The sequence below is a fragment of the Cnephaeus nilssonii genome (genome assembly GCF_951640355.1).
Source record: "Cnephaeus nilssonii genome assembly, chromosome: 3".
Classification (NCBI taxonomy): Eukaryota; Metazoa; Chordata; class Mammalia; order Chiroptera; family Vespertilionidae; genus Cnephaeus; species Cnephaeus nilssonii.
The window spans coordinates 3065890-3187785 of NC_137074.1; the positions used below are offsets into that span (position 1 = coordinate 3065890).

General features: G+C 53.4%; 5 protein-coding genes across 18 annotated transcripts; 4 read left to right on the top strand and 1 right to left on the bottom strand.

The window, feature by feature from the left end:
• Nucleotides 1-52799: 52799 nt before the first annotated feature.
• SETD4 (SET domain containing 4) lies at nt 52800-82874 on the bottom strand. 14 transcript variants are annotated; one of them, XM_079766477.1, is made up of 13 exons: nt 80167-82874; nt 79739-80086; nt 78172-78326; nt 77018-77113; nt 72036-72073; nt 68795-68883; nt 66496-66925; nt 64384-64558; nt 62440-62521; nt 61566-61646; nt 60410-60533; nt 58870-59086; nt 52800-54414 (listed from the first exon to the last, which is right to left on the bottom strand). In XM_079766477.1, exons 2-12 carry the CDS (start codon nt 79888-79890, stop codon nt 58886-58888), a joined length of 1623 nt encoding a protein of 540 aa, XP_079622603.1. In that variant the 5' UTR covers nt 79891-80086; nt 80167-82874; the 3' UTR covers nt 52800-54414; nt 58870-58885. The 14 variants fall into 14 exon arrangements, 7 of the variants coding, with proteins under 7 accessions (XP_079622603.1, XP_079622601.1, XP_079622605.1 ...); XM_079766475.1 differs by having other exon boundaries at nt 78172-78338; nt 79752-80037; nt 80087-80172; XM_079766479.1 differs by having other exon boundaries at nt 78172-78338; nt 79677-80037; nt 80087-80172.
• Nucleotides 82875-89059: 6185 nt separating this feature from the next.
• Nucleotides 89060-92320, top strand: LOC307096838 (carbonyl reductase [NADPH] 1-like). Its single transcript, XM_079766486.1, has 3 exons — nt 89060-89383; nt 89922-90029; nt 91816-92320. The coding sequence occupies exons 1-3, from the start codon at nt 89095-89097 to the stop codon at nt 92250-92252; spliced, it is 834 nt and encodes a 277-aa protein (XP_079622612.1). The 5' UTR covers nt 89060-89094; the 3' UTR covers nt 92253-92320.
• A 3296-nt stretch (nt 92321-95616) lies between these two features.
• Nucleotides 95617-98868, top strand: LOC307097191 (carbonyl reductase [NADPH] 1-like). The gene is made up of 3 exons (XM_079767217.1): nt 95617-96037; nt 96272-96379; nt 98104-98868. Exons 1-3 carry the CDS (start codon nt 95749-95751, stop codon nt 98538-98540), a joined length of 834 nt encoding a protein of 277 aa, XP_079623343.1. The 5' UTR covers nt 95617-95748; the 3' UTR covers nt 98541-98868.
• Nucleotides 98869-101780: 2912 nt separating this feature from the next.
• Nucleotides 101781-107155, top strand: LOC307094480 (carbonyl reductase [NADPH] 1). The gene is made up of 3 exons (XM_079763353.1): nt 101781-102203; nt 102728-102835; nt 106285-107155. Exons 1-3 carry the CDS (start codon nt 101915-101917, stop codon nt 106719-106721), a joined length of 834 nt encoding a protein of 277 aa, XP_079619479.1. The 5' UTR covers nt 101781-101914; the 3' UTR covers nt 106722-107155.
• An 8222-nt stretch (nt 107156-115377) lies between these two features.
• On the top strand, nt 115378-121369 carry LOC307097148 (carbonyl reductase [NADPH] 3). The gene is made up of 3 exons (XM_079767130.1): nt 115378-115816; nt 117215-117322; nt 120891-121369. The coding sequence occupies exons 1-3, from the start codon at nt 115528-115530 to the stop codon at nt 121352-121354; spliced, it is 861 nt and encodes a 286-aa protein (XP_079623256.1). The 5' UTR covers nt 115378-115527; the 3' UTR covers nt 121355-121369.
• Nucleotides 121370-121896: the final 527 nt, after the last annotated feature.

Here is a 121896-nt window from a genome sequence, read left to right on the forward strand (position 1 = left end):
CCCTGGCTCCCGGTGCCCCCACCTTAGAAGAGCTGGCCTTGAACTTCCAGGCACCTCATCCCCCCTCCCCCCCCCCCCAGCTTAAACACAGGGCACCTTTGGGAGCCGGAGCCTGAGACGGGGACAGAACACAGAGGTTTGTCAAGCCCAACAAGCGGCTTCGCGTGCAGAAATCCCTGCTGCGTCTACGGACTAAACGGTGCAGACTTCCAGCTGCTGCTGGTTGGAACACCACCGGGGCCCGAGCCGTCAGCACACCCCGCTCCCGGCGCTCGCACCACCGGCTCCACGTGCCAGTGCGCACGCTCGGCGGCATGTGGGTGGATGTGGCTTCAAGGTGTCTGTGTCACTCGACCGCGAGTGGTTTCCTGCGTATTTGCTGGGTAAACACGTCCCTGTCCACCCAGGCACCGCAGCTCGCAATGTTTAACGAGGTTCGGGGCCGGGCGCCTGGACCGTGAACTTTCCAGTACGGGCGCTGGGACGGGTCTCGCCGTGGGCCGCTCTGTAAAGAGGATGCTACGATGGCGGGGGTGGCGGTGGGGGGGGGGGACAGTTAGAGATCCCGTTTGACGGCCACAGGCCACTTGTGGCTGTTAGGTGCCTGACATGTGGCTAGTCCAGACTCAGGTGTGCTGTGGGCATGAAACACACACCAAACTTCAAAGATTTAGTTCCCAAAATAGCCAAGGGACTAACAAGTGTTTAGATAGAGGAGATGTTACCACGGTAACTTGGATATGTGGGACAAATAAATACAGTGCTAGCCCTGGCCGGTGTGGCTCAGTGGATAGAGCATTGGCCTGCAGACTGGAGGGTCCCAGGTTCGATTCCGGCCAAGGGCATGTGCTGGATTGTGGGCTTGATCCCCAATAGGGGGCGTGCAGGAGGCAGCTGATCAGTGATTCTCTCTCATCATTGATGTTTCTATCTCTCTACCCCTCTCCCTTCCTCTCTGAAATCAATAAAGAAATATATTTTTTTAAAAAATACAATGCCAAACGTTCACGTGCTCCTGTTTACCTTTTAATGAGGCCACGAGAACAACTTAAATTCCACACATGGCTCACATACTATTTTGATGGTACAGTGTTGACTCAGGGGTTTTATTCAAATCAGACTCTCACAGGGTGGCCCAGGAGTCGGGGGTTAACAAGCGCCACGTGATGGAGATTGCTGCCCTTGGGGACCCTGAAGGAGCTGCAGTGACCTCCGCCCGGAGTCAGGACCCCTGGATGGCGCCTTAGGAACTCGCCCTTTCACCTTCCCAAGGGGCTCTGACAGAAGCTGCTGGCCCAGTCCTCCGGGTCTTTGAAATTTCCATTCCAAACCTTCGAATGTGTCCATTGGAAACCAGAATGGCTCGCTCAAAGGATTTCTAAACACAACCAATGAGATACGTAAGCAACGCCACATGTCTTGGAGGGGAGGAGGAGGCGGGTAAGATCTGCCCCGCCTAGACCCCAAGCGCACCTGGGGGGAGAGGGGGCAGTCTCCCTCTCTCGCTGCCGGGCGCCCGCGGGTGGGAGTGAGATTTGAGGTGATAGGACTTCAAATAAGTGTTTGTGGACTCGTGTGCGAGAGGAAAATTCACCAGACTGGCCCAAGGCGAAGATCCTGGGCCAACCTCCTCCTTATCCATGCAGGACTCCCCCCTTCCCCACCACTTATTGTCCCCCCATCACTTCATTGATGCGGCAAAGGAGACCCAGCGTCCAGGTGGCCATTCTGCACCACTGAGATGTCAGTGCAAGGACCTTCCGTGGCCTGGGACAGGCAATCAGGCAATGCATATGGCGGCGCTTTCCCTTAAATAATGACGATCCACGACACGGGCGGTGACACCAGGCCCTGCGCTGAACGGAGAACACGCGGAGAGCAGCTCCGATCTCTCGCTTCGCTGAGGACGCTCACATCTCTAACCTGACACCGGCTCAGGCTACGTTTTTGCAGTGGCGTGATTCTCACGCTTGACCTGAAGGTCAGTGTCTGACCGAGCCCCTTAGACTGGGGCTGGCCCGTCCTGCGAGGACTGACCATCCCATCCAGAACGTTCTTGCTGGCAGGCACGAGGAGGAAGACAAACTTATAAGAAGCGTAACAAACAGAATCAGGACCCAGGGGATGAGCTAACACCGTGAATAAACACACGGGGATTCCAGGTAAACTGGTTCTGTTTGCAGTGGGACAGGGCGTCCTCCCCGGGGACTCGCCGCCCGGCCTCTCTGATCAGCAGCTCCACATCCTCACCACCTCCCTCTCGAGTCCCCACGGCCACGTGTGCAAGCGGTGGTTGCTATTCTGCTTCAGTCACCAGCTCACCGCCAAGCAAGACCCCTAGCGCATCGCCAACCCTGTGGCCGTCTAACTCCACGGCCTCACGCCGTCCTCTGCACAGAGAACACTGAGAGGGTTCTTTTCACTGGCCTTGGCTCCCAGCCCAGCGACCACGTGGGTGTGACTAAGCAATCGGGGGTCACCAGGAACCTATGTCAATGAGCAACCCATGAGCTTCCTGGGCGAAGAGGGCCCGACCAGCAGCCCAAAGTCATCAGTGAGGAGGTGACTCTGAGCAGCCCTGGGTGTTTGGCCTGAGCCCAGCCCGCCGTGTCCAGAGACCGGGCTGAAATGGAGGCTGCCTGTCACTAATGACATCTGAGGCACTGAGGTGAGGGTAGGGCTGCTTCCGGCTCCTGCCATGACATGCAGACCAGGTGCAAAGAGGAATTCTGCCCACAGAGAACCACAGGGCGTGGCTCCTCTGGGCTCCACCCCGGCACCCGCACAAGCAGAGGGGATGGCACCAAGGGGCGTGGGGGGAGGCGGCCCCCCTCCTGGGCCAGCAGAGGCTCCTGGGAGTCTCAAGGAGAAGAGAGAAGTCTCTACAGGCAGCCCCCCGGCATCAGAAAAAGCAAATGGCAGTCCCACATGGGACTGAGCCCCTGAGTAACTAGGAGAACAGTCTGTGAGGGCCAGCAGCCCATGGAAAACAAGAAAAACGGGTCATCTCTGCCTGGCTCAGTGGGTGAGCGTCGACCTATGAACCAGGAGGTCACATTCGGTCAAGGCACATGCCAGGTTGCAGGCTCGATCCCGTGTGTGGCATGCAGGAGGCAGCCAATCAATGATTCTCTCTCATCACTGATATTTCTATTTCTCCCTCTCCCTTCCTCTATGAAATCAATAAAAATATTTTTTTAAAAAAGAATATAGGGTCATCTATACTAAAGTGAACCTCTTTTAAACGACATGACTTAACAACAGTTAACAAAATCAGACCTTTCCTGGGATGCGACACCGTAGACACACTGAGAGGTGGGGGGGGGGGGGGGGGTCTCCCAAGGGCAGCTCAGAGGTCCCTCCGCTGTGCTCTCCGTGTGCGACTGGGCAACCTCGCTGACTTAACCTGACACCTGAAGGAGCAAAATGATACACCCCTCAGGTGAGCAAATGGGCTGTAGAACGGAGGCTGTCAGCGGCCGTGAGCGTCTCGTGGCCGCGGGCCAGGCCTGGGGGTCCCACTGTCTCAGGACGGCCATCTTCATGGGGTTGGAGAGTATAAAGGGCGTTGGCTCTGGAGTCGTAGAGACATGGATCCAGATCTCAGCTCTGCCACTTGCTCAGAGAATGAATTGTGACAAATTGGGTGACCTCACCTTGGACACCTCAACTAGCAAAAGAGGATTCTGATAAATACCTTGCAAGACTCTTTGGAGGGTTAAGTAAACTATGCAAAGCTCATCATGGAATGCCTAGAATAATGTGTTTGCTTAAAAAATAACAGCTACTGCTGTTAACCAGCCCATTCTGAACAGCTCTCCTTCTGCGGAGAGAAAGCATGGAAACAACGTAGAGCTGGACCCACTAACAGAGGGTCAGGACCGGTGAGTGCGCTTGTAAGGCCACAGGATTGGAGAGAGAAAATCTCACAGATTACACGGTCCAACCCCCTTTTTTTTTGGATATAGAACTGGGGCTAAGTGTCAAACTGAGGCCACACCGTTTGAGATAGAAGAGAACCAAAATCCATGCTTGGCCCTGTTGTGGATTGAATATTGTCCCCCAAAATAGGACATGTTGGCGTCCGTACCCCCAGTGCCTCTGAATGTGGCCTTATTTGGAGGTAGGGTCCTGACAGAGGAAATGAAGTTAAAATGAGGTCGTTAGGGTGAATGCGGGTACAATATGACGCGCGTCCTTATAACGAGGGGAAATGTGGACACAGAACAGGGAGGATGCTCTGTGACGATTGGAGTTATACTGTCCTCAGTCCAGAACCTGCCAGAAGCTAAGAGCAAGACCTGGAACAGACCCTCCCCTGTGGGGGAAGCACAGGACTTGGTTGCAAAGTCTACGAGGAGGAATCTCTGAAAGGTCGGGGGCCTCTCGGGGGACCTTGCTGAAGGCGGCAGCCCCTGCCTTAACTTTTCCAAACCAGTCCGAGCCCCGGGTGTTTTACTGGAATCTCTATGTTTAGTCTTTAGACCCGACCTTGTAGAAGCATGTGCTTTCTCAAGGATACTTACCCTGCTGATAGTATCTAAAGTTCATTTTAGTTCAAGCTGTAGTTACAATAAAAGCTTAAGGAGGCAGGCGAACGGGGCTGTTTGGGTCCTATAGCCAAGCAGTCCCTTAGCCTCTCTTTCACAGAAATGTGTGTCAGAGTGATCCATTTATCCGTCGCTCAGGGTCTGCTGGTCAGTCCCGGCACCCCTGGAGCCTCAGAGGGAGCTGGCCTTGCCGACACCTGGGTCTTAGGCTTGGCCTCCAGAACAGTGAGACTAGAAGTTTCTGTGGGTTAAGCCACTCAGTGTTGGGTGCTTTGCTTAAGCAGCCCTAGTGAACTAGTACAACTACTTCCCAGTGCACTAAACCACCCTACTAGTCATTTTCAAACCCTGCTACACAGGACCCTTGGGCCCCTGGCGGACAGTGATGTCCTGGTAAATGTTTAGTAAATGGGTCTCAGGATGTATAGTGTTTGCCAATTCCTATGGTATAAATACTCCCATCGTGGCCTATTTCAAGCTACCAATGTGTGGTTGGGAAGAGCTGTCCACCTCAGCTCTCCTGAGCCAGTCTTAGCCCCCTGAGGCTCCTAGGATGCTTCCCTCTTTTTGCCAAGATGACAGAGTCATCTCACTGTTTGTTCAACTGTCTCTCACAGATTAAACAGAGAGAGTGAGCACAGCAAACAATGATGAAAACCGCAGAGTGGGAAGAGCACTGGCCTGGGAGAGGGCCTTCCTAGTGCCAGCTCCATTAACAAGCGACATCAAGTCTTCCCGCTTCCCAACCTCTTTCCCTGCAAACGGTGCGACTAGGGCCGTGGTCGGCAAACTGCGGCTCGCGAGCCACATGCGGCTCTTTGGCCCCTTGAGTGTGGCTCTTCCACAAAATACCACGGCCTGGGCGAGTCTATTTTGAAGAAGTGGCGTTAGAAGAAGTTTAAGTTTAAAAAATGTGGCTCTCAAAAGAAATGTCAATCGTGGTACTGTTGATATTTGGCTCTATTGACTAAGGAGTTTGCCGACCACTGGCCTAGGGAATGCTCAGCAGAGGTGTGTCGTGTGGGTCGCATGAGGGGCCAAGCACATATTGATAATATTAGACATAGTGTCAGCCTCATCTTATCAGCTTCATTCCAGTGGCTTCGGGTAGAGGGTGTGTGGATTGATTCGTGGGAGACAGCTTTCAGAGTTGCTTTCAGTGTAAAAAGCCAACTGACCAAGAAAAAATTACTCCAGAGGCACCACTTTTGCTGTTTGTTCAGTGTGAGAGATGGCAGCCGGGTCATTTATTTTTAAAGTTAAGTATTTCCTTTAGGAGTGTGTTCCGACCGACTCGCCTTCCAGCCTCACCAGCAACAGCTCCGGCACACCTGGGTGTTAGTGCCGGACACACTGGGTGACAGCCCACCCCAGTCAACTACGGCTTGAGACCCAGGGATACGCACCCACATGGACAACAGAAAACTCCACAAGAACCAGGAACTCACCTCTCTCTCCTCATCTGGTCTATTCTGTGTGCATGTGCACGTGTGTGTGCACGTGTGTGCATGTATGCGTGCATGTGGGAGTGCATGTCTCCTCCCAGACTGCCTCACACAAACTGTATCACCAACAACTCAAGAGTCTGGCGGGCTGACTTCTTGCTGCAGAGCAACAACTCAGTGTGCAGGGTTTCTTTGTTCTCCTACAGGGACAGAGTGAAGAAGGTGGCAGGACTCCGGGATGCACCCTTAGAATGATGTTGTTTAAATTGGGGGTGGGGGGATCCTCAAATGAAAGAGTCCCGGGGTGGCTGTCTGGGGAGTGAGGAATAACAGGGGATGTGACAGTCAATAGGAAGAACGGGTGTGGAAGAGCTGGCTCCAGGAGCCCCTCACCCCCCTCCAGTCCTCACACTGGAGAGTCACTGGGGCTGAGACGGCAGATGGTGAGTTACAAGCCTAGAGCTGCATGTGACGTTGCCAAGAGAGGAAAGACGGAGGTCCTGGGGGGCACGGGGAGGGTCCCCAGGATGGGAGGGGGAGGAGGACACTCAGCAAAGGCATTCACAACCTTGGGTACCAAAGAGAGAGGGGGAGAACAGACTCCCATCACAGGCCCGGTGAGGGTGTTTTGAGAATGGGGTCAGCTTTGCCGGGCGCTGGAAAGAGGTTAAGGAAGAGGGGGAGTGTGAGGGGCAGCCATTAGCTGTCAGTGAGGGTGCCATGAGGTCCTCGGCGGCATGTCTGTAACAGAGTGGTGGCGACAGGAGCGATCAGCAGGTAGGACAACCACCAATAATCACCCCCACATTGCCTCTCAACACACGCCAGTGAGGACAGCCCGCACAGAGAAAGCAGAGGAGCGAGACGAGGAAAGAGAAATCACACGGTGGGAAAATTTCATCCCAGCCAGCGTGAGGCCTGGGGTGGGGGGTGAACGGACAAAAGCTGACTCGCTGCATCGGGACGAAAGAGACGTGCGGGGTTCCGCATAGAACTGGAGGACGCCCTGCGCGGGCGGGCAGGCTCAGCCTCAGAGTCCAGCTCAGCAAGCAGGGCTCCATGTCAGAGGGTGGGCAACAAGCAACTGGCCGACCCCGGGGAGGCAGAGAGCGTGGGGCGGGGGCGGGGGAGCACATCTGTCCGCACGGGGAACCGCCGTTTCCCAACAAGCGAGCGACCCCAGGAGCGGGAACTCTCCCAGGAAGTGGGCAGAAGACTCAGGACAGAGGGCCGAGCCCGACAGGCGTGGGAGGCTGAGTGTCCGCAGACCCCCCCGAGAGGGGTCAGGCCCCGATCTGCCTTCTGCAGCCCAGAGCACAGGCCCAGGACCCCCAGCTCCGCCCCAGCCGGGCGGGAAGGGCTGGAGCACGAGCTCGCGGAGCACCCCAGTGTGGCTCAGAGGGTCCCAACGGCAGAGGACCACCCTGCGGAACCAGGCGGGGCCAGATGAGCTGCCCCTCATCACGGGGCTCAGCTCAGGAACGGAAAGGAAGGCGGCAGGTAAGGCGGGGCTCAGAGACAGCCGGAATACAGAACACGCTGTGGGAAGGGGGCCTGGGAGGTGGGAAGGAATGAGATTCTCGAAGCATACCTGGCCTTGCTCCCCGGCCTAACCAGCCACAGGCCCAGAGCCGCTGGCGAGCAGTCGTTCGTCAATGCAGCGCCCTGGACACGCACCCTCCCCGGTGCGTGACGGAGCTGACCGCATGTGTCCCCAGCAGAGGTCATGACCGTCCGTGCTTCGGCCATCAGTTCTCCGTGGTGCCCCCCACCTGTCCTGAGATACTCCGAGTCTGGCTCTACCTGAGGACCAAGAGTGAGTTCGACAACTTCACACAGAATACGAGGACCCCGCTGCTTCCTCTCCCAGCCGCCCGGCCCTCCCGGTTTCAGACCTGTGACCCCTGGAGTCCAGGACAGTGGCTCAGGCTCTGTTTAGGTGGAGAGGATGGAAAGAGAAGGCACATCTCTTCCTAGCCAAAAATGTTTTCAAAATCATCAGTTCCTATGTTAAGCCTATATATACACTGAGTGGCCAGATGATGATGATCTCTGAACGCATAATAATCTGGCCACTCAGTGTATATCCTACATAATAAAAGGCTAATATGCAAATTGTCCCCTCAACCAGGAGTTCGACCAGCAGGCAGGCTGGCCAACCGCCCATGTCCCCTCCCCCTGGCCAGGCTGGCCAGACCCCACCCATGCACGCATTCATGCTCCGGGCCTCTAATATATATATATATATATATATATATATATATATATATATATATATACTGAGTGGCCAGATTATTATGCGTTCAGAGATCATAATAATCTGGACACTCAGTGTATATATTTAAGCCTATGTATACATATTATTGATTTCAGAGAGGAAGGGAGAGAGAGAAACATCACTGAGACAACCATGGATCGGCCGCCTCCTGCCTGCCCCCTACTGGGGCTCGAGCCCACAATGCAGGCATGTGCCCTGACCGGGAATCAAACCCTGACCTCCTGGTTCATAGGTCGACGCTACCGCTGAGCCACACCAGCCGGGCTCCTATTGTAAGCCTTTTAAAGACCCAAATTCTTCAGTGCCAACGACAATCCTTTAAAACTTTCTGACTTTCAGAGAAAGACAGGTATCACATGATCACACTCATATGTGGAATCTAATGAACAAAATAAACTGATGATCCGGAGACATGGGAGCATGGAACAGGGTGCGGGGTCTCAGAGAGAAGGGGGGGTGGGTGGGAGGTAATCAACCAAAGACCTTGGATGCATATGTGCATCACCCATGGACACAGACAAGAGGGTGCTGAAGGCCTGGGGGGGGGGGGGTTAGGGCTGGAGGGGGTCCATGGCAGGGGGGAAGGGAACATTCCTAATACTTTCAACAATAAAGAATAATTTTTTTAAAAAACTTCCTGACTTTAGGTTGCTGCCTTAAAACCTGTGTGCGTGGCTTTCCTCTAAGGGGGAAATATTCTGGATTTGTTTTTGTTGGTCCCCTCAAACGAAGAACCTGCACCTTTAGATTCGTACCTTAACCAACAGAACACAGCCCTGCGCCCCCCGGCCGCTGCGCCCCGGAACCCGGCACGCCCAGGTGCCCTGCAGGGACCTTTCGAAGGAGGAAGTGGCTCCCGGCCTCCCGTTTCCATGAGATTAGATCATAGACGCCCCGGGCAGTCACACTGGCCTCAGTGAGGATCTCGGTAAAGAAATGAAGAGGACACCTCGACCCACACCCTCCGGCCCACACATCGGGCATGGACAGGGTGTGCCAGAGCAAGGGGCCCGGGGCCACATGGCGAGACTCCTGCCTCCTGCATCAGGTTCTTCCCGAAGAATCGGGACCTGGAACTAGATAACCTCAAAAAGGAAAAAAAAAATGGCTCCAAACTGTGGTTCATTTTCAAAGTCCAGTAAAAACAAAGCAAAAGTGAAGTTCCTGGGACTTGGGTTCATGCACTATTTTAAAATCCTCTGTTTTTCCCCTCAGTGTCCTGTATGAGATACCTATGTTGATGGGCCTTTTTAAAAAAAAAACCTGGCCCTAGCCGGCTTGGATCAGTGGATAAAGCGTCAGCCTGTGGACTGAAGGGTCCCAGGTTCAATTCCGGCCAAGGGCACATGCCTGGGTTGCAGGCTCGATCCCCAGTAGGGGGCGTGCAGGAGGCAGCCGATCAATGATTCTCTCTCATCGTTGATGTTTCTCTCTCTCTCTCCTTCTCCCTTCCTCTCTGAAATCAATAAAGAAATATATTTAAAAAAAAAAAAAACCTAGAGTCATAGAAGCATGAAGACTGTTGAACCTCAGAGGGCAGGCAGGGGAGGGCGGGTGGGAAGAGATCAACCAATGAACTTGTATGCATATCTGTATGACCTATGGACACAGACAATGGGGTGGGGGCTGGGGGGGTGGGCTGGAAGAGGTTAATGGGGGGAAAAGGAGAACCTACGTAATATTTTCAACAATAAAGTTTTTTTTAAAGAAAATACACACACTACACACACACACACACACACACACACACACACACGCACACCCTGAAATGGAACAGTCTGTTTCCATGGTTTGTAAGCCACGCCCTGATAGGACAGAACCACTCTCCATTCCTTCCCCTTCCAGCATCACCTCAGTGATGTCAGCTGCCAAAGGCCAGGAGGCAGACGACAGTGAGCAGGGGAAGGACACAGCGGCCACAGCCTCTGTGTCCACCGATGGAGGTCTCCGCCACAGGCCCCGGCTTGGCTCACAGCGCCAGCGGCACCAGCACCGCGCGTATGGCCTCCTCCCTCCTCTGTCCGTCTGCCCTCGTCCCTTCGGTGGGTGTGCCCTCAGGAGCTCCCCCCACGATCTCAGAAGCTTGGTGGAACCTATGATGAGGTAGCCCCGGGCTCAAGTCCAAACTCCGACATGTAAACACTTTCTGGCTCCGAACCAGCTACCCACCCTCTGAGCCTCACGTTTCTTGTCCCTAAAATGAGCCTCTGACGTGCACAGCTTAGGGTTCCTGTGGACATAAAGGGAGAGCGTATCCGGGAAGCAGCCGCACACGGCGCTGCTCTATGAACCTATATCCCGTTCCTTTCCTCCACAATTCACTTATCACTTTATGCTAACTGAACACTCAAGGACAATTGCACAGGAGCTTGGGCTGGTTCTTGTCCCCTACCAAATACAGAATGAATTACAGAATGTCCAAAGGAGGCCCCGAAAATGGCTCAAGAGGGTGGAGAGATTTCCATGAGAGGAATAAAGGGAAAGATAAACTTCAATCTGGAAAGGCAAAAGGAGATACACCAAATCTACTGGGCACGGAGAAAACACAAGTCCCAACACCCCAGAACTGTCTCTCCAAGTCAGTTTCTTCCGCTGCAAAACCAAAACAATAATATCCACCTCAAAAGACTGAAAAGAAAGGATGGCCTTTAGGGAATGTTTATAAAAAAACTTACCACAATGCCTGTGTATTCCTGCACTTTGGCTGCCATAACAAATTACCACAAACTCAGTTGCTTAAACAACACAGTGTATCTATATATATAAAAGGCTAATATGTTAAGTGTCCTTCCCACTGTCCGATCGGTCGCTATGACCTGCACTGACCACCAGGGAGCAGACACTCAACGCGGGAGCTGCTGTGACATGCATAGAGAAACAGCACCGCGGACCTAGCACCAACAAAGCAACACTCAGCTTCCCCCAAGTGGGACACAGGCCCCGCCACCACCCCAGAGCGACAGCCCACCAAATCTCAGCCCACAGCCCAGCCCAGCCTGCAAACGGTGGCTGTGGGCGCCAGGTAATGACGTTACATTTTTGTTGACATTTCGAAGCCGAAATTGTCAACAGAATATGTCTGAAGACCAACTATTGCCACAACGTACTTCTGAAGCCGAAAGAAAGCGACGTTGTTGACAGAATATGTCTGAAGAACAGTTATCGACAAGTACGACCAATACTGGTAGGAACTGCCTTCATAGCGAAAATGAGGTAAATGAGGATGCAGTTATCGAACACAGTTGTGGTGGAATGGCTGTTACGTGTCAATTTTGCCTATCCCTAAATTTCTCTGATGAAAAACCATCTGACGGAAAATTTACTTGATGTTGTAGCAAAGGCAAAGTTTGTCCAAATGTTATAAATTTTCCAGAATACCTGGCATATTTTTAAAAATTAATGATAAACAAAGGTCTGACAGTAAAAACTTCATGGAAAATATTCGTTGTTATATCATGTTGTTATTGTTTTTTATTAATCAATTTATATATTATTTTCATGTACATTTTACTAATTTTCTTTCATCTCTGACACTTCTATTATAGAGAAAGGGCAAATAGCTATATTAAAATATTCCTTCTAATTAATTTCCTTTCAATGTGCACGAATCCGTGCACCAGGCCACTAGTTGTCTTATAACCCTGAAGATCAAAGTTCAAAATGGGTCTCGCTGTCATCAGGACTGCGCTCCTTGGTGGCTGCGGGGAACACGTTTCCTCGCCTCATCCGGCGCCTGAGCTGCCTGCCGCCCTTGGCTTTGGGACCCGCCACCTTCTGCAGAGCCAGCAGCACGGCATCTTCAAATCCCCTGCCTCTCCTCTCCCCACTTCCTGTGTAAGTGCCCTGTGACCACACTGAGCCCACCCGCCCCTCCAGGATGGTCTCCCCATCCGTCTCAAAACCCTTAGGTTCATCGCGTCTGCACAGTCCCTCCTGCCATGCCAGGCGACGGGCTCACAGGCCCTGGGGTTGGGACGGGGACATCTCTGGGCCACTAGCCTGCCAGCGGCGGGCAGCTTGGCATGTAGTATGTTCTCAGCACACGGAAGCTGCAACAGCAATCAGGAGGAGGGACAGGCAGCTGCGGCAGCAGGAACCTGATGGAATTCACTGCCCGAATATTCAAAGCTGCTCAAAAATGAGTTCCATAAACCCTCAGGCGTCACATCCAAAACCGCCTGTGCTGTGTCACCACCACTGAAGGCTGACAGCGCCCACTCTTCTTCAGTAACGGGCTTGGTGCTGTTAAAATCATGAGAACCTTGGAAAGCCAAAAGGTGCGAGGGGGTGGGGGTGGGGGTCCCGTTCAAGACGGCGACGTAGAGGACCCTGAGCCCCCCTCGCACACCAGCTCTGCAGGTGCACCCGGCGCAGCTTCCTCTGAGCAGAACCCTGAAGACTGCTGGGGCCACAGACTCCTTCGAATGGCGCGGGCGAGAGAAGGCCCACAGGGAAACAGAGGGGGAGGCTGGGACACACTCTTACCACGCACCCCACACCCGACCAGCCCACAGTCTGCAGGAGTCTCACCCGGAGCTGCTCCTTGAGGAGCGAAGGGTGTGAACCCCACATCGGGGCACCCCCAGGTTTTAAGACCTGCACCTGAGGGACAAGCCATCCAGCTTTGGAAACTGACAGCAAAACCCACAGACCAGAGCGACTGGGGCACCTGCGCCCAGGACTCACCTGGGCCCTCGACGGTGTGGGCGAGGGGCTGCCAATCTGAGCACCATGAGCCTGGGGGCAGCAGCAGGTTGGCCTCACACATGGCTTGTTGCACACCCGGCCTGCGCACACCCGGCCTGCACACACCCAGCCTGCCGCACACCCGGCCTGCACACACCCGGCCTGCGCACACCCGGCCTGCACACACCCGGCCTGCGCACACCCAGCCTGCCGCACACCCAGCCTGCCGCACACCCAGCCTGCCGCACTCCTGGCCTGCACACACCCGGCCTGCCGCACACCCGGCCTGCCGCACACCCGGCCTGCACACACCCGGCCTGCCGCACACCCGGCCTGCCGCACACCCGGCCTGCCGCACTCCTGGCCTGCCGCACACTTGGCCTCCTGCACACCTGGCCTGCCGCACACCTGGCTTGCTGGCTGCTCTCAGGATGGGGCCACAGGTGCCATCTTCTTGCACACTCTCCACCTTGCTCCCTTTGTCATGTTTTTTTATGTCCATATTTTTGTCTCTTGCGGGACCCCAGGACTGGAACCAGTGGAGGAAGAGTTTGCAAATGGCCACGGCCTCCAGGGCACAACCTGAGGCGACAGGCCGGGCCCAGTCTGTCTGGGAGAGGCCTCTCAGCTTCCGGGGGGCCCCAGCTGGGGCAGCCTTGCATCACACACACCTGAGCCGCACATGGAGCGAACCTGGCCATCGCACTGATCACTTAGCGTGTCAGCCTGGGCCCATCAGTTCAGAAACGCTCCAGCACAGGGATGAGCACGTGTGTTAACCAGCACTCCCAGGACTGTCGCCCTAACAACGTCCAGGCCGGTAGAGGATTGTTATCAAGTTTATTTCAGCCCAAACCGGGAGCATGCTGGGAAGCAAGACCTCAAATGCTCCGGAGAAGGACGGCTTCGCAGTTCCTTTCCACCTTGGGGATTACCGAGGGAACCGGAGGGTGACGTGAGGTGGGAGAGAGACAGGCCAGGACCGTTAACGAGGCGACTGCTCCCTGGAGGGTGGTCACACCTGAAGACGCCGGGGAAGGAGATCTTAAATTAGAAGGTGTTTGCAGGCAAATGTAGGTAGTCACCTGCCCCCATACGGATGTTCATGCGACCCCCTAACGAGTCCTGCTGAGCCCCCAAAATAACCAGGGGCTAATGTTCCCCTAGGACCGTGGTCAGCAAACTGCGGCTCGCGAGCCACATGCAGCTCTTTGGCCCCTTGAGTGTGGCTCTTCCACAAAATACCACGGCCTGGGCGAGTCTATTTTGAAGAAGTGGCGTTAGAAGAAGTTCAAGTTTAAAAAATTTGGCTCTCAAAAGAAATTTCAATCGTTGTCCTGTTGATATCTGGCTCTGTTGACTAATGAGTTTGCCGACCACTGCCCTAGGAAACAAATTGTGCTGAGCTGTTGGATGAAAGTAATTATTACTTCTCTCTCTTAATACTGAGGAAGCCCTGCTGAGAATTATCTCGGCTACCTTTCTGACATTCATTTGTAAGGAAAGAAGAAGGAGGAGAAGGAAGAAAAAGGAGAGGAGGAGGAGGAGGAGGAAAATAGCTAATATTTATTGAGCACTTGCTTCCTAACTCTCATTAATGCTACATGTATTAATTCACTTAACTCTCAACAATCAGGTGAGACATTACTATTTTGAATTCCAGACAACTGAGGAACACAGAAGTTACATTTGTTTTTGCTCAAAATCTTATAGCAAAACAAAGATTCGAGCCCAAGCACTCCGGATCCTGGGCCTAAACTCTCACCCGCTCAGCTCTGTCCGTCTTCACAATTACAGGTTCATGCTCAGTGGTCCCACCTACACAGTTAAGCCTCCTTTCTGTCCTGCGGCACTCTGACCCCGTTAAAGTTAACAGTACCAAGCATGGGATTTTCCTGTTTCCCTTGCAGAGCAAGGGCTTCGTTCAGTGCTTCAGCATAACGCTACACACAATCAGAGAAACCGTATCTTATTTCCTTTAACAAAAGACAAAGCTCCCCAACAGAAGAATGGTCTCCCTGTTTATCTCCTGAACCACGGCCTTGCCCATCGGTTGGCTTCACCAACACTGGGCCTTCAGCCATAGCGTGGTTACCACGAGCACAGAGGCGGTGCCTGTATCTTCCAGACGTCTCTCCAAAACGCCCCCGGCACCCGACAGCTGGCTCAGGCCACACTTCTCCAGAAGACGCATGCGGCACATTTTTCAGATACCGCGTGGATTACGTGTGTGGCGAGAAAGGGGATCTTTGATCACAGAACACACCCCAGCACGGCATTTCATCCTCCGCCTCGGCTAGGACATCGTTAGAAACAGAATTGTGAGAAGGGTTTCCTCACCGTGTCAGCCAAGCAGAGGCCGATGGAAAAAGCAGTTCTGGAAACTGGGCTGTCGGCCTGGGCCCCACAGCTCGGTTGGACTGGCACCAATTTACATGCAGGTTCTGGAAACCTCTGGAGACGGTACTGGACAGACTCACCAGGGGGTTGGTTGTCAGCATGTTAACCCTTTCTCCATGTTTGGGGACTTCTTTTAAATACACACACACACACACACACACACACACACACACACACACACATTGATTTCAGAGAGGAAGAGAGAGAAACATCCATGATGAGAGAGAATCATGGATCGGCTGCCTCCTGCACGCCCCACACTGGGGATCGAGCCCACAACCTGGGCATGTGCCCTGACCAGGAATCAAACCGTGACCTCCTGGTTCATAGGTCGACACTCAACCACGGAGCCACGCTGGCCGGGCTCATTTTCTTTTAGAAACCTCTGCACACGGCACCACGGCACACTCCCAAGGCAGTCATTCCATGCTCCCCATCCTCAGAGGTGGCGTTAAATATGTTGAAGTCACAAGCACTACGCAAAACAAGAAACAGTACCCAATATGAACCAGAAATTCTGAGGCAAAAAAAAAAAAAATCAAAAATCAAGCAGGATCAAGTTGTTGGAGAAAACTACAACCCGGCCCTTGGGTGGAGGAAGGCTGCTACCGAGAGGAGAGGCCACGCCGCCCTCAAACTCTGAGGCTGTGGAGGGAAGAAGAAGAGGGCCAGGTGGGCACAAACACCGGGGGTCACTGGGTCACTGCGTGTGCAGCCGCCACGTCTCTGGGCGCCCCCCGCCTCCCCCTGTGGAGGGGAGTGGCTGACAGCAGCAGATGCACAGGTTGAGGTGATGGTTTGGGACACGGAGGCCTAGAAGCATCACTCACCTGCAGCTGTGGCAGAAAGTGGCTGCTGCTCACCGAGCCCGTCTCCCTCTTCCGGGGCCCACGGAAAGACACCCGTGTGTGTGAGCTTCCGCTGCAGGCAGGGTGAGATGGCATAGCCACTTTCTAGCCAGTGGATGGCAACGCGTGTACCCCCGCCGGGCCTGACCATGAAATGCCCTGTGCGATCATCTTCATCCTTTCTTCTCTTAAAGTAACGGGTCCAATGAAGATCGATTCTACGAGGACCCGGGGAAAGATAAATGTGCCCCAAGATGGAAAGAGTTAGGGTCCCGAGATCAGTAGAAAGAGAAATCTTTATTGAGCTGCTAAGATTCGGGGTCATTTCTTAGAGCTGACATGGGCTCCCCAACTAATACCGTCGCCCAGGAAGCCCTGAGAGGATGAGTAGGAGCCACAACAAGGAAACACCCCACTGACGTCATCACCCCCAGCAGGTGCTCCCCGCACACTGGAGGGTCCACCAAAGAGACAGGCCCACGGACTATGTCCAGAGGCAGGGACGGGGCTGAAGGGGCCGCCCAGGGGTGAGGAAGCTCCCAGAGATTAGCAGGAGTGAAAAGCCCTGGCCCCCCGATTCCTGAAGGGGGGGGCAGGGGGAGCAGTTACCGGAAGCCAGGAAGAGAGGCGGCCGCAGGAGAGGGGTGTCCTGCCAGGAGTTCTGACATCGGGTAGGAAAACACCGCCGCTACCACACCCAGGATGACCGAGGGCGGGCGGGGGAGAGGGGACACCCACACTCCCGTATTTCCTCTGAGTCTCCCGTGGGCTGAACCAAGTGGAATGCAGTCGCCAGGGGAGCCCAGTGACGCAGAGACCAGCGTCCTGGGCCCAGAGCAAGGCTGGTCGGACACGGCATGGATCTGGGAGGCAACATGAGAGAAGCCAGAACACCCTCCAACAGCTCATCCTGCCCCAGCCCGCCACTGGACATGAGCAACGGCGAGCAGAACTGGCAGCCACAGGGGGACCAACAAAATAAAGATGAGCAGGCAAAACAGAGTCGGAGACTCAGGGAAGGGTGTACCTCCGGGCCTGACCATGAGACATCACCGCAAAGAAGAAGTAACAGCACAGGAGACGGCGTGTGAAGCCCATGGGAGATGGCGTGTGTAAGCCCATGGGAGACGGCGTGTGTAAGCCCATGGGAGACGGCGTGTGTAAGCCCATGGGAGACGGCGTGTGTGAAGCCCATGGGAGACGGCGTGTGTAAGCCCATGGGAGACGGCATGTGTAAGCCCATGGGAGACGGCGTGTGTAAGCCCATGGGAGACGGCGTGTGAAGCCCATGGGAGACGGCGTGTGTAAGCCCATGGGAGACGGCGTGTGTGAGCCCATGGGAGACGGCGTGTGAAGCCCATGGGAGACGGCGTGTGTAAGCCCATGGGAGACGGCGTGTGTAAGCCCATGGGAGACGGCATGTGTAAGCCCATGGGAGACGGCGTGTGTAAGCCCATGGGAGATGGTGTGTGTGAAGCCCATGGGAGACGGCGTGTGAAGCCCATGGGAGACGGCGTGTGTAAGCCCATGGGAGAGGAGGAGCATGAACGTCATGCTCGGGAGCTGTGAGAGTGGCCACCACATTCACAGATTAACAACCAGCTGGTAGCGAGAAAGTGTGAGAAATCACATACGTTTTTTCAATTGATTCATAAAACCGAACCCTCACTGGATAAATGCCAGGGGGAAAATTCAGTTAAGTAGAAATTTGTTGCCCTGGAGAACTGAGCCAAGGGATTACTTAAGAATGTCATGAAGAGGGAAAAACGAAAAATATGTTTGTTAAAAAGACGTAAAGTGCCAATATCCAGCTAAGGAAAATCCTAGAATGGAAAACATCTACACATGGGGAAAAACAAGTCTTCAAGAAACCAAGAGGAAATGTTCAGGCGGAAGAAGCATGGGGGTTAAAAACACCCATCACGCGTGCCCTGGGCGCCCGGCTCTGGCTCCCGCTTCCACGGTGTTCGGACGGCACGGGCTCAGGGACGCCCCTGCCTCCAGCCCCCGGCCCTCCTCCTGCGTCTTAGCCGGTCACCACCTTCCCAGCCTCCTCCGGGCCGGCCAGCACACCGGCTCCTCTCCGACCTTAACGCCTCATTGCGAGCAGCCAAGAGCTCCCAATTCACCAGAATTATTCCCCGGGGTGGAGGCTACGCTCACCTGGCGCCCCCCCCCCTCCCCCCACCTGCAGGCTGCACACCCACCTCTCTCTGGGCTCCGGTTTCCACTGGGCGAGGTGGCTCTCGAGGGCGAGGTGGCTCTCAGGGGCGAGGTGGCTCTCGAGGGCGAGGTGGCTCTCAGGGGCGAGGTGGCTCTCGAGGTGGGTCGCTTCTTCAGCGAGTTGAGCTGGCGGAGAAGAAGCCGAGGGGCCCAGCGGCTCTTAGAGATGCAACACCAGCGCGGCGGCCGCATTCTCTCCAGGACGTCTGCAGCCTCCCCGAGGTGAGTGGGCAAAACGCAGGGCCGGGGAAGCCGCCCTGGCCTTGGCCTTGGAGAGGAACCTGACCAGGCCCTTTGGGAGCTGCAGCCCTCGTTCTCCCGCTCAGACACTCAGCTCCGTGACTTCCTGCAGAACCACTTCCGGGTGAAGAGGTGAAGCTCATCAAGAAGATGGGTGACACCTGCCTCATTCCACAGGCTGCCGGCCCCCGGGCTGGGCAGGGCGAGTATCTCTTCAAAAGGCTCCCCCTCAAGCACGACTAGGAGCCTAGGCCTTTGAGGGGCCCCTCTGCATCCCCTGGTGTCTGCCTTTTGCCTGAGCCTGTCCCTGAAACTACTAGCCTATATGTAGATAGAGAGCTAGAGATAGAGATAGAGATAGAGATAGAGATAGAGATAGAGATAGAGATAGAGATATCTTTTTTAATTGATTTCAGAGAGGAAGGGAGAGGGAGAGAGAGATAGAAACATCAGTGATGAGAGATAATCATGATCAACTGCCTCCTGCACGCCCCACACTGGGAATGGAGCCTGCAACCCAGGCATGTGCCCCGACTGGGAATCAAACCGTGACCTCCAGGTTCATAGGTTGATGCTCAACCCCTGAGCCACGCCAACTGGGCATACTAGCCATTCTTTTAGCCACCTTGAAGTCCTCTCCCAGGCATTGGACCAAATGAAACAATAAAGCTTTGTGCAGCAAAAAGACTTCCCAAAAGACCTGCCCTCCCTTGTACACCGTTGTGAAATTCAGAAGTTCAAGGGTGAAATGAAAATCCCAAGTGCTTCTTGAGAGAATGAACCGGAAATGAATGAGCTTCTGAGCAGCATCCGCGTTCTCCTGGACAACACTTAACGCTGAAGGTGATGGAGCCACTTCCGACCCAGAATCTAATTCCCATCCAAATCAGCACTTCAGAGGAAAAACGAAATAACGGCATTTTCACAGACATTCAGAGAGTCACACACAGGCCTTTTCTAATAGATTTCATCAGCAAGAAAAGAAAAACTAATTCAAAAAGGGGAAGATGTGGGATCCAAGAACCAACAGTAACCAGAGAAACCAATAGAACATCGTTTGGAAATATATTTTAAAATGTTAACAATAATCTGCAGCTAAAACCCCAGAAGATCTAAACATGGGCGGTAGCAGATTTGGGGAGTGAAGAGGTGGGAGTGAAAACATGCTAAGGGCCTAGTTTTGTTTAGGTTTCAAAAGAGAAACAGATTAATTCCAAGTGATTGATTGGTAATCAATAGTCCAAATAGTAATTAACCTAGCCATGAGAAAAGGGACATAACTCTAGATATGAGATTTTATTCAATAAAAGCAAATAATAATGTATTAAGAAATCTGACAATCTCAACAAGGCCGTGGTTTTCTATAAATATTATGAATTAATCAAAATTGATCCAAGAAGAGGTAGAAACTATGAATAGATAAGTAGATTAATATGCTTATAAAATGTAGGCAAAGCTCAAGCCCCTTTTTATATATTTTTTATTGATTTTTGAGAGAGAGGAAGAGAGAGAGATACCGATGTAAGAGAGGAACATCAATCAAACACCCCTCACATGCCCCCCACGTGACCCCACAGGGGATTGAGCCGGAAACCTGGGCATGTGCTCCTCCTGGGAAGCGAGCTGAAAGGTGTTATTGTTACTGTTATTAATAACATGGACAAAGAGATAATGATGCCGCACCGAATAGTACTTGTGGAGGACAGAATTAAACAGGTCACCCCAGCAAGGTAAAATGTAGTAAGGGTAAAGAAAGTCCCTTGTGTAGCCGTTAAGAATCAATTTCATAATTACAGGATGGGGAGGCTTTGGTTGGCTGGCGGGCTTGTCTCCCCGACTAAGCCGTAAGCTCCCTGCGGGAGAAAACGGAGGGGATTTCGTTGACAGCCAGCTCAGAGTGAAACAAAAGCGTGGAGAGACACGCTGTCAGCGGCATCCTGACCACAGCCCAGGGTCAGGATGGGGGGCGGGGACCACATCCCAGGAGAACCTGTGGAGAAACGGGTGGCTTTGCCTGGAGAAGACAAAGCCTGGGGGAAGGATGGAACAGGTGGTCAACGTCACGTGTCTGAACGCCTGTCGCGTGGGAGAGGAAATGGATTTGCTCCAGAGGCCAGAATTAGGCGGCTGGCCAGTGGCTCCGGCACGGCTGGGTGGCATCAGCACAAGAGAGCGTTTCTAACAGCAGAGCCATCGCTCTCGCCTCAGCTGCCCATCATGTGATGGGTTTACCTAGTACTGATGCCAGCACCTTCCCCGGAACAATTCATAGGCACCGAGGGCGGGTCCCAGGAAATAACGGTTTCGCCAGAGGCACCAGGTGATGACACTGTACCGCCATGATCGCGGAGATGGCTGGAACTATCCACGAAGGAGCTGACTCCAAAGAACTGGCTTACTCGTCGCCGGAAGTGTTCCAGCCAGAGCCGGGGTGCCTGCCAGTCAGGATCAGCGTTCCAGAGAGGACCTGCGTCCGGCGAGGAAGCAGGGGAGCCTTAAGACCCGCTCCAGGAGCTACAGACTCGAGGTGGAGAGGGAGGTGGTGCCGTCGAACAGCGGAAGAGGACGTGGAGACCCCGGCAGCTGCGGGAGCTGTGCCCACGGGCTGAGGCCCGGTTCTGTCTCTCCCCAGCCTCCCGGGACAGACAGCCAGATCCCCAACTCTGACGACACGGTTCTCATAGTGGACTTTCTTACCCAGTGCGCAGTTTGAGTCAGAGAAGAATCTGTTTGGGAGGGTAAAGAAAATGAAAAGTTGCCCGGGAGTGTTGCTCAGTGGTTGAGCATTGACCTGTGAACCAGGAGGTCACGGTTCAATTCCTGGTCAAGGCACATGCCCAGGTTTCGGGGCTCCATCCCCGGTGTGGGGTGTGCAGGAAGCAGCCAATCCATGATTCTCTCTCATCGTTGATGTTTCTATCTCTCCCTATCCCTTCCTCTCTAAAATCAATAAAAAATATTTTTTTTAAAGAAAGAAAATTGCAAGTTTAGGGTAGAGAGCGCAGGATAAAGGTATTTAAGTCCATGGCCTGGATATTCTGGTGTGTTTTTTGTTGGGTTTTTTGTTGTTGTTGTTGTTTTGGAGCCAAAAAAGTAAGGATTTATTAAGGACACGGTGCCATGCCCGGAGTCACAGTAGCTCATGCTCAAAACCCTGGTCCCATGTCTTCCAGGGGATGGATTATATGGGGGGGAAGGAGGGCGGTCATTAATCATGGTGATTAATAGAGTCCCGCCCTGGCCTCTACTGATTGGCTAGTGCTTGGGAGCGCAGGGGGCGGGGGGTGGGGAGGCGGGGTGGTCATTGCATCTAGACCCAATGTCAGCCATGGAGTTGTTCTGTCCAATTTTGCAAGGGTTTGTTCTGTGGGATCGTTCCGCTTTCCTGGAGCTAAAACACAACCGAGGCTAAGATGCTATGTTGAGTTTGAGTGCAAACTCTGTCCCAGGAGTCAACAGACCCCCGAGCTTGTTTCCAAGAGCACGCACTGCATGACCAGAGGGAACCGCCTTGTCCCGAAGGCTGATGACTAACGAGGGAGAGGGAGGGGGTGGGCCAGGGCGCTGGGTGAGGCCAGTTTGAGTCAAAGGGGAAAAATCACAAGAAAAGACCAGATTAAAGAAAATCAGGTTTCTGCGCGGTTACAGTCCCCCCTTTCTCTTGGTCATTCCTCAATCTTGGGGCCTATCGGGCAACGGGTCCAGGTTCAACCAAGAGGGAGGATTCGCTCGTCAGATGGGGTCGGCTCTGTCTGCCCCTCCTGCCCTCTGACCTGGCTCTTACAAGCTCACGTGCCCACCTCCCGCCATGGCCTCTGAGCCTCCGCGGGGGCAGCGAGGTGGGTGTTTCCACCTCAAAAGCTGTGACCTTATTTCCAGAAGGCGGCTCGCCTGTCCCCAAACTTCTGCCCATCGAGTTCCCAACCCAACGCCAGCTCGCACCTCAAGCGACGTTATTCTCTGTGTGTTGAACGCCCTCCCCTTGGACCGCTCTGTGGGGACGGCGGTGTTTCCCATCCCCCGCAGCCGGCCAGGCCGCGCCCTCGGGAGGCGGTTAGTTCCTGTGAACATCGGTCAGAGCCTGGCGCCCCACGGACCTGACTCTCTGCCCCTCTCTGGGCGCTCCCCGGTTCTACTTCTACGCCTTTCTACGACTGGAGTGCACGGATGTGTTAGAGCAGCCCCCTGTGTTACCAGCAGCCCCGGGTCCACAGGCGCCACCCCATCTGACGCCTGACAAAATGGCATTTCCCTGACAAAATGGCATTTCCCTGACAAAATGGCATTTCCCTGACAAAATGGCATTTCCGCCACAGAACCCTCCCGCTTCCTGTACTTCCCGTCCTGAGAGGACAGCGCTGCGCCCTGGGGCCCACACACCTAGAGCCGATAACTAGCACGTATCTGACACATGTCTTCTTCCACGTGGGACTGTAGTCAGTCAGTCAGTTAGCTAGCTAGTTAGTTGTTAGTTAGTTAGTTGGTCCTCGCCCAGGATATTTTTCCATTGATTTTTGGGGAGAGTGAAAGAGAGAGGGAAAGACAGACAGAAACATCGATGTGAGAGAAACACTTGGATTGGCTGCCTCCTGCCTGCGCCCCGACCAGGGCTAGGGAACCCGCAACCGAAGCGCATGCCCTTGACCGGAATCGAACCCGGGACCTCTTGGTCGGCAGACCGACCCTCTATCCGCCGAGCCGAGCCGGCCAGGGCTGAAACTGTATTTAGTTGTGCTGTTCTTTGCGGATACGGGACATGGATGGGTACATGTGGCCAAACAGAGATTTTCTTGTCATGTGACTGCAGATTAAAGGGGGGCGGGGGGGCTGTTATAAACCACAGCGCTGTCTCCTCAAGGCCACGGGCACTTTTTAAAACGTCCCCTCTTCATCTGCAGCAACTGTTTAGTTCATCAATGCTCTGTTTGTCCAGGCGAACGCCGGGCCTCACAAAACATCTATTCAGACACGGTGACTCAGAGCGCGGGGGCTTTCCTGCCCGTCGGGGAATTGTGTTTATGACACACACGCCCGGGGAATAAAAGCCGCCCTCCACGTGCCGGAGACCTTCCGGGCTCAGAGAGAGGACGTGAGCGAGCTGCCGGCTGTCCTTTGTCCTCCCGGGCCTGTAGGTGCCATTGGTGAGGCTTCCTTGTCCGTGGCGATGACCGTCGGTGGGGCTGGAGGGCCGTAGGACTCCGTGTGTCCACTGGGATGTGTCCACATCTGTGGACTATACACACCAAGAGGGAACCCCAGTGTACAGTGCGGGCTCGGGGGGAGATGGCAGATCATCCGCTGAGACACGTGCGCGGCTCCGGTGGGGATGTTGATTGGTGGGGGGGGCTGCCCGTGTGGGGCAGGGCAGAAATCTCTGTGCCTTCTGCTCGATTTTTCTGTGACCAAACCGGCTCTAAAAAGCAAAGTCTGTTTTTAAAATAAACCAATAACCAATCCCGTTGGAAGTAGCCCTCGGCCCGCTCACGGCTCCGGGAGAACTCGGAAAGGGGGCTTCATTGGAGACGCGGAGAGCACAGGGGCGTGGGCAGGAGGCGGGGCTCTGGGTGGGTGGCTGCCCCCCTGGACCTTTACACCCGCCTCTCCCTCCCTGGGACCTCCTCCCAGGTCTGTGCGTGACCCGTTGCTCCCAGTCGCGAGAGCTCCACGCAAGAGGCATGTCCTCGGAAGGGCCCCCTCGCCTTCTGAAACCGCCCGGCCTTCAGCCCGTCCGGCCCATCGCCGCCTCCGGCCTCCGCGGGTGGTGGCGCCAGTCTCCCCGGCTCGTAAGTGCCTCTTCGTTCCCGTGTTACTCCGAGCCCACAAGCTGCTGTCAAGGGGGCATTTGCCCACGTGCCCAGGACGCTGCCCCCTGATGCCGAGGAAGCGGGCTGCGTCGGCTGCCACGGCGGTTCCGCGGGGCGCCCGTGGCATCCGGTGGCCGCTAGCAGCGCGGCGTCTAAGGAAGGAGGTGCAGACCCTCTCCCGGGGCAGCCTCGGGGAGGGACGGAGGCGCTGGCCCAGACGGAGTGCTGTGTCCTCCCTGGACACCAAGTGTTCTTCCTTCCGGACGTCTCCCGGGAAGACTCTCATCCCTGGCTCACATGCAGGCTGGCTCCTCCACCCAACATGCAGGAGTGCCCCTGAACACCACCGAGCTCCCCAGCCCGCGGCCAGCGACTCGGAAACAAACCACAGATGGAAAGTTTGGGATATTATCACCGGCCAGCGTCGGCGTGGCTCAGGGGTTGAGCATCGACCTATGAACCAGGGGGTCACAGTTCAATTCCCGGTCAGGGCACAGGCACAGGTTGCAGGCTCCATCCCCAGTGTGGGGTGTGCAGGAGGCAGCCGATCCATGACTCTCTCTCATCTTTGATGTTTCTGTCTCTCTCTCTCCCTCTCCCTGCCTCTCTGAAATGAACAGAAATATATTTTTTAAGGTTTGGGGTATTATTTCTTTTCCAAGGGAGATCATCACAGAACAGAGCAGCTACAAAGATCCAACCATATCAGAGAGCCACCAAGAACTCTGAGAACCCCAGGTCTGCTCATCCTCATGGGGATCACATATATGCAGGTGCTATAGAGCCATATACATGGCATCATATGTATTATGTCATGCAGCATACATAGTACATAATAGAATAAAACACATTACATTATTACAAACTAATTTAGAGAGACAGGGTCTTACATGCAGAATGTAGTCTCTAGAATGTGAAGGTTGGCCAAATCTTAGCCCCTTTCTGTATCCACACCCTTGCCCAGCCTCGTGGTGACCAGACTGTGTTTTCTTGCCCAAGGGGCTTGGGCTCAGCCATGTGATTCGCCGTGGCCGTGGCCGTGGCCGTGGCCGTGGTGTGTGGTGGACGGAAAGTGTGCCCCTTCCCCGCCTCAGCCACAGCGATCGCCTCCATCCCCCCCTGCACCCCTGCCACCCATCGCCAGGAGAACATGCTCAGCTGGCCTCATGGGACCTCCAACCCTGGTGGGGGGGGAGCGTTCCTGGAGCAGGACTGCCCTGGGCGCCCGCCACGCCCACAGACACAGGAGCAATCGCCATTCAGTGTGGTTTTCAGCCACTGAGATTGGGGAGCTACTATTTGGCATGATGCGGCGGCATAGAAACTGATACACGGGATGTGGCTATTTCTTATGAAGACCTCAAATCACCCCGCCTACATTTGCCTTTGTCATTTCTCACTGTTCTCCACATCAGACGTCCAGTCCCTCCACTGACATTTGTGTGTTTTGAAAGTACAGGGAAACTAGCAAACACCATGTCCCCAGTGCCCATAATTGCTTATTATCTCAACACCTGTCATATTTACTGCAGACCATTCTCAATGTGCACGATTACCCATAAAGAGGGAGTCTGCTCCGAGCTGGGACGGCGCTCTAAACCACCCAAGATGAGCCAGCGACGTCGATGTCCACGCCCCGCCCCCTCCTCCCCCCGCCCGGGTCGTCCTGGCGTCCACGGCGCTGGTCTGCGTGAAGGAGGTCGGCAGGAGCTGGGCGAGGACTGAAGGGGGCAAAGAACGAGGGCGAAATCCTCAGAGAAACAAACTGTGTGTGCCTGGTTCCGACCCACAGAATCTCCTCCTGACGGGCACGTCCTGTCCCGGGTATTTATGAGGATTGCAGAGAGGTCCACATGTCGTCACCCTCTTGGGAAAATGGCTTAAAATCTCAGTGAGGCCCGCCCTGGCCAGTGCTGCTCAGTGGATAGAGCATCGGGCTGTGGACCAGAGGGTCCCAGGTTCAATTCCGGTCAAGGGCAAGGGCATGTACATCAGATGCAGGCTCCTCCCCGGCCCGGCCCGGCCCGGGCCCTGGTCAGGGCACGTGCAGGAGGCAACCAGTCAATGTGTCTCTCTCACATCAATATTTCTGTCTCTCCCCCTCTCTTCCACTCTCTCTAAAAATCGATGAAAAAATATCCTTGGGTGAGGATTGAAAAAAAAAAAAAAGCCTCAGTGAGGCCATTTATAAGCTCACAGGTCTCCCAACCAATCAGTGGAAAATTTCTTTGGAGGTTCCATGATGTGTGTGCCAACTCCCAAGAATAGACACACACACACACACACACACACACACACACACACACACACACAAAGCTGCGTGCAGGCCTTCCGTGCTCTCAGTCCTGGCGGCGGAGACTTACCGAGGGGCACGCACCGGCCCCTTGCTGAGACAGGTCTCCCCCCTCATCTTCTCTTTCCCAGCATCCATGGTCTGTCCCCAGCCCCTCTCACTCCACTCCTCCCGCCAAGCTCCCCGAAAGGTGCACAGTGGCCCAGCCACGGCGGAGACGCGGCGGACCGGCCCCTCCCGGGCTCCGTGCCGCACGCAGGGGAGGAAACGTGGCCCAGTGCAGGGGAAGGTCCCTTTGGCCCGAGATGGAGCAGCACAGCGTGTTGACATGGAGCCACAGGGTGAGAAGCCAGCCCGGCTCTGGGAGTTCCACCTCCCTCCCAAGCTTCCGTGGCCCCGTGGCCCCGTGGCCCCGCAGGCTCCAGGTACCAACAGCCCCGAGCCACGGCTGGGCTGGAGAGGCTGCTGCGCCGGGCGCGCGGGGGCCTGGGTGCGCCTGAGCCGGCCCGCCCCCTCCCCCAGGCCCCGGCCCGGGGCCCCCTCCTGCCCAGCTCAGCGCAGCGCAGCCGCCCTTCCCAGCCTGGCAGCCTCCGGAGCCTCTCTCCAAGGCTCTGGGCTCCTTCAGTCACCAGGGCCCATTCCACATCCTTTTGTTAATCACCACCCACTTCCCCTGCAGTCAGCCCGCCAGCCCGGCTTTGATCTGCCTGGCAGGTCACGTGGGCTGTGTTCGGAGCCCAGCCCCTCCTGTGGCTCCGGCCCACGCCCGCGAGGAAGACAGCTCCTGCAGGCCCCAGGCAAGGGGGTGTCTGCCCCAAGCAGAGAGGTCAGCTCCTTCACTCACGCCGTGTTCACTTATGGTAGCCCACTGGTACACGCTGAACGCCCAATAGCAGGGCTGTCTTAACCCCCTGTATCCTGTCCAGTTTGAGGGAGCGTAACGCATTCAGGTCAAGAACGAACCGTGACTCCGAAACCAGCCAATTCCCATTGACCAGCTGCCTTCCGCACGCCCCACCCTGGGGATGGAGCCCGCCACCCGGGCATGTGCCCTGGCCGGGAATCGAGCCGTGACCTCCTGGTTCATAGATCAAAGCTCAACCCCTGAGCCACCCCAGCCGGGCTGGACCCAGTAAGTCCTGAGAAGCTGAGTGGGGTGCCTCACGGAGAAGACGGACAGACAGAGCCTCCTGCAGCTCCCACGCCCTTTCCTAAGGCACAGTGCCATCTGGGAGCCGACCGAGTCAGAATGGCCGTGCTGGGAGGCTTGGCCAAGGACGTGAGTGATGCCCGCTTGCTTCCTTGGACCACTCCCTGCGGGAACAGCCGCCTGGTGTTCCAGTTGCCGCCACGACCAGCCGGAGGCCCTTCCGGGGGACGCACAGCTGCTCTCCCCGGAGGTGACGGCGGGCGCTTCGGCGGCAACCTGAGGGTGAGCACCATCCGAGGTTAACGAAAAGGATCGCATGCTCGAGGTTAACGAAAAGGATCACATGCTCGAGGTTAACGAAAAGGATCACATGCTCGAGGTTAACGAAAAGGATCACATGCTCGAGGTTAACGAAAAGGATCACATGCTCGAGGTTAACGAAAAGGATCACATGCTCGAGGTTAACGAAAAGGGTCGCATGCTCGCCGCTCACCCCAAGGGCCCCAAAGCAAACAGCCAGGACCAGGCGCAGGCGGCCGGGCAGGCATCCGTCTTACAAGAGCTGAAACGGGCCGCGTCATCAAAAACATTAAAGACAGACGGCCTGCCTTTGTTAAATACTCAGACCGTTTCTATTTCACCAAAGCACGGCCCTGTGTCACTGGAGGCTTAACATGCAGGTGAGCCGAGCTCATCCCTGCTTCCTCTCGGCGGGCCCGCGTCAGGAAAGCCCATCCCACAGCAATAAACCACCCGCCGCCCTCCTGCTGACAGTGCTGTCTGGGCGAAGATCAAAGGGCCTCTTCCCCCGCGGATCAGGTCTGCAGTTCCCCGGCCTCCGTGTGGTCTCGCTGCTCCCCCTTGTCCCACGCTGCTCTGCTCGCTCAGGAGGGCGGGCGCAGCCCCATGTGACTGGGCTTGTGAGTGACAGTAATTGCCATTCTGTTAAGCCACCTCCCAGCAGGGAGGAAAATGCCCTCCAGACACACTGCTCAGACTCCCAGGAAGAGATAAGAGTGGATTCAGGAGAGAACATCATCCAGCCTCTTCATCACAGCGCCTGCCTCGTAGACAGACCCACACGCTTCTCTTCTCTTCAGCCAGGGCTGCCCCAGAAAGCACTGCTGGCCGCAAAGTGGGCAAAGGACTCCTGTCCGGTTCCTCAGATCTCCCTTTTCTTGATGCTTGGACACCGGAAGCCCCCACGGCAATGGGATCTTTTAAAAGATGTTTTTAAATCTATTTTTATTGATTTCAGAGCGGAAGGGAGAGGGAGAGAGAGAGAGAGAGAGAGAGAGAGAGAGAGAGAGAAACATCAATGATCAGAGAGAATCACTGATTGGCTGCCTCCTGCTGCCCCCACACTGGGGATCAAGCCCGCAACCCGGGCATGTGACCCCCTGGTTCATAGGTCAACTCTCAACCATTGGGCCACACCTGCTGGGCTCGCTAGCTAACTTATTTTAAATAAATTCTCACTTATTAGACCATCCACTTGTTCATGGAGGCTCCCCATATCCAAAGAAAAGGGGGAGGGGAAGGGAGAGGGAGGGAGAGGAGAAAGGGATGAATGGAGCAAGAGAGGAGAGAGGGAGGGAGGGAGGGAGGGAGGGAGGGAGGGAGGGAGGGAGGAGGGAGGGAGGAAAAATGAGGGAGAGAAGAGTAGAGGGAGACAAGGAGAGAGAATGAAGAGACACAATACTTAACACCTTTTACTTTCTTTTGGCAGGTAAGTGTTTTATATTTTTTATCATACGGTGATTAAACAGAAAAATGCACCCATTGGACACAGATACCACTTGTCATTCAAATAATTTACCCCATAAACCGTATCTGCAAGGAAGCACATTTCCTCAGGTGGTTTGAAGACGGTGATAAAGTCCTTTCATTCCATCTGCCAAGCCCATGGCAGATCGGGAACGGAAGTTTAATTCTGTGAAGTCTCCTTCTGAGCCTCTATAAAACATACAGTGAGCGGCGCCATCTCTTCCCCAAACAGCTCCGGTGTGGACTTCACGTCCGATGGGTTCGGGTCAGCCCCAGGGGCCGTGCAGTGGCTGGTGCAGGGCCTGGGCCGTCGTCGCCGAGTCGGCACGGCTGTTCCCTGAACGCCAGCGCTGTGACCCCCACACCGCACAGGCTGCGGACACGGAGCTTCCCAAACCAGCTGGAGCGAGTCCCCGGGGCACACGCCACGCTCCACAACATATTAATCACAGCCAAGTGGCAGCACAAATTGAACGGGTTCATTAATTATGAGAACTCCCTCACCGAGTGACATCTTGTTAACTGGGTGGCAGCTTAGCGCATTTCTGCACGGTTCTTTCTGTCTGCTCGGATCGAAAGCTTCCCGTGTGGCAATGGTCGAGGCTTTTCCCTCCCTCGTTTAGGAAGAAAAAGCTACTTTATGCCTAACCCGCATCTAAATATACCCTTGTGTGTTCACCTGTGCCCACCGTGTGGAGAGAGGGCGCGTGCTGGGGAAGGGAGTGTACAAGGCCAGGGTTTGTTTTACAAAGATACGTAGGAGGAGCTGGGGAAATGGGTGCTGATTATTGTAAAGCCTCTGGGTCCGTGTCCAGTGCCGGCCCTGCGCTGGCTCAGAGGACTCGGCGGTCACACTGACGGCCGTCCCTGCTGCTCTACCCACGTGGCTAAAATTGGGAGCAGAATCTGTGCCTTTGACCCACTGTCCCCTCAAGGAACTTCAGTTTGGGGTCTTCTTTCCTCAGCATGTGTGAATGGGACGTTTAAGCCACCAAATGTTCCCTTTCTGCATGCAGGCCACTTACAGAACCCGCGACGGTAGCTCTATACAATTTCACATCAAGAGTTCCTCCGTGTCTCCCCTACCCGCCCTGACAACAGAACCTGGTCCCTGGGCCCGTCAGGTTCCTGGCGTGGCTGCCATAGGCAAGGCCAAAGGAACAGAGCCTCACACAGAGCGGCGTGTGTTTCTTTCACAGAAGGGCCCGGTCATACATGTAGGAAGGCTAGTATGGCGTTCCACACCATCAAACATGGCCATGGGGCCCTTTTGTCAGAGAACATACACTAACGATTCATGGGACATTCATGAAAAATACTCTCCGGCTAAAATCTTAGCAGAAAAACAGAATTCAACCATTCATCTTCTCCAGGAGGACCTTGAAAAACTCAACCTACACGCAGGCAACACACACGTAAAAACCAACAGCACACAGGACGCTGCTCTGAGGGGGTACCACAACGGTGGGTCCAGGTCTTTACACATTTGTCCAAACCCCATAGACTGCACACTCCCCAGCGTGAGCCCCGATAACCAAGGCCCAAGCAACAGAGCCTCACACGGACAGACGTGTGTTTCTTTCACAGGAGGGCCGATCATACATGTAGGAAGGCTAGTATGGCATTCCACGGCATCCAAGTCCCAGGGTCTGCCCGTCGTGTTGCTCTGCCGTCCGAAATACAGGGCTGCCTGCTGCCAGCTATTGGCCCGGGGCCTAGCTCCGCTTTGGGTGGTGATGCCGAGGCCGGGTTATCGGCGGTAACAAAGGCACCGCTCTGCGGGGTGTCGATGGTGGGGGAGGCTGTGCCTGGGAGGGGCCAGGGGGGGCATGGGAAATCTCCGAATCTTCTGCTCCACTCCGTGTGCACCAAAACGGCTCTCCAATGTAGAACCCGCTCTTTGGAAAGCAACAGCAGTCTGGTCAGAGCACACGACCACAGAGCCACGAATCCTCACGTGGCTCTGAACACTAGACCCGTGGGCCTGCCGCCTCCCGGGTCCTCGCTGCCCTGGCGATTTCCGAACAATCAGGGGAGGTAAGAGCTGGCAGGGACCTTGAAATGTCTTCAGAGCCAGCCATCTGCTTCCGATCCTCATGTCCCTGAGAGAAAACAACCTCAGCACGAACCCTCGCGACGTGACCTCCTCCGTGCCCGGGTCTGGATAGCGTCACGCCCGCGCGGCCTGCACACCGCAGGGGAGGATGATCCAGACGGACGGGATGTGCGGGTGAGGGGTGGGGGGATCGGAACCAGCGGCCCCGGGAAACCTGGCGTCGGTGGGGAAAACAGGTCTGGATTTCGGGAGGCCCAGCCTCACGCCGCAGGGAGAGGCCGAGGCCTCGGAGGCGGGCGGTGCAGGGAGGACGGGCTGGCCGGTGAGAACCGTGACTCGCCTGCATCCACGCGGCGGCTCTGCTCAAAGGGAAGGGGGCCAGTTCCCCCCAAACGGCTGCTCAGCAGCCGGTGGCCCCACGGCCTGGAAGCAGCGGTGGATGTGGGGCGTGAACCCCCGCCGCTGGGGAACGGCTCTCTCTGCCATCAGAGGGCAGACGGGGGACTGTCGGGGGAACTGTCGTTGGCTAACGTCTCCTGCGATTACGGAACGCTGTGCTGCAGGCACTGAGTCATCGTCCGAGTCAGGGAAACGTTATAAAACAGGAATTAAGAACTCAGCGTCGGAGACGCCCGGTAAGCAGCAGGGCTGGGGAGAGGAGGGAGGAGGAGGTCACCTAAAAATAGCTCCCAACCACCCCTGAGCCCCCCCACTTCCCGCCGCAGCTTCATTATCCGAGGGACCTTGGACGCTCCGGACGTCAGGAAAGACGTTCTCACCGCCGGCAGCGGCCCCTCTTCATAAACTAAGTGTGGGGACTGGGTGTGACGCCAGAGCATGGGAACAACTGTACTAATTTTTAAAGTAAAATAAAATAAAATGAAGAGCCAGCTCACGGCCGATGACAGCGAGCAGCCATGAAAAGTGTGTGTGGTCAGTGTAGACACGAAAAGCCCGGAAATCGTTTCAAATGTGATTCATTCCGAACGGAACAGGAAGGGAAGCAAAAGCACCAACATCGACCCAGCCGTTACCCTAAGTCCCAGCCACTCTGTCCCCGAGGGGGGACCCTGCCTTCCCACCCCCCACCCCCACCCCCACCCATGGGGCTGACCCAGCTCAGTGCAGCCACCAGCCACACACACACACACACACACACACACACACACACACACACGTCAGCCAAAGCGTGTGGGAGAGGGAGGCTGCGGCGGCCCACGGCAGCCGTGAAGAAGGGGAGGAGGGAGAGCGGCTGATGGAGAGCCTGGGTCAGAGCCTGGCTGGCAGAGGGGCTGGGGGCAGGTGGACCGTCCCCTGGTGTCAGAGGCCCCGAGACAAGGAGCCCGAATGTCCCCCAGGCACCTCAGGGAAGGAAGCCAGAGCGGCCTGGGCAGGAAGGGGGTGAGGCCCGGAAGGAGCAACACGCGGCCCGGGTTCCGACGTGCAGGCCTGGGGATTTGCAACGTGAAGAAAAAGGCCCGACGTCTTCCTACAGGCACGGAAAACGCACGTCTTCTAAAGAGGAGAGCCGTGGGAGGAGAAGGGCGTGGCCGTGGCCCCCAGGAGTCCGTGTCCTTCTTCCGTGTCCTTAACCAGAGCAACACTGCTGTGCGATGAGAGCCTAAGAGCCACACGCAGAGCCTGCTGGGACTCAGCAGCAGAGAACAAGTGCCCGCAGGTCTGCCTCGCTCCCTGTGGGAGAAGCCACAGGCCCCCGGCCCGAGAGGAAAAGGGTGTCATTCCTCTCCATCTTTTCAAGAATATAAATGTTGACTCAATCTAACGAAGCTGTTTGGGGTGACATACTCCCCAAAACTCAGAGGCCTCCGGGTTTCAGAGCCCCCGGCCAGCTCCCAGCTCAGCGCGAAGGGTGGAGGATTCTTCCTGAGGAAGGTGGCGCGCTGCTTCCGTGTCGAGAAGCGTGTTGAATGATGTGCTCATGATATAATGGAATGTAACCATGAGGATGGGAAACTGTACATTGTCTCTGCACAATGGTAAGAATTACTCTTTTCATGATACGTTTCTGTATTTTCCAAATTTTCTACAATGGGAACGTGTCCCTTCCAAAATCAGAGGGGAAATCCGATTATTCAAGTAAATGAATCCGCCCCAAAGGAGAGCCGGCTTCTCAGAGCTGCTGTCCCCACAGGAGCCAGCGCCGGGGGACGGACCGGGCGAAGGCGCAGTGGCCGCCACCCTCACACTTTCCATCCAGGCCCCACGCCACCCCTGAAGGCTGTGTCCACACCCGGGAAACACTGCCACCCGCACCCTGGAGAACCGCCGACGATAACCGCGCCGTCACACAGACGCTTCAGAGTGTGACCCGGGGCAGCATGAGCAGCCTGGTTCTGACAGACGCCGCTGCCCCCCCAGCACAGAGGAGCGGGTCCACAATGCACCACCCGCCCAGGCAGCTCTGTGCTAGCTCCCAGGTGGCACCAGGGCCCTGGGGGAGGGCTTGCTCCGAAGGACAGGTGGGCAGGAGAGGAGGGGGGAGGGGGAGAGGAAGAAGAGAGGGGGAGGGGGAGGGGGAAGAGAAAAGGAGTGAGGAGGAGGAGGGAGTGGGAAGGGGGAGGGAGTGAGAAGAGAATAGGAGTGGGGGAGGGGGAAGGTGTGGGAAGGGGGAGGGGGAGGGGAGAAAAGGGAGGGGACGGAAGGAGGGAGAGTATCACACAAATAACTGAAGTCTGCCGGCCTAATGCACACATGCGCTGAGTATGAATGCGCCCAGCATTTCCCGGACGGACGGGGAAGAACACGGCTCCGGTCCTGGACGAAGGAGAACAGCCCCTCTGTGTCTCCTGCCGACGCCTCGCCGTGAACATCGCCGGCTTTGTCCCGTGCCTGCCTCCGTGCACACAGGGGTCCAGGTACTTGAAGCTGGTGCCCAGGGACAGAGGCCAGCTGTTCCAGCAGCGCTGCCCACCCATGTGCAGGCAGGCTCTGCACGCCTGTTGGCGGCGTTGGCGTGGTCACAGAGCGACCCCTAGTGGCCAGCTGAGTGAGAAACAGGGAACGTGCGGACTACATGGGGGCGCTTGTCATCCACCTACAACTGTACTTTTTAATGTGTATGTTTTTATTGATTTCAGAGAGAGAGAGAGAGTCATCGACTGGCTGCCTCCTGCACAACCCACACGGGGGATCGAGCCTGCCACCCAGGCATGTGCCCTGACTGGGAATTGAACCGTGACCTCCTGGTGTATAGGTCGGCGCTCAACCCCTGAGCCACAACGGCCGGGCTACAACTGTGCTTGTTGGATGGATAATTACTGAACACCTCATGTGTCCCGGGCACCAAGGAATAAGAAAAAAAGGAAGAATTTCCCATAATTTGTGTCATATTTGCATCAGAGCTTTACAGAATTTGTAAATATCTCATTGGAAAATGTCTTTCTTCTGTTGTCTTTATTTATAAAAGACAAAATAAAATCCCACGTTTAAAACAGGAAGTCCCTCAATGGTAAGCCAAATTATGTGCTTTCCTATTGTAAGATGATTTTCCAAAAGCTGCGGAAATAAAATAATGCCTGTCAGTAATCCCAAGTTCACAATACTTGCAACAGGCTGCCTGCTTCCTTTGATTTTGGTAACAATTTCCCCAAACTCCCTCTCTGACCCCAGGGGGGGGCAGAGCGTATAGAAAGAGCGCTTTTCAAGTGAGTTCCAATGAATTTTGTCCTAATACAGAATTTTAAATATCCTTTTTATAACATTCTCTGCAAAAATCAGTTCACACATCCGACTCACAAACTCAAATATAAAAAGCAAATGTAAAACCACAAAAGCAAATATAAAACCACAAAATTCTGAATTCGGGTCTTCATTGCACTATCAAAAACTTGCACACAGAAATTTCTCTCTGCTAACAATGGAAGGGAGGGTGCGTGCATGTGTGTATGTGTGTGCGTGTGTGCGTGTGTGTGTGTGTGTGTGTGCGCGTGTGTGCGTGTGTGGTACTTGACTAGCTGCCTCCACTAAGAAATACCAATAAGTGGAGGCTGTGGGCCGTATTTTATTTGTATCTGTATCCTAACGCATTGCACCTGGGAAATGGCACATTGCAAACCCCACCGCCACGCGCATCTTCTCCGTGACAATGAAAGGAAAACACTCGATGTGTCTGTGCACGGAGCCTGGAGCAGCCCGCGAGCCGTCGTGTGAGGGAGAGGCGGCACCTTCCTCCCGGGAGGACCCGTGACATTCAAACCACCAGGTCCCGTAAGACCCTCCTGCGCAGCGGCCACTGGGCTTCGCGTTTATCTTATTGAGGGTTCTGGTGAGTAAGAAATGCAGACTATGCTGTTTATTTTGAAAGCAAAGACCAGAAACATTAGATTATTCCATGAATGCAGGAAGGGAAGGGAGGCGTCAGTGCCCCGTTCTGTGCCTTCAGGAAAGCAGCAGCGATGGGCTGGGGAGCCAGAAGAGGCAGAGGGAATGTGAGAGTGCCCTCAACACAGGGTGGCCTTCCTTGGAAAACCTCAACCCTTTAGATTAAAAAGATGAGTATTTCCAAAGTGTTCCATTTAAAAATTGGTGTCCCTGCCCGGCCAGTGAGGCTCAGTGGTTGAGCGTCAACCTATGAACCAGGAGGTCATGGTAGGGGGCATGCAGGAGGCAACTGATCAAAAGAGAATCATTGGTCGGCTGCCTCCTGCACGCCCCGCACTGGAGATCGAGCCCACATCCTGGGCATGTGCCCTGACCGGGAATCAAACCATGATCTCCTGGTTCATAGGTCGACGCTCAACCCCTGAGCCATGCCGGCCAGCAAGTTTGCATTAGTTTTTAATCAGAGAAAGATGTTCTATTTTATCCTAACCATTTCTTCATAACACACATACCTGAAAAGTATAGGAATATCTGGTCCCTTTTGCATCCAAATAATGTTAGCCCGTCCGGTGATACTTTATACCCAAATTTGAAAGTCATGACGAACTATGTGCCCACAGACACTAACATACCCAGCTGTGCACAAGCATTAAAGGGACGCGTGGGATGTTGTCACGAGCACGGATGGTTTGGGCAACTGCCTGTTACTGACTCCGCTTCCGTCTTCCGACAGCCTCTGCCCTGACGCCCTCCCGGCTCTCAGGCGCATCACGTGACAGCTCGTGTGAGAGCAAATCCAGGTCACAGCACCAACAGGCTGTGTGTGGCTGGAGGTCAGAGTACCTTCGTACAGAGCCCTGAGGCCAGAATGAATTTCTGTCTGCTCGGCATTCTACCTCCCAACCTCAGCTGAGAGAGAGAGAGGGAGGGAGGGAGGGAGGGAGGGAGGGAGGGAGGGAGGGAGGGAGGGAGGGAGGGAGGGAGGGAGAGAGAAAGTCTCAACTCAGGGTTCAGCCTGCATTTGCAAATGAGCAGGAGAAAGAAAGACTTAAGCAGGCACAACCAACAGACGATGGGTTAGGACAGTGGTCGGCAAACCACGGCTCGCGAGCCACATGCGGCTCTTTGGCCCCTTGAGTGTGGCTCTTCCACAAAATACCACGGCCTGGGCGAGTCTATTTTGAAGAAGTGGCGTTAGAAGAAGTTTAAGTTTAACAAATTTGTCTCTCAAAAGAAATTTCAATCATTGTGCTGTTGATATTTGGCTCTGTTGACTCATGAGTTTGCCGACCACGGGGTTAGGAGCCCCTGTGTCATTTGCGAAGGCAAATATGTGGTGATTGGCTTCAGCTCGAATGACTCCAGTGGTGACGGGAAGAACGCGGACCTGCAGGCAGCCAGGAACGCCGTCCTCGGCTGGGGGTGCCTGACCAGCACTGCGGCCCGAGGCCCTGGGGAGGACGCGCCACTCCTCTCGTCACTCGCTGGCCGTGTTCTCTAACGAGTTTTCGTTTCCACGCGCCATGGAGGCATACCTCCCCTCCCCGAGCCTGCGTGGCCGCAGCGGTTTATTTGTGTACAAGGCTCACTTTGGCTTCAGCAGCAAGGCATGTGGACTGTGGATTCCTGTAAAGACAGACATCAGGCCCTGCCTCCCCCTCATCACCCATCTCTCCGGCGCCCGCTCCTGGCTGCCTCCCGTGAATTTTCTGGCGTGGCTCAGTGGCTGAGCGTCGGCCCATGAACCAGGAGGTCACAGCTCGGTCAGGGCACATGCCCGGGCTGCGGGCTCGATCCTCAGTGTGGGGCGTGCAGGAGGCAGCCGATCCATGATTCTCTCTCATCGTTGATGTTTCTCTCTCTCTCTCCTTCTCCCTTCCTCTCTGAAATCAATAAAAATATTTTTTAAAGAAATGAGAAACCAAAATTTACCTTAAGAAAACAAAAATCAAATTCACATGTCAATACCGGCCTCTTAAATGTTAAGAAATACAACACCCTGTAGACATTGCAGGGAGCCGGGAAGCGCCGGAATGTGTGGGAACATGCACTGTACCCCATAAAACGCTCGCACGCCAGCTTCTGAGCTGCTCTCTTCTGCGCCCGGAAAGGTGCCAGCCGCTCGGTGCAGGAGGAGCGCCCAGACCTGTCTTAACAAGCAACACCCGGCTGAGCCTGGACGGGGTGCCTTCTCCCTCTGGCGGCGAGTTAGGTGGTCCCCAAAACGCCGGGCGGCTTTGCAGCAGGTGCTCTGAAGAGAGCCCACGGGCCCCCACTGAGTCGGGCACCTGCTCATGCCCCAGACCGACGGCTGGGAGAGGCCGATTTTGGAAAAAGCACCGATTCCCTGCGGAACCAGGCAGCTTGAGCAACTCCGGAGGCAGAACGCTATTTTGACTTTATTTAACAGTTTCCCTGCGAAGTAACACTGTCCACACCCTTCATTCTCAGAAATACTTTATTTTATTTTTTAATATATTTGTATTGACTTCAGAGAGGAAGGGAGAGGGAAAGAGAGATAGAAACCTCAACGATGAGAGAGTCACTGATCGGCTGCCTCCTGCACGCCCCACACTGGGGATCGAGCCGGCAACCCGGGCCTGTGCCCTGACGGGGATTCAAACCGAGAACTCCTGGTTCACAGGTCGACACTCAACCACGGAGCCCCGCCGGCCGGGAAGTCAGCACTTCTCAGTGTCAGGTGCCCTGGGACCGGTATCCGGATTCGAGACGGCATCTAACAAAAACAGAGCTGCCGTCGGACGGAGGGGAGCCCGCTGCCCACAGCGCCGCCCGGGCCACGCCTCGCCTCCTTCCCGGCAAACCTTTGTTTCTCTCCAAAGCACTGTTTGCTTGGCAGAAGCCAGGAGACACGAGGACCTCCTACGGCAAATGCTGGTACAAAGAAGGAGTCCAACGTGACCAGAGGTGTTTACCAGGCGTTACTCCCGCCACCTTCGCCAAGTTTACCAAGCAGGTGTGGAGGGACCCTCTCTTGTGTGAGTTCAGCTTCAGTCGCCCGGATACCACTCCTTGTGCTCAACAGAGAACGTAAGTCTCATTGTTCCCTCGCCACTCAGACCAGAAGGCTCCTAATCAGATCGCGGGTTGAGCCACGAGCACGAACCTTGTGCACCCGGACTCTGCGTGGCTTGCCAACGCTGCCCGCTGGCACCAGAGGCAGCAGGATCCAGTCACAAAGACGTTTGGGCCCTGGACGGGTGGCTCAGTGGGTTGGGGCATCTTCCTGTACACCAAAAGGTGTGGGTTCGATTTCAGGTTGGGGTGTGTAGACGAGGCAACCCATAGATGTTTCTCTCTCACATCAATGTCTCTCTCTCACTCTCTTTCTCTCTCTCCCTCCTCCTCTCTCTCTAAAAATCAATAAAAACATATCCTGGGTTGAGGATTTTAAAAAAAAGAAGAGCCCAGCTAATACAGCTCAGTGGTTAGGCATTGACCCATGAACCAAGAGGTCACGGTTCAATTCTGGTCAGGGCACAGGCCCAGGTTACAGGCTCGATCCCCAGTGGGGGGCGTGCAGGAGGCAGCCGATCAATGATTCTCTGTCATCATTGATGTTTCTCTCTCTCCCTCTCCTTGCCTCTCTCTGAAATCAACAAAAACATATAAAAAATATTTTTAAAAAAAGAAGTTTGGGATCTCATGGAATGCGGCTAGCAGCTGGGAACCCCTCCCCTGGGCAGGTGTCTGTCTTGGGGTCACCACCCCTAATTGCTGGTGACACAGGAGCCGACGGCTGAGAACGGATTCCCTTTCTGCAGCCAAATCCGGTCAAGACCCTCCTCAGCTCCCGATGTGGGCACCGTCCGAGGCCCATCCGTTCCAGGACGCACTCGGCCTCCACGGCCAAAGACGCCAGGCCGTTTCCGGTAACGCGCTCCGGAAGGCCAGCGCCCGCAACACCAGGAGTAAACATTCCGCGGCGGCTGTGGAACCGGAAAACCTTAAGTACAGGGACAGCGTCATGGGAATCTGGGGGTGCTTTCAGGAAGCCGGCTTTTGCTCTTGGGAGATGTCCACGCCGTCGCCCTCATCACCACGGCGTGAGTGGCCTGCACCGTCTGCCGTCGCGTCGGCTCCCGCAGGGGGACCAGGGCTGACTCGTGGGCCTCCCTGATCCAGGACACTGACGGGCACAGAGCAGGGGCTCCGTCATCGCTGTCGCCCGTTCCTGCCCGCCCGGTCCCGGCTCTGTGATCACGCACCGTCATGCGAGCTGTCACAGGCTGGGGGTACTGGGGCCGCCCCGTGCACTTGTTCGCAGCCTCCTGTGAGCCTATGATTACGCAAAGTCTCGGATGCCACCTACACAGGGGCTTCCCTGGGGTCCTCTCACCCCCACGAGGGCGGTCTGGCCTCCGGATTTCACCGTGTTTTCCGGGCGCCGCCAGCTCTGCTCCCAATAGCCGGGCTTCCTGGTCAACCTCATAACCGCCAGGAGCTCACCCGTCCCCCCGACCCCCGACAGAGCAGGTCACGTTATACAGAGCTGCCCTCCGGCCGCCGCCACACTGCCAATACGATGGCAACTTCCACAGGACTCACCCTCCGCCTGCTCTTCACAGAGGCCACCGGGCGCTGTCACGTGATCACTGTCAAGCCCTAGCGGGAAATCCAGGGTCAGGGAGAGATGTCGTGTGACGAGCCAGGCAGTCCCCGGAGATCAAACCCAGAGCACGTGTGTCCGGGCTCCCAGCCAGGCCCCACGCACAGCTGTGTTGTTCGGCCACAGCTGGGGCCGCCTCGTGTTACAGGGGCCTGGGCCCCCGCCAGCTGCCAGAGCTCGGAAAACTGAACCAAGTGCAGTGAAACCCACAGAAAGGCTGCTGGTCCCAGTGTTTGGATAACCCCTCCCCCCCCCACCCGCTCCCAGCTCCCGCAAAGCCCCTGGGGACGTTTGACACTCCGGGCTGAATCGCACAGTCAGATTCACATGTTCAACCTCCCTGACCGGCATGAAGTCACCTCCCTGTGGTCCCGGGAACACGTGGCCTTGCTGAACGAGCAGGGAGCGTCAGGACGGGCACAGCGGGGTCAGGACGGGCACAGCGGGGTCAGGACGGGCACAGCGGGGTCAGGACGGGCACAGCGGGGTCAGGACGGGCACAGCGGGGTCAGGACGGGCACAGCGGGGTCAGGACAGGCACAGGGGGGTCAGGACGGGCACAGCGGGGCCAAGACAGGCACAGCGGGGTCAGGACGGGCACAGCGGGGTCAGGACAGGCACAGCGGGGTCAGGACGGGCACAGGGGAGTCAGGAGGGGCACAGCGGGGTCAGGACGGGCACAGCGGGGTCAGGACGGGCACAGCGGGGTCAGGACAGGCACAGCGGGGTCAGGACGGGCACAGGGGAGTCAGGAGGGGCACAGCGGGGTCAGGACGGGCACAGCGGGGTCAGGACGGGCACAGCGGGGTCAGGACAGGCACAGCGGGGTCAGGACGGGCACAGGGGAGTCAGGAGGGGCACAGCGGGGTCAGGACGGGCACAGCGGGGTCAGGACGGGCACAGCGGGGTCAGGAGGGGCACAGCGGGGTCAGGACGGGCACAGCGGGGTCAGGAGGGGCACAGCGGGGTCAGGACGGGCACAGCGGGGTCAGGAGGGGCACAGCGGGGTCAGGACGGGCACAGCGGGGTCAGGACGGGCACAGCGGGGTCAGGATGGGGAGTCCAGAGCGGGCAGTGCCCATCCTCTCTCGGGTGTTGTAGCCGGAAAGCCCCGTCCACTTGTACAGCATTTGAGGGTCCATAAGGGGCTTCTGTATACACACACCCAAACTCTCACAGCCCGGAGCTACTGCACCCATTTTGCAGATGCGGAAACTGAGACTCAGGGCGATGTAGGCCAGCAGTACAGTGGGACCGCCGGGGCGCAGCCGAGAGAAAAGGGGCAGGTGAGAGCTGTCTGCTGTTCTCTGGGGGAATCAATAAAGCTTCGCCCCGGGGCGGGCGGTGGGGGAGGGGGGCGCCTCCACCTCCATCCTTGCGCCGGGCCCAGGACGGTGGGCACAGAACTTCAGAAAGGGCGTTTCTTCTTCCTCTGAATTCAGAGAGGACAGGCCCTGAGCTGATACACCCTCATTTCAAGGTGATTCATAAAACATCGTCTCCGGAAAGAAATCCCCCCGGAAACGTGAGATGAGAGAACCATAAACAAAGGGCCCAGCTGTCACTTGAATGGTCGGTCGGGCCTCAGAGGGGACAGCTGCTCAAGTCCAAACATCAAAGGACTTGAAAGGCAGCGGCTCACCGTGACCTGACCTGGGCTGCAGGTGGAGGCCGCCGAACCAATGCATTTAGTTGTGTCTCCGGACCGCCCAGCGCTGGATCCAGCACCTTGAACTTGAGACAGGAAGACTGGAGGCCATCCTCCCGGGAGCCAGGAGGACGGGGCCCCCTCCCCCGCCCCCAGGAACACAGAGCCATCCGTCACCTCGTGTGGGAAGGGCCGTTCAGTTAATTTAAATCCTGGGGCAGCTGCAGGACCCACCACACGCCAGGCACCCGCTCCCCACGCCGGGCACCCGCTCCCCACGCCAGGCACCCTCTCCCCACGCCAGGCACCCTCTCCCCACGCCAGGCACCCGCTCCCCACGCCGGGCACCCGCTCCCCACACCGAGCACCCGCTCCCCACGCCGGGCACCCACTCCCCACGCCAGGCACCCTCCCAGAGCAGCTGCCATTGGGTCCGGGAAGAAAAGGAGGGAAGAAGAGGAAGGCATAGCGACCCTGAGGTCGGGGTGAGCGCGAGGAAGCCCCGGGTCTGCTGGTTCCCTCCCCGCTCCTCCACCTCAACGTGGCTGTGGTTTGGGCCTCCAACAGTGCAGGGCGCCCTGCCTCCCAGGTTCCCGAGGTCCGGCCACCGAAGCACAAAAAGCCACGGGTCACACTCGACCACAGAGCCCACGCAGCACACGCCAGGCTGAGGCCGAGGGTCCCGCCCCAAGAACAACGTCGAATCCGATGAAAGGCGCCGCCGGCCTCTCTCAGCCACCGCCCTTCCTGCAGTGGGAGATGGGAGTGGGAGATGTGAGTGGGAAACGTGAGTGGGAAGCAGACGGTAATTCACACTGTGATTAACACAGCGGACATCGCCGACGACGTCTAACAACGCCAGAAACAGAAGCTACAGGACGCCTCGCTGCCCAGTGCAGTCGCCCCAGCTATTAGGGTTTACTTTTCATTTCATTCGCGTGAAATGCAGCTCCTCCGTCACGCTAACCACACGCCAGGTGCCCAGCTCCGCCTGTGGTCGTGGCCACCACACGGGCCGGCACAGACATGGAGCGTTTCCACCATCACGGACTCCACACTGAGCGCGGGAGAAGCAAGGGAGTTTAAACAGGAGCGAGGGCGCTGGCAGAGGCCTGGATACACGGACAGACTGACAGCTGTCGGAGAGGAGCGGTCGGGACTGGAGAAAGGAAGGGGAAGGGACTAGCTAGAGAACATACATGCCCTGGCCGGTGTGGCTCAGTGGATAGAGCATCGGCCTGCGGACTGAAAGGTGCCAGGCTCGATTCCGGTCCGGGTTGTGGGCTTGATCCCTGGTGGGGGGGCGTGCAGGAGGCAGCTGATCCATGATTCTCTCTCATCATTGATGTTTCTCTCTCTCTCTCTCTCCCTCTCCCTCCCTCTCTGAAATCAATAAAAATATGTTAAAAAGAAAGAAAAGGAGCATACATGCACAGCCCATGGGCACAGACAACAGTGTGGTAAGGGCCAAGGGCAGGCGAGGGGGAGGCGGGGGGGCTGGGCGGTGGTGGGCAAAGGGGGGGAATGAAGGCATCTGCAATAGTGTCAACAATAAAAAGTTAATAAAAAACAATACGGGGTTTGTCTGTTTGATTCAGAACGCTGAGTGCCTCCTGTGTCCCTCTCTCAAGCTCCTGAGTGGCCCTCGAACACGCAGATGACTTGCTGAGAGTCGCTGGGAGTGCAGGCCGGCGCGGTCCGTGTTCACGGGTAATTATCCTTGTCGTTGTCACAGCTTTTCACACAAGCCAAGAGCAGGCCTTTCAAGAACGGGGTCGGGGGCGGGGGAGGGGGGAGTCCCACGCTCCTTTTGACAACCCGTTGTCCCGATTTCTGGAGAAATGATGTTAGAGCTTCGTGAAGGAAGAGTAGACATCCCACGTCCCCTCACAGCACATGGCTTTATTGGTCCTCGTTCTGTAACTGTCCATCACAAACTAAGTATTTCGTGTTTCAGGAATTTTCTGCACAAGCATTCGCCCCAGGACCACGCCAACTCTGGGTGCCAGCCACGTGTCCCAGGTGGAAATCCTGGCAGAGTGAGCGGCCGGGAGGTGACTCCCACGGCGTTGCTGCCGCTCAGCCCGTCCCAGGTGCCGCCTGCAGCCGCCAGGGCCGCCCCAGAGAGGGAGAGGCGGGTACCTTTGCCCACCCACCCACCACCCCCCACAGAGGCAGCCCCCTCCTCGCGGCCCCCCCACCAGGTGGCACAGCAGAAACACCGGGGGTTCGCGCTCCTGCCTCCTGATCCTGTGTCCCTCCTGCTAGCGGCGTGGCTCCTCCGTTAGCCCACCGCACGCTGCCTTGCCGTGACCATTTTCACGTCAGGAACTAAAACCTCCTGCACTCAGCAACCCCGCATCTTCCGTGGCTAGGTCATTATAACCATCCCGCGTGAGCAGGGGGGCGAGCGCGTTCCAGGGGCCGGGAGAGAATCAGCCAGGGACTGAAAAGGTAGGTCTGAGGGGGTATATGTAATACTTTCAACAATAAAGAATCGTTAAAAAATAATAATAATCTATACTAATAAAAGGGTAATGTGCTAATTAGACCAGACGTCTTCCGGACGACCTTCCGGACAAAGTTGCAGCGCGTGGGGACTGAGGCAGAGGCAGCCGCCATGGCGGCAGGGGCCGAGCCCCTTGCACGAATTTCATGCATTGGGCCTCTAGTAAAAAATAAAAAGAGCCCTGACCGGTGTGGCTCAGTGGATAGAGCGTCGGCCTGTGGACTGAAGGGTCCCAGGTTCGATTCCGGTCAAGGGCATGTACCTTGGTTGCAGGCACATCCCCAGTAAGGGGTGTGCAGGAGGCAATTGATCAATGTTTCTTTCTCATCCATGTTTCTAACTCTCTATCCCTCTCCCTTCCTCTCTGTAAAAAAAATCAATAAAATATATAATAAATAAATAAATAAATAGAAACAGGTAACACCAATTTTTTAAAAAATAGATTTTGTTCAAATCAATCTATCAACATTACCATCATTTCAACATACAATCTATTTAGAAGTTAGTCTTTGACATTTAAGTTTCTGCAGGAAGTCTGACATTATTTGAGCACGCTGTACTTCTAGCCTTCTGCATGCAGACTAGCCACTCTTCAGGGCTCAGCTGCCACATGTGGCCCGTGGCTCCGAGTTAGATAGTGCAGTTCTAGATAATCAAGTAGGACAAGAACCAAAACTAAACTGATAAAGATTGGGACAGAAGGAGTCAAACTTTCTTTAGTCCAGTTGAAAATGATGCAGAAAATCCAAAAGACTACAAAAAAAACACTAAAAATAGTCAAAAATAAATAAATCATAATAATAAAAGGCTAATATGCAAATGGTCATCATGCAGTGATGCCGTAACGACCCATCAGCAGGGACCTGAGGCTGCGTGGTGCCTGGCCAGGGTGGGAGACCTGAGGCTGCGTCCCCCGCCCAGCAGGGCTTGATGGGGGTGGGGCCGGCCGGGTCTGGGTCTCATGCAATTTCCAGGCACACGCGGGTGGGCAGGAACTTGACTCTGGGTCCAGTGGCGTACCCCAGACTCTGACAGGAGGGAGATTTTCATATACATTTTACTAATTTCCTTTCATCTCTGACACTTATATTATAGAGAAAGGGCAAATAGCAATATTAAAATACTTCCTCTAATTAATTCCCTTTTAACCCTTTGCACTCGCTTGCTTTTTTCTCGATTCCTTTATTCTAATGCTAACCGTATCGAGTCACACTCGACATCCGAGTGCAAAAGGTTAATGTGCATGAATTGTGTGCACCGGGCCACTAGTAAATAAATAAATAAGGAAAAATAAAACGTACGTTTGGCTAATCCCACAACAGACTGTGGTGAGGGTGCTGCTGCTGGTTGAGCCTTGGGTTAGGGCGAGCACCCACACTGGCATCCAGGCCTTTCACTCGTGCGGGATCTCGGGTGAGGATGCAGTGGGTTATACTGGAGGCCGCCCGCTGTCTTCCGGGGCCTCACGACCCACCCGTGTTCCTGGCTTTCCCAGAGATCCACACTCTCCTCCCAGTCCACGCTGTCCACGAACGCCCTCCGTGGCCCACTGAGCAAGCCAGAGCACGGGATTCGGCGAAGCCCTCGTCTCTCGGCTGGTAAAGGAGTAAGGGCTTACCGCCTCCCCACGCTGGGAGCAGGAGCAAGGACTGGCCCGAACCCACCCCACAGCCCTGCCGAGAAACCATTTTACCACGGCGAGGAGTGGGCTTCACTTCTCTGTTCTTTAATACGTTTTTATTGATTTTTAGAGAGAGAGGAAGGGAAAGGGATAGAGAGAGAAACACCGATGAGAGAGGAACATCACTAATCGGCTGCTTCCTGCACGCCCCTGACTGGGGATCGAGCTGCAACCCAGGCCCGAGCCCTGACCGGAACCGAACCCGTGGCCTCCTGGTTCCTGGGTTGATGCTCAACCCCTGAGCCACGCGACCGGCTGGGCTGAGCTTCACTCTGATGAGAGGAACAGGGCCAAGGCATCAGCCCCCCGAGCCACGGCCACGGCTGCCGTGTCCTCTATATACCAGGCCCGTGCCCGCTGCACACCGCCCAGCCCCTGCCCGGGCCCCACGTCCCCGACCCAGAGGCCCGCGGCCCCGCGCCCGTGACAGCACCAGGTCAACGTTATTGATGCCCGCCCCCACCCCCGAAAGAAATGCCAGAACTCTTGGTTAGCTGTCAACATCACGCCAAGAAGAGCACAGCCTGTTTTGATCTGAAACCAAACCCCTGCGTCCCGAGCCGCTCTCAGCCCAGCCTCCCTCGCCCCCGCCCGGCTCGGCTTTCCCTTCAAAGCCCCGCCGCGGAGCCCTGCCGGTTCCCGGAGAGCAGGCCTGTCCACGCCGCCGCCTCTGAAAAGCATGTTTTGACTAAGATCGGGTTCCAGCCCAGGGATAACTGTCAGGGGACGTTGTTCTGGGACCGGGACCGGGACCGAGGAGCTGCAGGTGGACGGGCCGACGGTGGGGCGTGCAGGAGCCGGTGGGCACCTCGGGGAAGACGTGCTCCCCGCACACCACCCCGTCCTGGCGCAGCCTGAGGGCTCCTCACGGGGCGGGCAGGAGGAAGGTGGGGGCAGAGGCGCCCCTTACCTGGGGCAGGGCTGCAGGCTAGTTGCTAGGTGCCCTGAGGCCGCTGAGAGGCGCGGCAGGATGGGGGGGCGGGGGGGCACTCTGCCAGACGTCCCCATAAACAGTCCGTGCCCCGGAAACTGACCTGGGCGGCTCCCCGCACAGCTGCCACGGACACGCTCATGTTTCTAAATAAACTAAATAACATGTTTGCGTAATAACTTATCGTTTCTTTCTTCTTTAGAAGCATTGAACAGACCGTCAAACCTCAGAGGGAAGGCAGGGAGGGCAGGAGCGGGGGGGGGGGGGGGGGGGGGGAAGAGATCAACCAAAGGACTTGTATGCATGCACATGAGCATGACCTTGGACATAGACAGTAAGGGGGTGGGCATGTGCTGGGGGGCAGGAGTGGGCGGGGAGAGGTCAACGGGGGGGGGGGGCGGGAGGAGACACATGTAAAACTTTCAACAGTAAGAATTTATAAAAAATTATTTTTTAAAGTATTTTTTAAAAATATCACTTTGCCCTGGCCAGTGTGGCTCAATGGCTGGGGCGTTGGCCCGAGCACCAAAGGGTCTCGGGTTTGATTGCCAGTCAAGGGCATGTACCCGGGTTGCAGGTTCAATCCCCAGCCCAGGTCGGGCGCATTGTCAGAGGCAACCAATCAGTGTATCCCTCTCATATCGATGTTGCTCTCTATCTCTCTCTCTCTCTTCCTTCTACTCTCTCTAAAAACCAATGGAAAAAAATATCCTCAGATGAGGATTGACAACAAAAAAAAAGTATCACCTTATGGTTTTTAATTTTTTTAATATATTTTTATTGATTTCAGAGAGGAAGGGAGAGGGAGAGAGAGATAGAAACATCAATGATGAGAACCATGGATCAGTTGCCTCCTACACGCCCCACCCTGAGGATAGAGCCCGCAACCTGGGCCTGTGCCCTGACCCGGAATCAAACTGTGACCTCCTGGTTCATAGGTCAATGCTCAACCACTGAGCCACACCAGCAGGCCCAACTTTTTACTTGTAACACAGATGCTACTTACGGCATGCACGGAGAAAGCAGCGGAATCCAGGAAGCCCATGGTCAGGACGCCCGCGTGGCCAGGTTCTGCTGAGGACTCTCCTCCTGGTTTGCCGACATCCACCTTCTCTTTTCATTCCTCACCTGAGGAGAGATGTTCTTGATTTTAGGGGGAGAGAGAAACATCAAGCTGAGAGAGAACCATCCATCGGTTGCCTCTGGTTCTTGCCCCAACTGGGGACGGAACCCGCAACCTGTGCCCTGAACAGGAATCAAACCTCCAACCTTTTGGTGCATGGATGATGCTCCAAGCAACTGAGCCACCTGGCCAGGCACATCCATCTTTTCTTGTTGAATCCTCACATGGTGGAGAGGGGGGAGAGAGAGAGAGAGAGGAAGAGAGAGGGGGGGGGGAGGAAGAAAGAAGCATAATAGCAGCAGCGATCATTAAAGTTGAGCTGAGAACAGCTAAGAGAAAAGGCAAGTCGGGAGCCCTGTGGGAGCCATATCTTAGGGAAAGAGGGAGAAGGCTGAGTTCCCTCCTCAGGACTCTGCAGCAAGTGCTGAGGTTTGATTAAAGAAACGACCTTGAACCACAGCAGAGAATAATAAAGGCGATTTCCAGTAAGTGTGCTAGCTCGAATTAGTCATTTACTTTTTATTTTTAAACTGAATTCAGCAGAGATTTACATGCATTAGATTACAGTGATTAACATTTGAAATTTGACCTTGAAATAATCTTTACATTGTAAATTCTTAATGATCAAAACAATGTTCTCAGTGATTAAAACATATTAGTAATTAATTATTAAAGGAGAATAATTGCAAATACACATTCCTAAAATCGCAAGGCTTTTAAACCATTTGTACAAATGACTGGACATTTTTTTTAATTTGAAAAAAAAAACACACAACCCTCCACCTGATTTCTCATTTTCATCGTGAATCCAACAACAACAACAATTAAGGTACTTCTCAGCCTGCTTTTCTGTCGCCCCACAAACTGGAAAAGCATGCAGCTACTCTGACCTCATCAAAGCCAAAGAAAATGCTGTAACGATTTTAAAAATCCAGAACTCTCCCAAAGTAAGGCTGATAAAAGGTCACCAGATTTGATCACCACTTTTCTTTTAGAAATCACTTTGCCTTGCTGGCATGGCTCAGTGGGTGAGTGTTGACCTATGAACCCAGAGGTCACGGTTTGCTTCCCGGTCAGGGCACATGCCTGCGGGCTCCATCCCCAGTGTGAGGCGTGCAGGAGGCAGCTGATCAATGATTCTCTCTCATCATTGATGTTTCTCTCTCTTTCTCCCTCCCCCTTCCTCTCTGAAATCAACAAAAAAGGAAATTTTTAATCACTTTGTAAACATGGAGTTGGGACAGGACCCATCTCTACTGGCGTCCCGAGAAGGGGGAGGACAGGTGGCGAGCAGGATTCGCCCAAACCATTTTTACTAAGTACCAAGGTTTCAAAAAAATAATTCTCTCCCATGCTATAGAGAAAAGGAATTCAACCAGACTCGGTCCATGTATTCTAAGCAGTCTTTCCCAACGCCACAGCTCTCTGTCAGTCGGACGCCCTTGCCTGGAGATTTCCTCTCAAAGGCAGAAACCCCAGAACAGGTACCAGCCAGGACGCACGGTGGCTTCCGCTGCCAAGGTTGTCTCGGGGCCAGGACAAGGCGCACGGGCCACCCCAGGGCTGCCCACACCTGGCCAGTTCTCGGAGAGACACAAGAGCACCCTCTCCCCAGTCCAGCCCCGTGGCCATGGGGTCCCATCAGGAGTGACCATGGTCAATGAACAGAAAAAGAAAAAGCCGTTTCTGGGGGCATTTAATCTATGCAATTTTCTGAGCTGTCAGGCATTACTTTTCACAATTTACTCTATGTTGATCATGAACATGCTTTTTTCCTAATATAAAGGAGTGGTCTTTGAAACGTTACCGCCATTAATTTTCTGTTGCTGCATAAATTACCACAAACGTAGTGGTTTCAAGCAGCACAAACGTACTATTTCACAGTTTCTATGGAGTCCTGCGCGTTTTAACAGAGTTCCTTGATCGGGGTTTCTGCTGTGAACTAAACGTTTGTGTCAGTCACCCCAAAATCCATAAGTTAAAGACCTAATCGTCAACGTGATGGGTCTTCTGGGAGGTGGGACCTTTGGGAGTAATTAGGGTTAGAGGACATGAGGGTGGGCCCCCCCCAGATGGGATTAGTGCCTTGGAAACAAAGAAACCAGAGCTTTCTCTCTGTCCCCACCACGTGAGGGCCCAGCAAGGTGGTGGCCACCTGAACACGGGGAAGAGACCCTCACCGACAGAGAACCTGCCAGCACCCCGAGCCTGGCTCCCAGGATCTTGGGCACCGAGCCATCACCGCCGGCTGCTGGAGCCGCCCAGTCCGGGGTCCTTTCCTACGGGAGACTGAGCCCAGACAGCCTGGCCGGGCTGACATCAACTTGTGAGCGAGGTGCACCCTGGTTTCACCCACTTCTCATGCAAGAAGCAAACACAGTGACCCCTTGAGGACTTTGTGTCCGGGCAGCCTGGGGACCGAGAACTCACACATGAAGCGCCCTCTGTCCTGCTTGGCGTCTCTGTCCAGAAAGCGCAGCTGTGCCCCCCCCCCACCCCCGCCCACCGCCCTGCGCTGCTGGCCGAAGTCACGTTGCCTGAGACCAACCTTCACACTGTCCCGGCCGCACCAGGTGCACAAACAGTTACTGTAAAAACGGAACAGCTCTGACAGAGTTCAACTCCTCTCCCACCAACGTCATCCCTGGAATAATGTCATTTCTGATGCACTTCCTTGATTTAGAAAAAGAAGGAGAGAGGAAACCTGGGCTAGGAGGAAGGAGAAGGTCCTACCACACACAACCAGAGCCCTGGATGCAACTGTGCTGCTGTGAGGTGCCGCTCTGCAGTTTCTGTTGCTTTCTTTTGAATTTCACTCGGGATACATTCTCTCTTTTTTTTTTTAATCCTCACCCAAAGAGTGAGGATATTTTCTCCATTGATTTTGAGAGAGAGTGGAAGGGAGGGGGGGAGGGGGCAGGGGGCAGAGAGAGAAACATTGATGTGAGAGAGACACATGACTGAGTGCCTCCCACATGCTCCCCAACTGGGGGTGGGGATGGAACCTGCAACCCAGGTCCGAGCCCTTGATGGGGAATCTAACCTGTGACCCTCCGCTGTGCAGGCCGACACTAACCACTGAACCACGCCGGCCAGGGCTGGGGACACATTTCCAGGCAGACAGTCACCAAGGATGAGCAAAGGGTGCTGTGAGCTGCGCGTGCATTCACGTGGGTGAGAACGCCGCCACGTCCTCCTCCGGGCAGTCAGCACGCGGTGGGCGAGATGTGACCAGCGCGCTAACTTCCGTTTCCCAGTTACCGCTCAGCACGCATCCCAGGAGATCGGTCGCTTGGATCTGCTGTGTCCCATCAGCTGAGCCAGCACCTGTGCGTCGGGGCCTCACCTTTCACCGGAACATTCGAAAGCCAGTGAATTCCCTTTGTTGTGATTTTTAGCAAAAATCTTGTTTATTTAAATGTATTTATTGTAATACCTGCTTGCTTCGTTATACTTGGGATACAGAAGAACAAAATCAGCACCCCTTTTAACCCTTCGCACTCGCTTGCTTTTTTCTCGATTCCTTTATTCTACTCGGGATTTAATTTTTTAAATACCCCTGATTTTACAAAACGCGGCAGTATTATAAAAAACTGGAGTTTCTTTTCATACAAACTTATTTATTTGGATTTTTTTATATTTCAAATTATTGATACATTCAAAGAGTAATGTTAATCTCGACATCCGAGTGCAAAAGGTTAAATATAGCCTATTCCTTAAAATACATTTAAAAAGCAAGCTTCAATCATTCCATCAGCAGCATTATGTTTTTGCCTACAGTGACTGGTTTCTGAGCTCTCACGGCTGCTTTACCCAACACGTGGCTGTTTCACAAAAGTCACCCCGAAATAGCACAGCGTCATCTGCCTTATTTCCCGACAACATTCTTTATATCTTCTGAAACGGAGCCCACTCCGGGCTGTCACTGTGCCGGACGGAGACACATCTCCACAGCTCGGATGTGCGATCATCCGTCATGTGCTGCAGTGGCCCGAACGGTGAACGGGTTCAGAAAAGGCGGCCCCCAAAACGGGCCCCGCTGGCACATGGGCTCCTCCGCTGAAGGCGACTAAGGAACAGAAGGGGCAGGAGGACCTCGCCGCCCTCCTTCTGCCAAAAATCCGAGCGTAGGTTCCCATTTGGGAAGATCCCCCCATCCCCCAACCCCCATGCCAGGAAAAGACAACTCAGTCACCAGACTCCTCTGTTATGGGGCCTGCCAACTGGAGTCTGCATAACCACCTTACTAAATAGCCCTCATCTTCCATTAGCTTCCCCAGGTACTCACCTTCCCCCGGGACGCCCAAATCTCCTTTCCTTTGTCCAGTCACTTCTCTACAACTTACTGCCTTTTTCTAAAATGGAACATAAGCTCTTAAGCCTAACTACTTCTTGGAGTTTCCATTGCTTTTCTGTGTCGCCCCTATGTACATGCAAAATAAATCTACTCCTGTTGATCCATCTTTTGTCGGTTTAATTCACAGGCCCCAGCCACTGAACCTAAGAGGCTAGAGGAAAATGCCCCCCTCAAAAAAGAAATGTGGCCCTAGCTGGTTCGGCTCAATGGATAGTGTCGGCCTGTGGACTGAAGGGTCCCAGGTTCGATTCCAGTCCAGGGCACAAGCCCAGGTTGCAGGCTCAATCCCCAGGAGGGGATGTGCAGGAGGCAGCCAGTCCATGATTCTCTCTCATCATGGATGTTCTCTCTCTCCCTCTCTCTTCCTCTCTGAATCAATAAAAACACATTTGTAAGGAAGAAAGCAATGTGGCCCTTCCGTACAGCGGAGCATCACTCAGCCACAAAAAGGGAGTCCTGGCACCTGCTAGGTGACTGCGCCTCAGAAGCTGTGCAGAAACAGACCAGACACAAAAGGGCAAATGTTACATGGTTCCACTTATAGGAAATACTGAGAACAAATTAGAGACAAACAGATTAGAGGTTAGCGGGTGCTGGGGGCGAGGGGGATGGGCAGTAACCCTTTAACGGGTAAAGAATTTCCGTCTGGGGCCACGGAAGAGCTTTGGAACTGGTGATGGTTACACATGATACTCAATGGCACTGAATTGTACACTTAAAATGGCTGAAATGGCAAATTTCATGTCATGCATATTTTATCACAATAAAAAAAGTTCCCATTTTTGAAAAACTTTATTTATAAATACAGGAAGTGGCTACAGTTTGCTGACGCCCAATCTAGAGTTTTCTACAACAAGGCAGTGACTCGTGACTTATGACGTAACAGCCCAGCGCTCTAGGCGAGAGGTGGTGAGTCCGTCCCCCGAGCTCTGCGACGGGTCACCGGCGAGGTCACGTCCTCAGGGTGTCCACGGATACACATGGGAACATGGGGGAAGGTGCACTGGATTGGGTCGTGTGCCCTTGAAAAGCCTCCCGACTGTGTCCTGGACACGTGCTGGGGCCGTCTGAGGGGCCGTCTGCATGCCCGGCCGCGCTCTCGGTGTCGCTCTGGGTGTCGCCTTCCGCTCTGATCAGGGGCCTCCGCTGCGGGCTCCCTGATGTCCTGCCGGGAAAGGGCAGCGAGAGGCGTGGCAGGCTTGGAGGATGGCCGCCCCGCCAGAGGCACAGTCCCATCCAGAAGAATAAACAGCCTCGCAGGAACGGACACGAAACGCGAGCCCCGGTCCGGACTCGGTGTCCAGCGGCCCGCGGGCCAGCGCTCTGAGCGCCATGGGAATAAATGACGTTTCTCGGTGACTCGGCAGAAGGTGACGAGCTGCGAAGTGCTACGTCCTGCAGGCGTCTCCCCACACGTACCGGGCTGAGGCTGAAGATGCAGACACGCACCATGGCTGCAGAAATCATAAAGAAAGATCAAATGTAGTATTTTCTTTCAACATGGACAACCGCTTTGAGACTTTCCATTCACGCAGACTGAACACAGCCTCCGGCGCTCGCCAATTACCCTGACAAATACCATTTGGGCCTGAGTGCTGCTGGAAGAGAAGTGAACAGTGGGAGGTAGAAGCCGAACAGGATAAAAGGCATTCTTCTCGGTCTGCTGACAGCCCGTAAGCCGTCCTCCGGGAGCGGCCTCGCTCCGCAGCCGCCATGTGACCCGAGTTCTCAGGTGCCGTTTGTTTGACAGTAATGGGACAGGAAGACAAAACTCGGTGCTCACGGCCCTTAAAAGGCAGTCAGCTCCTTACTCCCCTCACAAAGGAAGACACGCAACACCGGAAAGAAGGGCACGGGAGCTGCTCCGTCATCCTGCACAAATCGGAGCTCCAGGCGCCAGCAACGCCGAGCTCACCCGCCACCCAGACTGGCAGCCCCGCCCGCTCCATCCACCTGCGGCCTGGAGCAGCCAGAACCGGCTGCGGGGACCGAGCACAGGACAGGACAGGCACAGCCAGCTCAGAGGGCACTGCCCGGGCCTCCCCACGCCCCAGCCCCCCGAGTTCCCTCCTCCTCTAGGCCTTCCTGTCCCAGAACCCCAGGCAGCCAGAAATGGGCCGGGAGAAGTCCGTCCCCACCATAGGCTCTGGGTCCCCTACCCTGGCCACAGCATCCTTGCGGCAAACATCCTCGCCACGTAACTAGTCGGCTGAAAGGCAATTTTGCCGTTAAAAAGGTAAAGTCACGATGTATAAAAGAGGGACATTTGAAAGCCATAATGAAACGTGAAAAGATGAAAAACAAAATTCAAACGTTTACTGTGGATGCAGACTATGTGACTGCATTTAAACTGTAGTCATGGCAACAGCTCACAACAGCAGACTCTGCTCTGTGGAGGCGCCTAAGCACTTTCTGTGGGAGCCGCGGGCGTGGCTCTGCCCTCGGAGGCCTGGGCCTCGCTTTCTCCTCCACGTCCTCTTTCAAAAGGAGAGCCCACCTCTGGGCCAGTCCTGGTCTCGGGGAGGAATGGCACTGTTTAAGGCTGAGAGTGACCCATGACCTAACGTAAACCGGAGCATGGGAGAGCCTCACCCATGCAGAAATGAAGCAAAGCCAGCAAAGCCAATGGCCACCAGTTCTTTTATCTGTTTACGGCACCTGATGCTTCGTCAATAAAACAAAACCAAACCACAAACCTGCCAACCAGCCATTTCTCTTTCACGCAGACACGCCTCCCAGCCCACCGGTTACGTGGCCGAAACGTCTGCCGCAGAAACGTCTGCTGCCGAGGTGTCTGAGCAGATGCTTCAGCGAAAGGCCCCGGCCCCGCCCATGCCCGGCAGTGACTGCGCCCACGGACCCCGGGCCGGGCTGTCCTCACCTATCGAGAGGACAGTGCCCGGCGAGGAGGGACTCCGTGCACCTGGCACCGTCTGGCACCGAGCTGGCCCCACCGCGCAGTCCCTGGGAAGGCCGGAGAGCGTGCCTGTGGCAGCGTTTCTGACTCTCGGGCACACAGACCCGGACGCGCAGGTCCGGGGTGAGAGTCTCCTTTCTAATGGGCAAGCTCCGGGGGCGCGGGCGCCGCTGGCCGCAGACCACCGTGGGGAGCGGGGTGTGGGTGAGCTGCCGGGCTCCTGCCACACGGATCGATATGGGAAGAAGATGGGGTTCCCGTGGCCCGCCGCCAGGACCCCGCTCCTGCTCCTGAATGGAGACGGAATACTTCCGATCACTATTTCTGTCGAGCCCACGTGAGCCATGGCTCCCAGCCTCACCTGCGCGTTAAACCACATCAGAAAGCTCGTGATCCCCCCCACCTCCTCAGCAAGATCGTTTCCGGACAAACAGCCGTCACCATAGGCAACGCCAATCAGACCGACGGTCACGCGTGGGCCTCTCTGCTCATCCAGGTTAAGGGGCGCCTGCAGGCACTCCGCAGGAAACGCCACCGCTCGAGGCGAGGCCGGGCTGGGCACCAACGGCAGAGGCGGCACGGAGGGTCCGAGGACCGGCCAGGTGCGTGAGCCTTGGCCTCAGGACACACAATGGGCCCTACAGTCAGCAGACCCAAGAGATCATTTCAAACGAGGCCACCGCCTCGTCACTGTGATGTGCGGGGCCACCTCACGCCTGTCAGTCAGCGTGGACGCAGGAGTCCAAGGACAAGGACACCGGGCACACGCCACTCGGCCTCGAGGCTCCGTCCTCACGTCTAACGCACGCCTTTACGGACGGACGGACAGCCCGTCAGAGGAAGGCTCCTTCCCGCTCCCGACACGCCTGGCGGAAGCGCGTCACAGGAGAGACCCCTTTCTGTGTGGGTGCTGCTACACCCCTGAAAGTGAGCCTTCCTGTCTGCCTGGCCAGCACCCCTCCACCTGCTCTCCCAGACCAGGCAGCTAACCCTGCCCCTGCGATGAGCCATTCCCTTCTGTTCCAGAAAGTGCCACATCCTGGCACTTCCTTATGGCCTGTCCGAGGCAGGCAGGCAGTTCCTGCGTCTGATCCCCTGCCCCCCACACTCCCCCCTGAGCCCCCACACCTGGCCAGGCCCCTTCGCCCTGAACTGCTGTGCAGCTGCCTGTTCTCACCCAGGAGGCAAGGCCCCCAGGAGAGCGGGGACGTGTGCATTGTCCCAGGAGCAGAGCTGTGGTCGGTCAGACCCCACTCCCACCTGAACAAACGGCCCGCTTCCGAGGAGCCGGCCTTCTCGGCTCGGCGGTCCTCGCGCGCCACCCAGTGGACGAAGAGGGAAGCGTCTCCAGCTCACCGCCGAGCCCACTCCGCTCCGCTCCTCAGACACCCGCCCGGCCCAAGGGCCGGGCAGTGGGCTTGTTCTCACAGGCGGAAGAGCACGGAGCGCTGAGCAGCTGTGTGGCCTGCCGCTCACGTGGCAGTGACCGGCTGAGCCGAGCATCAGCACTCGAGCTTGGGATTAACCTGTTCTCAGCACGGGCCGGTGCTCTTAGAGATGACGGGCGGCGGCTGGGAGTGCTCCCTGTCCTGCCGCCCACAACCACTGTCGCTGTGGCCCTTGGAGAAGCGGATGTTCGGCTGGGAGCAGTGAAAGCGGCTCCGGGAGGGAGACCGCCTCGTCTTGGGCTTCGATAAAGTCCAGTGCTCATAAGCAGCAGCTCCTGGCTTCTGTGCCATGATACACCTGCTCTGACCCCGCCCGTCCTGACTAACGTTATTAACAGGCATGAGGACGCTGTGGAAGTATAAATCCAGAGCCAGGACCTGACAAGGACTGTTGAGAGCAAACTTCACATCGAAGCCATACTCAGAGGGAAGCCAAGACCTAAATTCTTCCGTAATTCTAAAAAAGAAGAGCCCGGCCGGCCCGGCTCAGGGGCTGAGCGTTGACCTGTGAACCAGGAGGTCAGTGTTTGAATCCCCGTCAGGGCACAGGCCCGGGTTGCGGGCTCGATCCCCAGTGCGCGGCGTGCAGGAGGCAGCCGATCAATGGTTCTCTCATCATTGATGTTTCCCTTCCTCTCCCTTCCTCTCTGAAATCAATGAAAATGTATTTTTTTAAATAAATAAATAAATAAGAGGAAAAGCAAAGACCCATAATTCTAAAGGGCCCACTGAGCACAAGAATGTCCCTCCTAACCCCCCCCCCCCCGACAGCACCAGGAAAATGACAGCCACGCGCAGAACAGGAGGCAAGCAGCCTCCACAGGAAGAGTGGTCAGGGGCACGCTGACGAGGACCCACGGAAACCAGCCCACGGCGGGCAGCCCCGCACTCCGGTGTTTCATCACTAACTTTCCGTTCCCAAACCCAGTCCGCGCTGGATGCCCCTCCGAGCAGCTGGCCTGGGGGGTGGGGGTGGCGGTGGCGGTGGCGGTGGGGGTGGGGGTGGGGGGTGGAGGTGGGGGTGGGGTGGCGGTGGGGGTGGGGGTGGGGTGGCGGTGGGGGTGGCGGTGGGGGTGGGGGTGGCGGTGGGGGTGGGGGTGGGAGTGGGGTGGGGGTGGGGTGGGGGTGGGGGTGGCAGTGGCGGTGGGGGTGGGGGTGGAGGTGGGGGTGGGGTGGCGGTGGGGGTGGGGGTGGGGTGGGGGTGGGGGTGGGGGTGGGGATGGGTGGGGGTGGGGGTGGGGGTGGCGGTGGCGGTGGGGGTGGGGGGTGGAGGTGGGGGTGGGCTGACTGCAGCCCCCTCGGGGCTCCCCCTCGGTGCAGCTCAGCTTCCTCCAGGCGCTGTTTAGTGGGCGTTAGAGGGGCCGTTAGGATGGCACGCCCTTCTTCCCCTGCAGCTCCGCCACCCCAGAACCCGGCCCCGCGGATGTCCTCCAAGGTCCGAGGAGCAGCCCCCGCCCGCCCGCCAGGGAAGGTCCAGGCGCAGGATCAAGCACACCATTAATGGAGAGCCTCCGTCAGTGCACAGGATTCTGGGTACAACGAACCTTAGCGCTCAGTGTTTCAGGCGTCACACCCCGCAGAGGGGGCGACACCCAGCAGGGGAGGCGATCGGAGGCACCTGGGTGAGTCACGAACAGCTGTCTGCAAACTGCTCAGGGTCTCGGCAGATGCCCGGAGGATCTTCAGCTCTTCTGTCCACAACGTTTCAACCAAAGTGAGCTGGTGTATCAACGCCATTTCTTTATCTTTCATGTGAGAAACCTGGAAGTTATTTTTAAACTTTTTATTATAATCAAACATACATAAAATTTACCATTTTGAGCACTTTTAAATGTACAGTGCAGTGGTATTTAGAATGTCCACAATGTTATGTAATCATCACCAGAAACTCTGTCCCCGTTAAACACACCCTCTCCAGCCCTGGCATCCTCCACCCTCCGGCTCTATGCACCTGTCTGTCCCAGGTCCTCCCAGAGGGGGAGCCGAGCACCTGCCTGTCCCAGGTCCTCCCAGAGGGGGAGCCGAGCACCTGCCTGTCCCAGGTCCTCCCAGAGGGGGAGCTGTGCACCTGTCTGTCCCAGGTCCTCCCAGAGGGGGAGCCCAGCACCTGCCTGTCCCAGGTCCTCCCAGAGGGGGAGCTGAACACCTGTCTGTCCCAGGTCCTCCCAGAGGGGGAGCCGAGCAGTCTGTTTCCTGCATTCTGATTTATTCCACTTAGCACAATGTTGCCTTCAAAGTTCATTAAAATAGTTTAAACCCCAGTAATGCTTTTATTCAAATGAGCTGTTCTTTTATTTTTATTTTTTTATTGATCTCAGAGAGGAAGGGAGAGGGGGAGAGAGATAGAAACATCAATGATGAGAGAGAATCATTGACTGACTGCCTCCTGCACGCCCCCTACTGGGTATCAAGCCCGCACCTGGGCATGTGCTCTTAACTGGAATCAAACCCAGGACCCTCGAGTTCACAGGCCAACACTCTATCCACTGAGCAAAACCGGCTCGGGCAGCTCTTTTCAAACTTAATTAAAATAGTTACTAAATAAAAATAAAAGGAAAAGAGTACTTAAAAAAATCTATTATCAAGAATTCACGCGATAATTTTACCTATTAAAAGGTGCAGGCAGGAAGTGCCCGGCTAGCTCAGTCGGTAGAGCATGAGACTCTTAAAAGGTGCAGGCACAATGTTAATAGTCAAAAAACAGATAACATCCATGTTCAAGTATTTAAGGCATTAAACAACACTCAAAGAAGGTATACCATCCCTATCCAACATGCCCAAAACAAGTAACTTCTTAATCAAAACACTTCTTTAAGAAAAAGATGCAAGCCCCAGCCGGTTTGGCTCAGCAGATAGAGCGTCGGCCTGCAGACAGAAGGGTCCCAGGTTCGATTCTGGTCAAAGGCACATGCCTGGGTTTCAGGCTCGGTCCAATCAATGGTTGGAGGAGGAGGCAGCCAATCAATGATTCCCTCTCATCATTGATGTTTCTACCTCTCTCTTCCTCTCCCTTCCTCTCTGAAATCAATTTGAAAAAATACATTAAAAAAAGAAAGAAAAAGATGCAAAATTATAGAAACATACCTTTTGAAGCATAGCACTAGCCTCCTCTGTGAAATAACGGCATATTTTCTGGGCGATGTCCAAACTCTTCTTCTCATTTACATCTGAAATTATCTCCCCAAGAAGTACTTTTTTCCAGCATAGACTAGAACCAAAATGTTTAATAAGATCATTTCAGCAGGACCTCAAAAAATGAAGACGACTTTTACACCTGAACACAATACACACAGCCCTCTCATTTCCAGAAGCTTCTAAAACCCGCCCCACAGTGGATTCCTCTCAGAAACCCGCCCACAGGGATCCCCACGCTCCCGCCATGTGCTCTTCCTGTGCTGAAATAGACAAGGTTTACAGGAAGGCACAGCGCGAACAGGAAGCGGCCCTGGGTCTGGCCAGCGGGCAGGCGGGTGGTACACATGTTTGAGGGTAGGCAAGAGGGAGCAAGAGCAGCCCGGCTGGCGTGGCTCAGCGGTGGAGCGTCGACCCATGAGCCACGGAGGTCACGGTTCGATTCCCAGCCAGGGCACATGCCCAAGTAGTGGGCTCCATCCCCAGTGTGGGGCGTGCGGGAGTCCAGGAGGCAGCAGGTCGATGAGTCTCTCTCATCGTTAGCGTTTCTGTCTCTCTGCCCTCCCTTCCGCTCTCTGAGATCAGTAAGAACGTATTCCTTTTTAACGAGGGAGCCACAGCAGGACGCTGAGCCGAAGGTGGCAGTGCCCCCATGCGCTGGAAGCAGCACCCATGGGAGGGAGGGCGGAGGAACAGATGCTGGACGGACAGCGTCTCCGGAGGAAGTGGCCGACGGCGACAGGCACGGTGACTGGGCTGCGGCAACATCCCAGTGCAAGCACAGAGGCGCTTAGAAATGCGAGGTAGTGCTAGCCTGGGGGGGGAGGGGGAGGAGCTCTGTTGGCTCCGGGAAAACCCACCCACGGACTCCCCTCTGGGCAGTGCCAGTGCCCACGCGCTGAACAAGGAGCTGCAGGTCCCCAGGGGACCTCTGAGGGCGACTCGAAGTTCTCCCAACCACGCACTCTGACCACGATGCTCCCACAGAACCCGGACACGGGGAACACGCAGAAGAGAACGCCCCGCCCACGGGGAGTGGCATGAAGCGCGCCCGCCCCGTCCCCAGTGGCATCCCAGGGCGACACCGGGCCGACCCGCGTGCACTCACAATTCCCCAGCCTCCAGGCACAGCAGCCGCAGGGCCGTGAGCAGCCGCCAGGACGGCCCGTCCCATCCGAACGTCAGGTTTCTGGAGGGAGGACGGGACAGGACAAGCGTCACTAGGACTTCGGGGCCAGGGCAAAAGCAGTTTTTCTAAAGCGGCCACTAAGCGTTACGGAGCCTGCGGTCTTGGTCAGAAAGACAAAAGGAAACTAAGTCTTCAAATACCTAACGATAAAGCCTGAGTAACAGGGAAGTCTCTCATGTTAAAAAAAAAAAAAAAAGATGCAAGCAGCTATTTCCCAATGTCCTTGGGTCAGAAGCTGAAGCTGGATGAGTCCCAGCAGCAGGCACGCTCCAGGCACAGGGAGACAGAGGCCGACGCCGCTGGGTTGTCTGGGGATTAAACCAGCAGCACCACCCCAGCGCGACAGGCCTGGGACTGAGCGGGGTCCCTCACAACTGCACTTCAGCTACAGAAGGGGGAGCCTTGACCCCCTTATCCCTTTGGGCGTGAAGTCACCAGCCACCCCCATGCCCAGAGCCCACGCCGTGTTAGGTGAGGGCCAGCCTGGCCTCCACCAGCCGATGCCACCCCACCGCACCACATTCAGAGACAAACGCAACCTGGGCCACCAACCAACACATCCAGGCTCTGCTCTGGCACCAGGGTTCCTGTCCACGCTGGCCTCTACGTCCCCGAAAAGCTTTCTTGAAAAGTATCTTACATTCCTGTGTGCCCCAGGACACCGCACAGAGTAAGCGCTCGGTCAACACCTGCCTGCCAGCCGGTGAGTCAGGTGTCTCCTCCCTACAGAACCCTAACCCTCCACTGTTTCATCACCATTTCCCGACGGAACAATTTTGAGAGGAACACTTACTCTATAAAGTCATGATCCTTTAAAATGGAAATCTTTTTGTTCATCTGCTTATCTGTTGATGGAAGATACTTAACAAGCATATCTACATAAAAAAAATCAGACTGAGATTTAGGGTGTAATTCAGACAACAGTATAAACCTTCCCGTCTCAGCTTCCTTTCCTTCCCATTGCAATCCAGACACATGGAAACAGTTTTACCTCATTCACACAAAAAAGAGGTCTATTCTAGGCCCACGCAATGAGACCGTCATCCGCTCTGGAAAAGCCACAAGAACTCCACGAGGCAGGGACCAAACCCCCACAGCCCAGCTCACGCTCCCACTCGGCACACGGCCAACAAACCCAGGTCCCGACGACCGCCCTCCGCCGCCTGCTCGGACGTCCACCCTCCGAGGGCGGGCTCTGCACCACACGAAACTCGGAGTTTCTAAAAGCAGATTCACAACTGTCTGCGCAACTGTGACTGCAGCCTGAGCAACTGCAGGTGAAGGTGCAAACAGCAGCTAAGCCACGGGGCAGCGGTCAGAGGGACTTCTGTCTTCTTAAGTTTTCTCTTCATGTTTGTTTTTATTTTCAAATGCAATAACAACTAATGCATAAATGTTGACCACAAGTCAGCATTTCATGGTCATCAGTGTTAGTTATTCTGATAACACGAGGCTAGTCTCAAAGCCCCTTTTCTGAGACGCCCAGCAAGGCCCGCTTTTGCGTTTCTATTTTATTTCATGAAGAACAGCCTTCTTCTGCCCGTGGGATGTAGTAGCATCACCTCGACAGGCTCCTATTTCCGCTGGAACTTGTACTAAAACCGCCTCAATCACACTCGGTGACTGTGGGCTCCTCACGCCTGGAGACGTCTCCGCCGCCTCCGGAGAAGGGCCAGGCCCCCATGTGCTGTTTCCCACTTTGTGGGGAATTTTCACAGCGTAAGGTTTTTAAAATACGTTTTTACTGGTTTCAGAGAGGAAGGGAGACAGAGAGAGACAGAAACATCAATGATGAGAGAACTCACTGATCGGCTGCCTCCTGCACGCCCCCTACCGGGGATGGAGCCCACAACCCGGGCTCTGGCACAGTGGGCAGGCAGGTAGTGCCCTGACCAGGAATGAACTGTGACCTCCTGGTTCATAGGTCTGTCGACGCTCAACCACGGAGCCACGCCAGCTGGGCCACGGCATAAATTTTCCAGCTAAACCCTGATCTTAGAAGGAGTAACACCAAGGTGATGGCTACATAACGGGCACAGAAGAGCGGAACCCAGGCCTTCATGGCGGCCAAGCCCCGGAGCAAGGCCTGCGCCTCTCTATGGAGCGCAGCGCTTCCCACACAGCAGGTCTGCACGGTCACGTGCTGCTTCCTCGCCCTGCTCTCCCTCCAGTGACAGGGACACGTCTCCGCCCAGAGATTCCCTTTCTCCATCTATTACGCGGACATCTCCTTAGCACTCTTCCTGTGCCGCCATCCTGTCCGACCGGACACAATGTTCTTCTCATCCTCAATGTTGGGCATTGCTCCGAGGTTGGGCAAAGCTTCATTGTTTTTACTTCATTATTGCAATGACATGGTGAGCCAGAGTAAGGCTAGCCCTACCTCGGAGAAAATAAACAATATTCATTTTAAGGATTGCTGCCTGGCCGGTGTGGCTCAGTGGTTGAGTCTCAACTTATGAACCAAGAGATCACAGTTCGATTCCCTGTTAAGGGCACATGCCTGGGTTGTGGGCTCGATCCCCACTGGGGGGCGTGCAGGAGGCAGCCGATCAGTGATTCTCTCTCATCATTGATGTTTCTCTCTCTTTCTCCCTCTCCCTTCCTCTCTGAAATCAATAAAAATATTTAGAAGGAAAAAAAAGATTGCCATTTTTACTAAAACTTAAAAGAACCTCACCCCCAGATGGGGGAAGTGTATACCAGCTTAGTGACAGGAACCGAAGTTCACGCCGACCTTGTGAGACGGGCACGCACGCGTGGGGGTTCCCGCGGGGCACAAAGCCGTACTCCAGCAGCAGCCGCCGGCTGTCATGGGGGCCGTAGCAGATGAACACCTCCTCGTGCCGTCTGCAGCCCGAGCCCGTCCTGATTTCGTAACAGCGGCTTTCCTCATTAAACGCTGCTTCCACCTAGAGAGGAAAATCGTTCATTTTTTAAAGCAAAACCCAAAATTAAAAAGACTAAGTTATCATGTTTATTTAACCCTTTGAAACACTCATCGCTGAATGTAACCACACGTGGGGACAATGAAGGTTCCCACGGCAGCCCCTGGTTCGCCCCACTGGTGAGGGAGTCCCCCCCTGAGTCCTGGGGATGGCGAACACTGACAATGGATAACACCTGACAATGGCTGTCACACAGACGGCCCGGGGATGGGGGGGGAGGGGCGGGCGGACAGGCCTCCCAGCCCCACAGGCTGCACTCGGCATCACCAGCGGGGCCACAGGAAGCAGGCTGTGTAGTAGCGAGGTCCCTGGCTCCCCGGGGCGATGTGATCTACTTGTCGGGATAACTCCCAGGCTGGCAGGGAGGTGAGCCTGTTAGGCTGAGGACCAGGTGGGGGGCCAGTCTGGCTGACAGAGCACCCAGCGTGGGAAGCCTTCCGCACCAGGTGGGGACGGCCCGGCGAGAAGAGGAGCTGCCCGCCAGGCCTCTGGGGCCGTGAGCCCACGGGGTGGAGGCACACGCGGAATCTCAGTCTTACAATAAGGCCTTTGAGCCGACACTGGCTGGCACTGTCGTGTGGGTTTGTGACTGTTGGGTGAGCTGATGGGTAGAGAGGAAAAGAACAGACCTACCTGCTCCCCACAGAAAGGCGTGGGTGCAGGCACGAGGCCTCCTTCCTTAGCAGCAAAGCCCAGCAAGCCCCACGAGGCGAGGAGGAGGAGGAGGAGGAGCAGGCTGGCATTCCCACCTGGCAGCATCAACAACAGGTTAAGGCCGTGGTTTGGAGGCTCATGCCAAAAGCCAGCTGCACGCACCTTAGACCCGCCCCGCGCGGCAATCTTCTTCCATAGAGGGCACAGAGGGAAGAGGGCAGGCCCTCCAGGGCCCTGAGCCACGTGCCCCCACGTGCCCCCGGCTGCGGGAGGCGGGACCCACACTCAACTGTAAAATCACTGGTCCTGGGGGTGTAAGTGCATTCACAGCCCAATAAAAAGCAAGTCCGCCAATGGGGCAGAGTCGCTGTCCAGCATCCTATGTACTACGCCCAGCTCATCTCATCGACAGCAACCACACACCCTTCTGCTCGGCCTCCTGCACTCAGCGCTGTCAGCAACGCATCTTCCTAGGAAGTGACAAGCAGACGGGCGAGGAGTGTCCTGGCCTTGGACAGCACGGCAGGGCCTCCCCACGCTCCCTCCCAACGGCAGCGGGCTAACCAGGTGGCACGGGTCTTCCCGGGCGGCACGGTGGGAAGAGGGCAGTGAGCATGGGTCCCAGCCAGAGTGCCGCCCGTGGACCCTGAGAGGGCTGGCTCATCCTGTGCCACAGGGGAGGGGGCAGAGAGCAAGGGATCCGACTCTCCCAACGCAGGATTCTCTAATGATTTCGACTCCTTTCCCCATTCAATAAAGGTTTGTGTTTTTTTAATAAAGGTTTATGGAAGGCCCACTACGTGCCAGGCCCTGCGCTGAGCACTGGGATTACAGAGGAACAAAGCGAAGTGCCGGTCCTCTAAGACTGCAGGGCTCAGAGAGGGGGCAGTGCGCTAACCAGAGATCACAGCAGAGAGAAGCGGAAGCAAGGCCCCAAGTATAAAGGGGTCGGGACAGGAACACAAGCCAGACGCCAGGGCCGGTTCTGGAAGGAGGAAGACCTGCACCACAGGGGGGCGAGGGGGGGCAGGCTGCGGGTTAAGACCTGGGGGAGGCGGGATAGAACACTGGGCTCTGCGGCCCGGAGGGAGACGGGGTGGGAGGAGACAGGAGACGCCTGGCGGGCGGCAGGCAGTTACCAGAGCCAGCTACACCCTCCCCGTGGGCCACGCACGGCTCTAGGTCGCAGGTTCTGAGGTCGTGTCCTTCCTGCGGAAACGGAACGTGTGCCCTCGGCAGCCCCTCACCTGGACGGCGGGGCTGTGGTTCAGCAGATCCAGGAACGGGGCGAGCGCGCAGGTGTCAGGCTCCGCGGACAGGCCCTGCCTCCGGCCTGGCGCCATGTACACGGCTCTGGTGTTGACCGTGCACCAGGCCCACAGGAAGGCCCCGTAGCTGAAGACGCTCTCCGCGGCCTCGGGCAGCAGAGGCTGCAGGGAGGAGAAGAAGCCTCGGGCGGAAGTGAACAGCTCGCGCACGCGCGTCCTCTGCTCTCTGGCCTCCGCTGCCAACGGTCTGGGAAGAAGAGTCACCACTTCCGGCTCCAGACAAACAGGGCAGGTGTAGGCCTTCGGCAAAACCTCCAGGTAGGGCTTCCAGGGAGACCGATCCCCAGCATGCCTTTCTGCAACTAGAAAGGTGCACAGAGCCAGCAGAGGAGACGGGGGAGGCTGCCACCTTTTCCAAGTAAAAGCCAAAGTAAAGAAGTTACTGTTATTGGAAGACACAGACACTCTAGGGCAGGCGTCCTCAAACTACGGCCCGCGGGCCACATGCGGGTGTTTTTGCCGTTTTGTTTTTTTACTTCAAAATAAGATATGTGCAGTGTGCATAGGAATTTGTTCATATTTTTTAAACTATAGTCCGGCCCTCCAACGGTCTGAGGGACAGTGAACTGGCCCCCTGTTTAAAAAGTTTGAGGACCCCTGCTCTAGTGGTTAGTTCTGCTCCCAGAGGGAGGGCCGGTCAGCACTCGCCCAGTTTATTTCATGCGCCTGTGGGGGGGTCTTCCTTCCCCAAAGCTTTGCTCTCCAGAGAGCACCCGCACAAGTGCTCCGAGCAGGTCATGTCCACACCAGAACAGACTCACTAACCCGAGTCCCAGCTTCGTTTGCAAGATTCCTTTCTGCAAAACCCCCCTTTGCTTCCAACGTGGTTCTCCAGCTTTCAGCTTTTGCTGGGAGGCCACTGGTTTCACTGGGATGGAAAGAATCCAGTACATCCACTGGTACATGTAGGTATTCCTATTTTAATCCTAAGCTTACCACCTCTATTGCAAATTACACACTGCAGCGTTTTTATCTGTTCACAGTAAAAATCTCAGGCTGCATGAATGTATTTAGCAAAGTTTACATTAATCCTTCAACGCCTAGATTCCTGTATTACCACATACATTCTACTCAGAATTTCAGAATGACAGGGAAAATATTAATACTAAGAGCATCCTTGCCTCTACTCACACCAATAGATACATCAGTCCTGCCTGTGGCTCAGTGGGTAGAGGGTCGGCCTGCGGACTGAAGGGTCCCGGGTTCGATTCAGGTCAAGGGCACATGCCTGGGTTGCGGGCTCGATCCCCAGTCAGGGGCGTGCAGGAGACAGCCGATTGATGATTCTCTCTCATCACTGATGTTTCTATCCCTCTCTCCCTCTCCCTTCCTCTGTGAAATCAATAAAAATATATATTTAAAAAAAAAAAAGATACATCAGTCCTCTTACAAAAGCAAGTGGGGCCCAGCCAGTGTGGCTCAGTGGTTGAGTGTCGATCTATGAACCAAGACGTAGGTCATGGTTCAATTCCAGTCAGGACACATGCCCCGGTTGCAGGCTCGATCCCCAGTAGGGGGCGTGCTGGAGGCAGTGGATCGATGACTCATCATTGATGTGTCTATCTACCTCTCCCTCTCCCTTCCTCTCTGAAATCAATAAAAATATATTAACTTTTTAAAAAGCTAGCAGGGGTTGGGGGAGGACACACTCAGAATTTACCCTGGGTTAAGAAACAATTCAAGCTTTCAAACCTCCTAATTTAGAAACCCTTCTGCTGAGGATCTCACGCACTCTGTCCTCAGGGAGTGCCCCGAACAGAGGCCCAGGATAACATGAGCTGGAAATGAGTTCTCCACGCCAAGGCTGCCCCCCTCGTCTCTGCTAAATAAAACTAACTCTTCCATAACGTCAACAGCTCTTCAGAGCTGAAGAAAATTCAAGCAAGTACAATGAGGGTAAAAATAAAAAAGCTATTAACATTTGTCAAGCTCTCCTACGATGGAGAACAAGCTACTATGAGCAAGGCGCTCAGCCATGATTTCCTTGATTATCCCATCTCATCTTCCGTTGCTGGGACAGATCAGGACTCAAACCCACCTCCCAGTTTGCGGTGAGTTAAAAGCAAACTTCACAGCCCAGAGTAGACCTTTGCACCATTGCAGGTATCAGCTATGCAAGGGGCTGGGTCCTCCCGAACTCGGCCTTAGGGGACATATCTGCGATGGAACAGACTTGAAGGAGAAGCAGTGCCCAGGTAGCATGTGAGCGGTCACTTACTTAGCAATGTACGCCCCTAAGTAGCTCCTAATCACTGTGTCCGTGGTGAGCAGGCAACTCTCAGGCAACGAAATAATCACCTGTCCCTCCTTCCCGAAAAAGAAAGCAAAGTTTAGAACGCCGTGCTCTGGGAAGGGCCTGTGAGTGCGCGTCTCTTCAAGCCTCGGTTTCATCTGCTAAGACCCCAGAATAACGCGGCCACAGAGACCACCAGCGACGAACTCCCAAGCCCTGCGTCAGGATGTAGGCAAGGCTGCTCCGACACAGGTACGACGGCCCCACAGGAGTTAAAGGTCAGCTAGGTCACTGTCAGCCTTCCACCAGGAAGGAATGTGGACACACTGACAACTCAAATCAAATTGTCCCTTCCCTTTCTTAGGCCGGAAGTTGTGCACCTGCAGGAAACAGCACACACACACACACACACACACACACACACACACACACACACAAGTCCATCTGGTGCCACCCCACGTACCAGTGGCTGTCCTAGAAATGGCCACCCTCCCTCCAGCCTGTGTCCACTAGCGAAAGCGAGGGCAGCGCACAAGGGGCTGGTCTAACACCTGCCGAAGTACAGCCCTTCCCACGGAGACGGGAACAGAGAACGGGAATTAAGATGCAAGTCACGGACACAGGAACAAGGAAGGCGCAGGACGCCGCGTAAGGTCCTGCTGGCATTGTAACTGGCGTCTCAGTTACGAATCTCAGCCGACAATCAGCTGGGTGCCATTTCCAGGTGCCTCATCTGTAAATCGAGATTAAACTAGATCATCACTACCACCTCTTCCTGCCCCGACATCCGTGACTTTATGATTTTTAAAAATCCACCCGGGAGCCCTAACCGGTTTGGCTCAGTGGATAGAGCGTCAGCCTGCGGACTGAAGGGTCCCAGGTTCGATTCCGGTCAAGGGCATGTACCTTGGTTGCGGGCACATCCCCAGTAGGGGGTGTGCAGGAGGCAGCTGATCGATGTTTCTCTCCCATCGATGTTTCTAACTCTATCCCTCTCCCTTCCTCTCTGTAAAAAAAAAAAATCCACCCGGTGGCCCGGTGGTTAGAGAACCGTCCTGTACAACGAAAGGTTGCGGCTGGATTCCCGGTCAGGGCACATACCTAGGTTTCAGGTTTCATCTCCACTATAGGGGAGACAACCTATCAGTGTTTCTCTCGCATGTGGATCTCTCTGTCTCTCTCTCTGTCTCAGTCTCTCTCTCTCTCTCTCTCTCTCTCTCTCAAATCAATAAAAACATATCCTCAGGTGAGGATTTTTTTTTAAAGCCACTTGATAAAATGGTCTATATGTTCCTTGGGGTAAATCTCTTCATCATCAAACTGAACACTTAAAAGCTGTGCAGCCCAGCCAGCATGGCTCCATGGTTGAGCATCGACCTATGAACTAGGAGGTCAACGTCTGATTCCTGGTCGGGGCACATGCTCAGGTTGCAGGTTCAAACTGCAGTAGGGGGTGTGCAGGAGGCAGCCAATCCATGCTTCTCTCTCATCCATGCTATGTTTCTCTCTCATCAATGTTTCTATCTTTCTCCTCTCCCTTCCTCTCTAAAATAAATAAAAACCTATTTATTTATTTTTAATATATATTTTATTGGATTTTTTTACAGAGAGGAAGGGAGAGGGATAGAGAGTTAGAAACATCAATGGGAGAGAAACATCGATCAGCTGCCTCCTGCACACCCCCCACTGGGGATGTGCCCACAACCAAGGTACATGCCCCTGACCGGAATCGAACCTGGGACCCCTGAGTCCGCAGGCCGACCCTCTACCCACTGAGCCAAACCAGTTAGGGCAATAAAAACCTATTTAAAAAAATAACCTAGCCCTAGCTGGTTTGGCTCAGTGGATAGAGCGTCGGCCTGCGGACTGAAGGGTCCCAGGTTCAATTCCGGTCAAGGGCGTGTACCTTGGTTGTGGGCACATCCCCAGTAGAGGGTGTGCAGGAGGCAGCTGATCAATGTTTCTCTCTCATTGATGTTTCTGGCTCTCTATCCCTCTCTCTTCCTCTCTGTAAAAAAATCAATAAAATATATTTAAAAATAAAAAAATAACCTATACTCACTGCTCTATACATGAGAGGTATATGTCTCCTCTCCAAACTCTGCTGCATCTGAGGTCAATTACACCTCTGTTCAAAAAAGAACAATATTACCCAACAATGTACATGTGCTTAATGCCAATAAGCTGCACACTTAAAGTGGTTAAGATGGTAAGTTTTATTTTATACTAGTATGTATTTTGCCACAATTAAAAATTATAAAGTAATTTAAAAATTAAAATAGCATAATAGAATTACAACACTAAAAGTTACCATTCTTTACATTAAACACATGTACAAAGCTGGGGTTTATATAAATTAAATTGAGAAATTAAAATAATTTTAAATAAAAATAAATTAAGGAATTGATTAGTAGCTTTACAGAAAACTGTATGAGATGTGCTTTAAATGGCATAAATGGACCTCGGAGATCAGATCACCATGCCCTTCGCCTCCCTGTTTTCCAGGTGAGGACAGGGAAGCCCACAGTCCGGAGCCGTGTCCCTCCGGTGGGACAGCAGGCTGGCCCCTGGGGCAGCACCGAGCCTCCTCCCTCTGCCTGCTCGGTTCTACCTCCTCTGCCACGCAGTCTCAGATGAGAGCGGCTCCCTCCCCTGGCGCGGTTAACACGTGATCTGGTTATAAAATCTGCTCTGGCAGACTGCTGGCTGCCTACCCAACAGGCCTCTCTCCTCCTCACCACCCAGCCCCCCGAAGGCACTGCCCACAGGTGTCCCCTCCAGCCGCTGGGTGCGCACCGCGCCCTGGCAGCTGAGGAGGCGGGTTCACGGTCCCATTTCCTTGCCGGGGAAGCTGCCCTTCCTCCCCCTGCTTGGTCCTGCTGCTCAGGCTCCGGAGCTGCACGCTGGGCCTGAGGGGGGGCTCCCTCCAAGGACGTGGGAACAGAGCTGCTAAGTCCTGGGCCTCTGATGGCCACGGACGCCACCAGCCAGGTCGCCTACCCGGGCGTGTTCACGTGACGGCAAAATAAACTGCTCTGGGCAAGCCCTGCTACTTGGGCTTGTCTCCAGTCTGCGGCAAGCAACTCTAACTGGCAGAGTTGTACTGAAACGTATCTAGTAAGCTAAAATGCCGGTATGCCCAACATATTTTTAATCCACTTGGTTTAACCCACAAAGCAAAGCAGCACCATCTACACTGGGTTTCCAGGACAAGAGAGATTCTCACCTGCAGGGACGTTTTGCTCATCAGCCCTCTTCCGGTATCTAGAAAGGCAAAGACAGGACAGGGTGAATGCTACTGCAGCTTCCAGGTCTCAGAGGCACTCTCTGAACAGAAGATGTGCATGACCGTCAGAGCCGGCGTCTCGTATCCTTTGAGTCCCAGAGGGTCAAGACGCTGCTCTGGAAAACGGACATGTGCTGGCCTCCTCTGGGTTTGCGATCCTCGAAGGGCAAAGTGACTGCAGAATCGAGACCTAAAGACCATGCACCTTCCACAGAGCGGCTCCTGGGAATCTTAGGGACCCTCAGGCTGACCTCCTCCGCGGAGTCTTCCTTTAGACTTGTACGCTAATTTAAGTGGAAATTTATCTCCAACCATAGATGGGGTGGGCAAAAGTAGGATTACAGTTGAAATACAAATAAATAATACAATGATTAATGCATTATAATACAAGAATAAACTGTGTGTTTTGAGTACTCACAACTGTTAACCGACTTCCGTCCACCTCTGCAAATGAACAGAATTTGGCATATGGGATAAACCTGGAAGATGCTTTACCAATATTTCTACAACATAGTGTTCAAGGGAGAACATATTTTCCAATGATATTTCCGATAAGGGCTTAATCTCCAAAATTTACAGAGAACTCCTACAACTTAAAAAAAGGAAGATAAACAATCCAATCAAAAAATGGTCAAAGGATGTAAATAGATACTTTTCAAAAGAGGACATACAGAAGGACGAGAGACATATGAAAACATGCTCAAAGTCACTAATCACCCGAGAGATGCAAATCAAAACAACGAGATACCACCTCACACCTGTCAGAATGGCTATCATCAACAAACAACAAGTGCTGGCAAGGATGCGGAGAAAAAGGAACCCTCCTGCACTGCTGGTGGGAATGCAGACTGGTGCAGCCACTGTGGAGAACAGTATGGAGTTTCCTCAGAAAGTTAAAAATGGAACTCCCATTTGACCCAGTGATCCCACTTCTGGGACTATATCCCAAGAAACTAGAAACACCAATCAGAAAGGATATATGCACCCCTATGTTCATAACAGCACAATTCACCACAGCTAAGATTTGGAAACAGCCTAAATGCCCATCAGCAGATGAGTGGATTAAAAAACTGTGGTACATCTACACAATGGAATGCTATGCTGCTATAAAAAAGGAACTTTTAGCCCTAGCTGGTTTGGCTCAGTGGATAGAGCGTCGGCCTGAGGACTGAAAGGTCCCAGGTTCAATTCTGGTCAAGGGCATGTACCTTGGTTGCAGGCACATCCCCAGTAGGGGCGTGCAGGAGGCAGCTGATTGATGTTTCTAACTCCCTATCTCTCTCCCTTCCTCTCTGTAAAAAATCAATAAAATATATATTTTTTTTAAAAAGGAACTTTTACCATTTACAACAACATGGATGGAACTGGAGAGCATTATGCTAAGCGAAATAAGCCAGTCGGAGAAAGAGAAATATTACATGATCTCACTCATATGTGGGATATAATGATCAACATAATTTGATGAACAAGAATAGATTGATCTAGAGACAAATGGAGGGGAGGGGGGGTTAGAGAGCAACCAAAGGACTTGTATGCATGCATATTAGCATAACCAATGGACACAGACACTGGGGCGGTGGGGGCTTGCCCGGGGTGGGAATGGCTGGGGGAGGGGGGGTCAATTGGACAAAAAGGAGACATATGTAAAACTTTAGACAAAAAAAAAAAAACAGGAGAGGAACCAAGATGGTGGCATAGGTAAACACCTGAACTTGCTGTCTCACACAACCACATCAAAACTACGACTAAAAGAAAAAACGGACATCATCCAGAACCACGGGAAGGCTGGCTGAGTGGAAGCTTTACAACAAGAAGGAAAGAGAAAAGCGCATCTAGACTGGTAGGAGGTGCAGAGGCGCGGAGAGCGAAGGTACGGAGGCGCGCGCGGAAACGGGCTGGCGACTGGGTACGCTGTGGTCTTTTTCAGTCGGGAGGGAGATACAAACTCCCGACTGCTCTGAACTCCAGTTCTGGGCGAGACTCTGGGGACCCAGACTCACACGGGGAGAAACTGGACTGTCTGGCATCGGGACAGGAACGCGAGGGCGGCTTTCTCTCAGACGTGGTCACAGCGTTCATTGTTCCTGCACGGGGCCGGCCGCAGGACACAGAGACCCAGGGACCTATCTGGGGCCGAGCAGACTGGCACTGGCAGCCATGCGGTTTGCTTGGCCCAGTGATTCCCTGAGACCACGCCCAACCCAATTTACAACCCCACCCAAGCTGTGCACAGAGGCGTTTGCATGCGAATGGCCTGGCCTTTTGCAACCTAACCTTACAATCTGCTGCTGGGTCAAAGAACCCCAGAGCTTCCAAAAGAAGGCCTAAGGCTCATCAGCAGCCTGCATTGTTTCACAGCTGCGCCTCATCTGGACATCTCCAAATCCCAAACTAAGAGGAGAAATCTTCAGATCTCTCTGTAGCTCCTGCTGGGTGGCCTCAGGTAGGGGTTGACTTAGCACCTCCTTGGAGATCCAAGAGCCAGTGTACCCAGTGGTCAAAGTGAGACCATACCAGATTACAACTCTTCAGATCCGTAAGAGACACACTCAGGGGGCAGACTCAGTGAGCACCAAAGCCCCACTGAAGCAAGTCCTGCCCCATAAGGGTGTCTCCAACACAGCAGTTCTCCCATTGTAGACATAACTGGTCCTCACAGCCAATTGGTCTGGAGGTCAATTCCTCCCAGTGATACCAACAGCAATCAAGGCTTAACTACAACAAGACTGTGCACACAGCCCACAAAGGAGTGCACCAAGAGTGTCCACCTCAGGTAACTGGGGAGGCTGAGCCACTGGGCCCTATAGGACACCTAGCACACAAAGCCACCCTATCAACACAGGGAAGCAGCCAAAATGCGGAGACAAAGAAACATGTCACAAATGAAAGAAATGGAGGAAAGCAAACTACAGGATATAGAGTTCAAAACCACGGTTATAAGGTTACTCAAGAATCTTCTAGAAACCTCTAGGAAATATAGTGAGACCCTCAAGGATATGAAAAGGGACCAATCAGAAATTAAGCATACACTACTGAAATAAAAAATAATATACAGAGATCCAATAGCAGACTAGAGGATCCCAAGAATCAAATCAAAGATTTTAAATATGAAGAAGCAAAAAACACCCAATCGGAAAAGCAAGAAGAAAAAAGAATCCAAAAATATGAAGATAGATTAAGGAGCCTCTGGGACAACTTCAAGCATACCAACATACGAATTATAAGGGTACCAGAAGAAAAAAGAGAGCAAGATATCGAAAACCTATTTGAAGAAATAACGACAGAAAACTTCCCCAACCTGGTGAAAGAAATAGACTTACAAGTCCAGGAAGCACACAGAACCCCAAACAAAAGGAATCCAAAGAGGACCACACCAAGACACATCACAATTAAAATGCCAAGGGCAAAAGACAAAGAGAGAATCTTGAAAGCAGCAAGAGAAAAACAGTTAGTTACCTACAAGGGAGTACCCATACGACTGTCAGCTGATTTCTCAACAGAAACTATGCAGGCCAGAAGGGAGTGGCAAGAAATATACGAGGTGAAGAATATCAAGAACCTACAACCAAGATTACCCTACCCAGCAAAGCTATCATTCAGAATTGAAGGTCAGATAAAAAGCTTCACAGATAAGAAAAAGCTAAAGGAGTTCATCACTGCCAAACCAGTATTATATGAAATGCTGAAAGGTATTCTTTAAGAAGAGGAAGAAGAAGAAAAAGGTAAAGATAAAAATTATGAACAACAAAGTGACAACAAATACATATCTATCAACAAGTGAATCTAAAAATCAAGTGAATAAAAAATCTGATGAACAGAATAAACTGGTGAATATAATAGAACCAGGGGCATAGAAAGGGAGTGGACTGACAATTCTCGGGGGACGGGGGTGTGGGGGGTGAGGGGAGAGACTGGACAAAGTTCAGAAAACAGAGCACGGCCACCTACACTTACTAAGGCGAGGCGGAAGTGGCCACGAGGACCTTGGAAAAGTAAAGCTTATTACAGACTAAGTTCCGGGAATGTCTGCGCTTCTGCTGATGGACAATAGCACTGAGATTCGGGTCACTGGCCGTATCCCTCGTCTACACGGCTGGAAAGGAGCATCAAATTGGTGGCTCATCTCTGAGAGGGCACAAGGTCCTATAATCACGACTTCTATGAATAATCCTTATTCCTGCCTTCGTCTTATTTTTCTATTCTCATCCCCCTTTTGTAATTCTGAATTTTATTTCACCATTTTGGAATGTCTTCCCACAAGCCACTTCAATTTACTTTTAGAACAAGGTAAAGCATGTTAATCCACCTTCTCAAACATTATAGCTACAGCCTGGCCAGCATGGCTCAGTGGTTGGGAGTCGACCTATACACCAGGAGATCAGGGTTTGATTCCCGGTCAAGGCACATGCCTGGGTTGTGGGCTCAAACTCCATTATGGAGTGTGAAGGAGGCAGCCGATCAATGATTTTCTCTCATCGCTGATGTTTCTATCTCCTTCTCCCTTCCTCTCTGAAATCAATAAAAAATATATTTTTTAAAAGAAAATTACAGCCCGAACTGGTTTGGCTCAGTGGATAGAGCGTCAGCCTGCAGACTGAAGGGTCCCAGGTTCGATTCCGGTCAAGGGCATGTACCTTGATTGCGGGCACATCCCCGGTAGGGAGTGTGCAGGATGCAGCTGATTGATGTTTCTCTCTCATCGATGTTTCTAACTCTCTATCCCTCTCCCCTCCTCTCTGTAAAAAATCAATAAAATATATATATATGAAAAGAAAATTACAGCTACAAGGCAGGAAGCCTGACACATACGAGATACGCTCCCTGAGATAATACAACCGCCTGCAAGGCTCACTCCTGCTTTCCTGTCACCTGTGCCCACGTCTCCTGTGACAAAGGTCAAGAGAACTGACAGCCAGACTCACCTGGAAAACAAGCAGGTATTAAATTCGTATCTTCAAACTTCCTAGCTTTCAACCACTTCTTAAGCGCTATAAATTCAGGCTTGTAGCTCTCATTCACTAATCAATGGAAGAAAAAATGGTGATTAAGATCAATATAAAATCAGATTACTATTTAAAAAGAAAATCTCTGATGAATTGTCTCAGTGTTATCATAAAAAGAAATGAATTTTAAAATGTACAAATAATGTAAACTAAAAAGAAAAAACATGTGATCGTCTCAAAGAGGCAGAAGCAACTGGTAAAACTGACCGTTATCAGTGTAGTACCTCCCAGTTGGCCAGGCACTTTCACATACAGTATGTCTTCAAACTGGGTTACAGGGAACTCAAAATGATGAGTTTATATCCAAACATTGATACCTTGCAGGTAATTAGAGGACAGGAGAGAGGGCAGGATTAGAAACAGAAACCTGGGAGTCCCCAGAAAAGACACAGTTGAAGGAAGGAGAAATATGACTATATTCCCACAAGAGTTAAAAAGAATAGAATGGCACAATTACAAAGAGAATTATTTAAGAAACTAGAGGCCTGGTACATGAAAATTCATGCACTGGAGTGGGGGGGTCCCTCAGCCCAGGCTGCCCCCTCACACAGTCCGGGAGCCCTCAGGGACAGGAGGCAACCTGGTGATCAGGGGAAGGCGACGCCCCATCACACCTCTGCTGCTGCCACTGCTGGCAGCGCAACCCTCGGCTGCCCCTGGTTACCTGAGCCTGCACCTCGGGCCAGCCCTGGGCGGCTGGTGGGGCTGAGGGGACTGAGCGCTGCCATCTTGTGACTGTGGGCGTAGCCATCTTTGAGGGCGTGGCAGTCAATTAGCATATTCCCTCCTTATTGGCTGTGGGCACCACCATCTTTGTGAGGGCGTGATGGTCAATTAGCATATTCCCAATGTTCATATTCTCTGTGAACATTGCCCAGGAAGGAGAAATATGTTTATATTCCCACAAGGGTTAAAAAGAATACAATGGCACAATTACAAAGAGAATTATTTCAGAAATATTCTCTGTGAACATTGCCCATGTGCCTTTGAGAAAAGCTATATGTATCTGTTACTATCAAGCAACAAAAGATCCTTTTTTATATCACTGGCACCAAAAAACATAAAAACTGTACCTCCTCTTGACTGAGAACTTCTGCAGAGTTTTCGTCTTCTGATCCGGCTTGTTCTTCCTCTTCCCTTCTTCATACTACAACTGCAGTTTCTGTTTAGGTGCCCAATCGAAAATAAAAAGCACTTTTTTTCCCCTTCTCCCAATGTAAGGTAATCACTGTCTTGGTACCTATAAAGATTTAAATTGACAAACATATATTATTTGGTAAGCCACTTCTCTAAAGTGTTTTTATATACAGAACTTTTACACTGAGAGCTAAATCATGATCCCTTGTGCAGTAATGGAATGCACATTTTACTGATCCTTCTAAAACAGTTTCTTTTTTTAAAAAATAGAAACACACACACACACACACACACACATAGATTTATACCGTAGGCATGTAAAGAAGGCAATCAGTAGATGTTCCTCTTTCACATCAATGTTTCTCTCTCCCTCTCTCTCTAAAATTTAAAAAAAAAAAAAAAGCCCAGCTGGTGTGGCTCAGTGGTTGAGACCCGAGTTTGATTCCCAGTCAGGGCACATACCCGGATTGCAGGCTGATCCCCAGTAGGGAATGTGCAGAAAGCAGCCGATCTGTGTTCTCTCTCATCAATGTTTCTCTCTCTCAATTCCTCTCTATCTCTGAAATCAATTTTTTTTAATATTTAAAATAAAATAAAAATATCCTCAGGTGAGAATTAAAAAAACAGCAAGATTCAGATACTGGAATATTATGTAGCCATCAACAAGGGGGAAAATATATGCTAAGGTGTAGAAATGTCCAAGGGGAAAAACAAAGTTTCAGAACATTACAAACTCAATGATGCCCCTTTTTTTAAATATATTTTTATCGATTTCAGAGAGGAAGGGAGAGGGATAGAGAGGCAGGAACATCCATGATCCCTTTTAGGTTTGATTGGGAACACATCGTGTATGTTTGTAAAACCAGGAGACGTAAGGAGAGCCAAAGCTGTGCACGGGGCGGGGCGTTCTTGCTACTTTCCTGTACCCTCCCGTGGCTCCGCCCGCCTCGGCCCTGCAAGGTCCCCGCCCCCCGCCGGTGCCCCGCGCTCCGCCCGCACTGACTCCGCCGGCTGCGCGGGCCCCGGGGGGCGGGGAGGGGGGTGCGAGCTCTGCACGGGGGGCCCGCGTACCCGCCGCCGAGGCGCGGCCCTTCCTCCCCGGCCCACCCGCAGCTCCCGCCCCGCAGCCCGGCGCCTCGCGGGCCAACGTTCGCCAGAGGAACGACTTCCGGGCCTAGCGGAGTCGTCGACACGAACTCAGTTCTTTTTATATCAAAAAACTCAAATATTAGCCACGCTCCAGCGCGAGCTGCTCCCGTTACCCGGGCAACCGGAGGCCCCGGCCCGGAAGTGCTTCCGGGTCACCTGGCGCCCGGACGGTCTCCAAGGAGACGGTGGCCCAGGGCACGGGGAGACCCCAACGGCACCGGGACCGCGAGGTGAGAGCAGAGTCGGGCCTTCGCAGAGGGAGAGGCCGGCGCGCCCCGCGTCCTCAACTAACCGGAGCCAAGTCCTGGGCCGCCAGGCGGCGCCCCCTCCCCGCCGCGGGCTTCCGCCGGGGACGCCCGCACCCGACCTGGTCCGTCCCCCGACCCGGAGTCGCGAACGAGAAAACTCGGGGGCCCGCGGGCGCGGAGCCTGTGCTCTGAAGTGCCGACCAGCGGAGAGGAGGAACTTCCTGCGCGCGTCCCAGGCCTGACCCTCAGGGCCGGCATCCAGCCCGCCTTTTGCTCCGCCTCCGCCTCCGCCCCCGCCTCGACCCCGGAACAACGAGCCCAGGCAGCCAGAGCTTCCCGCCGGCCCCGATTCCCCGGACACGCTCCGCCCCTGCGTGCCCCGCCCCTTTGCTCGGCTAGCCCCGCCTCTCTGTTCGGCTAGCCCCGCCCCTTTGCTCGGCTAGCCCCGCCCCGCCTCTCTGCTCGGCTAGCCTGCCCCGCCCCTTTGCTCGGCTAGCCCCGCCCCGCCCCTTCGCTCGGCTAGCCCCGCCCCACTTCACCCTCCCTGGCCTAGTTCTCCCAGGATCAGCCTCCTAGGAGAAATCCATAACTTTTTTTTTTTTTAAGAGTAACAGTTCACTTTTTTTTTTTTTAATATAGTTTATTGATTTTTTACAGAGAGGAAGGGAGAGGGAAAGTTAGAAACATGGATCAGCTGCCTCTTGCACACCCCCCACTGGGGATATGCCTGCAACCAAGGTACATGCCCTTGACCGGAATCAAACCCAGGACCTTTCAGTCCGCAGGCCGACGCTCTATCCACTGAGCAAAACCGGTTTCGGCTAACAGTTCACTTTTATTTTCTGCTGTTACAAACAATTTAGAACCCCCTCCTGTGGCTACGGGGAAACAATAGAATTGAGGGTACCAAAGGGCTACTACAATAAACAATTGGGCCCCATGATGCTGTTGTGGCAGCTCCTGTAGGGTTCCATGCCTCCGGAAAGCATGCACTGATGCGGACTCTAAGTCTTAGCCCCTATTTACTCTATTGGGGTTGACAAAAATAAATGGGGGCAAAATGTGCCGCATTGTTCGAATCGCCAGCAAAAGCTCCTGGAGACAGGAGGAGAGGGAACGTCGCAGTTGGTCCACGTCTTCAGCAGTCAGTCGGATAGCAAGAAGACTTCCAGACACTATGACCCCCTGGGGACCTGCCGCAGGGTGAGTTTGGGCACCGGGGGTCAGCAATGGCAGGCGATCTCTGCCTCCACGATGATCCGAAGAGCATCAGGAGGATGCTCAAATAGGATACAACTGGAGCGGTGCTGGGCTTGGAATCCTGGCCATGGACGCTGGTTCGGCAACTGTGTCCCTCACCGGAGACTCCAGTGCCTGGGCGACCTGTGGCCCTTCCCTGGGAACAGTATCGGCCTCCCGGCTACCGCATCTCCCGGGGCCCTCGTGGTCTCCAGGGCCATCTTGGCTGCCACGGCCTCCCGGACTGGCCTGGCCTTCCTCATCTCCAGCCACACAGCCCGCACCTGGATCCTCCAGAAGTCCATATCTTTTAAGTAAATACTCCTCCCTGTGCCGAGATGGAGCTCAATTTCTGCCCCCATCGCCACCTGGATTGTGAGATAGGCTTAGTGACTTGCTTCTAAGTGTACAATGCAGTATGGAAAGTGGGGGAAAGTAGGTGTGCAGTGGAGAAACCTGGCAAGCCGTGCCTGGCCAGGTGCTGAGGGTTAACATGGTCAGTGATGAATTATGGTGATAGCATGCCAGGGTATAGGGAGGGCACTTCACCCCTGTGGCCTTCCTCCCCCGAATCCTATAACCGAGTTCTTCCTTGAGAAGAACATCAGACAAACCCCAAAACACCTGAACAGTACTCCTAAACTGTGTCAAAGGTCACGAAACACCAGTAAACTGAGAATCTGTCATAAACCAGAGGAAACTAAGGTGACAAGACAGATAATGTAATGTGATACTCTGTAGGGAATCCGGAAATAGAAAAAGGGCATTAGGGGGCAACTAGTAAAATTCAAATAAAGCATGGAGTTCAGTTATTACTACTGTTCCAATGGTAGTTTCTTACTTGTGACAAGTGAGTCATCATAGTAAGATGGTTAATAGTTGGGGAAATTTGATAAGGATATATTAGCATTCTCTGTACTACCAAAGCATAGTAACCTCCATCTTGGTAAAAACTGATGTTCGCAATTTTAACCCTGCTATTTTGGCTTCTGTAAACGCTTGCTTGCTTAAATAATAGGGAAAATAAGACTACTCCCATTCCAGAGAGGCCATAAACCATGCCCCAGACAGAGTTGTCTGTCCTGGCGCCAGGCCAGGCATTGAGATATGGTCTCATGGCCCCTTCCCAGCACACAGGGCTTCTTTCTCTGAAGGTCCGGAAGTCTCATTCCAACTTTGGGAGACAAAGGACTAGGAAAAGTATAAAAAGGGAAGACTTCCTCCATGTTGAGGCCCAGAATTTGAGAAGCAATATTCCTCTGAGCCCACTAGCATAATAAAGGACTCTGAATTAATTTGGCTTATTGATTAAGGCGTCTTCTGTTTTAGCTCGCTGATTTACAATATAACACTACATTTCCAACTTTTCAATAAATCTATTCTAAAATTTAAAGTTTGCTGAAAAGGGTAGGAGGGAGGGGCTGGAAATTGATGGTCCCAGATTCAGACCCAAGAGTCAGTGATGTCATCAAAAATCAACGGTTTTTCTAATTTTCCACACAATACCCTTCTTAGGGAGTGTTATAGTAATAGTGATAAGAATGATATAGAATAAATATCAAAGTGTGGAATTACAGTGTAATATTAAAATATGATGTTAAAAAGTATTGAATGTAATGTAAACAGGTTGATTAAACACCCCTGAGTGGCCTGTATGTAGAAAAAAAAAGTAAAGTGATCTGTTCCCCATATGTAAAACCAGATATGCAAGGCTCCGGGGACCCGCTGATAAGACACACTGAAGACGCCCATCTGGGAACATAAAAAGAGGAAGCACCAGAAGAAGATCAGAGAGGCTGCTCTGCTCCTCCACAGACGGTCACTCTCCACCCCCCTTCCTGCAATCTGCCTGAGCTCTGCCGTGGACTGTGAGTCCGAACAGTGAGCCGGAAACTGAGGCCTCAAGCAAGACGCCGAGCTGCAGCTGCAACATCCAACGTCCAGTGTGTGTGTCTGTCGGCGCGGATCCCCGGGTGGCCTGCCGAGGTCTGGAAACCACCAGGACTCTGTAAATAAACCGTGAGTGATCCGTGCATTGCATGTCTGTCTTCTGTGTAATTTATGCTCGGTCAATATTAAGTAAGTACCTTGGGTCGTACGTGTCAGTTTAGAGACTGGCTGAGGCACCCTTGGTCACCTGTGCTTACGTCCCTGAAGGAGAAATTGGGACAGGGAGTCGGCTATTGACCTTCTAGTTTGCTTCCTCGTGGTCTCAAGATAGTTGCTGCAGCTCCAGTCATCACACTCTCACACAATACATTCAAGACAGGAAGAAAAGGAGCAAACAAAACATTTTGTTTTGTTGTTGTTTTGTTTTTAAATTGAGATAGCTATGCTTTATTTTTTTATATATTTTATTAATTTTTTACAGAGAGGAAGGGAGAGAGATAGTCAGAAACATCGATGAGAGAGAAGCATCGATCAGCTGCCTCCTGCACACCCCCCACTGGGGATGTGCCCGCAACCAAGGCACATGCCCCTGACCCTTCAGTCCGCAGGCCGACGCTCTATCCACTGAGCCAAACCGGTTCCGGCTTGTTTTTTGTTTTTGTTTTTTATGGGGAAGGAAGAGAATGTATCCTCCCATTTTCCTTGGCCACACTCTAGCCAAGCTCTTCTGAGCCTTCATCTCCACGCATCATCAACCTTCAGGTACACAATCTTCAGTCTCAGCACAAGTGATTTCATGGACTCCACCCCTCGCACATTAAAGACTTAAACAAATACTAACATTGTTTCTAATGGCTCCAGGCTGCTTCCCCAGAATGACCTTGCTCCCCTCCCCTAAGGGGCTCAAGGCGACAGGAAGAGTTTACTCTTTGTTCTGGGTAACACTTGATGGCTGGCCCTTTACCACCCTTCCTCAGAGCACTGACTGAAAAGGCTTACCCTGTGAGAATCCTCCTTCAGTGCGAGGGTCATAGTCTGTGTCTCCTACAGCTCAGGAGTGTCTTTCTCAAGGTCCTGAGAGCCATTCCTTTGAAAGGTAATTATCGGAAAGGATAGAGCCCCTGTCTCCCAGTCTGTGTAGCCACACAGCTGCCCTAATCAGCGTTTACATTGATAGGAATGTTTCACTTCCCTGACTCAAGCCCCTCTGGTCCCCCACCCCACTCCCTCACTCTCCCTTTAAAATGCCCGGTTGAGTTCAGTTCACGCTGGACCCTCTTCCCTATTGCAATAGTCTATTCCTGGTTCAAATCTGCCTTACCCCTTTAGTATCCAGCCTTATCTTTGACAGAATCAAGTCAATTGTTTGTAGTTACTTATCTACTAAACAGCTCAGCCACAAGTTGATTCCCCGACTCAAAGTCCATGCTGTACCCTGTAGGAAGACTTACTGACCACCCTAACTAAGCAGGGTAAGAAGCAAAGCCAGGGTCAAGCTGAGTTTTATGAGGGTAAGTAAGCCTGGGCAAGGGAAGACCTTGAGAGCGTAATAATTTATGTAACAACTAGAGGCCCAGTGCACAAATTCGGGCACAGGTGGGGTAGTAAAGATGGGAGTTTATTCCACAAGTTAACAGATGTGATGTGATGAAATTCTTTTTCCATATAGCAGCCAGGATGATCTCAGACTTGACTCTCACAACTTAAGCGTCACCAATTGGCCAACAGCAGTAATAACAGAAATCAAGGATGTTCAAACCCAGAAAAGGTGCTGTGTATGGGGAGTGGGAGGGGCTCAAATACGCCACCTGGATCAAGACACAAATTTGACAGAGAAAAAAAAAAAGATACAAAATCATCCAAATAGAGCTTAATTCACTGGCTTTACATTAGCATGCTTTTCAAAGTACATTTTCAAAAAGGTTCCCATAGTCCAATCGGTCAGTACTCCCCTTTGTGATTCTTCCTGCTCCAGGCTTACAAAGTTCTTTTCCCATATGGAAAAATATACATTTTACTTGAGTTTTCTCATACTTGTTTTATGGTGTTATAAATAAAACAATGATCTAGAAAGTGAGAAAACACTTTCTCTCTCTTTAGAAAATTAATTGGTGTTTGTTGTACATATCTCTTTTTTTTTTTCCTTACCAATCATTATTCCCTTTCCCCAGTACCATTTTTGGAATAATTCTTCCTTTCCCCCATTAATTGTTAATGCCACTTACATCATATGCTAAATTCTCGTTACTACATGATGTTTTATATATTGTATTTTCTGGAGGATCCTGCCCTACTGACCTGTCAGTTCTTGTGTTGCTACCAGTACCGAAATGATAAACAAATCCGGCTGAAAATGACGATTCATGCCCTCTTAGAATGCCTTTTGAAACAGCAGGCCCCTCACCAAAGTTCCCTGCACACCATGTGCTATCACTAAGTGGCCCTCTGGGTAAATTTAACCCATCCCCTTCCTTCTAACCCTGGCTCACCCCAGCATAGAAGAAAGTAAAGGGTGGTGTAGAAAGAGTCCAGCAAGTGACAGACGAAGCCTCTCTATCTATCTAAAAAGCCAGCAACCAGAATGCCATAACGACCAGAATGACTGGTTGCTATGACGCCCACTGCCGCCAGCAAACTGGCCCAATGGGGTGTGGGCCGGCCTGCCCCTGATCAGCTTCTCCCACCCTAAGGAAGGGAGGGTGGCCAGCCAACCACCCATCCCAATAGGGGGTGGGGCCAGCTGGACAACCTTCTGCAACCCCTCCCCCTGCCTGGCTCCTTCTGCAACCCCTCCCCCTGCCTGGACAGTGCAGACATATCAGCCCTCCTACCCTGATCAGGGGCCCCTCCCCCCCCCCCCCCCCCCGGGCCGGCCCCGCCCCTGATGGTCCTCCACCACCCCTATCAGCCCACAGCCCCTCCCCCAGCCAGCTCCTCCCCCAATCAGCCCCCCACACACCAATTGGGGATGGGTCTGGCCAGCCAACCTCCCACAGCCCCTCTCACAGCCAGTTACCCCTGATTGGCTCCCCTACCCCATTTTGGGGGCAGGGCCTGCCAGCCAATCGCTCGCAGCCCCTCCCCACAGCCAGCCTGGCCCTGATCAAGCCCCAATTGGGGCGGGCCAGCCAGCCAACCTCCCACCATCTCCTCCTCCCAACAAGCCAGGGCCCAATTTGCTGATTAGGGCCGGGCCAGCCAGACCCCACCGGTGCACAAATTCATGCACTGGGCCTCTAGTCTATATACATGTAAAAGGCTAAGTGACTGACCATACGTCCATACAACTATCCGACCAACCCATCAGCTGGTACCTATGGTGCACACTGGCAATTTAAAAATAGACATTGACTGGCACATGCGCGATACATATAAAGATCTCACTGGTGCCAATCGCACGTGTGTGTTTTGATCTGTCATTGTCGATCCTGACTTTGGTTGTTTTTATTGACATTCATATTAAAATATTTCTTCTAATTAATTTCCTTTCAATGTGCACAAATCCATGCACCAGGCCACTAATATTTGGTTAAGGGAGAAAATCCAAAACAAAGCTCTTAAGTTATCCTCAATGAAAATAAATATCCTAAATACACACCATATGACTCCATCTATGTAACATTTTGAAACAGTATAATTTTGGAAATGGAGATGAGATTAGTGGTTCCCAAGAGATAGGGTTGGGGGTGGTGGGCAAGAGATAGTATGTTTGGTTAAAGAAGAGCAATAGGAGAGATGCTTGTGCTGATGGGGATGTTTTTTTCTTAACAAGAGTAGTGGATATACAAACCTACAGAAGTGATAAAGTTGTATAGCTCCAAACACAAACACAAATACAAGTAAAACTGAGGACATTTGAATATGATTGGTGGTGGATTGCATGAGTGTCAATATTCTGATTGTGACATTGTACTGCAAGTTTGTTTAATTTTTATTTATTTATTGACTTGAGAGAAAGAGAGAAAGAGAGAGATATCCATTTGTTGTTCCACTTACTGGTTGAGTCTTGTATGTGCCCTAAGGAAGGATCGAACCCACAACTTGGTGTATGGGGAGGGTGCTCTGACCAACTGAGCTACCTGGCCAGGCTGTACTACAGTTTTCCTAAATGTTACGACTGAGGAAAACGGGGGAAGTGTAAGGAATGTCTGTATTATTTGTTACGACAGCACGTGAACCTGCAATTATCACCATGAAAGTTTCACTCAAAAAAAGTAAAGGTCTTTCCCTGATCATTAGTTTTGTTTTTTTGCCAATCCTACTTTGAAACTGCAGTATAATTGGATTCTGCCTAAAGCTTGCTTTCCCGCGGAACTTGCTGCTGTGTTGGTACCATCATATGTCTGCACTGTCCCATCCAGCGGCCACTAACACATGTGCCTACTGAGCACTGGAAATGTGGCTAGTGCAACTGAAGAACTGAATTTAAATCGTATCATTGTGATTAAAATAACACTTAAACGGCCACCTGTGGCTTCGTAGCGTCCATAAGGGACAGAGATGAACCTTGGCTTTATACTCCCTTAGTTCCTCTGGCGTAAGTACCAAATAGGAAGAAAATTCATTTCCCATCACAACTGATTTATGAACTTTCTGAGGATCCACTTTCTGAGGATGCATCTTGACGAGTTATTGAGTATGAGAAAGGGCTACAAAGCTACCTGGTACCTCTACACTGGAGCATCTGGATACAGGTAACTAAAATACCTTGCAAGTGACTAAGCCACCGTTTTTTTAAATATATATTTTTATTGATTTCAGAGAGGAAGGGAGAGGGAGAGAGAGATAGAAACATCAATGATGAGAGAGAATCGATTGGCTGCACCCTGCACAACCCCCTCTGGGACTGAGCCCACAACCCTGGCATGTGCCTTTGACCAGAACAGAACCCGGGACCCTTCAGTCTGCAGTCTGATGCTCTAGCCACTGCGCCAAACTGGCTAGGGCTAGGGCACCGATATTCAACATTTTTCATTTCATGGACAAAAACTAATTTACTAAAATTCTGCGATACACCAAAAATATATGTATTTTTTGCCGACCTGACAAAAAAATAGCATAATTTTGATTCACCAACACGGGTCAGCTCCTGTTGTGTAGGCTAAGCATGTCATGACACATTTTATGTCATTCAATGGAATGTTACCACAGGCGACACACAACAAATACTCATTAACAATTACTCATTTATTTCAGCCCTTTGTATTCAGTATGTCTCTATTGAAAAAAACCTACATTTCTATGAAAATTGAAGCTTTTTTTTTTTTTGCGGCCCTCATAAACTTAAACCTTCTTTATTTGTCTCGTGTTAAGCCTTTGAGTTTGACATGCTTGTATGTAGGCGTTGTCTTTTTTAACTTAACAACCTAAGGGAAAAGAGGTCAGTGCCCCTGAATAAACAGGCATTGCGTGTTTTAAAATGTCTTGCACCGTGGCACACGGGTTGAAAATCGCTGGTCTAGGGGGGTGGTCACCCTTGGAGGAGTCACATCACTAGTTGCCCACTGTCATGTGAGAACCAGCCGGGGAAAAGCCGGGAGCTGTGCTTTCACACACTTAGGGGACAAATCAACACGCACGCGAGCGCTTGTCATGTTCACACAGCTTATTCCACAGTTCCAGCTCCAAAGACTTCCGTTTTCAAGTTATATATTTTAAAATATGGCGGCGGGGGGAGCCCTCGCTGATTTGGCTCAGTGGGCAGAGCCTGCGAACGGAAGGGTCCCAGGTTCGATCCCAGTCAAGGACCATGCCCGGGTTGTGGGCTCCATCCCTAGTGGGGAGCGTGCATGAGGCAACCAATCATCATGGATGTTTCTATCCCTCGCTCTCCCTTCTTCTCTGATTGCAATAAAAATATATTTTAAAAAATACGGGGGGCGGGGGGGCGGGGTAGGGGGCCAGGATGGAGGGCATTCTGCACAAATGTTCCATTTCTTCAGTCGCATCTGTGAAAGCTTGGTTAGGGGAATCGCAGGAAAAACCCTTGGAGAACCAAGGCTAAGGGTGCAGCTTAAAGGAGCCACACGACCAATCAAAATGCTTCTCTGCTGACTGACAGGCCTGCTCAGACAGTGGCCTCAGACGTGGGCCCGCCCACCTGTCAACCTGCAGGCGGCCCTTGTTTACGTAACAAGCACAGGGTCCCGGGGCCACGCCCAAAGGGGGCGGGGACTGCGCCTGCGCCTGCGCACTGGGCACCAGGCGCCTTGGCGCGCAGTCCAGCACGTGCCCTGATGCTCGGAGCCTCGCGGGAGCCCTGGTCGCCACCGCTGGGCACCCACAGCCCGCTCCGCGCTCCACGCAAGTGCTTCTCGGACCCCTTACCCGGCCATGGCGTCCTGCAGCCGCGTGGCACTCGTGACCGGGTCCAACAAGGGCATCGGCTTCGCCATCGCGCGGGCCCTGTGCCGCCAGTTCTCGGGGGACGTGGTGCTCACAGCGCGGGACCCGGAGCGGGGCCGGGCGGCAGTGCAGCAGCTGCAGGCCGAGGGGCTGAGCCCGCGCTTCCACCAGCTGGACATCCAGGACCTGCCGAGCATCCGCGCCCTGCGCGACTTCCTGCGCCAGGAGTACGGGGGGCTCAACGTGCTGGTCAACAACGCGGGCATCGGCTTCAAGGGTAAAAGGCTGGGTGGTCGCAGCGGGGGGTCAGCCCAGCACCTCCAGCCAGGGTGGCTGGTATGTCGGGGTATCGGTACAATGGGGCTCCTCGCGTGTATGGGGTGCAGGATGGCTCCAGAGGGAAGTAGGAGGCAGGGGGCAGGGGCAGGGGGCAGGGGGCAGGGTGCCACTAGATCAAAGTGCAAGAGAAGCTGGAGCGCTCTGTGGCCAAAGCATCTTTGTGTTCTTGGCTCAGGTGCCTGGGAGTCTTTTCTGAGCTGTCACAGTTTCTCCCAGCTTAGCCTTGAGGGCAAGGGGGTGAATGTGGAATGGATTTTTAAATAAACGAGAACATTGCACAAACAGGGTCAGAGATCCCATTGTGCACCCTTCACCAGCCTCCGGGAATGCCTCTCAGACACCACAGAACGTCAGGGAACAAGGAAATGGTCATTGCTTGGGCGCCAATTTTACACAAAATTCACCTTTTTGTTATCCTATGGAATGTTACCACATGGCTACTATTTATTAACTATACCCTCCTTCTCTCCTGAAAGGGAATGATCCCACACCGTTTCATATTCAAGCAGAAGTGACCATGAAAACAAACTTTTTTGGTACCCGAAACGTCTGCACGGAGCTGCTGCCTCTCGTGAAACCCCAAGGTGAGTGTAGGAGCGCTGGCTGCCTTGTTTGTGGCAGCATCCATCCTGCCCGCCCCAGGGGTCATCTCCAGGCCCCTCCCTGCTCCTGCTCCTGCTCCTGCTCCTGCTCCTGCTCCTGCTCCTGCTCCTGCTCCTGCTCTGTGCTCAGCTGCACTGCCCCCTGGGGGATCAACAGGCCCAGGACTGGGGTATCTTTACTGTCTGTCCCCCTGGTCTCTGCACAAGGGGCTCTTGCTTGTCCTTCAGCTCTTTGTTCAGAAGTCTCCTCAGAGAGGCCAGTCATTGCTCGTGCCCCTCACAACCGTTGGAGTCCCCTGAGGATCCCAGGCCAGATCCTCCCTCCTCCCTCCTCCCTCCTCCCACCTCCCTCTCCTTCCTGAGTGACCTTCCTACCACCAATTCATTAGGCCCCTGAACTCTTCTGCATCTGATCACATGGCCTTTCCTTGTACTCCACTAATAAAGTGTGTTGCACTCATTGGTTTTGAGATGCTAACCCAACCGTACATATCTGAGATAAACATCACTTGGCTTTAACAAGTTCAGGAGGTCCCCAAGACCACCCTCAGGTTCAACAATCACTGCAAGGACTCAGAACTCAGGGAAGCCACTCTACTCAGAACTGCAGTGCGCAGTATTAGAGGGAAGGGCGCGGGATGCCAATCAGCCGTGGGGGAGCTCTCAGGGGCCAGGGAAGCCGGGGCAGGGAGCTTCCTGTTGTCCTGTTGTCGCCTGGAGTCCTGCAGACAGCAGCTGTGTGTGACAGTAACACGGAGCACTGCCGTCCAGGGACGCTCCCCCACCTTGTTTCAGGTGTGTCTGCTGAGGGTTGGCCTCATAGACATGGCCCACTGCTCTCTCAGCTGACCCTCCTCTCCAGCGCCCTCCCCAGAGGTCTAGGTAGCCTAATACCAGGTAGCCTCACCATAACCATGTAGTTAACACCCATTGTGTAGCCTGAACCTAAACCCCCAAGTAAACAAGGACAGTCTTATCAGGCAGGACAGTCCAGGGTTTAAAGATTATCCCAGCAGCTCTGGGCAAAGGGCTAAAACATGCTCTGGACAAGCTTAATCCTTTATTTTCACAGCCTCGCCCCCCGCCTCCCGGCTCCGTTCCAGCCAAAGGATCCCTGAGCATATACACTTTGTACAGAATTTATGTAACAGATGCAGACACAGTACCAGGAGTAAGCCTGCCATTTGGAGGAGCCGGTGTGGGCTAAGGAGAGATGGAAAGGAACAGATAGTCCATTCTGTGAAGCCACGACATACATTTTCAAGATTTTGTCCTCCTTTGAACAACTGCTTTACCTTCAGCTAGCATACAACTGTTTTTGCAGAACTATTTAGTATTAAGAAATAAACTGAGCCTGGCCTACTGGCTAATTGGTTGAGCAACCATCTTTGAACCAGGAGGTCACAGTTTGATTGCAGGTTAGGGCCTATATCTAGGTTATAGGCTCCATCCCAAGTGTGGGGCAGGCAGGAGGCAGCTGAACAGTGATTCTCTCTCATCATTGATGTTCCTATCTAGCTCCCTTCCTCTCTGAAATCAATAAAAATATATATTTTTTAAAAACATTTCTCTGATATCATCTGAAACTTGCTGGGTATGACAGGCTTCTAGGCTGTCTCTATCCTTCGTCATAGCGGCAGTCCTCATTAAAGTTCATGGCACACTGGAAATTTCTCAAATGGACACTTCCTGGTCCTGAATCCGGGCAGATCTGACACCCGTATTCTCGTGCCTGCCTTTCTCCATAACAACTTCCGTTGCATTTCAGGCAGAGTGGTGAATGTGTCCAGTATAGAGAGTCTCAGAGCTCTGAAAACCTGCAGCCCCGAGCTGCAGCAGAAGTTCAGAAGCGACACCATCAGCGAGGAGGAGCTGGTGGGGCTCATGAACAAGTTCGTGGAAGATGCACGGAACGGGGTGCACCAGAAGGAGGGCTGGCCCAACCGCACCTACAGCGTCACCAAAATCGGTGTCACGGTCCTGTCCAGGATCCACGCCAGGAACCTGAGTGCGCACAGGAGCGGGGACAAGATCCTCCTGAATGCCTGCTGCCCAGGGTGGGTGAGAACCGACCTGACTGGACCCGAAGCCCCCAAAAGCCCAGAGGAGGGCGCAGAGACTCCTGTGTTCCTGGCCCTTTTGCCCTCCGATGCTGAGGGGCCTCATGGACAGTTTATTTTGGAGAAAAAGGTTGAACAATGGTGAGCTCCCCCACAACCCCCCCCCCATGGGCCCCATTGTGTTATCTGTCCTGAACTGACCAAAAGGACATGCACACTTCACCTCATTTCTATCCGAATATATATATTGTTATCGTGAGAAACATTCAAACCTGGGAAGAATTTTTGTGAGATCATGCTCCAGAGAGCTGCAGATTTGCACTTGTTTGATACATTACAATCAAAAGAAGAGACGTAAGTGCTAGAGGGTTCTTGGGCCGGGGCTAGGTGACTTGGGCTGTGAAAGAATTCACAACTGTGAGAAGAGATAGATAGATAGATAGATAGATAGATAGATAGATAGATAGATGATAGATAGATAGATAGATAGATAGATAGATAGATAGATAGATAGAGAGTTTATTTCACTTCCCAGAGGGAAAGCCAGGTTCATTGCTAACCGAGGGCAAAGAACAACAAAACTGCTCTTCCTTTCACAGCCTTGGACGGGGGAAGAGAGGGGTGTTTGGGGCAGCTGCTGTTGCTAGGTGCAATGGCGCAGACAGCGGAGGTTGTCTGATATTTCTTCAGGAGATAGTCCAGGCAGAAGTCCTACGGAGGTGTCTTAACGGTATTTTTACCAAATCTGTGTAACATGCTTAGAGCTAAAGTTAAGAAGAGTTCTAAGAGCTTTGTTTAAAGAGGACGGGGGAGGGAACTTCCTACTAATTCTTCCTGAGTTGTAAACCAGCAGGGAGGAAATAGGAAGCCTTCAGAGTCACTTATCTTGTCTGTAAGTTTGAACAGAGGGGCTGTTTGAACCAAAGGAGCTAACAGTCTTGGGATTTAATTATCAGGTGCTTCTCATAAATTCTGGAAGGCTACAGCAAAGAAAAAGAAAGGCCTTCTTCCATCCTACCTAGTGGGTTACATGGAATCCATTGGCGATGGATTAGGGAGGCAGAAGAAAGAAAGGGGGTGAGGGGAGGGGGGGAGACCACTGGGGTTGGATCAAAAGTAAAATGATAGACACGTACTGCGTTTACTGAGGTGGCTGCAGGATAGTTAACTGTCAATAAGGAACTCAATTGTAATGAGGGGATTTGTGGTCTCCACAAAGCATGCTTGTCCTTTGAGGGATCCAAAAAATAGGAAAAGGACTTTGACATTCCAATGATATGTTATTATAGATGCAAAAAGACAATAGGCAGGCTCCGTTATGGTGAAGATTGACCTTTGTCAGCCTAGAACATGATTACCCACCATAAACTGCTTTTTAGTTTAAAAAGTTTTCATTTCAGCCCAGCCAGTGTGGTTCAGCGTTTCACCTTCAGCCTATGAACCAGAAGGTCACTGTTTCAATTCTGGGTCAGGGCACATGCCCTGGTTGCAGGCTTCATCCCGAGTAGGGGGCGTGCAGGAGGCAGTCGATCAATGATAACCACTCATCATTGATGTTTCTGGCTCTCCCTCTCCCTTCCTCTCTGAAATCAATTTTTTAAAAAATTTTTTTAATTCAAAGTTTTAATTTCAGACCACCATGTGGTTACTATAGGTTTCTGAGTTTACAAGGCTGCCACGCAGACCTACCCTGAGCTAGTCAGGTTAGCATGTGGCCCCTTTTCGTCATATGTTAGCCCCTTTATGAAGTATTCAGTTTGAATTGGCTACTAATTCTGAGTCTGTGATTTCTCCTGTGACACGGGGAGAAAAAGTGGAGTGGGTGCGAGTAATGACTGATCATCAGCAGGTGGGTAAATGGGTCTTTCCACAGATCCATCAGGCGGATCAATTGTAAGCTGCACCCGCTCAGAAATCAGATAGACCTAAAAGTTAGGCCAAGGAAGGGACAGTGTGACTGAGGGGCTCACACACATTCCAGGAAGAGCCAGAGAGTAAATGTCTTCAGCTTCCCAGCCACAGTCTCTTGGGAGTACTCACATCCGCTGTGGTAGCATGAAGGCAGCCACAGTTTATAACCAGTGAGCAGGGCAGGGTTTTACATCTCTCTGTTAACTGTGACCAAGGACGAAACCTACTGTAGGCACTTTAAGGAAACAGGATTGTGTAACCGTGAAATACACATGCCATCACTAGCTTGGCCCCCAGAAAGAGCTTCTTAAACCCTCCCTCCCACGTGGGGGTCCCACACTGAATGCAGGCACAGGACCTATTTAATTCTGCCTTGGTTTCTCTTAAGAAAGGAAGGGGATCTATGTCTCAGAAGCAGTTGCCCTGTCTACATACTTCATTGCATTTTAGGGAAAAGCTGACATTCCCTCTGCAGTGGAGGATGGGCCTGGGTCCAAACCAATGACTCCTGCACCACCTCCCACCTTTTGGGGTTCTCCTGAAACAGTTTCTTTAGTTCAGCTAAAGCCCTTGCTTAGCATCACCAACCAGTGTGCTTGGGGGAGCACACCTCTCCACCCTGTCCACTGCTGGCCTCAGAGCTGGGATCAAAGAGGGTTGTGCATGTCCTGCTGGGGCCAAACACACATCACAGGAAGGGGCCGACCCGAATGGGGGCCTTAGTGAACCTGGAACATTCACCCCACAGTGGAGGGGGGACGGAGGATAGAAGTCACAGCCCTGGAACACAGAACTGTTTGTGCTGCTTCTCAGATTGTCTGGAACATCACCGAGCGCGACGACACCCCTCACCCCTGTGACCCACAGCGCTGTCCGCTCTCCCTTCAAGTGCCCCGGGACCCCTCCCAGCCCTGGCGTCTTAACACCCGGGGCACTGGAGACTGCGGCCAGGAAGGGCATCGCTTCGCCATCACGCCGGACCCATGCAGCGGTCCTTGGGGAGGCGGTGCTCACTGCACGGGACCCGGGCGGGGTTGGGCAGCTGTGCAGCCACTGCCCAGGCTGCGGGCCGGGGCCCCGCGTCCACCCTCTGCACAGCCAGGCCCCATAGCGTCCGCATGATCCTTGTGCAAGGCGTGTGGGGCCGCTGTGATGGGAAGACCGGCCGGGAAAGCCGGCAGCTTTGCTTGCACGCACTTAGGGGACCAATCAGCACACACGTGAGTCCCTGTCTCCTTCTCTCAACTCATTCCACAATTACCGTTCCGAAGACTTGTTTTGGGGTTGTTTTTTTAAAACACCAGCGGAAAACCCGTGGAGAACCAAGGCTAAGGGTTCCGTTTAAAGGTAGTCGGACGACCAATCAGAATGATTCTCTGCTGACAGGCAGGCGTCGCCAGCAGCCAAAGGGCCCGCCCATCTGTAAACCTGCCAGGTGGCCCTGGTTCGCACTCCAAGCGCCCTTGGGCCGGCCGGGGCCACGCCCTTAGGGGCGGGGCTAGCCGAGCAAAGGAGCGGGGAGGGGCATTCGGCCGGGGCCACGCCCCTAGGGGCGGGGCTTGCGCCTGCTTGCTGGGCAGAGGACAGCGGTTGCAGCCGGTGCGCACGGTGCGCCCTCCAGTCGCACTCGCAGACGGTCGGAGCCTCGCGGGAGCCCTGGTCGCTACCGCTGGGCACCCACAGCCCGCTCCGCTCTCCACGCAAGTGCTTCTCGGACCCCTTACCCGGCCATGTCATTCAGCAGCCGCGTGGCGCTCGTGACCGGGTCCAACAAGGGCATCGGCTTCGCCATCGCGCGGGCCCTGTGCCGCCAGTTCTCGGGGGACGTGGTGCTCACGGCGCGGGACCCGGCGCGGGGCCGGGCGGCCGTGCAGCAGCTGCAGGCCGAGGGGCTGAGCCCGCGCTTCCACCAGCTGGACATCGACGACCTGCAGAGCATCCGCGCCCTGCGCGACTTCCTGCGCCAGGAGTACGGGGGCCTGGACGTGCTGGTCAACAACGCGGGCATCGCCTTCAAGGGTAAATGGCTGGGTGGTCGCACACAGGTTCAGAGATCCCATTGTGCACCCTTGGCCTGCCTCCGGGAATAGCACCGTCTTAAACACTATAGAACATCAGGGAACTAGGAAATGGTTATTGCACAGTGCTATTACTAGGAACCAATTTTACACAAAATTCACCTTTTATGTCATTCTATGGAATGTTACCACATGGCTACTATTTATTAACTATACCCTCCTTCTCTCGTGAAAGGGAATGATCCCACACCATTTCATATTAAAGCAGAAATAACCATGAAAACAAACTTTTTTGGTACCCGAAACGTCTGCACGGAGCTGCTGCCTCTCGTGAAACCCCAAGGTGAGTGTAGGAGCGCTGGCTGCCTTGTTTGTGGCAGCATCCATCCTGCCCGCCCCAGGGGTCATCTCCAGGCCCCTCCCTGCTCCTGCTCCTGCTCCTGCTCTGTGCTCAGCTGCACTGCCCCCTGGGGGCTCAGCAGGCCCAGGACTAGGTATCTGTGCTCTGTGTCCCCCTGGTCTCTGCACAAGAGGCTCTTGCTTATCCTTCAGCTCTTTGTTCAGAAGTCTCCTCAGAGAGGCCAGTCATTGCTGGTGCCCCTCACAGCCGTTGGAGTTCCCTTAGGATCCCAGGCCAGATCCTCCCTCCTCCCTCCTCCCTCCTCCCTCTCCTTCCTGAGTGACCTTCCTACCACCAATTCATTAGGCCCCTGAACTCTTCTGCATCTGATCACACGGCCTTTCCTTGTACTCCACTGATACAGTGTGTTGCACTCATTGGTTTTGAGATGCTAACCCAACCGTACATATCTGAAATAAACCTCACTTGGCTTTAACAAGTTCAGGAGGTCCCCAAGACCACCCTCAGGTTCAACAATCACTGCAAGGACTCAGAACTCAGGGAAGCCACTCTACTCAGAACTGCAGTGCGCAGTATTAGAGGGAAGGGAGAGGGATGCCGGTCAGCCGTGGGGGAGCTCTCAGGGGCCAGGGAAGCCCGGGCAGGGAGCTTCCTGTTGTCCTGTTGTCGCCTGGAGTCCTGCAGACAGCAGCTGTGTGTGACAGTTACACGGAGCACTGCCGTCCAGGGACGCTCCCCCACCTTGTTTCAGGTGTGTCTGCTGAGGGTTGGCCTCATAGACATGGCCCACTGCTCTCTCAGCTGACCCTCCTCTCCAGCGCCCTCCCCAGAGGTCTAGGTAGCCTAATACCAGGTAGCCTCACCATAACCGTATAGTTAACATCCATTGTGTAGCCTGAACCTAAACCCCCAAGGTAACAGCACAATCTGATCAGGATGAACAGTCCAACAGTTTAAAGATTATCCCAGCAGCTCTAGGCAAAGGGCTAAAACATGCTCTGGACAAGCTTAATCCTTTATTTTCACAGCCTCGCCCCCGCCTCCCAGCTCCGTTCCAGCCAAAGGATCCCTGAGCATATACACTTTGTGTAGAATTTATGTAACAGATGCAGACACAGTACCAGGAATAAGCCTGCCATTTGGAGGAGCCGGTGTGGGCTAAGGAGAGATGGAAAGGAACAGATAGTCCATTCTGTGAAGCCACGACATACATTTTCAAGATTTTGTCCTCCTTTGAACAACTGCTTTACCTTTAGCTAGCATACAACTGTTTCTGCAGAACTATTTAGTATTAAGAGATAAATTGAGCCCCGCCAGCTTGGCTCAGTGGTTGAGTGTTGACCTATGAACCAGAAAGTCAGGTTTAGATTTCCAGTCAGGGCCAATGCCCACGTTGTGGGCTCCATCCCCAGTGTGAGGCATGCAGGAGGCAGCCGATCAATGATCCTCTCTCATCATTGATGTTTCTATCTCTCCCTGTCCTTTCCTCTATGAAATTAATAAACATATATATTTTTTAAAAATTATTTCTCTGACATCATCTGAGATATACTGGGTATAACAGGTTTCTAGACTGTCTCTGGCCTTCATCATAGAGGCGGTCTTCACTAATGCTCATGGACACTTCCTGGTCCTGAATCCAGGCAGATCTGACACCCGTATTCTCGTGCCTGCCTTTCTCCATAACAACTTCCGTTGCATTTCAGGCAGAGTGGTGAATGTGTCCAGTATAGAGAGTCTCGGAGCTCTGAAAACCTGCAGCCCCGAGCTGCAGCAGAAGTTCAGAAGCGACACCATCAGCGAGGAGGAGCTGGTGGGGCTCATGAACAAGTTCGTGGAAGATGCACGGAACGGGGTGCACCAGAGGGAGGGCTGGCCCAACAGCACCTATGGCGTCACCAAAATCGGCGTCACGGTGCTGTCCAGGATCCACGCCAGGAACCTGAGTGCGCACAGGAGCGGGGACAAGATCCTCCTGAATGCCTGCTGCCCAGGGTGGGTGAGAACCGACCTGACTGGACCCGAAGCCCCCAAAAGCCCAGAGGAGGGCGCAGAGACTCCTGTGTTCCTGGCCCTTTTGCCCTCCGATGCTGAGGGGCCTCACGGACAGTTTGTTATGGAGAAAAGGGTTGTAAAATGGTGAGCTCCTCTCTGTGGGCCCTATTACGTTATCTGTTCTGAACAGACCAAAAGGACATGCACACTGCCAAATAATTTCTATCCAAATATATATTTTTAATGTAAGAAACATTCAAACCTGAGAATTTTTATGAGTTTTTTTGAGCCAAAGTGTTGACAACTGCTGGGAAGCAGAATCTCAACGGATTGAGATCATGCTCCGGAGAGTGGCGGATTTGCACTTGTTTGATACATTACAATCAATCAAAAGAGGAGACGAAAATGCTGGTAGGGTTCTTGGGCCCGTGACTAGGTGAATGCACTTTGAAAAGAATTCACAACTGTGGGAGAGAGAGAGACAGAAAGAGAGAGAGAGAGTTTATTTCACTTCCCAGAGGGAAAGCCAGGTTCATTGCTAACCGAGGGCAAAGAACAACAAAACTGTTCTTCCTTTCACAGCCTTGGACGGGGAAGGGAGGGGCGTTTGGGGCAGCTGCTGTTGCTAGGTGCAATGGCGCAGACAGGGGGGTTGTCTGATATTTCTTCAGGAGATAGTCCAGGCAGAAGTCCTACGGAGGTGTCTTATCCTGAGTTGTAAACCAGCAGGGAGGACGTAGGAAGCCTTCAGAGTCACTTACCTTGTCTGTGAGTTTGAACAGAGGGGCTGTTTGAACCAAAGGAGCTAACAGTCTTGGGATTTAATTATCAGGTGCTTCTCATAAATTCTGGAAGGCTACAGCACAGAAAAAGAAAGGCCTTCTTTCCATCCTAACAAGTGGGTTACATGGAATCCATTGGCGATAGATTAGGGAGGCAGGAGAAAGCAAAGGGGGGTGAGGGGAGGGGGGGAGACCACTGGGGTTGGATCAAAAGTAAAATGATAGACACATACTGCCTTTACTGAGGTGGCTGCAGGATAGTTAACTGTCAATAAGGAACTCAATTGTAATGAGGGGATTTGTGGTCTCCACAAAGCTTGCCTGACATTTAAGGGGTCCAAAAAAAAGGAAAATGACTTTGACATTCCAATGATATGTTATTGTAGATGCAAAAAGACAATAGGCAGGCTCCGTTATGGTGAAGATTGACCTTTGTCAGGGGAGATGTTTGCCTAGAACATGATTACCCACCATAAACTGCATTTTAGTTTAAAAAGTTTTCATTTCAGCCCAGCCAGTGTGGTTCAGCGTTTCACCTTCAGCCTATGAACCAGAAGGTCACTGTTTCAATTCTGGGTCAGGGCACATGCCCGGGCGGGCTCCATCCCCAGTAGGGGGCGGGCAGGAGGCAGCAGATCAATGATTCCCTCTCATCATTGATGTTTCTGGCTCTCCCTCTCCCTTCCTCTCTAAAATCAATTAAAATTTTTTAATTAAAAGTTTTAATTTCAGACCACCATGTGGTTACTTTCAGTTTCTGGGTTTGCAAGGCTGCCACACAGGTCTACCCTGAGCTAGTCAGGTTAGCATGTGGCCCCTTTTCGTCATATGTTAGCCCCTTTATGAAGTATCAGTTTGAGTTGGTGATTTCTGAGTCTGAGTCTGTGATTTCTCCTGGGACACGGGGAGAAAAAGTGGAGTGGGTGAGAGTAATGACTGAACATCAGCAGGTGGGAAAATGGGTCTTTCCACAGATCCATCAGGCGGATCAATTGTAAGCTGCACCCGCTCAGAAATCAGATAGACCTAAAAGTTAGGCCAAGGAAGGGACAGTGTGACTGAGGGGCTCACACACATTCCAGGAAGAGCCAGAGAGTAGATGTCTTCAGCTTCCCAGCCACAGTCTCTTGGGAGTACTCACATCCGCTGTGGTAGCATGAAGGCAGCCACAGTTTATAACCAGTGAGCAGGGCAGGGTTTTACATCTCTCTCTGTTAACTGTGACCAAGGACGAAACCTACTGTAGGCACTTTAAGGAAACAGGATTGTGTAACCGTGAAATACACATGCCATCACTAGCTTGGCCCCCAGAAAGAGCTTCTTAAACCCTCCCTCCCACGTGGGGGTCCCACACTGAATGCAGGCACAGGACCTATTTAATTCTGCCTTGGTTTCTCTTAAGAAAGGAAGGGGATCTATGTCTCAGAAGCAGTTGCCCTGTCTACATACTTCATTGCATTTTAGAGAAAAGCTGACATTCCCTCTGCAGTGGAGGATGGGCCTGGGTCCAAACCAATGACTCCTGCACCACCTCCCACTTTTTGGGGTTCTCCTGAAACAGTTTCTTTAGTTCAGCTAAAGCCCTTGCTTAGCATCACCAACCAGTGTGCTTGGGGGGAGCACACCTCTCCACCCTGTCCCCTGTGCTGGGCTCAGAGCTGGGATCAAAGAGGGTTGTGCATGTCCTGCTGGGGCCCAACACACATCACAGGAAGGGGCCGACCCGAATGGGGGCCTTAATGAACCTGGAACATTCACCCCACAGTGGAGGGGGGACGGAGGATAGAAGTCACAGCCCTGGAACACAGAACTCAGTTTGTGCTGCTTCTCAGATGGTGTGGGTCACCACGGAGCGCGACGACACCCCTCACCCCTGTGACCCACAGCGCTGTCCGCTCTCCCTTCAAGTGCCCCGGGACCCCTCCCAGCCCTGGCGTCTTAACACCCGGGGCACTGGAGACTGCGGCCAGGAAGGGCATCGCTTCGCCATCACGCCGGACCCGTGCAGCGGTCCTTGGGGAGGCGGTGCTCACCGCACGGGACCCGGGCGGGGTTGGGCAGCTGTGCAGCCACTGCCCAGGCTGCGGGCCAGGGCCCCGCGTCCACCCTCTGCACAGCCAGGCCCCGTAGCGTCCTCATGGTCCCTGTGCAAGGCGTGTGGGGCCGCGGTGATGGGAAGACCAGCCGGGAAAGCCGGCAGCTTTGCTTGCACACACTTAGGGGACCAATCAGCACACACGTGAGTCCCTGTCCCCTTCTCTCAGCTCATTCCACAATTACCGTTCCGAAGACTTGTTTTTGGGCTGTATTTTTTAAAACACCAGCGGAAAACCCGTGGAGAACCAAGGCTAAGGGTTCCGTTTAAAGGTAGTCGGACGACCAATCAGAATGATTCTCTGCTGACAGGCAGGCGTCGCCAGCAGCCAAAGGGCCCGCCCATCTGTAAACCTGCCCGGTGGCCCTGGTTCGCACTCCGAGGGCCGGGCCGGCTGGGGCCACGCCCAACCACGCCCGTAGGGGCGGGGCTAGTCGAGCAAGTACGCGGGCCACGCCCCTAGGGGCGGGGCTTGCGCCTGCGTGCTGGGGGACAGGACAAGCGTTTGCCGCCGGTGCGCACGGTGCGCCCTCCAGTCGCACTCGCAGACGCTCGGAGCCTCGCGGGAGCCCTGGTCGCCACCGCTGGGCACCCACAGCCCGCTCCGCTCTCCACGCAAGTGCTTCTCGGACCCCACACCCGGCCATGTCGTCCAGCAGCCGCGTGGCGCTCGTGACCGGGTCCAACAAGGGCATCGGCTTCGCCATCGCGCGGGACCTATGCCGCCAGTTCTCGGGGGACGTGGTGCTCACGGCGCGGGACGCGGCGCGGGGCCGGGCGGCCGTGCAGCAGCTGCAGGCCGAGGGGCTGAGCCCGCGCTTCCACCAGCTGGACATCGACGACCTGCAGAGCATCCGCGCCCTGCGCGACTTCCTGCGCCAGGAGTACGGGGGCCTGGACGTGCTGGTCAACAACGCGGGCATCGCCTTCAAGGGTAAACGGCTGGGTGGTCGCAGCGGGGGTCAGCCCAGCACCTCCAGTCAGGGTGGCTGGTATGTCGGGGTATGGGTACAATGGGGCTCCTCGCGTTTAGGGGTGCAGGATGGCTCCAGAGGGAAGTAGGAGGCAGGGGGGAAGGGGGCAGGGTGCCAAAGATCAAAGTGCAAGAGAAGCTGGAGCGCTTTCTGGCCCAAGGACCTTTGTGTTCTTGGCTCAGGTGCCTGGGAGTCTTTTCAAGTTTTCAGTTTCTTCCGGATTAGCTTTTAGGGCAGTTGAGCGAATTTTGAATGGATTTTTAAATAAACAAGAACATTGCACAAACAGGGTCAGAGATCCCATTGTGCACCCTTCACCAGCCTCCGGGAATGGCACCCTCTCAGACACCACAGAACATCAGGGAACAAGGAAATGGTCATTGCATGGGCGCCAATTTTACACAAAATTCACCTTTTTGTCATCCTATGGAATGTTACCACATGGCTACTATTTATTAACTATACTCTCCTTCTCTCCTGAAAGTGAATGATCCCACACCGTTTCACATTCAAGCAGAAGTGACCATGAAAACAAACTTTTTTGGTACCCGAAACGTCTGCACGGAGCTGCTGCCTCTCGTGAAACCCCAAGGTGAGTGTAGGAGCGCTGGCTGCCTTGTTTGTGGCAGCATCCATCCTGCCCGCCCCAGGGGTCATCTCCAGGCCCCTCCCTGCTCCTGCTCCTGCTCTGTGCTCAGCTGCACTGCCCCCTGGAGGCTCAGCAGGCCCAGGACTAGGTATCTGTGCTCTGTGTCCCCCTGGTCTCTGCACAAGAGGCTCTTGCTTATCCTTCAGCTCTTTGTTCAGAAGTCTCCTCAGAGAGGCCAGTCATTGCTGGTGCCCCTCACAACCGTTGGAGTCCCCTGAGGATCCCAGGCCAGATCCTCCCTCCTCCCTCCTCCCTCCTCCCTCCTCCCTCTCCTTCCTGAGTGACCTTCCTACCACCAATTCATTAGGCCCCTGAACTCTTCTGCATCTGATCACACGGCCTTTCCTTGTACTCCACTGATACAGTGTGTTGCACTCATTGGTTTTGAGATGCTAACCCAACCGTACATATTTGAGATAAACATCACTTGGCTTTAACAAGTTCAGGAGGTCCCCAAGACCACCCTCAGGTTCAACAATCACTGCAAGGACTCAGAACTCAGGGAAGCCACTCTACTCAGAACTGCAGTGCGCAGTATTAGAGGGAAGGGCGCGGGATGCCAGTCAGCCGTGGGGGAGCTCTCAGGGGCCAGGGAAGCCCGGGCAGGGAGCTTCCTGTTGTCCTGTCGCCTGGAGTCCTGCAGACAGCAGCTGTGTGTGACAGTAACACGGAGCACTGCCGTCCAGGGACGCTCCCCCACCTTGTTTCAGGTGTGTCTGCTCTCTCAGCTGACCCTCCTCTCCAGCGCCCTCCCCAGAGGTCTAGGTAGCCTAATACCAGGTAGCCTCACCATAACCATGTAGTTAACATCCATTGTGTAGCCTGAACCTAAACCCCCCAGTAAACAAGGACAGTCTTATCAGGCAGGACAGTCCAGGGTTTAAAGATTATCCCAGCAGCTCTGGGCAAAGGGCCAAACCTTTGCCAGTTACACTTTACCCAGCATACAACTATTTTTGCAGAACTACTTCGTTTTCTTAAGAGATAAACCGAGGCGTATCAAGAAATTAAGAGTTTCTTTGAGAAAAAAATCTATTTGAATTGGGAAACAGCAAACCGGAAGTGCTTAGGAATGCTCTATCCACAGGTGCTGGGGAGAGATTATTACAGAGAAAAGGCAGGAGCAAAATAAGGAAATTGTCGTGTGGCTATAGCCTTAAGCCTAGGTGTCTGTTTCTGATTGGTGGGCCTTAGGTTTCGGTTTTGTAACCTTGAGGCATTTACAGGCTTAGGTGTTGGTTTGCCTATGTAGGCCACCGAGGTATTAGAGCTGCCAGAGCCATGGCTTCCTATTTCCTTAGTTTCACAGGACACAAATTCGCTGGTGGCTCGCTAAACCTAGCTCCTCATCAGGCTGGTCACTTTCCATCTGTCTTCCGTCCGGAGGAGACTAACTCAGTCTCCCAATACCTGTGGGTACTGATAGCAGTGTCATCACGTAGCTCGTTTACACATGGCCACTGCGTATTGCCAACCAGGCCAGTGTTACACCGTGTCACCGTGCAGTTGTACATGGAAGCTGACGAGTAAGAATCAAGGGAGCTGGCACATTCCCCGTGTCCCACTCAGTTCATCACCGTGTCATGGGAACCTGCCTCCCAGAGCCATGCCGCTCAGCTGTGCAAGCTCCCCTCCCACCTGTCAGTCCCCAAAGCAGGGGTGGTCCTGGCAACACTTGGCTTCGCCCCTTCTAGCGCCCCGTACCATTGAGCCAAGAGACGAGGTCGTGTCTGGAGGCACCAGTGTCATCTTGGACTTCTCTTTGTTGGACCCATTTTATTCATTCCTTTGCCCTCTGCCACCATTCCTTCTTCTCCCCAGCTATCTTGAGTTTTACCCCAACTTTTTACTTCCCAGAGGGACGTGAAGTTCAGCCACGGGCTGCTCCTGACAGCCTGTGGACGCTAGTCTAACACACGCCTCCCTCCAGCGCACTGCTGCTCATGGAGGGGGTGGTCACACAGGCCCGGAACCAGCGGGCTGTCTCCACCTGTGCCGCTTGGTCTGCAGGTAGAGCTTGTCAGTCCAAATTGGTGCCATATCCTCTGGGCCAGGAGGGACCGCTCCTCTCCTCCGGCCACCGCCTTCAACCCGACTTGCCAGCTTCGTGCCGGGCCTCCCCTGGCGCAGTCTCTCCCACAACCCCCTGCCGTCTCTGGCTCCCTCGCTGCCAGGTAGAATGGCCCTCGGCATTTTATGGCTCAGACGGTGTAGGAGTCACGTGTCTGCAATGATCCCACCTCTGCATCCCTGCAGCTGCCCACCTCCGCTCCATCCCTGCTCCTCCGCTGCCCAAACCCACAGGCTCCCCTTCTCCCCATCGGGGTTTTGGACAGCTTGTAACACTGGCCTGGTCATTAGCCCACTGAACGAATTTGTGAGGGGTTTTTTGTTTGTTTGTTTTTCTATCCTCACCACAGATTATTTTTCTATTGATTTTTAGAGAGCTTGGAGGAGAGAGGGAAAGAGAGAGAAATGTCAATGTGAGAGAGACACATCGATTGGTTGCCTCCTGCACACACTCCAACCAGGGCCTTGGCCGGGGAGGAGCCAACAACCGAGGTACGTACTCTTGACCACGCCCTTGACTGGAATCAAACCCAGGACCCTTCAGTCTGCAAGCCGACGCTCTATCCAGGGAGCCAAATCAAATCAGCTAGGCCTAGGGCAGTGGACGGCAAACCGCGGCTTGCGAGCCACATGCGACCGACACCCCCACTTCTTCAAACGCCACTTCTTCAAAATAGACTCGCCCAGGCCAAACACCAACTTCTGCACATGGGCCACAAAGTTTCAATCGCACTGTACGTGTGCGCCCGCACGTGGTATTTTGTGGAAGAGCCACACTCAACGGGCCAAAGAGCCGCATGTGGCTCTCGAGTCGCGGTTTGCCGACCACTGGGCTAGGGCAAACTAATTTGTTTTTATCTGCCGTGATCAGAGCAGCAGCCTTCGAAATCCGGTGTTGTCCGTTCACCTGAGAACTGCTTTTTGTCGGTCAGCAGACACCTGTGCACAGCCCTGCACAAGTGACCGTAAGATCCTCACGCGTTCCCGGAGATAGTCTTGGGGGAAAGAGGCTACCTACTGAATGCAATGAGCACCCCCTGTGTTCCCTTAGCATGTTCCTGCAGAAACCATTTTCTTGTTCTCATGGAACTTCTGGGCACCGCCCTCCCCATTTAAACATTTCTCTGACACCATCTGAGACCTGCTGGGTATGACAGGCTTCTAGACTGTCTCCGTCCTTCATGACAGAGGCGGTCTTCATCAGTGCTCTGGGCACACTCTAAATTTCTCAGATGGAAACTTCCTGGTCCTGAATCCCGGCAGATTTGCACCCGTCATTCTCATGCCTGCCTTTCTCCATAACAACTTCCGTTGCATTTCAGGCAGAGTGGTGAATGTGTCGAGCATGGTGAGTCTCAGAGCTCTGAAAAACTGCAGCCCCGAGCTGCAGCAGAAGTTCAGAAGCGACACCATCAGCGAGGAGGAGCTGGTGGGGCTCATGAACAAGTTCGTGGAAGATACTCGGAACGGGGTGCACCAGAAGGAGGGCTGGCCCAATACTGCGTACGGTGTCACAAAAATCGGTGTCACGGTCCTGTCCAGGATCCACGCCAGGAACCTGAGTGCGCACAGGAGAGGGGACAAGATCCTCCTGAATGCCTGCTGCCCAGGGTGGGTGAGAACCGACATGGCCGGACCTAAAGCCACCAAAAGCCCAGAGGAGGGCGCAGAGACCCCTGTGTTCCTGGCCCTTTTGCCCTCCGATGCTGAGGGGCCTCACGGACAGTTTGTTATGGAGAAAAGGGTTGAACAATGGTGAGCTCCCCCAAACCCCCTCTGTGGGCCCCATTGTGTTATCTGTCCTGAACTGACCAAAAGGACATGCACACTGTCACATCATTTCTATCCGAATATATATATATTGTTCATGTGAGAAGCATTCAAACCTGGGAAGAATTTTTGTGAGTTTATTTGAGCCAAACTGTCGACAAATGCCAGGAGGCAGAATCTCAAGGGATTGGGATAATGCTCCAGAGAATGGCAGTTTTTTCCTTGCTTTATACATTAGAATCAAAAGAGGAGACATTAGTAGGTTACACAAAATCCGCTGGTGATAGATTAGGCAGGATGGGAGGGTTCAACTGTCCCTGCCAGTGGTCTTAATCCAGCATCTAGAAGGGTTCAGGAATCTGGAGAAGCGCTGTGTGTAAATTAATCAAGAGTGCAGAGACGAAATATAATTTTGGAAGGCATTTGGGGGGCCAGAGGAGCTTGGCTGAAGAAACCAAGTTCTCTTTCTCTCAGGACCCCTTGCTTTTTATTAACACAAATTGCCCTAAGGCAAGGTGGATATACACATCAGAGGCCAGGGTTCAGTACACAAATCCATTGTCAGATTGGAAGAATGACCTCCAGCTGTTCAGGTGTTTGGCCAGCAGGAGGCAATAACATGTACGTTAAGATGCCCAGAGCCCGGATTCAACACAGTTGCTGTCAAGTCTGTCTGTCGTAGAGTTACCTGAGTTGGAAGAATTTAAGGCCCCAGATTTTAAAAAATACTTTGAAGATGAACCTCCTAAAAATTGCAGGCAAACTTTTGGAGAGAATATTGGCAGAGGACATTTGCATGGCAGAGCTGTAAAAATGGAAAAGGAGGGTACGCATGTACGTTGATGATTTCCAGGTGCCAGGGAGCCACGTAGACAATAGAAGATACAAACAAAACACTTGGGAAAACACAGCCTTGTGAGTAGGAGTTAATATCCTGACCGACATAAAACTTCCCCAAGTTAGTGAGAAACGGGGGACAGTGGTGAACACAGTGCACCAGCACCGTCACCTGCTTCTGCATGCTGAGGAGAGCAGAGTGGGACACTCCAAATTCACCTCTTCGGAAGATTGATTATTCTAAGCTGGTCTTTATATATATTTTAATTGATTTCAGGGAGGAAGGGAGAGGGAGAGAGAGATAGAAACACCAATGATGAGAGGGAATCATTGATCAGCTGCCTCTGCACACCCCACACTGGGGATTGAGCCCACAATCCGGGCATGTGCCCTGACCCGGAACCGAACAATGACCTCCTGGTTCAGAGGTCAACACTCAACCACTGAGCCACCATGTCTGGGCTGGTCATTTTTAAATTAAAGACTCAGAAAAAAGCCTTGAGCCCTGAACAGTGTGGCTTAGTTGGTTAAGCATTGTTCCATGCACCGAAGGTTGCCGGTTTGATTCCCGGCCAGGGCACATGCCCTGGTTTCAGGCTCAATCCCCAATAGGGGGCACGCAGGAAGCAGCTGGTCAATGTTTCCCTCTCACATCAATGTTTCTCCCTCTCTCTCATCCTCTGTCTCTCTAAAATAAATTTTAAAAGAACATATTAAAAGTGCCCATTGACAGATGAATGGATAAAGAAAGTGTGGTACATATACAATGAAATATCTTTGAGCCTTAAAGAAGAACATTCTGTTATAGGCTACAGCACGGATGAACCTGGAGGACATTATGCTAAGTGAAGTAAGCTAGTTATAAAAGACAGATAGGGTATGATTCCACGTATATGACGTATCTAAAGTGGTCGAATTCATAGAAACAAAGTAAAATGCGGTTACCAGGGGCCAGGGGGAGGGAGAAATGGGGGTTGTTGTTCAAGGCGTATAGTTTTGGTAAGTAATATGGGAAGTTCTAGAGATGTGTTACACAGTAATATGCACACAGTTAACACTGCTGTACTGTACACTTGAAAATAGCGAAGATGGTAGATTTTGGTTATGTGTTCCACACACACACACACACACACAAAGATAATAAAGAAAAGAATCGCCTTAGCTGGTTTGCCTCAGTGTATAGAGCGTTGGCCCGCAGACTGAAGGGTCCCAGGTTCGATTCTGGTCAAGGGCACATGCCCAGTTGCGGGCTCAATCCTCGGTAGGGGGCGTGCAGGAGGCAGCCAATCAATGATTCTCTCTCATCATTGATGTTTCTCTCTCTCTCTCCCTCTCCCTTCCTCTCTGAAATCAATAAAATATATATTCAAAAAGAAAAGAAAAGAATAGCCATCCACACCTGCTGGTCCTGCCTCCTGCCTGAGCCTGTGGGGGCCTGGGCGGACCCCACCCTCAGCACGCAGGCCCACAGCGCAGGAGAGGAAGGGGAGCGGGAGCAGTGCGCGCTCGGGGTTTGCAGGACTTGCCTCCTCCCTGCCACCTGTGTGACCCTCGCCTTGGTGCTGACCCTCAGCCACGTCACGGCTCTCCCCGGGAAGGGCAGGGGCTGAGCCCTGGGCGGGAGGAAGGACAAGGGCAGTCACGTGTCCGGCTCTGCTGGCGGCTCCGAAACCCCAGCTTCATCTTGCTTCCAGGAAGCCAGCGGCCCCGTTCCTGCCTGGGCTGCCCTGGGCAAGCCAAGTGTGCAAGCTGGCAGGAGTCATCAGTGCTGCCTCCAGGGGGGCTGGAGACAGGTGCTCCCCATCTCACACCTCTGCCTCCATCGTCATCGGCTCCTAGCAAAGAAGTGGCAGCGTCGTGACTGTCACCCAGGAAGACGATGGACGGCTGTAAGAAGTCAACATGCTGTTTCACGTGACTGTGTCTCTTCGTGCTGGAGAGCATAACGCAGCAAACCGCCTGTGGTGTTCCCAGCTGCCCGGACTGCTCTGAGCACTTCTGGTGTAAATCCTCACCCGAGGATACTTTTCCCATTGATTTTTAGAGAGAGTGGAAAGGAGAGAGGGAACAAAGGAGAGAGAGAGAGGTGAGAGAGACACATCGATTAGTAGAGAGACACATAGATCAATAGAGAGAGAGAGAGAGAATGAAGGAAAGAGATGTGAGAGAGACACATCGATTAGTAGAGAGAGAGAGAGAGATGTGAGAGAGACACATCGATTAGTAGAGAGAGAGAGAGATGTGAGAGAGATACATCGATTAGTAGAGAGAGAGAGAGAGAGAGAGAGAGATGTGAGAGAGACACATCGATTAGTAGAGAGAGAGAGAGAGATGTGAGAGAGACACATCGATTAGTAGAGAGAGAGAGAGAGATGTGAGAGAGACACATCGATTAGTTGCCTCCCACACATGCCCTGACCGCCGGAATCGAACCTGCAACCCAGGTATGTGCCTTAGACTGGGAATCAAGCCTGCAACCCTTCGGTGTGGGGGCCAACGCTCTAACCATTGGGTACACCGGCCAGGGCATCTGAGCACTTTTATAACATGAACTCATTTAAGCTTTGCAACAGTCACAAGGCTAGGCACCACAATTATTCCCACCTTACACACGAGCAAACTGAGGCACTGAGAGATTGAGAACCGTGCCCAAGACCACCTGGCCCCGAAGCAGCAAAGCCGAGAGCAGCTCCCTGGGGCAGGGAGACCCCCAGTCTGCTCACTCTGGAACACGCCTGGAACCTGAGGTGCTCGGACAGTCACCGGAGGGCATGAGTGGAGGAATGCCCTGGACAACCAGTCCCCCGGACAACAACGGGCCTTTTCCTTTTTATTATAATATAGTAATATATTTCTTTTTTTAAATTAATCCTTACCGTTCAGATTATCACAGATGTTCCTCTTTTTCCCCCCATAACTCCCCTTTACCCGGGTAGCACCCCACCCCAGGCCCTCGCCCCCTCCCTCACTGTCCTCATCCATAGGTGTAAGCTCTTTTGCCCAATCTCTTCCTGCACCCCCCACACCCTCTTCCAGTCCGCTCCCTTTCCATGCCCCTGATTCTGTTACATTCACCAGTCTGTTCTGTTCATCAGATTTTTTATTCATTTGATTTTTAGATTCACTTGTTGATAGATATGTATTTTTTTGTCACTGTTGTTCATATTTTTTATCTTTACCTTTTTCTTCTTCCTCCTCTTCTTAAAGAATACCTTTCAGCATTTCATATAATACTGGTTTGGCGGTGATGAACTCCTTTAGCTTTTTCCTGTCTGTGAAGCTCTTTATCTGACCTTCAATTCTGAATGATAGCTTTGCTGGGTAGGGTAATCTTGGTTGTAGGTTCTTGATATTCTTCACCTCGTATATTTCTTGCCACTCCCTTCTGGCCTGCATAGTTTCTGTTGAGAAATCAGCTGACAGTCATATGGGTGCTCCCTTGTAGGTAACTAACTGTTTTTCTCTTGCTGCTTTTAAGATTCTCTCTTTGTCTTTTGCCCTTGGCATTTTAATTATGATGTTTCTTGGTGTGGTTCTTTTTGGGTTCCTCTTGTTTGGGGTTTTCTGAACTTCCTAGACTTGTAAGTCTATTTCTTTCACCAGGTTGGGGAAGTTTTCTGTCATTATTTCTTCAAATAGGTTTTCAAGCCCTAGCCAGTTTGGCTCAGTGGATAGAGTGTCGGCCTGCAGACTAAAGGATCTCAGGTTCAATTCCTGCCAAGGGCACATGCCCAGGTTACGGGCTCGATCCCCCCCACCCCCACCCCCCGCAAGTAGGGGGCGAGCAGGAGGCAGCCAATCAATGATTATCTCTCATCATTGATATATCTATCTCTCTCCCTTCCTCTCTGAAATCAATAAAAATATATATTTTTTAAAAATAGGTTTTCAATATCTTGCTCTCTCTCTTCTTCTGGCACCCCCATAATTCGGATGCTGGTATGTTTGAAGTTGTCCCAGAGGCTCCTTACACCATATTCATATTTTTGGATGCTTTTTTCTTTTTGCTCTTCTGGTTGGGTGTTTTTTGCTTCCTCATATTTCAAATCTTTGACTTGATTCTTGGGATCCTCTAGTCTACTGTTGAATCTCTGTATATTATTCTTTATTTCAGTCAGTGTATGCTTAATTTCTGACTGGTCCTTTTCCATTTTTTCGGCATTCTCACTAAGATCCTTGAAGGTCTCACTAAGTTTCTTGGAGGTTTCTAGAATATTCTTGAGTAACCTTATAACAGTGGTTTTGAACTCTATATACAGTATTTTGCTTTCATCCATTTCTTTCATTTGTGACATGTTTCTTTGCACATTTTGGCTGCTTCTCTATGTTTGTTTCTATGTATTAAGAAGAGCTGCTGTGTCTCCTTGAGTTGGTAGAGTGACCTTGTGTAGTAGGTGTCCTGTAGGGCCCAGTGGCTCAGCCTCCCAGTCACTTGAGCTGGGCACTCAAGGTGCGCCCTTATGTGGGCTGTGTGCACAGTCTTGTAGTTGAGCCTTGATTGCTGTTGGTATCACTTGGAGGAATTGCCCTCCAGGCCAATTGGCTGTGAGGACCAGCTGGGAGTACAGTGGAAGAGCAGCTCTGCAGGAGACACCCCTGTGGAGCAGCAGGCCTTGCTTCAGTGGGGCTCTGGTGCTCACTGAGTCTGCCCCTTGAGTGTGCCTTTTACGAATCTGAAGAGTTGTAATCTGGTGTGGTCTAACACTGACCAATATGTACACTGGCTCTTGGATCTCCAAGGAGGTGCAAAGTTAGCCACTGCCTGGGGCCACCCAGCAGGAGCTCCAGAGAGATCTGGAATCCTCCTCTTTGTCTCGGGTTTGGAAGTATCCAGATGAGGCCCAGCTATGTAGCAAGGAAGGCTGCTGCTGCCAGATTGATTGCTTTGGGGCTCCCTGACCCAGCTGCTGCCTGTTTGACAGACTTTAGGCTGAGAAAGGACAGGCCATTCCTATGCAAAAGCCGCTGCCCACAGCTTGGGTGGGGTTGTAAATTGGGTGGGGCAGGGTCTCAGGGAATCACCAGGGCGGAGCAAACAGCAATGGCTGCCAGTCAGCCCTGCACTGGAGAGGTCCCAGCGCAGGAACAATGACCGCTGCCAGCACCTCTGTCTGAGAGAAAGCCGCCTTCGCGTTCCTGTCCCGATGCCAGACAGCCCAGCTTCTCCCCGTATGTGTCTGGGTCCCCCAGAGTCTCTCCTGGAACTGGAGTTCAGAGCAAGCTGGAGCATGTATCTCCCTCCCGATTAAAAAGCTACCAGTCTCAATGCGCTTTCTTCACCTCTCTAGTTGTAGAACTTCCACTCAGCCAGCTTTCCCGTGGCTCTGGATTTTAGTTTTTCTGTCTTTTAATTGTAATTTTGATGTGGTTGTGAGAGGCAGCAAGTATAGGTGTTTACCTATGCTGCCATCTTGGTTTCTCTTGACAACGGGCTTTTTGAACGAGAAGAACTTTGAACATACGTTGCTGGGAATGCTTAGGTCGTGACCTAATTATCTGGGACACAAGGGGTAGTAGTGGCTCAGAGTAAGAGCAAAGTCAGTTTGAAAAGAATCACAGATAAATCCCCAGTGTGGGGCGTGCAGGAGGCAGCTGATCAATGACTCTCTCTGATCATTGATGTTTCTATCTCTCTCTCTCTCTCCCTCTCCCTTCTTCTCTGAAATCAATAAAATTAAAAAATTTAAATTGTAAAAAGTAAATTAGAAAGTACTTCAAACTGATTGAAATTGAAGCACAACATATCAGTGTTCATTGAATGCTGCTAACTCAGTACTTAAAAGAAAATTAATAGCCCTTAATGCCTCTATTAGAAAAGAAGAAAGATCTCAAATCAATGACCACACCTTCATGGTAAGAAACTAGAAAAAGCAAATAAACCCAAAGTGAGTAAAAAAACGAAATAAAGACTAGAACAAAAATCCTATCTAATAATAGAGTAACATGTAAATTACCATCACTCCGCTACGCCCACGATTGGGCGGCGGGAGGCTGGGGGGCGGGACTCGGGGTGGCCTATCCGGCCATTGAGAGACACGGATCCGCTGCCACTGAGGGGGGCTACCCTGCTGTTGAGAGTCCCGCCCCCTGTGCCTCTCAACGGCCAGATCCGCGGCCGCTGAGGGGGCCTGCCTCGGACACCCAGCTGCGCCTCTCAACGGCAGGGAGCCAGGTGTCCGCGGCAGCCCCCCTCAGCGGCCGCGGACCAGCAAAAGCGGGGGAGCTGGGTGCCTGTCTGCTCTGGCACCAGGCACCCAGCTCCACCGCGAAAAGCGAAAGCGTGTAGGGGACCCTACACGTGCATGATTCAATCATGCACTGGGCCTCTAGTCTAATATAACTAAAGAAAAATATCAATGAAACCAAAAAGCTGCTGCTTTGATAAAAAAAAATTTTTTAATATAAACCTCTAGCCAGGAAAAGAAAACATGAAAGACACAAATTATTAATATCAGAAATGAGAGGGGTGGCATCACTACCACTATTAAAAGGATTAATAAGGGCATATTATGAACAAATTCATATAAACAAAGTCAACCACTTAGATGAAATATACTAATTTTTTAAAAACACAAATTAAGTGCCCACAAGAAACTGCATAGCCCTATATTATTATTATTATTGATTTCAGAGAGGAAGAGAGAGACAGCAACATCAATGATGAGAAAAAATAATTGATTAGCTGCCTCCTGCACACCCCGCACTGGGGATCAAGCCGGCAATCTTGACATGTGCCCTGACTGGGAATCGAACAGTGACTTGTTGGTTCATAGGTCGTCGCTCAACCACTGAGTCACACCGGCTGTGCTAGCCCTATGTCTTTAATAGAGTTCCAAATAATCTGCAGGTGGCGGGGAGGGGGGGGGGGATATATTGGTTGAGCCACAGTAAGGGACCGCACAGAGCAGGTGCACACCTTCCTGACCTCACCTGTTACTTGGCGGAGAAGGTGGATCCAGGCGACAGGGGCGCCCAGCGGCAGCTCAGCCTGCGGTGCCGGGAAAAGCTGAGTCACGATGAGATGGGAGCTCTCCCTCAGCCCACCACCGCCAGGAAGCGCCCTGGGATCACACACGCCCACATTACACTAAGGAAGGCGGGCGGGGCGTTCTAATTGCCCATCCACACCTTGGCACGCCTTTGGGATTCCTTTTCAGCTGAGCTTTGTGGGACACAGGTTTCACTGGGAGAAAAAATTATGTATGTCACCTTGGACAAACCTAACGTGCAGGCACTTCGCAGCCGCGGGGGGCACGTAAGGATCAAATGAAAACATCCCAGTAAGAGGCTTGGCACCGGTAAGAGCGGCACAGACGTCCCCTCCCGCCTGGGGGCGCCCTGGGAAGCACACAGGGATGCGCCCTGCGCGCACCTGGGGTTCTGCTCACAGCACCGCTGTGCCCTAATTCTCTTTGGAGTTTCTCTTAACCAGGCGACGTCCCCAGAAGCAGTTGCGAGTCTAAAATGTCATTGCATTTTAAGGAAAAGCAAACATCCTCCTTTGACAGGGGATGATGGGCGCAGACCCACGAAAATCAGTCGGCACTTCTTTTTCTCCGTTTGGGGCTCTCCTAAACTAGTTTCTTCTCTCCACCTGCCGTGCGTCTCTGGGCCCTGCCAGCGCATCACGGTCCGGTTTTGCTTTGGGAGAACGACAACGACTACCGCTCCGCGGGCTGAGCGCTGCTGGGCCGGGGCGCCGCGCGGGGCGGGGGCGGGGGCGGGGGCGGGGGCGGGGGCGGGGGCGGGGCGTTCCGAGCGCTTCGGGAACCGCAGGCCCCTCCTTGGAGGGAGGGACCGAGGCCGGGCCTCGTTCTTCAGAGTCGCAGCAGGGAATTCCAGAACTCAGTTCCGCGCGGTTTCTCTGCCTGCGGCCGGGTCCCCGAAGTGGGTGTCCCCCGTGGCCTCTAGCCCGCTCCGCGCTCCGGGCACGTACCCCGCGCGCCCCCCACCCGGCCATGGCGTCCTGCAGCCGCGTGGCGCTGGTGACCGGGGCCAACAAGGGCATCGGCTTCGCCATCGCGCGGGCCCTGTGCCGCCAGTTCTCGGGGGACGTGGTGCTCACGGCGCGGGACGCGGCGCGGGGCCTGGCGGCCGTGCAGCAGCTGCAGGCCGAGGGGCTGAGCCCGCGCTTCCACCAGCTGGACATCGACGACCTGCAGAGCATCCGCGCCCTGCGCGACTTCCTGCGCAAGGAGTACGGGGGGCTCAACGTGCTGGTCAACAACGCGGGCATCGCCTTCAAGTGTAGGTGCGGGAGAGGGAGAGGGAGAGGGGGGGCCCTGGGCGCCCCGAGGGTGTGGGACAGCGAGCCGCAGGCGCGCCCGCCCATCCGCTTGAGCGATCGGGAAAGGCAGCGTGCGCCCCTGTGGAGGGTTCTCGCTCCCCGGAGCTGCGGGAGCGGTTCGCTCAGCGCCCAGCGGGCCGGGGTGCTGGGCACAGCGCGCCCCGCCCGCCCGCCGGACCGCAGGCCTGTGCGCGCCTGTGCGCAGCCCGGGGCCCTCGCCGAGCGGTCAGCTGCCCCTGTTTTGCAAGGAAACCGCCTCCGGGGAGCGGGCCACGCCCTGCTTAGCTCATCAGCCTTCTGTCCAAGGCCAGAAACAGTCCCTCTGCGCGGGGTCTCCAAGCTCTCTGGGGCTTTCGCTTTCTTGAAAGGGCGCATTCACAGACGCCAGGAGCCATCTGCTCGGGACAGGAAATGAGTCTCTGAGACCCGACGAGGACGCACGGGCACAGTAGTGGGCTGCAGACTTGGTTTCAGGGAGAGCTTTGATAGGCTCTGGCTGGAAGGAAGCGCGCCTGTTCCCTCCCCCGGGGAACTTGTGCTGGTTACCAGACGGACAAGGGCGGTTTTGAGTAGCATCTTGGATACTTTGCGGGGCAGGGGCTTAAAGCGAGGACTTACTCTAGTGCTCGATTAAGGAACTTCCTGAGCTAAATGCTGCGGGTAGAAGGAAGTACCGGGCCGGCCCCCCTCGCACCTAGTGGAGGACGGAGTAAAGCGCACTATTGGGAAGCACGAATCTCCATCCCCTGGGCCCCGGCTGCTCCCCACCGCTGTGCACCCCACCTGCCACGCAGGGTGCGGGCTTTCTGGGAGCGCAGGCCGGTGGGGGGCTGACCCCCCTCCCCGATGGCTGAGGGACTGGCGGACAAGGGCCCGGCTTCCTGAGCTGCAGCCGGGGGAACACCGGCCTGCGCTGCCAGCCTGGCCCCTCCAGGTGTGCGCGCTGGACGCAGCACCTGCGGCCCCGGGCACCCGCTGCCAGCGCAGAGCTCAGGCTTTGCCCCACACCCGCTGAGTCAGAGCCCGCACCTCAGCAGACCCACCGGGCGCCCCTCTGCCCGTCCAAGGCTGAGAGGCCAAGGTCAAAGCCGGCTCGCCCGCAGCCCAGCAGCGGCAGCGTCACCTGGGAACGCGCTGAAGCGCCAATGCTGGCGCCCCACCCAGACCGGCTCCGGCCAGCTCCGGGCGGGGCCCAGGGAGCCGTTCGCACAGGCCCCGCAGGTGACTCAGGTTCGCGGGTGAAGTTGGGGAACCACCGACCTGGTGGTTTAAAAACTGAAAGGTTAGCGTTCCCCCTTTCATTGGAGAGCGGGTCCGCGTTGCCTGACTTTGTCCTTGTTTCCTTCTCTTTTTCAAAGTTGATGATCCCACGCCCTTTGACGTTCAAGCGGAGGTAACTCTGAAGACAAACTTTTTTGCCACGAGAAACGTCTGCAACGAATTGCTGCCCATAATAAAGCCTCACGGTGAGTCCAGCGTGTGGATGGTCACGTTGCACCCCTCAGCAAGGAGTGCCAGGGGCTCTGCTTCCCGAAGGGGTCACCCAGGGGTGCTATTCTCTGAGGGGAGACATAGAAAATGGCATCATTTATACACACACACACACACACTGAGTGGCCAGATTATTATGATCTCTGAACACATAATAATCTGGCCACTCAATATATATATATATATATATATGTATGTATGTATATATTAGAGGCCCAGTGCATGAATTCGTGCATGGGTGGGGTCTGGCCAGCCTGGCCAGGGGGAGGGGACATGGGCAGTTGGCCAACCTGCCTGCTGGTCGAACTCATTGCATATTAGCCTTTTATTATATAGAATATACACTGAGTGGCCAGATTATTATGCATTCAGAGATCATAATAATCTGGCCACTCAGTGTGTGTGTGTGTGTGTGTGTGTATATATATATATATATATATATATATATATATATATATATATATATATATACTGATTTCAGAGAGGAAGGGAGAGGGAGAGAGAGATAGAAACATCAATGATGAGAGAGAGTCATTGATTGGCTGCATGCCCCTCACCGGGGACCAAGCCCACAACCTGGGCATGCCCCCTGACCAGAAATTGAACCCGGACCCTTCAGTCTGCAGGCCGATGCTCTATCCACTGAGCCAAACCGGCTAGGGCAAGGCATCATTTTTTTACAGGGCTGTATCTGCTCCTCACCCAAACATTTTAGCTTTAGCTTTAAAAGGTACGTGTGACACATGGTTATGCTCTTGAGTCTCCCAGGACATGAACTCAATCCTAGAACAATAGGGGTTGCAAGTCTTAAAAGTCCCCTTGCCTTTTTGCAACCTCAGGGAGTCCTCCTCCAGCTCCCCAGGGTGAAGGGGCCACGCCCAGCTCCCCGGGGGTGGGGGTGGTGTCCGACCTGGCATTATACGACTCTCCCTGTATTTCTTTCTTCTTGCACCAAGCTTGGTCTCGCTGACTCAGAACACCCACAGGAACATTTTATTTACTAGGAAATATCTTGCCCACACTTCAATAAATAGCTTTAATGGTTTTTTGCACAAATCGGTGTTGAGTGCCTACCGTACCCAGGCATTGCTCTGGGTGATGTGCGCACAGTGGGCCAAGACAGTCCTGCCCTCGGAGCGCTGAGTCCAGGGGGGCGACTGTCATTAACAAAGAATCACAAGCTTCTATTACCGCCGCGCTGGAGGGGGGAGGGGAAATGGCAGGGGGAGGGGAGGCTTGCTTCCCTGAGGAGTTTATTTCCCCAGAAGTCAACTGTGAGTCTAAGGAAAAACAACACTGTTGTTCTCATTAGAAATGCGCTTTTTAAAATTGAACATTTTGAATAAAGAGGACCTCTAGTGCAAAAACCTAAAATCTAAAAAGCTGCCTGAGAGAGCTGCACCTGTATTGCCATCTGCCCCCACCCCAGCTTGCCCAACCCCTGTCTCCAGCCCCCACAGGTAATTCCCTTTATTGGCCTCTTCTCGGGGTGGGATCCTGGGAAATCCTCGGGTAGAGCTGCAGGTACTGGCAGAAGGAAGCCCTGGTCCTGGTTCATGGAGTTGGTGAGTGCCCAGGGCCAAAGGGGTGGAGTTTTACATTCAAATCTAAGCAAATCTAAGTGTATTTTTTTTGCTCCCTTTTTTACACAAAGGGTGGTGTTAATTATAATGCTTGCCGCATGTTTCCTTCATTCACTCTGTCTGGGGCTCTTTCCAGGTCAGGACAAAGGTTTCTTATCCTTTTTTACGGCTGCATAGCATTTCACTGTAGGGGTGTCTCTCACCGAGAACCAGGATGTCTTCTCCCTGTGGATTTTAGAATCATAGAATTTGAAAGCTGCGAGGTGCTAGAGAAACCTCACGTTCCTACACCTTCGCTTTCAGAGAAGGAAACTGAGGCCCAGAGCAGTGAACACAGCCAGGTGCTAAGAGAGCTGGAAACAGTACCAGGGTTCCTGACTACACCCCTCAATCAAATCAGGATAATCAGTTCTGGTGAAGTAAGGCTTGCAGCTGCCACGTGATCACAAACCAAGCCCTTTGCAAGAGAAAAGAAGGCGAGAGGGAGGGTGGGGCTCAGGGATCAACCCAGGACAGGTGAGTCCCTGGAGGGCAAAATGCTGAGCATTGGTGCTTCTTGGTTTGTAGGGAATTGCTAGCTCCCTGAGTTAAAAGCCACTCTTTATTTAGGTTTAATAGGTTAATTTAGGTTTATATAGGTTATATAGGTTTATATATATTCAGGTTAATTTTTTAAAAATATATTTTTATTGATTTCAGAGAGGAAGGGAGAGAGAGAAACATTAATGATGAGAGAGAATCATTGATTGGTTGCCTCCTGCACGCCCCCCACCAAGGATGGAGCCTGCAACCTGGGCATGTGCCCTGACTGGGAGTCCAACCAGGGCCTGCTGGTTCATTGGTAGCTGCTCAATCACTGAGCCCCTCCCGCCAGGTTATATCACTTTAAAGAATTATTTCTGCTTGCTTATTTGTTCGAGATTCTGAGTCAATAGGTTAAGGAAGTGTCAAGCCACTAGGGGGAGCAACGTGCGCACTCTTTCTAAAAGAGTGTTTCTGGACCGGTGAGGCCACCTGGACCTCAGCAGAGCGGGGAGGAATGGCTGCCCCCCTTCTCAGGGCTGATTGCACCCACCTGGCGTCTGAGACCGTCCCCTCTTGGCCTCTCCCAGAGGTGTGTCCTTAGATCAAAGAGGACACTTGCCTGGCTGGTGTGGCTCAGTTGGTTGGAGCGGCATCCCGTGCACTGAAGGGTCTCGGGTTCCATCCTTGGTTGGGGCTCAAGCAGGAGGCAACCCATTGATGTTTCTCTCCCACATTGATTGTTTCCCTATGTCTTTCTCTCCCCCCACAAAACCCACAAACATATCCTCGGGAAAGATTAAAAGAGGACCCTTCTTCCTCTTAGGTTTTGTATTTTCCTCAGAGGCATAAGGTAGCTCCCATAATTTGATTTTCTATCTTCCATTTCCATATATATAATATGTTTTTTAAAAATATATACATATTTTTGCCGAAACCAGTTTGGCTCAGTGGATAGAGCGTCAGCCTGTGGACTGAAGGGTCCCAGGTTCGATTCCGGTCAAGGGCATGTACCTTGGTTGCGGGCTCATCCCCAGTGGGGGGTGTTCAGGAGGCAGCTGATGGATGTTTCTCTCTCATCGATGTTTCTAACTCTATCTCTCTCTCTTCTTCTCTGTACATATTTTTATCGATTTCAAAGAGGAAGGGAGAGAGATAGAAACATCAATGATGAAAGAGAATCATCAATCGGCTGCCTCCTGCACACCCTTCACTGGAGCTCAAGCCCAATACCCAGGCCTGTGCCCCGACGGGGAATCAAACCAGGACCTCCTCGTTCGTAGGTCGGTGCTCAACCACTGGCCCACACTGGCTGGGCTAGAGTGGTGTTTTTAATCAGCAATTAAACCTGCAGCGTGATTCGATCACAGTCCGTCGCGGCCTCGTCAGCCAGCGACGGCGTGTGTGACCGGCTGCCGCGTTGCGGCTGTGGTTGCAGGCCGAGTGGTGAACATCAGCAGTCTGCAGGGCTCCCGCGCCCTGGAGCAGTGCAGCCCGCCCCTGAAGGAGATGTTCTGCTGCGAGACCCTCTCGGAGGGGGACCTGGTGGAGCTCATGAAAAAGTTCGTGGAGGATGCGAAAAATGAAGTGCATGAGCGGGAAGGCTGGCCCAACTCGGCCTACGGGGTGTCTAAGCTGGGGGTCACGGTCTTATCCCGAATCCTGGCCCGGCGTTTGGATGAGAAGAGGAAAGCCGACAGGATCCTGCTCAATGCCTGCTGCCCCGGGTGGGTGAAGACAGACATGGCTGGGGATTTCGGCTCCAGGACGGCGGAGGAGGGGGCAGAGACCCCGGTCTACTTGGCCCTCCTGCCTCCGGATGCCACCGAGCCTCAGGGCCAGCTGGTCCGGGACAAAGTGGTCCAGAACTGGTGGCTGTCTGCTATGGGGCTCACTCCTTAATAAATGTGGCCGGCGAACGGGTTCCGCTGTTGTCTGCTGTGTCTCTGTCCTTCAGGGCTGTGGACTGAGCTCTCCCGTGGGAAGAGGTCTAGTGCTGAGATCAAGCCGAGGGGCTGTTACACCCGAACTCGGGCCTGCGAGGAAGGACCTAGTCCTGTGGTTGTCCGATGGTAGCGGGCGTCAGGGTCAGCGGGAGGGCATGTACGTCATTGCCCAGGCCGGGGCCCAGGAACGGGTGCTTCTCGCAGTTCCCAGGGGCTGCTGGGGCTGCGGCCGCACTCTGAGAGCGGCTGGTCCAGGAGGACTCAAGACGATGGGGTTTTCCAGCTGCCCTCTGCGTGCCTGGGCTGCTGCCTCTGGAGAGATGAGGACTTAGCCTGTCCCCTCAGCTCTGCGCCTCTGCCTCTGCCTTGCATCCCATTGTTTTCTTACATGTGCGTGCATTTTATAAAAAACGTATTTTATGGATTTCAGAGAGGAAGGGGGAGGGAGATGGAAACCTCAATGATGGGAGAGAATCATTGATCGGCTGCCTCCTGCAT

What these genes read in the sequence shown, in the direction of transcription:
- LOC307094480 (XM_079763353.1), top strand. Translation starts at nt 101,915, where the DNA reads ATGTCGTCCAGCAGCCGCGTGGCGCTCGTGACCGGGTCCAACAAGGGC. An exon ending in CGCGGGCATCGCCTTCAAGG is followed by an intron (nt 102,204 to 102,727) that starts GTAAACGGCTGG and finishes CTCTCCTGAAAG; the next exon opens with TGAATGATCCCACACCGTTT. An exon ending in GCCTCTCGTGAAACCCCAAG is followed by an intron (nt 102,836 to 106,284) that starts GTGAGTGTAGGA and finishes GTTGCATTTCAG; the next exon opens with GCAGAGTGGTGAATGTGTCG.
- LOC307096838 (XM_079766486.1), top strand. Translation starts at nt 89,095, where the DNA reads ATGGCGTCCTGCAGCCGCGTGGCACTCGTGACCGGGTCCAACAAGGGC. An exon ending in CGCGGGCATCGGCTTCAAGG is followed by an intron (nt 89,384 to 89,921) that starts GTAAAAGGCTGG and finishes CTCTCCTGAAAG; the next exon opens with GGAATGATCCCACACCGTTT. An exon ending in GCCTCTCGTGAAACCCCAAG is followed by an intron (nt 90,030 to 91,815) that starts GTGAGTGTAGGA and finishes GTTGCATTTCAG; the next exon opens with GCAGAGTGGTGAATGTGTCC.
- LOC307097191 (XM_079767217.1), top strand. Translation starts at nt 95,749, where the DNA reads ATGTCATTCAGCAGCCGCGTGGCGCTCGTGACCGGGTCCAACAAGGGC. An exon ending in CGCGGGCATCGCCTTCAAGG is followed by an intron (nt 96,038 to 96,271) that starts GTAAATGGCTGG and finishes CTCTCGTGAAAG; the next exon opens with GGAATGATCCCACACCATTT. An exon ending in GCCTCTCGTGAAACCCCAAG is followed by an intron (nt 96,380 to 98,103) that starts GTGAGTGTAGGA and finishes GTTGCATTTCAG; the next exon opens with GCAGAGTGGTGAATGTGTCC.
- LOC307097148 (XM_079767130.1), top strand. Translation starts at nt 115,528, where the DNA reads ATGGCGTCCTGCAGCCGCGTGGCGCTGGTGACCGGGGCCAACAAGGGC. An exon ending in CGCGGGCATCGCCTTCAAGT is followed by an intron (nt 115,817 to 117,214) that starts GTAGGTGCGGGA and finishes TCTTTTTCAAAG; the next exon opens with TTGATGATCCCACGCCCTTT. An exon ending in GCCCATAATAAAGCCTCACG is followed by an intron (nt 117,323 to 120,890) that starts GTGAGTCCAGCG and finishes CTGTGGTTGCAG; the next exon opens with GCCGAGTGGTGAACATCAGC.
- SETD4 (XM_079766477.1), bottom strand. Translation starts at nt 79,890, where the DNA reads ATGCCGGCCCTGAGGGTCAGGCCTGGGACGCGCGCAGGAAGTTCCTCC. An exon ending in TGAGCAAAACGTCCCTGCAG is followed by an intron (nt 68,884 to 72,035) that starts GTGAGAATCTCT and finishes TTTTTCGGGAAG; the next exon opens with GAGGGACAGGTGATTATTTC. An exon ending in GTGCGTGCCCGTCTCACAAG is followed by an intron (nt 62,522 to 64,383) that starts GTCGGCGTGAAC and finishes TTTTTTATGTAG; the next exon opens with ATATGCTTGTTAAGTATCTT.